General features: G+C 49.7%; 1 protein-coding gene across 1 annotated transcript; it reads right to left on the reverse strand.

Annotated features, from left to right (window-relative positions):
* Positions 1-17,061: 17,061 nt before the first annotated feature.
* On the reverse strand, positions 17,062-48,009 carry ADAMTSL4 (ADAMTS like 4). The gene is made up of 14 exons (XM_056852906.1): positions 47,910-48,009; positions 40,937-41,039; positions 35,986-36,122; positions 35,567-35,771; positions 34,274-34,446; positions 33,208-33,313; positions 29,783-30,100; positions 28,499-28,628; positions 27,420-27,624; positions 25,438-25,611; positions 23,000-23,173; positions 20,212-20,391; positions 19,940-20,084; positions 17,062-17,201 (listed from the first exon to the last, which is right to left on the reverse strand). Exons 2-14 carry the CDS (start codon positions 40,971-40,973, stop codon positions 17,062-17,064), a joined length of 2,124 nt encoding a protein of 707 aa, XP_056708884.1. The 5' UTR covers positions 40,974-41,039; positions 47,910-48,009.
* Between the last annotated feature and the right edge of the window lie 87,417 nt (positions 48,010-135,426).

Here is a 135,426-nt window from a genome sequence, read left to right on the forward strand (position 1 = left end):
GGACCAACAGGCTGACTCGAGAGTAGGCAGCTTTCGCATGCTTTCATGCTGACTGTCTTAAGGCAAGGGAGGAACGGGGAGGGGGGCATCTTGGCATAGGTGGGAGGCTGCTTGTCACAGCAAAGGAGTGGTTAAGAGTGGTTCCTCAGTGGAACAGGCTTCCTTGGGAGGTGGTGGCTTCTCCTTTGGAGGTTTTTAGGCAGAGGCTAGATGGCCATTTGACAGCAATGGTGATTCTGTGAACTTATACTGATCATGAGAGGGGTTGCAGGAAGGGTTGTGTTAATGCTTGGCTCTCATGACCCTTTCTTAGATGCCCAGGGTAATACTGATCTCCACTTTGGGGTCAAGAAGCAATTTTTCTCAAGGCCAGATTGGACAGGAATCTTTTTTTTGGCCATCTTCTGGGCATGGAGTAGGGGGTCGCTGGGGGTGTGGGGGGGGGAGGTAAATTTCCTGCATTGTGCAGGGGGTTGGACTAGAAGACCTTGGTGGTCCCTTCCATTATTCTAACCCTGGAAGGAGGCAAGTCAAGGAACCGGCATGGAAGAAGGGGCTCCAGGAGTCTGGGGGGTGGGTGGGAGGGAACATGACCTGGCTGAACTCCTTCAGGATGGGGCTGGATGGTTTTTAAGCCCCAGAAAAGCAGCCTGAACAGGGCAAGCAAGAGAAATAAGTCAATAACCAGAGCTAGTGCTGAACTAGAAGAAGAAGAGTTGGTTTTTATGTGCCGACTTTCTCTGCCACCTAAGGGAGAATCAAACCGGCTTACAATCACCTTCCCTTCCCCACAACAGACACCCTGTGATGTAGGTGGGGCTGAGAGAACTGTGACTGGCCCAAGGTCACCCAGTTGGCTTCATGTGTAGGAGTGGGGAAACCAACCCGGTTCACCAGATTAGCCTCCACCGCTCATGTGGAGGAGTGGGGAATCAAACCCGGTTCTCCAGATCAGAGTCCACTGCTCCAAACCACCGCTGAATCCGGTAGTTCTGGGAGACCCATGTTGGTCTGGGAGACTCATGTTCGAATCCCCACTCGGTTGTGGAAGCTAACTGGGTAACTTTGGGCCACTCATACGCTCTCGCCGTAACCTACCTCACAGGAAGATAGTTTCAGAGGCTGGCCATGTAGGTCTGCAGTAGCGTATTCAAGTTCAGCAGTATCTCAGAGACCAAGAAGATTTTGTGGAGTATAAGCTTTCACGGATATCCAGCATCTGACGAAGGAAGCTTTGAATCTCAACAGTTTAGCAACAGATTAAAAAGTGCAATTCGCCACCAAAGGATGTAGCAATAGCCACAGGCATAGATAGCTTTAAAAAGGAATTAGCCAGGTTCTTGGAAGAGAGGTTTATCAGTGGCTACTAGCCATGGTGACTAAATGGAACCTCCATGTTCAGAAGCAATCAGCCTCTGAATCCCAGTGCCAAAAGGCAACATCAGGGGAAGGACTCCGCTTCTATGCCATTTGTTGAACCTCCAGAGGAACTGGTTGGCCACTGTGTGAGACACAGGATGCTGGCCTAAATGGACCAGTGGTCTGATCCAGCAGGCCTCTTCTTAAGAACATAAGAATATAAGAACATAGGAAGAGACCTGCTGGATCAGACCACTGGTCCATCTAGGCCAGCAGTCTGTTCACACAGTGGCCCAACCAGGTGCCTCTAGGAAGCCCACAGGCAAGACAACTACAGCAGCACCATCCTGCCTGTGTCCCAAAGAACCTAATATAATAGGCATGCTCCTCTGATCCTGGAGAGAATAGGAATGCATTATAAGAACCTAAGAAAAGCCCTACTGGATCAGACCCAGGCCCATCAAGTCCAGCAATCTGTTCACACAGTGGCCAACCAGGTTGTCACTAAGGTGTCTCTAAGGTGCTACTGGAATCAAATCTAGCTGTACCTACTACACAGGGTTGTTGTGAGGATAAAACAGAGGGGCGAAGAACAATACACACCACTTTGGGTCTCCCTTGGGAAACAAGGCAGATTATAGACAAAGAAAATAAAAAGTAATCAAATTGGCTAGCTGCAGCAAGGAAGTAGGGGAAATGTCAAGGAAGGGGTAGAGGGAGGAAGGGGGGGAGAGGAGACGAGCTGGGGGAGGAATCGGGGCGGGAAGCAGGTTGAAGGGAAGGGCTGGAGGGGGAAATAGATAGAAACAAGAGATTGCTGGAAGAGAGAGAAAGAAAGAGAAAGTAAGAACATTCATAAGAACCTAAGGAAAGCCCTGCTGGATCAGACCATGGTCCATCCAGTCCAGCAGTCTGTTCACACAGTGGCCAACCAGGTGCCTCTAGGAAGCCCACAAGCAAGACGACTGCAGCAGCATTTATCCTACCTGCGTTCCATGACACCTTATATAACAGGCCTGCTCCTCTGATCCTGGAGAGAACAGGTATGCATCATGACCAGTATCCATTTTGACTAGTAGCCATGGATAGCCCTCTCCTCCATGAACACGTCCACTCCCCTCTTAAAGCCTCCCAAGTTGGCAGCCATCACCACATCCTGGGGCAGGGAGTTCCACAATTCAACTATGCGTTGTGTGAAGACAGTGCCAGGAGTCAGGCCGGGGTGGGTGGGATATGGAGCTCCAAGGAAAATAGCGGGGGGGGGGGGGGGAGAACAATGGGGGGTTGGTAAATCCCTGGAGAACTGGGGGTGGAGAATGAAAAAGGGGGGATTTGGGGCGGGACCTATAACGGCGTGCAGCTCCCCCCTCCCCGGGAGTCCATGCCCTCCAGGGGGGCGCGGTATCTGCGGCCTGGAGGTGGGCCGGAATTCCGGGAGATCTCCAGGCCCCGCCTGGAGGTTGGCATCCCCAATTGGGGAGGAATGACCAGACCTTGGAGAGGGGGCCCGGAAAGAAAATCTCCCAGGAGCCCCCGGGGCAACGGGGCGGTGGGGGGGGGCAGCTGGGGGGTCTTTGTGGGGGAGGGGGGGAGAGGACCCCAGGGGTGCCCGCGGCAGTGCCTGCGCGCCCGCGTCGCCTTACCTCATCAGCGGGTGCGGGAGGCCCGGGGCGGCCGGTGGACGGCTGCCCGCTGCCTGCCTTCCTCCCTGGCCCGGGCTCGGCTCTTGCCGCCGCCTCCTCGGTCCGGTCGCGGCTCCTGCAGGCCCCGGCGCCGGGGCTGCCCCGCGCGCTGCCTGAGGGGTCCTGCCAAAGAGAATGAAATAACTTCCTCAAAAACAAAATCTCCCCCCTCCCCGCCACGTCGGGGTCCGACCCAAACAATTCCTCCCACCCTCCAAAACTTGAGAGGATTTTTTTTCCTCTCCGCCCCCTCTTTGAGGAGGCGAAGGACCCCTTTCCCCCCTCAGAGTGCGTGAAAGCTAATGGCGCAAGTGACGGGGTGTCTATTCAAGTGCCTGCTGGGAGGAGAAAGAGAAGCGGACGCTGGCATGGACGCGGCGGGCGCGCATGCGCGGTTTGTCCTGGCCAGACCCTCCTTTTGTCACGTGGGCGGTGCCGTGGGCACAGCTGGGAAGGCGGTCTACCTGGCCTGGGTGGCGTGTCCAATGTCAAAGGAGGATCTCCAACGCTCCTCCGTGGGGTTTTAAGCCTTTTTAAATGTACTTAGTTTTTAATTTTTGTGTGAATGTTATTAGTACCCCATGCTATTATTTTCTAGAGTTGTTTTAACTAATTGTGTATGATGTTATATTATTTATTTATTATTGTGTGAGCTGCCCTGAGCCCAGCGTTTACTGGGGAGGGCGGCCTATAAGTCTAGTAAAATAAATAAATAGTAATAAATAATAGTATAATAATGTATTAATAATTAAGGGCAGCCATGAAGGAGCTAGAAAAGATTCTGAAGTGTCAGGATGTGTCACTGGCAATCAAGAATCAGGTTAATTCATGCCATCGTATTCCCTATTACTATGTATGGGTGTGAAAGCTGGACAATGAAGAAAGCTAACAGGAAGAAAGTAGATTCCTTTGAAATGTGGTGTTGGAGGAGAGGGTTACGGATACCCTGGACTGCTCAAAAAAACAAATCAGTGGGTTATAGATCAAATCAAGCCTGAACTGACCCTAGAAGCTAAAATGACCAAACAGAGGCTATCGTACTTTGGTCACATTACGAGAAGACAAGAGTCCCTGGAAAAGACGGTCATGCTAGGAAAAGTTGAGGGCAGCAGGAAAAGAGGAAGACCCAACAAGAGATGGGTTGACTCTATCAAGGAAGGCACGGCCCTCAGTTTGCAAGACCTGAGCAAGGCTGTTAAGGTCAGGACGTTTCAGAGGACATTGATTCATAGGGTCGCCATGAGTCGGAAGCGACTTGATGGCACTTATCACACGCACAATAATTAACATATATGTAGGCAATGGCAAACCACCTCTGCTCATCTCTTTCCTGGAAAACCCCATGAGGGATTGGAATAAATCAGTTCCAATTTGATAGATTATTGTTGTTATGTTGACATAGGAGAAAGCCCAGGCAAAAATGTAAATCAAGAAATACATTTAAATAAATAAACGGGTCTCTTTTTTATTTATCAGCTTTTGTGGTTTTGTTTCTGTTTGACAGCCCAGTTTAATGGGGGGGGGGCTTATGCCCGTGTAGGACGGCCCTTCCCCATCGTTGCAGTCTTAATTGGTTTTATTTTTTCTTTATATAGTGTTTGTTTGCCCTGACCAGGATGGCGCAGGCGAGACTGATCTTGTCAGATCTTGGCTGTCTAAGCAGGGTCAGCCTTGGTTAGTACTTGGATGGGAGACCACCCAGGAATACCAAAGTCACTATGCAGAGGCAGGCAATGACAAACCTCCTCTCTTACTCTCTTGCCTTGAAAACCCTACTACTGGGTTGCCAGAAGTTGACGGTGACTTGACAGCACTTTTACACTCACATACTGTGTGTTTAATTCTTTTTAAAAAATTTGTTGTTAACTTTAGAAGAAGAAGAGGAAGAAGAGTTGGTTTTTATATGCCAATTTTCTCTACCACTTAATCAAACCGGCTTGCAGTCACCGTCCCCTCCCCACAACAGACACCCTGTGAGGTGGGTGGGGCTGAGAGAGCTCTAAGAGAGCTGTGACTAGCCCAAGGTCACCCATCTGGCTTCATGCGGAGGAGTGGGGAATTAAACCTGGTTCTCCAGATTAGAGTCCACCACTCCAAACCACTGCTCTTAACCACCTCACCACGCTGGCTAGCATATTCAAGTTGTGTGGGTCTGTTATTTATTTAGTTCTGTTTTTAATGACTGGTTCACTTATAGCTAAGGGCTTGTTGTGCATTTATTTTTGTTTGTTGCATTTATTATTTAGAGCCTTGGTAATTCCGTGGGGTTTAGAAATATGTTTGCATGAGATTGCCACTTTATTATTATTTTCATGTATTATTTACCTATTATTATTTATTCATGTGTTGTGTATTTTTTGTGTTTATTATTTTGCTTTGTAGAGAGCCTATGTGGTGTAGTGGTTAGATTGTTGCACTAGGGTGGGGTATAAATGAAGTAAATACATTTGTTACAATTTTAAGTTTTTAACTTCCACACGATGTTCTAAAAAGGAACGCCTCTTCAGGGCGAGAGTGGAAACAACAACGGCAGTTAAAACAACAATCAAAAAACAGTAGGGGATGGGGCTGTGGCTCATGCAGAAGGTCCCAGGTTCGATCCCCAGTGGCATCTCCAGGTACAAGGACCAGGCAGGTAGGTGATGTGAAAGACCCCCTGCCTGAGACCCTGGAGAGCCACTGCTGGCCTGAGTAGACAATACTGACTTTGATGGACCAAGAGGGGTCTGATTCAGTCTAAAGCAGCTTCATGTGTTCAACATCAAAACCAGGAAAATCCAGAACGCTCACACTTTAGCCCGAAAGACGGGGCAGATTTTGCCTGGCCAAAAATGGTGACAGGCAAACTGAAGTTGGGAGGCTGTTCACAGCTCAGGAGCAACCACGAGAAAGGCCCCGTCTCTAGTAGCCCCCAGCCTAATTTCTGAAAGTGGGCACACCTGGAGAAAAGCCTCCAGTGACGAGCTCGACTGATTGGCGTCTCAAACCATCTTGTAAATAACTCTTAAGGAGTCATGAGACTAAACCATCGGACACACTCATTTGCGGATTGTTAATGCCATCATAATTCCCATCCGCTCAACTTCCTCATTAGTCTTTAAGACTGCTGTTTTGGCTGTGGAACAATAACACACACACACACACACACAGAGAGATATTGAGAACAGCTATTATTATTATTAATTAGTAATATCTCTAGTAGCACACGTGGCAATTATGCATGGACTTGTTTTTATAAATTTGGAAACCATTCATAGAAACTTATGTCAAGATCTGCCACCAGTGTTGTTATATTTTTGTTTTTACTAGAATCAGGGTTGGAAGGGGCAATAGAGGCCATCTAGTCCAACCCCCTGCTCAATGCAGGATCAGCCTAGAGCAGCCCTGACATGTGATACTTCATTCTTTCTTTGTTTTCCCCCCCTGTGTTTCTGGGAAGTAAGTAAAAATAAAAAAAATGGCTCTGGTAGAAGTATTTGTTTCAAACGTTCACTGACATTTAAAGTCTACAAAACAATACTGAATACAGGGGTGGGCTGCAGTATTACCATATGAATACTACAATAATCTTCAGAGGCCCTGCTTTGGGTGCCCCCACCTTCTGAGATTAACCCGTGGGTGGCTACCTGGGAAAGGCCTTCTTGGTCATGGCACCAAAGTTCTGGAACTCTTTTCCCCGGGAAGACTCGTTTGTCCCCTTCTGTTGCCGTCTTCCACCAGCGGGTGAAGACTGTTTTTGTTTCGTTTGGCATTCCCTCAATTATCTCTCATTCCTAACCAAGGCTTTAATTGCTGTTTTTATATTTGTGCATTTTTTTATTTTTTACTTCGATTAATATTCCACTCTATCCAAGTGAGGGCCAGGCTCAGGGCACTTAGGGCTGTTTGGCTTGGAAAGAAGGCGGTTAAGGGGAGACATAATAGAGGTCTATAAAATGATGCATGGTGTGGAGAGAGCGGACAGGGAGAAGTTTTTCCTCTCTCATGATACCAGAACGCAGGGTCATCTGCTGAAGCTGGAGGGTGAGAGATTCAAAACAGACAAGAGGAAGTATTTCTTCACACAATGCATAATTAAATTGTGGAACTCCCTGCCCCAGGATGTGGTGATGGCTGCCAACTTGGAAGGCTTTAAGAGGGGAGTGGACATGTTCATGGAGGAGAGGGCTATCCATGGCTACTAGTTAAAATGGATACTAGTCACGATGCATACCTATTCTCTCCAGGATCAGAGGAACATGCCTATTATCTTAGGTGCTGTGGAACACAGGCAGGATGGTGCTGCTGCAGTCGTCTTGTTTGTGGGCTTCCTAGAGGCACCTGGTTGGCCACTGTGTGAACAGACTGCTGGACTTGATGGACCTTGGTCTGATCCAGCATGGCCTTTCTTAAGTTCTTATGTTCAGGGTGGCTAACATAATACAATATAATATAATAAAACAACAATATACAACAAATACATTATAGAATCTTAAAGCCAGTTTGCTACTATAATCAGTAATTAAAGGCTCTCATCTCTAAAAACAGAGAACCATGGGGGGCCTGGATGCAACAATCAGGGTCTTCAATTTAATTTGATAAAAACACAAAAGGTAGGGGTAGGGAGGCCAGCTCTGATTAAACGCCATTGCTGTCCTCAACTATAGGCCTGATGGAACATCTCGGTCTTACAGACCCTGTGGAATGTGGCTAGATCCCGCAGGGCCCTGGTCTCCCTGGAGAGGAGAAGAAGAAGAGTTGGTTTTTACATGCTGACTTCACCATTTAAGGAAGAACGAAACCAGCTTACAATCACCTTCCGTTCCCCTCCCCACAACAGACACCCTGTGAGGAAGGGGCTGAGAGAGTGTGACTAGCCCAAGGTCACCCAGCTAGCTTTATGTGTAGGAGTGGGGAAACCAACCTGGTTCACCAGATTAGCATCCACCACTCATGTGGAGGAGTGGTGAATCAAACCCGGTTCTCCAGATTAGAGTCCACTGCTCCAAACCACCGCTCTTAACTACTACACCACTCTGGCCAAAAAAGCCCTGGCCCTAGTAGAGGACAGCCAGCTACGTTTTGGGCTGGGGACCACCAGTAGGATAGTGTTGGCAGAGCATAAGGCTCTCTGGGGATGCGTACCAGGAGGGACGGTCCTACAGATGCAATGGTCCCAGATGGTTTAATTCTGGTGCTTAATTGTTCTAATGATGTGTGTTTGGGAGGGGGTTAATTTTAATGCTTTTACAAGATCTGAACACACTGGAAAAGTGGGTGGATGTGAACAAGATGCAATTCAACAAGATTAAGTGCCGAGTTCTACATCTGGGTAACAGAAATGAGGGACATGCATACTGGATGGAGGATACACTTCTGGGCAGCAGTGTATGTGAACAAGATCTTGGGGTACAGGTGGGCTGTAAATTAAATATGAGCAGCCAGTGTGGTGCAGCGACAAAAAAAGGCTAATGCGATCTTGGGATGCATCAACAGAGGCATAACATCCAAATCGCAAGATGTCATAGTTCCACTGTACACTGCATTGGTCAGGCCGCACCTGGAGTACTGTGTGAAGTTCTGGAGGCCTCACTTCAAAAAGGATGTGGGCAGAATGGAGCAGGTGCAGAGGAGAGCAACGAGGATGATCGGGGGCCTGGAGACCGAACCCTACGAGGAAAGGCTGAGGGAGCTGGGAATGTTCAATCTGGAAAAGAGGAGGTTGAGGGGAAACATAATTGCTCTCTTGAAGTATTTAAAGGGCTGTTACTTATAGGTGGGCAGGGAGCTGTTCCTGTTGGCAGCAGAGGATAGGACTTGCAATAATGGGTTTAAACTGCAGGCAGACGGCTGGATATTAGGGAAACATTTTTTACAGTAGGAGTTGTTCGACAGTGGAATCAGCTACTGGGGGAGGTGGTGAGCTCCCCCTCACTGGCAGTCTTTAAGCAGAGGCTGGACAAACACTTCTCAGGGATGCTCTAGGCCAGTGGTTCTCAACCTTTTTTGCTCCATTCCCCCCTTTCACCATTGTTCAGAATATAACTCCCCCCTTCCCAAGATAATCTATCTCAAAAAAAACAGCAACTACAATTTTACAGATTGCACATAATCTACAGGACATCACACTTTGCTGAATAGTGGTCCCAATCCCCCCCCCAGGCCTAAAATCCCCCCCCGGGGGAGAATCCCCCCCCCTTGTTGAGAACTCCTGCTCTAGGTTGATCCTGCATCCTGTATGGCCCCTTCCAACTCTTTGATTCTATGGTTTTTTCACATCTGTGTTATATTGTTAGCCACCTCAGTGGCACTTGAAAGGGCAGAAAGGTGGGATACAAATGCCGTAAATAAACATAGTCACCGGCTGCAAAGGGCCTCCCTGTATTTGCAGTTCCGCCAGCAGGCCCATAATGGGCTTCACCTGCATACAGACCAGCCTTTATGTGGAAGAGGCTGCAAGAAAGAACTTTGTTATGGCTGGCAGAGGCTGTACCCAAAGAATCCAGTGCTGTCTGTGTGCTTGTTTCTGCCTCCTTGCAAGACGTGCTTGACTGGAACACTTATCCAGGAACCGGTTATTGCCAAGACATCTTAAGTCTCGAGGGCTTCCAGTGCCCTAAAAAACCCAGCCACTAAATAGGCTTCCTACTCCGCAGGGCAGGTGGGTCATGGTGCAATAATAGCAAAGATTAAAAGTCCTCCTCCCCATACGTGATCCTGGGAGTTAATAGCAAGTTGGTCTTGGAAGCTGGACAGCTAACTGGGGTAAACACCTGCACAGTTCAGCAGAGAACACACCGCACATGCTCAGAGCTGCTCTGTCCTTCGTTCAGGTTGGAGGATCCAGCATGGTGAAGTGGTTAAATGTCAGGCTGGGATATAGGGGACCCAGGCTCAAGTCCTCCCTCTGCCACGGAAGCTCTCTAAGTGACCTTGGGCCAGTGACACACTTTCATCCTACCCTACCAGGATCTGGGAGACCCAGGTTCGAATCCCCCCTTTGCCAGTGAAGCTCGCTGGGTGACCTTGGGCCAGTCACACACTCTCAGCCTAATCTACCTCACAGGGTTGTTGTGAAGATAAAACGGGGGAGAGGAGAACAATGGAAGCCGCTCCAGGTCCCCAATGTGCAGAAAGGTGAGGTATAAATAAGATATTAACAATGAGGGTAGGAATTAGGACGTTAAACCGGAATCAGTATTCTCTACCTACACCCTGACGTTTGATGTCCAGGGTTCCAGCAATGTCTCCATCACCTTTGACGCACCAGGCACGGTTTAGAGGTGGTTTGCCATTACCTGCCTCTTCAGTCTCCCATCCAAGTACTAACTTGAGAGCCAGCGTGGTGTAGTGGTTAAGAGTGTTGGTTTGGAGCAGCGGAGGCTAATCTGGAGAACCGGGTTGGTTTCCCCACTCCTCCACATGAAGCCAGCCGGGTGACCTTGGGCTAGTCACAGCTCTCTCCGATCTCTCAGCCCCACCTACCTCACAGGGTATGTTGTGAGGAGGGGAAGGGAAAGAGATCATAAGCAGGTTTGATTCTTCCTTAAGTGGTAGAGAAAATCGGCATATAAAAAACCAGCTCTTCTAACCAGGGCCAAACCTGCTTAGCTTCCAAGATCTGATGTGATCGGGCTAGCCTGGGTTATCCAAGGTCAGGGACCACTGTCATATATTTTGGAATTAAACCTTGTTCTTATTTCGGAAACATATTTCAAAGATGAATCTGGAAGAGCTTAAAATGAGGCATCTTTCCTTTTGTCATGCTCGGGCAGACAGAAATTGGTCTGGTGATGTTTCTCCTATCCCTGCAACTGCAGAGTTCCAGCTCATCTAGTGGTTATTATGGGCCAGAAAAAAGGCAGCAGCTTTTGACCACTGAAGCACCCTCCCGTCCTCAGCCATTCACACCACCAGCCCAGCCCTTCCCCTTACCACCGAGCAATTCTCTCCTGTCCTCAGCATGGATCGGGAGGTCCTTGGAGCATGGGCCTAGGAGGTGGAGCCTGGCCCAGTCCTGCTGTCATTGCATCCTCAGGATCGCTGAATACCAAAGACTTCTCCCTGAACCAGGAAGAGATCCTGACCTTGCACTTTTTGCTTTGTACATTTAAAACATGGGTAGAGGGGGTCACGAGGTGCTATTAAATCCACAGCTCAGAAAGGGTGGAGGGTGGAGAGGAGAGGGGGTTCAGTGGGGTATAATGCCAGTCTCCACCTTCCAAAGCAGCCATTTTCTCCATGGGAACTGATCTCTGTTGCCTAGAGATCAGTTACAATCCCAGGAGATCTCCAGCCATCACCTGGAGGTTGGCATAGAAAATAACACCTCTATACTTAAAGCTGATGAATAGCAAATCAGTATAGGTGAACACAATGGTTCAAATGTCAATATATTACCATTAAATATGACTCTTATTCTAACATCTCCACAACAAAACATACAAAAATCCCAGTAATACAATGGAAAACAATACAGGGCACTGTATTGTTTTCCATTGACATCTGATACACTGTGATCACCTGGAGGTTGGCAACCCTAGTCAGCCCCCTGGTGGTCCAGATCTCGCCGTCCTCCAGGTTGCCACATTTTTTACTTGCCCTTACAAGCCCGGCACAGAAGCATCGAAGAACCACCTCCACCCCCATCCCCCGATTTCCATACCAAGAAAAGTTTCACCTAATTTCTTTGCACCTGGGCTGATGTTTCATTAGTTGCCAGGACTTCAATGAGATACAATGCCATAGCATCCACCTTCCAAAGCGGCTGTTTTCTTCAGGTGAACATCTCTATTGGCTGGAGATCGGTTGTAATCCCAGGAGATCTCCCGCTGACTGGAGATCTCCCACCGTTATAACTGATCTCCATCCGATAGAGGTCAGTTCATCTGGAGAAAATGGCTGCTTTGGCAATTGGGCTCTATGGCATTGAATACATGAACACATGAAGCTGCCTTATACTGAACCAGACCCTCGGTCCATCAAAGTCAGTATTGTTTACTCGGACTAGCAGGTGCTCTCCAGGGTCTTAGGCGGAGGTCTTTCACATCACCTACTGCCTGGTCCTTTTTAAGCAGATGCTCTACCACTGAGTCCCTCCCCAAACCCCGCCCTCCTCAGGCTCCTCCCCCAAAATATCCAGGCATTTCCCAACCCAGAGCTGGCAACCCTGCATCCCTATGATACAAGCGCAGGAGCAGGGCCGGGGAAGAACAATTGGCAACCTCAGTGCAACCCCCCCCCGTTTCAGTGGGGTTGCAAAATCAGCCCTCCCCAGGCACCTACAGTGTGAGAAACAGAGATGACTGCTAATCTCCCCCCTCCCCAACTGTCGCACTCCAGAGAGCATTCTGCATGCCACACATTTCTTAATGAGCTTTAATGTGTTTTACAGATTAGACTCCCAGTTCCCAGATGCTGTGATGGGTGGCAAGCGCCCTCTGCTGGTGGGTCCTTCTGGTTGTGGGATCCCTGCAGATCCCAGCAGGATTCCTACAGAAGAGCGGCATGGTGGGCAGGCACTGTTCTCCTCCACTTCAAAAAAACCTTCACCCACCCACCCTGCTCTCGTCTGGAGATATTTTGTGCGTGCACCAACTGAAGAGAAAGGGGGGCGGGTTTTTGCAAGCCACATTCCAATATATAAAACTGAGCGTTGCCTTGTTGGGTGCCTTATATCATAGAATCATAGAGTTGGAAGGGACCACCAGGGTTATCTAGTCCAATCCCCCTGCACAATGCAGGAAATTCACAACTACCTTGCCCCCCTGCCCCCTGCTCCATGCCCAGAAGATGGCCAAAATGCCCTCCCTCTCATCATCTGCCTAAGGTCGTAGAATCAGCATTGCTGACAGATGGCCATCTAGCCTCTGCTTCAAAACCTCCAGGGAAGGAGAGCCCACCACCTCCCGAGGAAGCCTGTTCCACTGAGGAACCGCTCTGTTAGAAAGTTCTTCCTAATGTCTACGGAAACTCTTTTTATTTAATTTCAACTCATTGGTTCTGGTCCAACCTTATCTGGGGCCACAGAAAACAACTCGGCACCCTCCTCCATATGAGAGCCCTTCAGGTACTTGAAGATGGTTCTCATATCCCCTCTCAGTCTTCTCCTCTCCAGGTTAAACATACCCAGCTCCTTCAACCTTTCCTCATAGGACTTGGTCTCCAGACCCGTCGCCATCTTGGTTGCCCTCCTCTGGACATGTTCCAGCTTGTCTACATCCTTCTTAAATTGTGGCACCCAAAACTTAAGTCAGACCACTGGTTCCTCTAGCTTCATCTTACTGCTTCTGACCAGCAGCTGTCCTCCAGAGACTCAGGCAGAGACCGGCCATTTGTAGCTGAGAGCCTTCCAGCTGGAGATGCCGGAGATTTCAACCAGGGACCCTCTGACTGGCAGCGACAGCCCCTCCCCTAATGCCGCTGGTCTTCCTCTACTAGCCAAATGTTCCCTCTAGACAGAGCATGTTCCCGGCCTCCATGCCAGGAACCCAAGACCGGGGAAGTGGGGACCCGGTTGCCAACTTTCCAGTTGGACTTGGCGCCTCTGCTTTTAATAGCAGCTGGAGACAGAGGTGGCGGCAGCACTTTCGTCCCTTGCAAAGTCAGCGGTCAGCCTTATAAAAACCCAACACGTAAACATCAAATAATCTTTAATAAAAATAAATTAGATTTGCAGCAAAAAGTGGGGAAGGGAGGCCACATACAAACCTAGACATATTCAGCTTTATCATAGAGATTTATACATATATATATATTTATATATAATTATATACTCTGAGCACCCTGAACCATGTCTATAAAATGTCTTTAGTATACTTTGCTTGTTTCTGGAGGGGCATAAAGACAGAGATTGTGCAACCCACCCACCCCAATTCAGGTGGCCTTTTCTCCTCTGTGCCATTTTTAAAGGTGCGGGGCCCCTCTCAAGGCCAGGGCCGGCTCTCTCCTTTCCCACATCAGTGCCCCGCACCACCACACAGGCCACATGGGTGGGGGAGGTTGCCCTCTCTCCCGTCCAGGTTGCCCCCTTTTCCCCTGGCAGAGCTTATTTGTGTTCAAGCAGCTGCATCACAGGCAGAATTTCAACCGAGCAAACTCCTAACCCATCGCAACATCCATTCAACGGTGAGAGAAACTGTACTCGTTGAACTTCTGCCTGACCCTGCAAGGCCCAGGGGCCTCACCGGTAGAGAAAAGGAGGCAATGCTGATCCAAAGATGGTACCCTGGTGTCCAAGAAGCCATTGTCAAGGGGGGAGGAGCCAGCCTGACACCACCCCCAATATCAATTCAAACACCTCATTGATTATGCAATCCTCCCCCAACATACATTCAACAGGTGAAGCCTCCCCAAGTATGGAGATGCAGGGATAGGGAAAAAGACCAAGCCGGGTCTCTTTCATTTGAACGAGACACCAATAACAAGCCCGGCCTTACAATGGCCCCACCAGCTTTTTGACAAGCTCAGTGGGTGCCAAGGGAAGTACTGGCGGATGCCACGTTGGGGGAACCCTGCCTTAGATTTTGAAGTAAGGGACACGCTTGAACTGCAAGGAATCGTGGGATGGCATCTCGGTAGGGTTGCCAACCTCCAGGTACTAGCTGGAGATCTCCTGCTACAACTGATCTCCAGCCGATAGAGATCAGTTCACCCAGAGAAAATGGCCACTTTAGCCTTTGGACTCTACTTTGGCATTGGAGTCCCTTCCCTCCCCAAACCCCACCCTCCTCAGGCTCCGCCCCTAAAAATCTCCAGGTATTTCCCAACCTGGAGCTGGCAACCCTACATCTGGGAGAGGGAAGCCCCCCACGCTGCTGTTCCTGCCCAGACGAGTCTTTGGAAGAAATAAGGCTCTGTGCTGTATAATATGGAAAAGAAACAACAACAGCACAAATATCAATGCAGTTATATATATTGGGTGCAAAAATGTATATATACAGTGATTACATAAATAACAAACAATACATGAAAAGACAAAGGACAAAAATTCACTTAGTAAAGGTAAGTACCAGACGTTATAACTATCACTGATATATCAATTTTCTTTTTACAGAATTCAAGCTTCCAGGTAAGTGCAAATGTCCCAAAGTATATTGCAGACAAGTAAACAGCTGGAAAGAAGATGAAGATGGACGTGTTGTCTAGATCGTTGTTCACATTTCGCCAAGGCTTCCTCAGCTGATCACTCAGTTAGAATTTCTATACATATACATGACCATAATGGGTACAATTCCAGCTGCCAAAAGGCTTCGTGGTGAGTCAATGTGAAAATGCAATATACTTTGGGACATTTGCACTTACCTGGAAGCTTGAATTCTGTAAAAAGAAATTTGATATATCAGTGATAGTAAAGGTAAGTACCAGACGTTATAATTAAGTGATTTTTTGTCCTTTGTCTTTTCATGTATTGTTTGTTATTTATGTAGTCACTGTATATATTTTTTGCACCCAATACATATAACTGCACTGATATTTGTGCTGTTGTTGTTTCTTTTCCAGACAAGTCTTTGGGCTACAGCAAGGGAACTGGAGGACCGCTGTAACTCTGGCTGGAGCAGCCCGTCTTCTGGACGCACGATCAGAGGGGCAAGTGGCCGTTCATGCGAGGAACATGTCATGTCGGGTTAGGCCCTTTGCCTGACAAACCAGACGGGCTCTTTGCCCGCCTCTCCAGACCATCTCCTACAACACGCAGCCGCAGAATAGTACAGAGTATCTCCTGGGTCATTCTCTTGGGTTTGCACAGAGTGATGGTGGGGCCCTGGCGCGCACCTGAAAGTGCTCCCCGGAAACCTCTGCCTTTCACTAAGGTTCCTCAGTAGACAAGTATGCGCGGAGAAGGCTTCCTGAAGGTCGAACGTTGCATGACAACGCGAGGGGTACGAGACGAGAAGCTCGGTCCTTGTGTCCCACCCCACCCCTACTCTTCCGCCTTCCCCTCCTGGAAAAGTAGCACCAATAGATTTCACAAACATCTATGCCACCCTCAGACCCAAACCAACCAAATGGCTGGCAAGTGTCAGACTTGGGCATCAGAAATAGGACTGCAGGGTCCTTCTGCCCCCCTTGCCCTGCCTATAATTTCATCCCAGCTGGTGGATTTTATTGGTCAGGGCTGGGGGAGCTGCCCGAGTACTGTGTCCCCCCCCCCCTGCTGCCCAAGCTACGTTGTACTGCTCAAGAGTCACATGAACACATGAAGCTGCCTTATACTGAATCAGACCCTTGGTCCATCAAAGTCAGTGTTGTCTACTCAGACCGGCAGCGGCTCTTCGGGGTCTCAGGCAGGGGGTTTTCCACATCTGGTTCCTGGTTCCTTTAACTGGAGATGCTGGGGATTGAACCTGGGGCCTTCTGCATGCCAAGCAGATGCTCTACAAACTGAGTCATAGCCCCTCCCCATCGCATCGCTGGTCTCCAGTGCCAAACCCAAACTTTGGGGCCAACTTCATCTGACGCCTGCACTTCCCCAGGTGAAAACGTCACATCCTGGCAGTCACAAAGTCAAAGAGAACAGAAACACCGTCTTCGCTGTACGTCATCGGGGACAGAAGCAATTTGGGATTGGAGTCAAAGGCCTTTGGGGTTCGAAATGAAGGTATTGCAGAGCTAGGCTCAAACTCTGACCCGTGAGGATCTTTTGCACCCCCTCCCCTTCCCAGCCCCCCAGCTGAAGGAGTGGATTCTGGAAGAGGTATTAAGCGCATGAGGCTAAGAAGTCTATAGCTCTGTCTCTCTCTCTCTCTCTCTCTCTCTACTGTGCAGCTGGGGGAATCTTCCCCCCAAAAATACTGGATGCGGCCTGGGTCGCTCACTCCATAAAAAGGGTACAGTACTGTAGACGGAGGGGACCTCTCAGTCTTTAGTTCAAATCCCTTCCAGTCCTCCCCATTTGGGAAACACTTCGCCCTTCTCCCCTGTCCCTGGCTGCCGCGGGACGTGGGGCATGGGGACAATAGGGGTGGGGGCTGTTTGTCCAACTTGTCCCTGTTTGGGCAGGGCGCCAGCCCGGACCCCGCTTGTCCACCGTCAGCCGCCGCTACCGGCTCGGACCGGAGTGGCGCCTTTCCAGCGCATGCGTGCACGAGGCACAGCAAATCGCCTTGTAGTAGGAGTAGACGCAGAGGCGCGCTTGCACGATCACCGGGCAGTTGTGGTATTTGTCTCTGCAGTTCTCATCTGCCAAAGGAAGAGAGGGAGAGAGAGGGAAAGAGAGAGAGAGGATGATGCTGAGATGGAACAACAGATTAAAAAAACAGATAAAAGGATGTATTTCTTCACACGACACAAGAGTTACATTGTGGAACTCCCTGACCCAGGATGGGGTGATGGCTGCCAACTTGGAAGGCTTGAAGAGAGGAGTGGACATGGAGGAGAGGGCTATCCATGGCTACTAGTCAAAATGGATACTAGTCATAATGTATCTCTATTCTCTCCAGGAGAGGTGATATGATAACCATGTTCAAGTACTTGAAGGGCTGTCATGCAGAGGAGGGTGCCGAGTTGTTTTCTGTTGCCCCAGTTCTTCACGGTTCTTCAGTGGAACAGGCTTCCTCGGGAGGTGGTGAGCTCTCCTTCCCTGGAGGTTTTTAAGAAGAGGCTAGATGGCCATCTGACAGCAAGGCTGATTCTGTGACTTTAGGCAGGTGATGAGAGGGAGGGCACCTTGGCCATCTTCTGGACATGGAGTACAGGTCATTGAGGGTGTCGGGGGGAGGTAGTTTGGAAATTCCTGCATTGTACAGGGGGTTGGACTGGATGACCCTGGTGGTCCCTTCCAACTCTATGATTCTGGGATCAGAGGAGCATGCCTATAATATGAGGTGCTGTGGAACACAGGCAGGACGGTGCTGCTGCAGTCGTCTTGTTTGGGGGCTTCCTGGAGGCACCTGGTTGGCCACTGTGGGAACAGACTGCTGGACTTGACGGGCCTTCGTCTGATCCAGCAGGGCTTTTCTTATATTCTAACAGAATGGAAATCTGGCTGGGGGAGGGGCCAGCACAGACTTGGCGGGCAGCAGGGTCACATGTTCAGTCGCACCCTCCTTGAGAGCTGTCACCATGAAGACCTCTTAGCTGATTTCTGAACATTTTAATGGATTCAATCTGCACATTAATACAACTCTTTTCAGATGCTGTCGACTCCCACTGCTGGTGAGGCAGAAGGGGGAATGCCGCTTTGAAGGGCTCCCCACCCAGGAGGAATGTCCCCCCCCCAGAGCCCTCCCATCTAAGGACAGGTTTGTCATAGCTGTTAGCCATGGTGATTAAAGGGAACCTCCACCCTCAAGAGGCAGTCAACCTCGGAATCTTAGTGCCAGGAGGCAACATAAGGGAAAGGCCTCTATGCCTTGTTGCTGGACCTCCAGAGGAACTGCATGAGACAGGATGCTGGACTAGACAGACCACTGGTCTGATCCAGCAGGGATCTTCTGATGTTCTTATGCCAAGGGGACTGAAGGGAACCTCCATGTTCAGAAGCAGTCAGCCTCTGAATCCCAGTGCCAGGAGGCAACATCGAGAAAGGCCTTGGCCTCTAGTCTAGACAAACCACTGGCTCAAACTCTAGCCCCATTTGTTGGACCTCCAAAGGAATTGGTTGGTCACTGTGTGAGAATGGATGCTGGACTAGGTGGACCAGATCACACAAAGTGATGGTATCGCTTTACTTCGCTCTGGTTAGACCTCAACTGGAGTACTGTGTTCAGTTTTGGGCACCACAATTTAAGAAAGATGTAGACAAGCTGGAACGTGTCCAGAGGAGGGCAACCAAGACGGGTCTGGATACCAAGTCCTATGAGGAAAGGCTGAAGGAGCTGGGTATGGTTAGCCAGAAGAGGAGAAGACTGAGAGGGGATATGAGAACCATGTTCAAGTACTTGAAGGGCTGTCATCTAGAGGAGGGTGCCAAGTTGTTTTCTGTTGCCCAAGAAGGTCGGATCAGAACCAACGGGTTGAAATTAAATCAGAAGAGTTTCCGTCTAGACATTAGGAAGAATTTTCTAACAGTCAGAGCGGTTCCTCAGTGGAACAGGCTTCCTCAGGAGGTGGTAAGCTCTCCTTCCCTGGAGGTTTTTAAGGTTAGATGGCCATCTGTCAGTCCAGCAGTCATCTTGTTTGGGGGCTTCCTAGAGGCCCCTGATTGGCCACTGTGTGAACAGACTGCTGGACTTGATGGGCCTGGGTCTGATCCAGCAGGGCCTTTCTTATGTTCTTATGTCAGCAATGCTGATTCTGTGACCTTGGGCAGATGATGAGAGGGAGGGCATCTTGGCCATCTTCTGGTCACTAGGAGTGTAGGGGGGGCGAGGTAGTTGTGAATTTCCTGCATTGTGCAGGGGATTGGACTTGATGACCCTGGTGGTCCCTTCCAACTCTATGATTCTATGACCCTCACTGGTCTGATCCAGCAGGGCTCTTCTTAAGTTGTTATGTTTTTAACTGATCTCCAAGCAACAGAGGTCAATTCACCTGGAGAAAATGGTCGCTTTGGGAGGTAGACTCTATGGCATTATGCCCCATTGGAAGTCCCTCCTCTCCCCAAACCCTGCCCTCCTTAGGCTCCACCCCAAAATCTCCAGGTATTTCTCAACCCGGAGCTCACAGCCCTAGCCCTGTGGAACCTCACAGGTAGGGTTGCCAACCTCCAGGTACTAGCTGGAGATCTCCTGCTATTACAACTGATCTCCAGCCCATAGAGATCAGTTCATCTGGGGGAAATGGCCGCTTTGGCATTTGGACTCTATGGCATTGAAGTCCCTCCCCTCTCCAAACCCTGCCCTCTTCAGGCTCCACCCCCAAATCTCCAGGTACTTCCCAACCAGGAGCTGGCAACTCTAACTTCCCCCCTCCCAGCCCCCCTCCCCATTTCAGGGCTCCCAGCAGTTGTTGCCAGCAGGAGCCAGGCAGCTTCTCACCAAGGTCCGCATTGCAGGGCTGGTTGTTGCAGGGTCGCTTCTTGGCCGGCTTGAGTTCTGGGGGGCAGAGTCTGCTGAGGGTCTTGTTCTGGGTCAGGCACTGGACCTCTCGCGTCTGCGTGCCCCCCACGCAGGTCCTGGAGCACTGGGAGGCCAGGAGACGGGGTGGGGTGAGGGTGGAAATCATGGCGCAGCCAGAAGCCCCCCTGAGCTTCCACCCCCCCTGCCCTTGGGGAACGCTGTGCCCCCTCCCTGGGGACTGGCTCACTCACCGGGCTCCAGGCAGTGGAGAACCACCGGGCCTCACAGTCGCTCCCGGTGCATGTCTGCAGGGAGGGCGGCTTCTCCCGGTAGCTGCATTCGGAGGCGTCTGTCACGTTGAAGTCCGAGCCTAGTTTGGTGATGCAGACGACGTCCCGGCGCTGCGTGCCGGTGCCGCATTCCGCCGAACACTACAGGAAAGATGGGGAAGAAGGAAAGGTCATGGATTGCCACATTGGCTTCAGAGGAAACGCACGTGAGTCAATGCAATTAGAACTGTCCCACCTGGCCATCCAAATTCTGTGCTAAGACTGGACTACTGCAGTGTGCTGTACTTGGGGCCACCCTTGAAGAATGTTCAGAAGCTGTAGCTATTGCAGAATGGTGCAGCTAGGTTGGGGCCAGCTACCGGGAGCAAATTATTCTGGGCATGGAGTAGGGGTCACTGGGTGTGTGTGGGCGGGGGGAGGTAGTTCAGCATTTCCTGCATTGTGCAGGGTAGTCCCTGGTAGTCCCTTCCAACTCTATGATTCTATGAAATTCCAAGCTGGCCATAATTAAATGAGGAATAGAGAATAAAACTGGTGCTATCATACTGATCTTGTACAAATCTATGGTGAGACCACGCCTAGAATACTGTGTACAGTTCTGGCTACCACACCTCAAAAAGGATATTGCAGACCTTGAGAAGGTGCAGAAAAGAGCAACCAAAATGATCAGGGGACTAGAGTAGACTATATTGACTCTGATGGACCAAGGGTCTGATTCAATATAAGGCAGCTTCATGTGTTTATGTGTTTGGGGAGGGGCTGAGGCTCAGTCGTAGAGCATCTGCTTGGCATGCAGAAGGTCCCAGGTTCAATCCGCGGCATCTCCAGTTAAAGGGACTAAGCAAGTAGGTGATGTGAAAGACCTCCTTCTGCCTGAGAACCTGGAGAGCCGCTGCCGGTCTGAGTAGACTATACTGACTTTGATGGACCAAGGGAGGTCTGATTCAGTATAAGGCAGCTTCATGTGTTCATACAATAAATAATAAATAAACACAAGATTCTGCAACCAGCATGAACGAATTGAGCCAAAGAACCTAATTTATTCTAAATATTTTGCATCACTGATTCTGAATTTGCCAGGAGGGGCAAGGACACGAATGGCCACTAACAATCTTATTCTGCCACCTCTGGCTGCTGGGTAACCCCTATGACTGCCCTGTAAGATAGGCACAGCATTATCCCTCCCTCATTAGGGAGCGACAAATAGGGTGGGTTCTGGATCAAATCAAGCCCGAACTCTCCCCTGAAGCTAAAATGACCAAACTGAGGCGATCGTACTTTGGTCAGCATTATGAGAAGACAAGAGTCACTGGAAAAGACAATAATGCTAGGAAAAGTTGAAGGCAGCAGGAAAAGAGGAAGACCCAACAAGAGATGGATGGACTCAATCAAGGAATACAATACTAGAATCATAGAGTTGGAAGAGGAAGAGCTGGTTTTTATATGCCGTCTTTCTCTACTACTTAAGGAAGAATCAAACTGGCTTACAATCACCTTCCCCTCCCCACAACAGACACCCTGTGAGGTAGGTGGGACTGAGAGAGCTGTGACTAGCCCAAGGTCACCCAGCTGGCTTCATGTGGAGGAGTGGGGAAATAAATCCAGTTCACCTCCAGGGTCATCTAGTCCAATGCCTTGCACAACGCAGGAAATTCACAACAACCTCCCCCCCAACTCCCTCAGCGACCCCTGCTCTATGACCAGAGAAAGGCAAAAAAACCCAAAATCCCTGGCCAAACTAGCCTGGAGGAAAATCGCTTCCTGACCCCAAAGTGGCGATTGGCATTTCCCTGGGCATGTCAGAAAGGGCCATGAGAGCCAAACACTGACTCATCCCTTCCTGCCCTCCCTCCCATGATCTGCCTAAATTCACAGAATCAGCATTGGCTACATCCTGCACACTTCAAGCACCCAAATCTGGATATAAAATACAAATTGGGAGGGGGGGGAGTGTCACTTCTTGCTGAATTTGTTGGTTGCTTTTTCTGACAGAGCTTTTCTTTTCCTGGCTTGGCACTATCCCTCTGAACCCCAAACGCTGGAGGCAAACACTTTGTGCCATTTTTTTTTGGGGGGGGGAGAGTCAAATTGAGCTCTGCTTCACACAACGCATAGTTAAACTGTGGAAGTCTTTAAGAGGGGAGTGGACATGTTCATGGAGGAGAGGGCTAGCCATGGCTACTAGTCAAGTGGACATGTTCATGGAGGAGAGGGCTAGCCATAGCTACTAGTCAAAATGGATACTGGTCATGATGCATCCCTTTTCTCTCCAGTATCAGAGGAGCAGGCCTATTTTATTAGGTGCTGTGGAACACAGGCAGGATGCTGCTGCTGCAGTCGTCTTACTTGTGGGCTTCCCAGAGGCACCCGGTTGCCACTGTATGAACAGACTGCTGGACTTAACATAAAAAACACTGGTTAGGAATGAGGGATCTTTGAGGGGCCTGGGTCTGATCCAGCAGGGCCTTTCTTATGTTCTTATGTTCTAACTCCCCCCCCCCCCCAATCAGTATTGTATGATCATCTGCTGCTCGATGACGGGCCCTTACAGCCTCGGCCCCGGAGGGATTGTCCCGTTTTGCTAGTCTTTCAGAATGGCCGCTCAATTTTTCTTTGGGATTTCCTTGGCAGGGCATTTTACGCTGGACAAAATAACTTACACAATCGAATGACAAATGGCTTTGGCGCCTGGCACCAAGGCACATCCCTGGCCCCTCCTTGAAGCCCCCCACCCACCCTTTCTCCTTACCGGGTTCCAGGGTCCACTGTACCAGCGGGTGACTGGCTGGCAGGGGCCCCCATTACACGCCCGCATGTCAGCCGGCTTGGTGCCGGCACAGTTCTCCCCGGTTGGCTCACTGGCGCTGCTGGACAAGCAAACCACGGCACGGCGTTGGATCCCGGGACCACACTCAGCCGAGCACTAGGACCGAGAGGGGGAAGAGAGAGGTAAGACCAGAGACAAAGTCAGCTGCCCCCACAATCCTAAAAGCCATCCACTTCTCCCAAGATTTGGGCATGAATATTAACTGTACCTGACATACCTGATGGACCGTCTACCCTTATAAACCTGCCCAGCCACTATGGTCATTTTTGGAGGCCTTGATTCAGCTGCCCCCACCTTCTGATATTACGTGGGCTGCAACCCAGGAAAGGGCCTTCTTGGTGGTGGCACCAAAGTTCTGGAAGTCTCTCCCCACAGAGACTCGCCTTTCCCCCTTGTGTTGCTGTCTTCCGCCAACAGGTGAAGACTTTCCTCTTTTGTTTGGCATTCCCTCAAAGATCCCTCATTCCTAACCAGTGTTTTTTATGTTTTGTATGTACTTTAACTGTTTTTTTGTGGGGGTTGATTTCAATGGTTTTAAAATGTGATTTGATCACGTATGTTTTAAATTGTTCGCCGTCCTGGTGGCCATTGTAAGGGCAGAGAGGTGGGATACACATTTTGTAAACAAAATAAAATAAATATTGTCGAAGGCTTTCACGGTCAGAGTTCATTGGTTCTTGTAGGTTATCCGGGCTGTGTAACCGTGGTCTTGGAATTTTCTTTCCTGACGTTTCGCCAGCAACTGTGGCAGGCATCTTCAGAGTAGTAACACTGAAGGACAGTGTCTCTCAGTGTCAAGGGTGTAGGAAGAGTAATATATAGTCAGAAAGGGGTTGGGTTTGAGCTGAGTATTGTCCTGCAAAAGTATTGTCCTGTAAGTATCAAGATAATGTGCTAATGAGGGTATGGTATGTTAATATGGAACCATTGTATCCTGAAGTGATCTGTTAATGTGTGTAATCCAAAGCTAATCTGTATGGCTATTGTTGAATGTTGTCTTTGTCTGGAGGTTTTTCAGGGCAGGAAGCCAAGCCTTATTCATTCTTAAACTCTCCTCTTTTCTGTTAAAGTTGTGCTGATGTTTATGAATTTCAATGGCTTCTCTGTGCAATCTGACAAAATAGTTGGTAGAATTGTCCAGTCTTTCAGTGTCTTGGAATAAGACCCTGTGTCCTGTTTGTGTCAGTCCATGTTCAGCCACTGCTGATTTCTCAGGTTGGCCAAGTCAGCAGTGGCTGAACATGGACTGACACAAACAGGACACAGGGTCTTATTCCAAGACACTGAAAGACTGGACAATTCTACCAACTATTTTGTCAGATTGCACAGAGAAGCCATTGAAATTCATAAACATCAGCACAACTTTAACAGAAAAGAGGAGAGTTTAAGAATGAATAAGGCTTGGCTTCCTGCCCTGAAAAACCTCCAGACAAAGACAACAGTCAACAATAGCCATACAGATTAGCTTTGGATTACACACATTAACAGATCACTTCAGGATACAATGGTTCCATATTAACATACCATACCCTCATTAGCACATTATCTTGATACTTACAGGACAATACTTTTGCAGGACAATACTCAGCTCAAACCCAACCCCTTTCTGACTATATATTACTCTTCCTACACCCTTGACACTGAGAGACACTGTCCTTCAGTGTTACTACTCTGAAGATGCCTGCCACAGTTGCTGGCGAAACGTCAGGAAAGAAAATTCCAAGACCACGATTACACAGCCCGGATAACCTACAAGAACCAAAAATAAAATAAAAATAATTTAAATTCAGCGTGTTAAAATGTTTTCATCTTGTTCTATGATTGAATGAATTTTAATGTGTATTGATATGATGTTAGTCGCCCTGAGCCTGGTGTTACCAGGGGAGGGGGGGGTTTCAATAAAAGATGATGATGATGATGATGATTACAATAACAATAAATCTAGAATAGAGGAGCCCCGTGGAGCAGAGCGGTGAGCTGCAGTACTGAAGTCAAAAGCTCTGCTCGCAACCTGATTTCGATCCCGAACTCAGTTTTATATGCTGACTTTCACTCCCACTTAAGGAAGAATCAAACTGGTTTACAATCTCCTTCTCTTCCCTTTCGCACAACAGGCACCCTGTGGGGTAGGTAGGGCTGAGAGAGTTCAGAGAGAACTGTGACTAGTCCAAGGTGCCCCAGCTGGTTTCATGTGGAGGAGTGGGGAATCGAACCCGGTTCTCCAGATTAGAGTCCACTGCTCCTAACCACTACACCACACAGGGAAAGAAGGGAAAGAAGCCCCTCCTCTGCTGGGGGGAGAGTTGACGTCGCTCTGGCAGGGGATGTTGAGGGGCCCGGGAGAATCGCCCCGTGGGTACCGTGCTGCTCCAATCGCTGTAGAACCAGGCTCGCACGCAGGGGCCCATGTCGCACATCTCGCTCGTCTTGGGCCGGTGGTTGCCGGGGCAGTCGCTGTCCCTCAACGGGTGACCCTCGTTGCTGACACAGCGGACATGGCGCGTTCGGTGGCCCAAGCCACAGAGGACCGAGCACTGGAGGGAAGGAAGGAAGGAAGACACCAACGGGGGTGAGGAGCCGGAAGGAAGCCCACAAGCTCACCAGCCAGAATTGGCTTTTTGAACAACCAAACAGTTCCCTGGGGCGCGATCCATTCTAGCACAGGACACAGGGCCAGTGTTTGGCCCAAGGAATTTCTTCAGGGGGAACACCTGAAGCTGCCTTATGCCGAATCAGACCCTTGGTCCAGCAATATTAGTATTGTCTACTCAGACTGGCAGCGGCTCTCCAGGCCTTTCGCATCACCTACCTGCCTGGTCCCTTTAACTGGAGATGCCGGGGATTGAACCTGGGACCTTCTGCATGCCAAGCAGATGCTCTACCACTAAGCCACAGCCCCTCCCCTAATAATGCTCATTTGAAGGACTACTGCAATAACGACAGATTCCCCTGTAGAAGTCCCTTGGGCGAATTGTGTAGGGAATTTCTATTCTGAGTAATAAAAAATATTTTAACCTATTTTGCACCATGGGCCTTGGCCTTATTCTTATCTCACGTCTACCCTCGCCAGCCGAACGCAGGGGCCAAATGTGTTTCACCGAGCCCTGGCTTCAAACACAAAGTCCAAGGAGAAGAAGAAGAGTTGGTTTTTATATGCTGACTTTGTCTACCACTTAAGGAAGAGTCAAACTGGCTTACAGTCACCTTCCCCTCCTCTCCTTACAACAGGCACCTTGTGAGGTATGTGGGGCTGAGAGAGCTCTAAGAGAACTGTGACTAGCCCAAGGTCAGCTAGCAGGCTTCATGTGGAGGAGTGGGGAAACCAACCCGGTTCACCAGATTAGCGTCCACCGCTCATGTGGAGGAATGGGGAATCAAACCCGGTTCTCCAGATTAGAGTCCACTGCTCTAATCTACGCTGTCTGGCCTGATGCCCTTGCTGAGCCTCTGGAGAAGCCAATCCCCAGCTCTTCATCCATCACCTTCAAAACAGTCTTCTACATGGAAAAACAGCAGATTTTCATAGAATCACAGAGTTGGAAGGGACCACCAGGGTCATCTAGTCCAACTCCCTGCGTAATGCAGGAAACTCATAACTACCACCCCCCCACCCTTACCCCAGTGACCCCTACTCCATGCCCAGAAGATGGCCAAGATGCCCTCCCTCTCGTCATCTGCCTAAGGTCACAGATTTTAGCACTACTTCAATATTTTGCAAGGCATTTTGCACCCTGGGACACCTGTCCTTAACACCCTTCCAACGGTGTCGAAGCAAGAAGATATTCCAGAGCTAGAGAGATGGCAGCAAAAAATGGCAGAATACGTGGCGATGGCTAAATTAACCAGTATGTTGTAAGGGACAACGATAGATGAATTTCAAGAGAATTGGAAGTGTTGTTTTGATTATAGAAAATAGATAATAAGTGTGATAGTATACAGTAGGGGGACAAATAAGATTAATATAGAAGTAGTGGATATGGTTGAAAATGTTTGAATTTAGAATCTGTATTCTGTAATTAAAACAATTAGAAAATGGATAGCACATGAGTGAAGAAGCTCCATATGATAGTAGAAAATTGATAAGTATATAAGTCAAGGTATTGATTAATTTTGTGTGATGTAGAACTGTTAATTAATTTCCTTGGAAGAAGCCTAATTTGTATCTGTACGCGTATGTTAAATGTTAGTAAATTTTAAAGTGTTAATAAAATCTATCTATCTATATATATTAAAAAAAAAACACTCTTCCAAGCGCCGGCTTTAGGGAGAGCGACCCAGCTCTCCCGACAGCAGCCCGCCGTCCTCCATCCTCCCCCTTTCCCCTCCCCAGCTGCCCCCTTACCGAGCTCCAGTTGGTTTGGACTTCCCAGTGGCTGCACACCTGCACCTGGCAGGCCTGGGTGGCGTTGGGCTTCTCCAGCTGCTCGCAGCGCTGCGGGTGCACCATGGTGCTGCGGTTGGCGTAGACCTGCCGGCACAGGACCTGGCGGTGCTGGCTGCCCAGGCCGCACGACTTGCTGCAGGCCGACCACTTGTCCACGTCCCAGCTGGAGCGGCCGGGGAGTCAAGAGAGATGGACGAAGATGAGCAGGGAGCCCAACTCAAGAATGTGCTCCTCGCTACTCTCAGCATAGGGGCGGGAGACGGAATCATAGAACCATAGCGCTGGAAGGGACCTCCAGGGTTATCTAGTCCAACCCCCTGCATAATGCAGGAAATTCATAATTACTTCCCCTCCACATTCCCAGTGACCCCTACTCCATGCCCAGAAGATGGCCAAAGAAACCCCCCTACAGGACCCCTGGCCAATCTGGCCTGGAGGAAAGTTGCTTCCTGACCCCAAAGTGGTGATTGGCGCTACCCTGGGAATGTAGGAAAGGGACATGAGAGCCAAGCACTGATAGAATCATAGAATTGGAAGGGACCACCAGTCATCTAGTCCAACCCCCTGCACAATGCAGGAAATTCACACTACCTCCCCACACACACTAGCCTCTGCTTAAAAACCTCCAGGGAAGGAGAGCTCACCACCTCCTAAGGAAGCCTGTTCCACTGTGTCAGAAAGTTCTTTCTAATGTTTAGCCGGAAACTCTTTTGAATTAATTTCAACCCATTGGTTCTAGTCCAACAAATATATTTATAAATATATTATTGTGAGTGTTGGAAAAAAATGTATACCAGAGATTGGGTACCAGTTGATATATTATTAGTTTTGCACATTTCGTACCTGACTCCCCACATAATTTTTATTCGAAAGTAGGAACCTGGCCGACATAGTGCATTGTCCGGAGAAACAGTTGGCAACCCTCGCCCCTCCTTTCCATTCAACCCCCCTCCCCGGCCTCCAGCAGAAGCTGGGACCCAGCAGAGGGGCAGCCGCTGCCCCAAGGAAGACCCACAGAAGAGGGATCGCGCACTCACTAGGCTGGGCAGGGCTCCGTGTTGCAGGGCTCCTCGGACACCGCAGGTTTGGGGAGGAGATGGCACATCTCTTCTCCCACCTCTTCTTGCAAAGCGCGAGAGGCGCAGCGGTAGACTGACTGCCAGGAACCTGGATGGAAAGAAGCAAAGGTGGTGAGTGGCAGAAACCAGCCCTCTGACAAATTCAGATTTTCAAAAGCAAAGAAGGAGGAGGAGGAAGAGGAGGAGGAGAAGAGGAGAAGAGGAGGAAGGAGGAGGAGAAGGAGGAGGAGGAGAAGAGGAAGAAGAACAAGGGGAAGGAGAAGGAAGAAAAGGAGGAGGAGAAGACAGAGGAGGAGGAGAAGGAGGAGTGGGGAATCGAACCCGGTTCTCCAGATTAGAGTCCGCTGCTCTTAACCACTATGCCACACTGGGTCTCAGGGTTCTGAAAGAGCCCAGCACTGGCATATTTATGAGAAAGCAAATGAAAATGAGCCTGAATGTGCCAAGCAATGTGTAGTATATAGAATGGGATTTATGATGGGAGGGGGCTGTGGCTCAGTGGAAAAGCATCAGCTTGGCATGCCGAAGGTCCCAGGTTCGATCCCCGGCAGCATCTTCAACTAAAAGAGCCAGACAGGAGGTGATGTGGAAGGCCTTCCTCTACCTGAGACCCTGGCGAGCGGCTGCCAGTCTGAGCAGGCAACACTGACCTTGATGGACCGAGGGACTGTGGCTCAGTGGTAGAGCATCTGCTTGGCATGCAGAAGGTACCAGGTTCAATCCCCGGTATCTCTAGTTAAAGGGACCAGGCAAGTAGATAATGTGAAAGACCCCTGCCTGAGACCCTGTAAAGCCGCTGCCAGTCGGAATAGACAATACTGACTTTAATGGACCAAGGGTCTGATTCAGTATAAGGCAGCTTCATGTGTTCATAGCCCGAAAATCTTGTTGGTCTCTGAGGTGCTCGAATCTGTATTTTTTCAGTCACTCATGCGATGAGCTTTCTCCTAAATCCTCTGAGCTCGAAGGAAAAGGGAGAGCCGGTGTGGTGTGCTGGTTAAGAGTTTCGGACTAGTATCTGGGAGACCCAGGTGCGAATCCCCACTCCTGCCAGGGAAGCTCGCTGGGTGACCTGGGGCCAGTCACACTCTCTCAGCCTAACCTACTTCACAGGGTTGTCGTGAAGATAAAATGGAGGAGAATAATGTAAGCTGCTGTGGGGACGCGTCGGGGAGAAAGGTGTGGGGAGTATAAATAAATAAATCAATGGAACAGGAAGCACTCCCTGCCCCCTGGACTCACCCTTTCCGCAGGTGGCCGAACATTCGGTGTTGCCCACTCGTTGCCAATAAAAGTCACGCGCCACATCTGAGCTGTGCTGGGGAGGAGGGGGTGGCGGCGGCAAGGGTGGAACCCGGACGTTCCTCTGCAGAGTTCCAGGGCTCCTCCCGGATTGGCTGGATGAGACCGGAGGTGGAACTACGGGATGGCTCCTTCTGGATTGGCCGGACGGGATCGGGGGCTGAGCTGGGACCAGGTTCTGCGTCTGCAGCAGCCCTGGGTGCACATGGGGGGCAGACGGCTCCATCGGGTGGCCGGCAGATACCAGGGCCAGGGCACCTGTAAGGGAAGGGTAAGCAAAGTTTAGGTACCACGGGGCGTGGGGGGGGGAGGAGTCTCCAAGACAACATTTGAACTTTTGTGCATCATGACCAAGGAGTTTCTGGGAAGCTGTGAGAAAAGATTTCGAATCTGTACTAAATGTTTACTCTCATAGCCCTTTCTTCACACAATGCATCGTTCAATTGTGGAACTCCCTGCCCCAGGATGTGGTAATGGCTGCCAACTGGGAAGGCTTTAAGAGGGGAGTGGACATGTTAATGGAGGAGAGGGCTATCCATGGCTACTAGTCAATGGATACTAGTCATGATGCATACCTATTCTCTCCAGTCTCAGAGGAGCAGGCCTATGATATCAGGCACTGTGGATCACAGGCACGATAAATGCTGCTGCAGTCATCTTGTTTGGGGGCTTCCTAGAGGCACCTGGTTGGCCACTGTGTGAACAGACTGCTGGACTGGATGGACCATGGTCTGATCCAGCAGGGCTTTCCTTAGGTTCTTACGACCTACACAGGAATAAGTCTTTTCTTATGTTTTCTTATGGTTTATGTTCTTGCATGCCCAAGATAATGCCGATCACCACTTTTGGGCCAAGGAAGCAATTTTCCACCAGGCCAGATTGGCCAGGAAACCTGGAGGTTTTTTTTTTTTTTGCCATCTTCTGGGGATGGAGTAGGGGTCACTGGGTGTGTGTGGAGAGGAGGTTAATTTGTTAATTTCCTACATTATTCAGGGGGTTGGACTAGATGACCCTGGTGGTCTCTTCCAACTCTATGATTCTATGAGTCTTAAGTATTCAAATTTCCCTCAGAAAACATAGTTTTAGAGGGTAGCCATGTCGGTCTGCAGTAGAAGAGCTGGATTTGAGTCCTGCGGCACCTTAGAGACTAACAAGATTTTCAGGGTATAAGCTTTTAACGGTCAAATCTCAGTCCATCAAGCACCTGACCCTCAAAAGTTTATCTCCCCACCAAAAAAAAACCCTTGTTGGTCTTTAAGGCTCTACTAGATTCAAATCTAGCTCCTCAGAAAATGTGAACACCCAAGGAAGCTTTAGTAAGTGCTAATTTTTCAATAACAAATAATTTGATTTGTATCCTGCTGTTCCTTCCAGAAGCTCAAGGGGGCACTTGTGTCTTCTCCTCTTTATTCTCACAACAAACCTACCAGGGTGAATTAGTTTGGGAAAAACCCAAAAAGCTTCAGAGATGGGTGGCGATCCCAACCCGTCTCCCCTCCCACCACACCACCCTGGCTTTCGTTAAATCTCCAGGAAGAAAGAACGTAGTATCAAAGAGGGGGGGAAAAGCTGACTTGAAGCTGGCTGAAACTTGCGGCGTAGACACACACGGAGAGCCCAAAGCTGTGAAGGACGAGTGATTAAAATGTGGAATTCGCTGCCAGAGGTTGCGGTGTCGGCCACAGGCACAGACAGCTTTAAAAGGGGATTAGGGAGATTCATGGAGGAGAGGTCTATCGGTGGCTACTCGCCATGGTGACTAAAGGGAACCTCCACATTTAGAGGCAGTCAACCTCAGCGCCAGGAAGCAATATGAGGGGAAGGCCTCGGCCTCTGTGCCCTGTTGTTGGACCACCAGAGGAACTGTGTGAGACGGGATGCTGGACTGAATGGACCACTGGTCTGATCCAGCAGGGCTCTTCTCATGGTTGTTTAGTCTTTTGACTTCTATCCAGCCATTTCCCGACCAAGTCAGGCTCAGGGAGGCTCACAACAAATCCCAACAACAATTAAAATCACATCAGTTACAATTTAAAATCCTCAATATCATTAAAATCCCAGTGGTACCCTTAAACCGTGTAACAATAACGGGGAAAAGAGGGGAAACAATGGCCTTTTATGCACGGGTTGGATCTCCCTGCTTGGACCAGGACACATTAAAGTAACCCGGGATGGGGGAAACTGTATGCATTGGCTTGAATGATCAGCGACGAAACTGTGTGCTAATCAAGCCATGAATACAGAAAAGCAGTCTCCCAAGCTCAAATCAAGTCCTGCCCCCTTTAAATGCTGCTCTGTAATTGTTTACTACACAGTGCTCCCCGTGAGAGAAATTTCCTTCCCCCCAGACCCAACTGCCACATAAAAAGGCATTTTAAGAACAAAAAACAAAAAACAGAGCAATCTGAAAGAAGGGGGCGGGGGAGAAATCTAAGCTTCGTTTTAAAAAAGCCTTTCTTTTGCCCAGAAAGAGCTCAGAGGTAGCAGGAAGCAGGAAGCACTTGAATCCCCGCCTCTTTACACACTGGTTTGTGATTGGCTGTGAGAGAAGCCAATCTTCTGTTTCCCCCTGTTTATCTATCTGCATGCTGCTTTGAGGAGGGGGTTGGAAAAGGGTGGGGCACGATGGCGCGGGGAAGCTCAACCCGAGAACAGAGTATGCACACTCTGTGACTCTGGAATGAGCCAGGTTGAACGGTTTAATCCGGGCTAGAAGAGGAATGAGAAAAGCAGGGTTCATTTTGTGTTGAAACAGCGTTGAGCTTCCAAGGAATGAGATACCGTGCATACTGAAAAATGTGATCCTGGCTGAAACGGGGAATAAAGGAGGTTAAAGCAACCATGCATAAAACACCAATAAGGGAAGGAAGGAACAACAGGATACCCTCAATAAGAGAAGGGATGGGGAATAAAAAGTAGGTAAAATATAGGTTCCTATGCCATGGTGGTTAAGGGAACCTCCATATACAGAGGCAGTCAACCTCTGAATCCCTGTGCCAGGAGACAACATCAGGGGAAGGCCTGGGCCTCTGTGCCCTGTTGCTGGACCTCCAGAGGAACTGGTTGGCCACTGTGGTAGATGGGATGCTGGACTGGATGGACCCTCGCTGGTCTGACCCAGCAGGGCTCATTCTCATGTTCTTGAGGACAAGAATTCTGCTTTTGTCTGCTCTGCAAAGCAGAAAATGAAATAACGGGGTCTTGCAGCCCGAAACAAGCTACTTCTGACAAAAAACTTGCAATTGAGAAAAACGCCACTGCGCAAAGCGGGGGCTTCATCACTTCGCAGATGTGGCCCCTCTGGGGATTCAAACTCTGGACTAAGAAGCTCCCTGACACGTTAATAGGAGGGAGCGATTTCTCACCGAACTCCTGGCGAGGGTTGTGGATGTCAGCAGCGGAGCTCTCTGGCCGGGCCAAAGCCATGAAGAATTGGTAGGAGACACCGGGGTTATCTTGCTGGAAGATCATCTGGGGAAGGCAGGAACAGACAGCCAGTGAGTTAGGAGCAGCGGCCATAGAAGGAGGAAACGATATGCAACACACATCTAAATTTTCCTCCCTCTTGCAATGGGAAGACCCCTTCTGCATAACCACCCGCTTTCCAGTGAGGAAAAGGCTCCAGCGTGGTGTAGTGGTTAAGAGCGGTGGTTTGGAGCGGTGGACTCTGATATGGAGAACTGAGTTCAATCCCCCACTTCTCCACATGAGCAGCAAACACTAATGTGGTGAACCAGGTTGGTTTTCCCACCCCTACACATGAAGCCAGCCAGGTGACCTTGGGCTAGTCACAGTTCTTTTAGAGCTCTCTCAGCCCCATCTACCTCACAAGGCGCCTGTTGTGGGAGGGGAAGGCCGGTTTGATTCTGTCTTAAGTAGTAGAGAAAGTTGGCATATAAAAACCAACTCTTCTTCTTCTCCATCTCCCCCCCCCATCAGTGGTCTCTTTCAGAGGCAAACAAGCCCTGCCTATCTCCGAGGCCCCTCCCACCTAGCATGCACACAGGCCCCACTCCTTCTTGGTTTCCCACGCCCTTCCCAACGCTGACTGTACCCAACCTGCACTGCACATGAGCCACACTTCGGTGCCAAGAAAAGGAACTCGTTTGGAAGGATTGGACTCATTTGCCCATCTGGAAAGGGGCATCCAGGAAGGGAGATACAAGCTAGGCAAAGTTAAACAAAAGCTCTGCTTGCTGCCCACTGGAAATCTGGCTCGTTTCCGCCCTTCTTAAGTATCACTCAAAGGCTTTGAAGCCTAGCTTGGCAATATTGAGCATACTACACCCTGGATGTGATTCTTTTAATTTAAAGCTGAGGTTTTCCGGGATGCTGAATCCGGCGCCCGGGACACGTCCAGACATGCGTGGCACACAAAGGGCACCCACCTAGGCCTTGCATCTCCCCCCTCCCCTCTGCTTGTGTACTCACATACACATCTATGGGTTCCGTGGTCGGTCCCTCCGCCGTCAGCGACTCTCCTTTGTGCCTGTCGCTCTCAGGCCGGCTGTACACAAAGATGGTGCCGGCCGCCTCATAGCGCCCAGGGGGGTTCACGGCCCAGTTCCCGTTGATGATGGATTTTCCGCTGCGACTCCGAAGGGCTGGGAAGATGTGGGGAGAAGAGGGAGCCAGAACTGAACACACACTACTGAACCAGGCCCTCGATCCATCAAGGTCAGTATTGTCTGCTCAGACTGGCAGCCGTTCTGTCACCTACTGCCTGACACCTTCTAACTGGAGATGCCGGGGATTGAACCCGCAGCCTTCTGCATGCAAAGCAGACGCTCCACCACTGAGTCACAGCCCCTCCCTGCACAGGTTGTTTGTGATTATTTCAACAGCAATCTGAAACTGACCCACACTCGCTGTGAAACTGACCAAATAAGCAGCCTCATGGGTATTCCAGCATTATTCTCTTGCCATAATGGCTTCAAGGGGAGGGGTTGGATGAGGAGGACAGACAGATGGGAGGGAGAAGCGATAATGGGGGTGGGGAGAAGTCCCAGGAATTGACACGTGCGTACAGGACAGGCTTTCGATTTAGGATCGAGGCAGACTTTAAACTCAGGGTAAAATGCGGGTTAAATGCGAGGGAAGAGCAAGGCGACTTCTGAAGGTCGGAAAATACATGCATAACTAAAACGAAGCCCTGAAGTAGTCGGGGGTGACCATGATGGGAACAACCCATGCATAACAGGCCTAGGTTCGACCCCAGAGATCCATTCTGATAAACAGTGGCTCTTTCCCCAATGCAAGAAGCCGGAATGGATCCAACCCTATGCCTTTCCTACAGCTCCCCAGCAACCGTTCGTTGGGTGAGAGATTTGTACAGAGGACCTCCCTGTTCATGGTCTGGACCGCTAGGCTAAACTAGATTCGAGCCCAGCAGCACCTTAGAGACCCCCAAGTCCTTATATCCCAGTCTGAAAGTGGGAGGGGTGTTGCAAGGAAGGAATTCGGGATGCAAAGGTAGAGGATTCAGGGATCTCCATTCCAACTGTATTTAACAGTTGAAAGTTCTTGAAAGCTCCAATCTTGAAAACCTTGCTGGTGTCTAGGGTGCTCCTGGATTCAAATCTAGCTGTTCTTCTGCAGACCCTGTGAAACTACACTAAACTAGCAGCTGGGAACAGTAGAGAAAACCAAAAAAGGCTGGCTCTTGGACTTCCTCTGTCATAACACATGCGCATGTATGCGTGCGCGCACACGCCCAGCCCATACCCAAGTAGTTGGGGCTGCGGGTCATCTCCTTGACCTGGATGTGGGTGGCCCCCGCTGGGATCTCCAAGATGCGGTGGTACCCGATGGGCACATCCGTGTCGCTGAAGTTGCCGACCACCAGCTTGCAAGAGGTGTGGTCCCCCCCGCAGACTCCGCAGCTGTCCAACGTGTGGTTCGAACCCAGGATCCCATCGCAGCCGGGCATCTGAGAGGCAAAGAGGAGAGAAACAGCTGAGCGGAGGTGAGCCACACTGCCCGAGCACCACGCGCGGTGGGGACGAGGGAGTGCTTCTACGTTTTGGTGTCCCCCGACCCCCACAAAAGTACTTTTCTCCCCTCCCCGGGTTTCTCAAACGGTCCTTCCCAAGTTCCCCTAAGATCTGATGACTTCCCAGCTGCCAAGGTCCTGAGCAACTTACCAGGCACTGCCCGGCCACGCAGATGTCTGGGGAGCCAGCCTCGCAGGGTGTGCCATCCTGGACCTTCTCCGTGTGTCGCACATAGAAACGGTACCCGATGGGGCGGCAGTTCAGCTCACAGCGCTGGGCGCCCCGCACTGCAAAGCAACATGGGAGGAAGAGGCATCAGCTCCTGTGCCTGGGCAAAGCCACGGGGCTGCCCAGGGCAGGACGTGGAAGAGGAACTCACACAGGGACAAAAGGGTCACTCCAGGCAATCGGGCTGGGAACACACATGACCACAGTTGAAGCCAACAGAGATCAGTTCCCCTGGAGAAAACGGCCGCTTTGGCCATTGGACGCTATGGCATCGAAGTCCCCCCCCAAACCCCACCCTCCTCAGGGACCACCCCCTAAACCTCCTGCCGGTGGCGAAGAGGGACCTGGCAACCCTAATTATGAGAAGACAAGAGTCACTGAAAAAGACAATAATGCTAGGAAAAGTTGAAGGCAGCAGGAAAAGAGGAAGACACAACAGGAGATGGATTGACTCTATAAAGGTAGCCACAGCTCTCCGTTTGCAAGACCTGAGCAAGGCTGTTAAGGATAAGACGTTTTGAAGGACATTGATTCCGCCAGGAGTCGGAAGTGACTTGACGGCACTTAACACACCCGTTTAGAGGACAGCAGGGAACTGTTCCTGTTGGCAGCAGAAGTTAGGACCCGAAATAATGCCTTTTAAATACATGTGGAAAGGTACTGGCTGGACATTAGGATCAAATGTTTGACAGTAAGAGTAGTTCAGCAGTGGAATGAGCTGCCTAGGGAGGTGGTGAGCTCCCCCTCACTGGCAGTCTTCAAGCAGCGGCTGGACAAACGCTGGTCAGGGATGCTCTAGGCTGATCCTGCATAGAGTAGGGGGCTGGACTAGATGCCTCTATGGCCCCTTCCAACTCTGTGATCCTATGACCTCAGGCTTTTCAAGCCACATAACTTCAAAGCGAGAGGGGTGATGGTCACAGGTCGAACAAAGAGGATTAGGAGCTCGTATCAGGCACAGATCACCACCTCTGCTTTAAACCCCTCCTCCCAATTTCCAGATGTGGCCCCAGCAACGGTTGTGATTCCCTTCTCCACCCAGCAAAAACTGACCTTCTGGGATGCAAAATGGCCTTTAGCAGCCAAAATTTTTTCACATTTTCCAGCGTTTATTTTAAAAGGAGCTGCTGGCAGAAGATGGGAAGAGAAGGAGGGGTGGGTGGGTTTTAGCATTTTTGGCCTTCTCCGCAGCAGCAGACAGACCTTTGGCTCCTCCGCCTAGCACCGCTAAGCGGCTAACCCCATTCCCCGAGCGCGCACCAGGCGAGGCCTCCGAGGGAGATGGAGACAAAGAGGGGTTTTGTGCTGCAGCCCTCCCCTCTGCCCCTCTTTGCGCTGAAAACATAAATATTGGCTGTGGATATAAATAAAGAAAGCAGGCGGAGGGGAAAAGAGCAAGAGACCCGCTGTCTGGGAAATCCCTCCCGCCCACCCCCATGCTCATTTAAAAACTTTCAACTTGGGAGAAACTCGCTTGTTCTGCTGGGCACCGTTTTCCCAATTAGAGGTACGGGCCATGCAGGATCAGGTCCTGAAGCTTGCTTCCCCCCCCCCCAAAAAAAAGGTTTGGGAGCTCAAACTTTCCTAGAAGTCATTCTGAAAGGCTTCGCTCCCTCCCCGATCTCAGAGCGAGTGAGCTGCTTGCAATTATTCCGCAGTGAAGAAAACACTCCGTGCGCTCCCAGAGGTACTGCTGTTATTGTAAATACAGGCACCCTCCCCAAGATTGGGGAACGGGTTCCAGAGCTCAGGCCTGGCAAAGGCCCAGCGCAATTAAGCATGAAAATTTCACATGGCGAGTGGGGAATATTTAAAAGAAGAGAAGGGCGTGGAACTTAAAAGATAGTTTCACCCCAGGATAAAGGGGTTAAGCTGTAGAAGAAGAGTTGGTTTTCATACCCCGCTTTTCTTTACCTTTAAGGAGTCTCAAAGCGGCTTACAATTGCCTTCCCTTCCTCTCCCCACAACAGGCACCTTGTGGGGTAGGTTGGGCTGAGAGAGTTCAGAGAGAACTGTGACTGGCCCAAGGTCACCCAGCAGCTTCATGTGGAAGAGCAGGGAATCGAACCCGGTTCTCCAGATTAGAGTCCACTGCTCTTAGCCACTCACACCAGGCAGCCCTCAGACCTGCCTCTGAACCCAGATGAGTAACAAGACAGCCAGCGTGGTGAACTGGTTAGGAGTGGTGGACACGGACACTAACCTGGTGAACCGGGTTGGTTTCCCCACTCCTACACACGAAGCCAGCTGGGTGACCTTGGGCGAGTCCCGGTTCTCTCCGAACTCTCTCAGCCTCCCCTACCTCACAAGATGCCTGTTGTGGGGAGGGGAAGGGAAAGCGACCATCAGCCGCTTTGAGACTCCTTTCAGTAGAGGTATAAAAACAACTCTTCTTTGTCTCTTAAAAGACACTCTGTACAAGCTCAGGAGTTCCTCTTCTGAACATTATTATTTCACGAACATCAAGATATTGAAAATGGGTGTCAGGGCTTGCCTTCTTCTGGAGATCCCCTACTTAGATTACTTGCAAATTGGTCTGTTGACAGGCCCTGAGTTAGAATGATCCTTTTGGAGGAGGAGGAGGAGGAGGAGGAAGAGGAAGAGAAAGAGAAAGAGGAAGAAGAGTTGGCTTTTATATGCCAACTTTCTCTGCCACTTAAGGGAGAATCAAACTGGCTTACAATCGCCTTTCCTTCCCCTCCCCACACCAGACACCCTGTGAGGTAGGTGAGGCTGAGAGAGCTCTAAGAGAGCTGTGACTAGCCCAAGGTCACCCAGCTGGCTTCATGTGTAGGAGTGGGAAACCAACAATGGTTCTCCAGATTAGCGTCCGCCGCTCACATGGAGGAGTGGGGAATCAAAACCCGGTTCTCAGAGTCCACTGCTCTTAACCACTGCACCACGCTGGCTCCCGTGAGCCCTGGTGACAAGCAGACGATCACCCAGAGATATAAAATGTTCATTAAACTAATGGCCGGGGTGGGGGTGGTACCTCTTCCTCGCCCCCCCCCCCAACTCCTGAAATTTCTAGACAGCTCAGCTGCTCGCACGGCAGGAAGGTGGGAGGAGAAGAAGCACAGGTGGAAAACTCAGGAATAGAATAAATATTTTGAGACTTCTGGGGCACAGGGAATACTCTCTCGCCGCCTGCCAGAACCAAGCGCTGCAGGCGGAGGGGGACAAAGCCGAGCACTTTGGGAAGGGTGGGTGGATGCAGGCTGCTGTCGGTGTGAAAAGTGGGGAGCAAGGAAGAAGAAGAAGAAGAAGAAGAGGAAGAGGAAGAAGAGGAGGAGGAGGAGGAGTTGGCTTTTATATGCCAACTTTCTCTACCTTTTTTAAAGGAGAATCAAACTGGCTTGCAATCTCCTTCCCTTCCTCTCCCCACAACAGACACTTTGTGAGGCAGGTGGGGCTGAGAGAGTTCGGAGAGAACTGTGAGTAGCCCAAAGTCACCCAGCTGGCTTCATGTGGAGGAGTGGGCAATCAAACCCGGTTCTCCAGATTAAAGTGTGCTGCTCTTAACCACTATACCATGCTGGCTCTCCAGAGCAGAGAAGAAGAAAAGAAGAAGAGTTGATTTTTATATTCCGACTTTCTCTACGACTTAAGGGAGACTCAAACCGGCTTACAATCACCTTCCCTTCCCCTGCCCCCTTTCAAAGCCATCTATGCCTGTGGCCATCACTATACCCTCCAGTAGCAAATCCCACTATTTAACGATTCATTCAGTAGAGGAGTCATAGAATCACACAGTTGGAAGGGACCACCAGGGTCATCTAGTCCAACCCCCTGCACAATGCAGGAAATTCACAACTCTCTCCCCCCACACACACACACCCAGTGACCCATACTCCATGTCCAGAAGATGGCCAAGATGCTCTCCATCTCATGAACACATGAAGCTGCCTTATACTGAATCAGACCCTTGGTCCATCAAAGTCAGTATTGTCTGCTCCGACTGGCAGCGGCTCTCCAGGGTCTCAGGCAGAGGTCTTTCATATCACCTACCTGCCTAGTCCCTTTAACTGGAGATGCCACTGGAGATTGACCCCGGGACCTTCTGCATGCCAAGCAGATGCTCTACCACTGAGCCACTCATGATCTGCCTAAGGTCATAGAATCAGCATTGCTGACAGATGGGCATCTAGCCCCTGCCTAAAAACCTCCAGGGAAGGAGGGCTCACCACCTCCCGAGGAAGCCTGTTCCACTGAAGGTGTTTTCTTTCACCTGACCTGAACCCTGAAGTTGATCCTATCAACTTCATTGGGTCCCCCTGAGTTCTAGTATTATGAGAGAAGAAAAAAAGCTCTCTGCATCCACTGTGAGCTTTGTGGCCAAAGCAGAATTTGAACCCAGTCCTGTGACATCCTAGTCCAACACTCTCACCATTATGCAACCTACAGCTTGGCGTGAGATCAGAATTGACAAACCCTCGACAAAGGTTCACCCAGCAAATTCTTAGCACAAACCAAAGCCCAAATTCTCAGCACAAACCAAACTATGGAGTCAGCTTGAACGGAGCCTGTGCGTGAGCTGCCGGTCCAAGCAAGCACGGAATGGGACCACTCAGCTTCTTGAGATGGAGCTCAGCTTTCCCAAGTTTCTAGCCCTCAAGCTGCAAAGACATGAACCCGTTTTCATTGGAGCAGAATGTTTTATATAGCAGACACAGCAAATTGCAGTAAGCCCTGGCAGGGGGAATTCAATGCTCCAAGACATTGCCGGGGCAAAAGAGAGACTAAGGGGAGGCACAGCTCTGCCTGTTGAATTTCCACCTGTTGGATTTCTGCTGGCCCTTGCGGCTCAGCAAAGTGTAACGATCCTTCCAGGGAAACAGCTGCCGACCTGCAGCCAGGGAGGCTGAACACTCACCGTCCCTGAAGGGCTCCCATTGGTAGAAGCGGCCCATGAATTCCTGGTGGTTGTAGGCCGCACACTGAACGGCGCGGGGATCTGGGCGGTCAGGCGGGCATGGCTGCGCAAGAGAGGAAGAGACCCTCATGTTATTACCTCCCCAAAACCTCCTCTCTCAGCTCACCTGGTTCCTCCTTCTCCCCTCCTGGTCTCCTGACCCACGTGATATTAAGGTTGCCAACCTCCAGGTGGTGGCTGGAGACCTCCAGCTATTACAACTGATCCCCAGCCGATAGAGATCAGTTCACCTGGAGAAAATGGCTGCTTTGGACATTGGACTCTATGGCATCGAAGTCCCTCCCCTCCCCAAACCCCGCCCTCCTCAGGCTCCACCCCAAAAACCTCCCACCGGTGACAAAGAGGGACCTGGCAACCCTACATGAGAGAAAGAGTCAGAACCCACTTTGGGGTCCTGATCCCCAACTGGATAACCTCTGCCCTAAGCAGGCATCTAACCCTTACAGGGCCCCCCCAGCATTTCACAGGCAGAAATAACACCCTTATTCTAGTATCTAGGAGCATTATATCCAAACCTCTTCTCCTCCCCATGCCCCATAATTTATTTATTATTGATTTACAGTCTTTACCCCTCCTTTCTGCCCCCACAGACCACCAAGGCAGCTAACAAATGAAAACATACAAATTAAAAAGATGATCTTAAAAGCCATTAAAACCAACACAAGAACACATTGTTAAAACAAGTTAAAAACCAAAGCTTACAATAAGTGCAAAAGATAAAAACAAGCCGTTAAAATGTTGGCGAAGAAGGAGGGATCATTGAGGGAACACCAAGTAAAACACACACACACACACAAAAGCCTTCACCCGATGGTGAAGATGAAGACGGTTGGCCACAGAACATGGATGCCAGCCTCCATGGATGCGAGACCAGGGGATCCCCCAGATTTACAGCTCATTTACAGCTCATCCAGCCTACATAGATCGGTTCCTCTGGAAAAAATGGCAGCTTTGGAGGGTGGACTCTGTGGTACTGTACTCATCTGAGGTCCCTCTCTTCCCCAGTCTCCATCCCCAAACCTCCAGACGTTTCCTAACCTGGATCAGGCAACCCAGCCTCCACCAGTTGCCAGGGGGGACCTGGCAACCCTACCACAGAAAGGGACAGGCGAGTCTCTCTGGGGAGAGAAGGCCAGAGTTTTGGTGCCACAACCAAGAAGACCAAGAAGGGAGGGGCTGTGGCTCAGTGGCAGAGCCTCTGCTTGCCATGCAGAAGGTCCCAGGTTCGATCCCCAGTGGCATCTCCAGTTAAAGGGACCAGGGAAGTAGGTGATGTGAAAGACCCCTGCCTGAGACCCTCGAGAGCCACTGCCGGTCTGAGTAGACAATGTTGACTTTGATGGACCAAGGGTCTGACTCAGTAGAAGGCAGCTTCATGTGCCCTCTCCCGGGTTGCCACCTGCCTAATCTCAGAAGGCAGGGGCACCCGAAGCACGGCCTCCGTAGCAGTTGGGCAGGTTCACAAGGGATTAGGCCAGGGGACCCCAACTTTTGTGGGCCCGTGGGAAGCTTTAGAATTTTGCCATAGGATAGTGGGCGCAGCCACAAAATGGAAGCGGAGCCAGCCATAAAATGGCCTACCTTCAGTCACACAGTGAAGATGGTGAGGGGTCTAGAGACCAATGGGGAGGGGGCGTGGCTCAGTGGTAGAGCATCTGTTTGGAAATGCAGAAGGTCCCAGGTTTAGTCCCTGCCATCTCCAGTTAAAGGAACCAGGCAAGGAGGTGATGTGAAAGACCTTCTCTGCCTGAGACCCTGGAGAGCCGCTGCCGGTCTGGGTAGACAATACTGACTTTGATGGACCCAGGGTCTGATTCAGTAGAAGGCATCTCCATGTGTTCATGTGTTCAAGTAGTATAAGGAAAGGTTGAAGGTGTTCTGTATATTTAGCCTGGAGAGGAGATGACTGAGAGGTGATATGAGAACCATCTTTAGGTACTTGGAGGGCTGTCATAGACAAGAGGGTGCTGAGTTGTTTTGTGTTGCTCCAGAAGGTCAGACCAGAACCAACGGGTTGAAATTAAATCAAAAGGGTTTCTGTGTAGACATCAGGAAGAATTTTCTAACAGTTAGAGCGGTTCCTCAGTGGAACAGGCTTCCTTGGGAGGTGGTGAGCTCTCCTTCCCTGGAGGTCTTTAAGCAGAGGCTAGATGGCCATCTCTCAGCAATGTTGATTCAGTGACAATGGGCAGATCATGAGAGGGAGGGCAGGAAGGGTGGCATCAGTGTTTGGCTTTCGTGGCCCTTTCTTACATGCACAGGGTAATGCCGATCGCCACTTTGGGGTCAGGAAGGAATTTTCCTCCAGGCCAATTTGGTTAGGGATCCTGGAGGCGTTTTTGCCATCTTTTGGGCATGGAGTAGAGGGTCACTTGGGATGTAAGGAGGGAGGGAGTTGTGAATTCCCTGCATTGTGCAGGGGGTTGGACTAGATGACCCTGGTGGTCACTTCCAACTCTATGATTCTATGATTCTTTCTTTGTGCAGTGCTGGCGGCTGGTGCCAAAGAAACGTTAAAAAACGGTACAGCCAATTAAATCTACAACCAGAAGTCTTGCTAGGCAAAAGCCCCGTCTGGCCCTGCCCACATTCTACAAACATTTGGGGGTCGCCCTGTAATGGTCTGTCCTATACTGACAGTACCAGAAGTTTGTTCTTCTGCTAGACGTGTGGTATTTAACAGCAATAAAACTGTCCTGAAAAGATCAAGATGTTCCTCGGTGTACGCACGGTGTCACAGGGCAGGCTGCACAATGTACCCCCCTTAGTGCTCAATATGGTTACCAACCTCCAGGTGGGGCCTGGAGTCTCAGCTACCCCATTGCCACCTTCATAAGCCCTACGATGAGTATTGTGTGCAGTTCTGGAGGCCTCACTTCAAAAAGGATGTGGACAGAACGGAGCGGGTGCAGAGGAGAGCGACAAGGACGATCAGGGGCCTGGAGAACCAGCCCTACGATGAAAGGCTGAGGGACTTGGGAATGTTTAGTCTGGAGAAGAGGAGGTTGAGGGGGGACACAATTGCTCTCTTGAAGGATTTGAAGATCTTTCTTAGAGGAGGGCAGGGAGCTGTTCCTGTTGGCAGAAGAGGATAGGACTCCCAATAAAGGGTTTAAATTGTGGGCGGAAAGGTACCGGCTGGATATCAGGAAAACCTTTTTACAGTAAGAGTTGTTTGACAGTGGAGGAGGAAGAGGAGGAGGAGGAGAAGGAGGAGGAGAAGAAGGAGAAGGAGAAGAATTGGTTTTTATATGCCGACTCACTCTACCACTTAAGGAAGAATTAAACTGGCTTACAAATGCCTTTCCTTCCTCTCCCCACAACAGACACTTTGTGAGGTAGGTGAGGCTGAGAGAGCTCGAAGATAACTGTGACCAGCCCATGGTCACCCAGCTGGCTTCATGTGTAGGAGTGGGGAAACCAACCTGGCTCTCTAGATTAGAGTCCAACACTCCTAACCACTACTCTTAACCACTACACCACGCTGGCTAGGGAGGTGGTGAGCTCTCCCTCACTGGCAGTCTTTAACCAGAGGCTGGAAAAACTTGTCAGGGATGCTCTAGGCTGATTCTGCATTGAGCAGGGGGTTGGACTAGATGGCCTCTGTGACCCTTCCAACTCTATGATTCTATATTAAGCCAACTAGCAGCAAGCAAAGCAGAACAAAACCAGCTGTCTGTGTGGGGGATCTAAGACAGGATCAACAAGTAAAAAATGAGCATCCGTCCCTAGTTTCATAGCCTCTGTATATGCCACGCAACCTCTGAAGACTGCCCCCCCCATGGTATCTTCACAACAACCATGCAAGGTAGGCCGGCCTGAGAAACAGAGACCAGCCCAAGGTCAATGGATAAGGGGGGGGAAACAAAACTTAAAACACTTTCAAAAGCATTTAAGTTTGCTGGGTGGACGTATCACAAGAGCATGATGCTCCAACAGAAAATTAATTAGTTTTAGGGGGTAGCCGTATTGGTCAGTAGTAGAACAGGCAGACTTTGGAAAGCTCCCCCAAAACCTTGTTGGTCTCTAAGGTGCCACCAGACCCGAATCTAGACAACTAATTAAACCGTCTTTGGAAGAAGGAAACTGGGGGGGAGGACCAATCTGTCCCCTCCCCACTAATGAAAAGGGCCTTTAGGAAATTAATCTCCAATGCAAGCAGGAAATTCAATCAAGGGCTTATCTGGTGTCCACTTCAAAGGGCTGAGAACAAAGGGGGGATTGTCTGCAGGGAAAACGAGAGGTCCAGAGAGGTCACCTGAAGTTGCAGATCAAAGAAGGATTTTCCAAGGGATTAAACAGGGGCTTGAAAGGGGGGATGTGCTAGCAGAGTAACTTGGCAGGTTTTCACATTGTTTCCAAAACCTGCTGAACCTGTTTGGGCAATGGTGGGACAAAAAAGGAAAATTCCTGTGTAGATTTCGGGAAAGGAAGCCTCTCCAAAACCATTTACACCTCCTCTTAAAACTATTCTGGGTCTCCAGCAACTTACAGTAGCCAAACACACAACCCCAGATTGGCCAAGCCACAACCACCTCGTTTCTCCAAGCTTAGGCCAGGATCCCACAGGATAGGGTTGCCAGCTATGGGCTGGAAAATACCTGGAGATTTTGGGGATGGATCCTGAGGAGGGCGGGATTTGGGGAGAGGAGGGACTTGCCATATAATGGGGTATAATGCCATAAAATCCACTTTCCAAAGCAGCCATTTTCTCCAGCACGGTGTAGTGGTTAAAAGCTGTGGTGTGGAGCGGTGGTCTTTAATCTGGAGAACCAGGTTTGATTCCCCACTCCTCCACATGAGCGGCGGAGACTAATCTGGTGAACCGGGCTGGTTTCCCCACTCCTGCTCATGTAGCCAACTGGGTGACCTTGGGCTAGTCACACTCTCTCAGCCCCGCCTACCTCCCAGGGTGTCTGTAAGCTGGTTTGAGTCTCCCTTAAGTGGCGGAGAAAGTCGGCATATAAAAACCAACTCTTCTTCTTCTTCCAGGTGAACTGATCTTTGTCGACTGGAGATCAGTCGCAATAGCAGGAGATCTCCAGCCACAACCTGGAGGTTGGCCACTTTACCCATAGGGTGACCGGCTGCAAACGAGGTCAGGACAGCGATCCACTGAGCCAGGCCCAGTCCTCTCCATGCACCCCCTCCCCTTTCCTGCAGGACAACAGTTCCCAAACTTTCCGAAACGGGACCCTTTCTCAACTCGCTCTCGTTCTCAGGACCAATTTGCCAAGAAACTCTTCTTACCCCTGGAAGGAGTTCAGCCTTTATTTCCCCATCTTCGGTGTTGATAAATATAACAGCACGACTGAACTAAAGGCTTTGTTTCATGGATATTTGGCACACGACACCGGCCACTGGACAGAACTGAATGGAGAAGTAGTGTCGAAGGCTTTCACGGTCGGGGTTCATAGGTTCTTGTGGGCTGTCCGGGCTGTGTGACCGTGGTCTTGGTCTTTTCTTTCCTGACGTTTCGCCGCTGGCGAAACGTCAGGAAAGAAAAGACCAAGACCACGGTCACACAGCCCGGAGAGCCCACAAGAACCTATGAATGGAGAAGGTTTCAGAACCGGCCGTAAATTTTGTACAGCTGCAGAAGCAACGGAGGCCGCTGGCTTTTCCTTTTTCCTTTCGCCAGCTGGCGAAACATCAGGAAAGAAAAGACCAAGACCACGGTCACACAGCCCGGATAGCCCACAAGAACCTATGAATGGAGAAGGTTTCAGAACCGGCCGTAAATTTTGGACAGCTGCAGAAGCAACGGAGGCCGCTGGCTTTTCCTTTTGCGCTCTTTGCAAAGGCGGTTTGTCTTAGCTTGGCGATAGGGTCGGTCTCGGGGGACCCGCAGCCACACGGCTCTGACCCGCTCGGTGGTGGTCCCGAGCCAAGCGGCCCCTGCGACAGCCTCGGCACAGCCGGGACTCGGCCGGGGCTGCTCCTGGCCACCGGGAGCCCGTGAGGGCCGCGCCCCGCAGCGGACTTTCCTGGAGCGCGGAAGGGCCCATCTGCTCCTGGCCAAAGTCCAGAAGAATCCCCTGCGGAGCAGCAGTTACAGCAACGTAATGTTTACAGCAGGAATTCCTCGATTCCAGCTATTCTTCTTCCCAACCCAAAGCACAAGTTCAGCATCTTTTTTTTGGGGGGGGGGGAAGTGAAGATGATGTCCAAAAACACAAAAAGTCAAGGCTATCGCTCACAAGACTGCTGAAAACGTGTTGGGCGTTTGAAAAACGAGGAGGGATCGCACCCGAAGCAAGGGATGCCATCTCCGGGTTGGGAAATACTTGGGATATTTTTAGGGCAGAACCTGAGGAGGGCATAGGGTTGCCAACCTCCAGGCACTAGTTGGAGATCTCCTGCTCCTGTTACAACTGATCTCCAGCCAATAGAGATCAGTTCACCTGGAGAAAATGGCCGCTTTGGCCATTGGACTCTACGGCATTGACGTCCCTCCCCAAACCCCGCCCTCCTCGGGCTCTGCTGCAAAAATCTCCCGCCGGTGGCAAAGAGGGACCTGGCAACCCTAACTATCAGTGATACCACCCTTGAGCCGTATAACAAGAGATGGAAACCGTTTTACATATACATAGATTAGTAAAAACTAGGTCTTAATCTGACATATAATAATATAACCTCAATTTTATTTACAAAAAAACTACTAGGTTCGTTAACATATCAATCAGTGTTTGAAAACATTCATTATTTAGTGTTATCCATATTATTAGCCCAAATGATGAAGATTTTGAATGCCTGTTTTGCATTAGAGTATTTTTTACTATTATTATTTTTGTGTGAAAATTACATACTGGATATATATACTTCCCCCCTCCCCTGTTTTCCTTTTGTACCCCCCCCATTTCATATAATAAAATAAAATTCTAAATAAACAAACAAACGGTACAGGGCTCACCTCTTGTCGGCAGGCCTTGAGCTGCTTGCTTTCTCCCTCGCAGTGGAAGGTTTCTGTTCCCGGAGAGTACAGGTTCCACTGCGACCCTTCGGCTCCCGGCTGCGGGCCGGTCCACGGTCCTTGGCCCCTGGCGTGGAACTGAACGGGGCCGCCCCGGTGCAGCAACCAAATGTCCGGTTCGACCGGGCGCGGTGCCACGGGCCGGTCTACGTAGAGGCTGTGGGGTGGCCTGGAACCACGGCCGCCCGTTCGGCGCTCGTTCTGCCGCTGGCTCCGGGACCTGGCTTGCCCGTGGGGCGCGTGGTTAGCGTTCCCTGCTCTGGCCCGCAGGTCCACGGAGCTGCTATGGGGACGGTGAGGAGGCCCTGGCGTGGCTTTGTGACTTTGTCCTTTCCACTCTGGAGCGGCGCTGTTATTCCTCAGGACTTGGTGCGCCGGGTGCAAATCCCCCCGTGCTGGAGGGGGGTGATTGCTGGCAGGAGAGGGGGGAGGCCCCACATGTCCTGCCCAAATGCTGGGATCTCCTGCACCTTCCTTTCCAGCTGGGATCTCGATGGACTTCCCAGAGAGCCGGTCCTCTTGGGGCACGATATGGGGGGAATTGCTTGCAGAGAAAATGGGGGGATGCTGCTGTTGTCGCTGCTGAGGTCCCCCCACAGGTACCGCGGGAAGGCCTTGGTACTGAGCGCCATCGTGGGACTGTGGAGAGGTCCCTGCCTGCTTCGGGGCTTTCTCGTGGGGCTTCCCTTCCTCGGTGGGTCTGCTTTCCCTTGCTGTGGCCACGCCGGGGTCCATGGGGTGAGACTCTGACCCCAGGACTCCTGGATAGGGGGCATAGCCACTCCCGTCCGGGTGGCTGTGTCGCGCTTCGGGCCCCAAACCGCTCCTTGCCGGAGGGCCAGCCTGCCCCTCAACCTTAGCAGGGCTTTCTGCTTCTGGAAGCTTCTTCGGTTTGGGAACAGGGCGAGGGTCGGCTCCGGACGCCGGCAGTTCCTTCTCCCAACTGGCAGGCTCCTCGCGGGAAGAAGACCGGCTGGCTTTGCGTTTCTGCTTCTTGGCCCGGGGGAGAGGAGGCGGTGGCGGAGGGGGTGGGGGTTCGCCCACTGGGTCCCTGTGGTGCCTCTTAAAGCGGGGGGCAGCCCCCTCCGACGACGCCGTGTCTGTGTGAAGGGGCAAGGCAAACGGCACTTTCCCATAGCCATACTTACCCGGCTTGATCGATTCTCGAACTCGAGACCTGAAAGGCATAAGGAATACCGTTTTAGTGGTACCCTGACTTTTTTTCCTGGCATTTCTTCCTAACCTTAACACGGCTGCTGTTTACTGGGGAAAGCTATGCACCTCTCGAACACAGTCCCACCTCTATCAGGTACAGCAATGGGCGGAGCACTTGAGATAAAGGCAGCCTATCAGAATCCGCCAACGCGACAGCCAGCAGGTGTGGTGGTTAATGTGTCGGACCAGAATCTGGAAACCCGGGTTCGAATCCCCATTCTGCCATGGAAGCTTGCTGGGTTACCTCGGGCCAGTCACACACTCTCAGCCTAGCCTACCTCACAGGGTTGTGGTAAGGATAAATGGAGGAGAGGAGAACAATGTATGCCTCTTATGGTTCCCATCGGAGAGAAAGGCAGGGTATAAATAACGGAAATCAATCGATCAATCACAATGGGTAGCCGTGTTAGTCTATCCGTGGCAGTACAAAAGAGCAAGATTAAATGAAAAGAATTTCCGTCTAGACCAGGGGTGGGGTGCGTCAGGCCCGGGGGCCATTTAAGGCCCGCGAAATCATTTGGTCTGGCCCTTTGTGGGTCCTGGCAGATCTCTAGCTCAGAAGGATCTAAGACTGGTGATCCGCCCCCTCCGCGGACAGGAATAGCCTCTATTCAAGGTGGATGTGAGTTTGTTTTGCCAAGAAGAGGAAGCTTCTTTCCCCCTTGCAGAAGAGTCATTAGCTAGGGAGCTACTAGGACCGCCCAAGAAACTGTGTTAACCCTTTCCCACCTGGGCCGTGGAGAAACGTATTCCCTCTGTACTACTCTGCCTGCTTGCCCGCACCGTGGGGGTCATCTGGGGCAGCTACCTGCTTGGGGCTTAGTCAGACAATTTTTAAGTTGATAATTTTGTATGGCCCGCGAGTGATGTTATAAAAATCCAAATGTCCCTTGGCGTAAAAAAGGTTCCCCACCCCTGGTCTAGACATTAGGAAGAACTTTCTAACAGTCAGAGTGGTTCCTCAGTGTAACAGGCTTTCTCGGGAGGTGGTAAGCTCTCCTTCCCTGGAGGTTTTTAAGCTGAGGCTAGATGGCCATCTGTCAGCAATGCTGATTCTATTATCTTAGGCAGATCATGAGAGGGAGGGCATCTTCTGGGCATGGAGTAGGGGTCACTGGGGGTGTGGGGGACAGGTAGTTATGAATTCCCTGCATTGAGCAGGGGGTTAGACTAGATGACCCTGGAGGTCCCTTCCAACTCTATCAGTCCAGTAGCACCTTAAAGACTAGCAAAATTCCTGCTAGGGTATGAGTTTTCGTGAGCCACAGCTCACTTCTTCAGATATAGTGAGCGGTGATTCACAAAATTTCATGCCCTACCAGAAATTTTGTTGTCTTTAAACTGAAGAAGTGAGCTGTGGCTCACGAAAGCTCAGACCCTACCAGGAATTTTCATAGCCTTTAAGGTTCTATGGACTCTTGCTCTTTTTTAATCAATCAATCAATAAGTCTTATGGACACAACATTTGGGAGGCCTGGGTTCGAGATCCACTCAAACCAGTTATATTGTAAAGTTCTGTAAAGTTCTGCATTTAGGTAGGAAAAATCAAATGCATAATTATAGGATGGGGGAGACTTGTTTGAGCAGTAGTGTGTGTGAAAAGGATTATGGGGTCTTAGTAGACCAAACACTGAACATGAGTCAGCAGTGTGATGCGGTAACTTAGAAGGCAAATGCAGTCTTGGGCTGCATCAACAGAAGTATACTGTCCAGATCATGCGAAGTGATGGTATCGCTTTACTCCGCTCTGGTTAGACCTCAACTAGAGTACTGTGTTCAGTTTTGGACACCACAATTTAAGAAAGATGTAGACAAGCTGGAACGTGTCCAGAGGAGGGCAACCAAGATGGTGAGGGGTCTAGAGACCAAGTCCTATGAGGAAAGGTTGAAGGAGCTGGATATGTTTAGCCTGAAGAGGAGAAGACTGAGAGGGGATATGATAACCATGTTCAAGTACTTGAAGGGCTGTCATAGAGAGGAGGGTGCCGAGTTGTTTTCTGTTGCCCAAGAAGGTCAGACCAGAACCAACGGGAGGAAATTAAATCAAAAGAGTTTCCGTCGAGACATTAGGAAGAACTTTCTAACAGTTAGAGCGGTTCCTCAGTGGAACAGGCTTCCTCGGGAGGTGGTGAGCTCTCCTTCCCTGGAAGTTTTTAAGAAGGGCATCTTGGCCATCTTCTGGTCACTAAGGGTGTGGGGGGGGGAGGTAGTTGTGAATTTCCTGCATTGTGCAGGGGGTTGGATTTGATGGCCCTGGTGGTCCCTTCCAACTCTATGATTCTATGATATGATTCTATGATTCTATTATCATGATTATTACCCAGGGTACGTGACAAAGCGCACACACAATATGTCCACAGGAAAGCACCCATGTCAGGCCTCTCCTACGGCTGTTTCAGCCCCAAATTACACCCTACTCAGATTTTTCCTTTGGGGACAGCAAGTGACCCCCTGGTTCCACCCACTCGGGGCTCCCGATCCCACCTCAACAGATGTTCCCGGCCCTGCCGGTCAGCACCCCAAATCTCACCTCCTCGAGCCCACAGACTCCTGAGTCGGGGATCGGCCGTGGTCGGCTTGGTTGCCGTCACGGGGCCCGTCGGGGCCGAGACCTCTCTCAAGGCCATCCCGCCTCAGGGGCTTGAACAAGGGGACAGACTCGCGGAGAGGATTCCCAGCCGAGGCGCCATGTCTGGCGGGCGTCTTCTCCGTACCGGGGAGATCCCAGTGCGGTACCCTTTGAGAGGAGGCACGGCTGGGCAGTTTCCCCCTGCCCAGCTGGTTCCCCTGAGGCCTGAGGCGTTGAACCGCCTCACGGGAGGGGACAGGGTCCTCCCTGAGGCCGGCGACGGCATCCTGCAATTGGGTCAGGGGGCCCTCCTCCACGGGGAGGGCCTCATGCCGGGTGTACCGACTCTGAGGACTGTAGGGGGAAGCCGGCGGCTGGAGCTGGCTGTGCAGAGGCAGCACCGAACCACCGCTGTGGAGAGGCAGGGCAGGCCTGGCGTTCCTGTCTGTGTGGAGTGGGTAGGGCGGTCTGGCCGGATAAGGGCTGGCCGCCCGCTCCTCTTGGTACGGCGGTTGTTGAGGGAAGGCAGGGTGGGGCACCGGCTCCGTCCTCCCGGCCCAGGGCACCCGTTGGTAAGGAGACTGGCAGGATCGAGTCCTTTCCAAGACCCCGAGGCCGCAGGGCTGAGAGCAAGACGACCACGAGCCCCACACGCTCCAGACCCCCGGCGTTCTGCTCCCCGGGCCATCGTCTTGGGAGACCTGCCGAGACTGCCGCTGGGGGACCTGTGAGAGAACAGGAAGAAGAAGAAGAAGAGTTGGTTTTTATATGCCGAATATTGTCGAAGGCTTTCACGGTCAGAGTTCATTGGTTCTTGTAGGTTATCCGGGTTGTGTAACCATGGTCTTGGAATTTTCTTTCCTGACGTTTCGCCAGCAGCTGTGGCAGGCATCTTCAGAGGAGTAACACTTCAGAGTAGTCCTTCAGTGTTACTACTCTGAAGATGCCTGCCACAGCTGCTGGCGAAACGTCAGGAAAGAAAATTCCAAGACCACGGTTACACAACCCGGATAACCTACAAGAACTTTATATGCCGACTTTCTTTACCACTTAAGGGAGACTCAAATCCGCTTACAACCACCTTCCCCCTCCCCACAACGGACACCCTGTGAGGTAGGTGGGGCTGAGAGAGCTCTAACAGAGCTGTGACTAGCCCAAGGTCACCCGGCTGGCTTCGTGTGGAGGGGTGGGGAAACAAACCCGGTTCTCCAGATTAGCCTCCACCACTCATGTAGAGGACTGGGGAATCAAACCTGGTTCTCCAGATCAGAGTCCACCACTCCAAACCACCGCTCTTAACCACTACACCATGCTGGCTCTCTGGAAGATGTTAGCTGCAACCACTATCCATCTGGATACACCTCTTTGGGTGCAAACATTTATTCTATCCATTTAAAATATTTATTTATTTCTACCTTGCAAGGCATAAATAAAACAATGATAAAAATATATCAAATACCACAATTTAAAATCTCAATCAGGACTCCCAATATATTAAAAAATCAGTCACATGCAGTCTTAAATAAAACAATCCTCAGCCGCCTCCTAAAGATCGAAAGTGAGGGGGCCAAGGGCACCTCTCTGGGGAGGTTGTTCCATGATCGTACCCTCATGCTGCTACTACTGCCTACAGTGTTTTTGTCACTCTGCACCTTCTTCCAAATTGCAACCTGGTCCTGCTCAATCTTACCAGGCCCTTTTACTTCCCTGCAGAAGCCTCTTCCGAACTCTGCAGACAGGGAGCACTCCAATAAAAACAGGGAGCACTCCAATAAAAACAGGGAGCACTCCAATAAAAACAGGGAGCACTCCAATAAAAACAGGGAGCACTCCAATAAAAACAGGGAGCACTCCAATAAAAACAGGGAGCACTCCAATAAAAACGGAGTACTCTTCTCAAATGTGTGTTGTGGGGTAGGGCCAAAGGGAGACTATTGAGACTGTGGGGTTAGAAGCAGGAGGCACGGATCCTGAAGGTCCAGACGGGAGGGCAGACGGAGAAATGAACTCTCCCCCCAGCACAGGCAAAAGCCAGAAAGCACAGTCACAATGGCTACCCAGGCACAGCACGGCATGCATGGAACCGGGAAGCTTTTCTACCCCTGGCAGACTGAGGGGACCCAAAGAATTTCCTGGAGAGGTGAAGCCCCTCTGGGGCCTGGGAGGCCACCATAGCCTCAGCAAACGTCCGTTTGCAGGCCCTAGAGGTTCAGAGCAAGCATCAGCTCACAGACATGGAGGTTCCCCGTTCTAACCTCAGGGATCTCTGGGCATGTGCAACGGTGGGCAAAAGACCGTGTCATTCTCCCGATCCACACAGCTGCTCTTTGAAGGAGCGTGGTGAGAGCCGCCGCCCCTGTCGAAAAGGCAACTCATCAGCTCTGCCAATATCCTGCTTCACGCTTCCCTGAGCAGTAAGAGTTTCGGGGGCAGCCTTTCCCAGGGTCGGTTTCTTTGTTTGTAATGCCTGTTTATGCTCAAGCAGTGATGCTGAGCCTCTGCTTGAGGGGAAGGGCCGTGGCTCAGTGGCAGAGCCTCTGCTTGGCCTGCAGAAGGTCCCAGGTTCAGTCCCCAGCAACTCCAGTTAAAGGGACTAGGCAAGTGGGTGATGTGAAAGACCCCTGCCTGAGACCCTGGAGAGCTGCTGCCGGTCTGAGTAGAGAATACTGGCTTTGATGGACCAAGGAGGGTCTGATTCAGTATGAGGCAGCTTCATGTGCTCATGCAGAAGGTCCCAGGTTCAATCCCCGGCATCTCCAGTTAAAGGCAAGTAGGTGATGGGAAAGACCCCTGCCTGAGACCCTGGAGAGCTGCTGCCGGTCTGAGTAGAGAATACTGGCTTTGATGGACCAAGGAGGGTCTGATTCAGTAAGAGGCAGCTTCATGTGCTCATGCAGAAGGTCCCAGGTTCAATCCCCGGCATCTCCAGTTAAAGGCAAGTAGGTGATGGGAAAGACCTCTGCCTGAGACCCTGGAGAGCCGCTGCCGGTCTGAGTAGACAACACTGACTTCGATGGACCGAGGGTCTGATTCAGTAGAAGGCAGCTTAATGTGTTTATGTATTCAAGAAGGAGCAAGTGAGCACTAATTACATGAACACATGAAGCCGTGAGATACTGACTCAGACCACGGGGCCATCAAAGTTGGCACCATCTACTCAGATGGGTAGAGTGGAAGGGAAAGAGATTGTAAGCTCCAGGAGCACCACGATCCTAAATGACACACAGCCGTCTTGTTGTTGAACCCCGGCTTCTTCCGTCCCTTCCTCATCTTCTTTGGCACCTACACATCAGGGGCCCTTCTCCAGGGGTTCACAACCTTTTTGAGGCTGTAGGCACCATTGGAATTCTCATGCAAGGTGGTGGATGCAACCACAAAATGGCTGCCACAGGAGGCGGAGCCAATCACAAAATGGCTGCAGGAGGAGGTAGAGCCGTGCACACCGTTATGTATTGGTTGAATATGTTGTGTTACCCACGATAATACACACGGAGGAAGCCCAACTACAGGGTAATTTTAATAATTCTGTAGTCCAACTACAGAAGAAGATGATGATGAAGAAGATGATGATGATGATGAAGAAGAAGAGTTGGTTTTTATAGGCCGACTTTCTCTACCACTTAAGGAAGAATCAAACCGGCTTACAATCATCATCCCTTCCCCTCCCCACAACAGACACCCTGTGAGGTGGTCGGGACTGAGAGAGCTCTAAGAGAGCTGTGAGTAGCCCAGGGTCACCCAGCTGGCTTCATGTGGGAAACCAACCCGGTTCACCAGATTAGCCTCCGCCGCTGACGTGGAGGAGTGGGGAATCAAACCCGGTTCTCCAGATCAGAGTCCACCGCTCCAAACCACCGCTCTTAACCACTACACCACGCTGGTAATTTTAATAATACACTGGGAAAGAGGGGTTGCGGAGAATAAAACCAGCACTGTGGCGGCAGCTGCAAATGAAACGATGTTATTTTAGTCCACCCAGATCTCCAGTGATCAATCAGTAGCCATGCTGGGCAAGAGCCCCAACTGACCCCACCCACTTCCTTAAAACGGGGACAGGTGCCAGCTGATGCCATGGCACCCCTGGGCACCCCGCATGCTGCGCAACGGCAATATTAACCCAGCTCTTTCTTGGTTGCAAAGAAGTTCCCCTCATCCATCTTAGGCAAAGAAGTTCCCCTCCTACACCTCCTTCCCCCGTGCAGTTGGGTGGGTGTCGTTCGACGTTTCCCAGCTGGTGACCAAAGAAATGCCCCACATGGCCAGACAGCTGTTTTGCTCCCTCCTCGGGCAGTGATGTCACCATGGAGAAGGAGAAGAGGTCCAGAAAGGGCACATTTTTCAGCCAAAAAAGGAAATTATTAATAAAATGAAGGGGCCGGCTGAACAGCCCAGACGCTTGGCAGGCTCTTGGAGTTCGCTGGAGGAAAAGATAGTGCCACCCGAGGAGATAACAATGGCCCCAGGCCCCTGCGCAAAGGGAACCTGGATTAGGAAGGACTTGTTACAGCGGTTCCTCAGTGGAACAGGCTTAGAATTATAGAGCTGGGACCACCAGGGTCATCTAGCCCAACCCCCTGCACAATGCAGGAAATTCACAACTACCTTCCCCCCCACACCCCCAGTGACCCCTACTCCATGCCCAGAAGATGGCCAAGATGCCCTCCCTCTCATCATCTGCCTAAGGTCATAGAATCAGCATTGCTGACAGATGGCCATCTAGCCTCTGCTTAGAAACCTCCAGGGAAGGAGAGCCCGCCACCAAGGAAGCCTGTTCCACCAAGGAACCGCTGTAACTGTTAGAAAATCTGGATTTGTTTCCCCACCCCTCCACATGAAGCCAGCTGGGTGACCTTGGGCTAGTCACAGCTCTCTCACATGAAGCCAGCTGGGGGTATTGTGGGGGGAGGTAGTTGTGAATTTCCTGCATTTTGCAGGGGGTTGGACTAGATGACCCTGGTGGTCCCTTCCAACTCTATGATTCTATTCTACGATTCATGAGGAGGAGTGGGGAATCGAACCCAGATCAGAGTCCACCACGCCAAACCACTGTTCTTAACCACTACACCACGCCGGGGTCCCCCGTCAAGTATTTTTATAAAGTGGGCAGGGACAGATGGAGCTTTTGCCCAGAAAGGCTTACGATTGCCCACTGGAGATCTGACTGGCTGTGCGGATTTTTAAAAACAATGCTTTGGCGACAGCTACCACCGCAGCACCGCATGACTGAAGGTAATTTGTGCATTAGCAAGAAAATATTTTTAAACAGTATGTTCCTTTTAAAAAGTGTCGAGCAGGGCTTCTGCCTTAAATGCTGAAGAGTTACTCCTGGAGTTTTGCATAACCTCACTCCCTGACATTTTTGTGGTTGGCTCTGGCTCCCACGGCAAACATTTTCTGGCTGTTCTCCACATCCTGTGTCAGATTTTCAAAGGTGCCTGCAGGCTCAAAAAAGTTGGGGACCCCCGACGTAGAGCTACCAAAATGATCAGGGGGCTACAGCAACTGCCCTACGAGGAGCGGTTAAAATGCTTAGGGCTGTTTAGCTTGGAAAGAAGGCAGTTAAGGGGAGACATGATAGAGGTCTATAAAATTATGCATGGTTTGGAGAGAGGGGTCAGGGAGAAGCTTTTCTCCCTCTCCCATAATACTACAACACGGGGTCATCTGCTGAAGCTGGAGGGTGAGAGATTCAAAACAGATAAAAGGAAGTATTTTTTCACACAATGCATAGTGAAACTGTGGAACTCCCTGCCCCATGATGTGGTGATGGCTGCCAACTTGGAAGGCTTTTAAGAGGGGAGTGGGCATGTTCATGGAGGAGAGGGCTATCCATGGCTACCAGTCAGAATGGATACTAGTCATGATGCATCCCTATTCTCAAAACAGGAAAAAGGGGGGAGGAACCCAACCTTAAAAAACGAGAAACTGGGTACCCAAGGTTGGGTGGAAAAGATAAAATAACAATACAGAAATATATTTTATTTTAAGGCACTATATAAGGATTACAAACATTAAAAATGATAAAACATGGCACAATGGCATCTTAAAAGGTTGACAGATCTATACCACACGCCAGATGCATTTCGACCACCGGTGGTCAAATTAAGCCCATATAATGCATACACAAATATTTACAAATATCACAACATATGCAGACAACCATACACCAGCCCAGGCTTGCGTGTAGGGTAGATTTCAAATTGTAAAGCCCTCTAGTTGGAGTGCCTGCTTGTTGTGCTTATACTGGGCTGTACTGGTCTCCCATACAGAATGTGTATGCAGGTATCAGCCTGGTAAAGCAGACTGCAGAGCTTCTTTGACTGTTAAAGGCACCCTTACGAATGAAACTTACAGCCTACCTTTAACAAAACATCCAAATCCTACAGTCACACGTGATATGAATGTCTGGAGTGATTATCAACTGTGGGGGCAAGCCCAGGCATCCATGGGGCAGGGGGGAGGGAGGGGGAGGCAAACCTGATGAGGGGGGAGGAAGAGAGGTGAGCCTGATGCAGGGAGAGGGAGAAGATAGAAGAAGAAGAAGAGTTGGTTTTTATAAGCCAAATTTCTCTACCACTTAAGGCAGAATCAAACCAGCGTACAATCACCTTCCCTTCCCCTCCCCACAACAGTCACCCTGGGAGGTAGGTGGGGCTGAGAGAGTGTGACTAGCCCAAGGTCACCCAGCTGGCTTCATGCGTAGGAGTGGGGAAACCAACCCGTTTCACCAGATTAGCGTCCACCGCTCATGTGGAGGAGTGGGGAATCAGACCCGGTTCTCCAGATCAGAGTCCACCGCTCCAAACCACCGCTCTTAACCACTACACCACGGTGGAGAACCTGGGGCTGGGTGTATGTATATGTGTGTGTGCACGCGCGTGTATTATGTGCAGTGAAGTCACTTCCAACTGAAGGGTTTAGGGGTTTTTTTTGCCATCTTCTGGGCATGGAGTATGGGTCACTGGGGTGTGGGGGGGAGGTAGTTGTGAATGTCCTGCATTGTGCAGGGGGTTGGACTAGATGACCCTGGTGGTCCCTTCCAGCTCTATGATTCTATGAACCTATGGCAACCCTATGAGTTAATGACCTGGAGATTTGTGGTTGGAGTCCAGGCTCCAAAGCATCCATGCCAGCTGAAATTCCAGGAGATCTCCAGGCCCAACCTGGAGGTTGGCAGTTCTAGTAATTCCTCAGTTCTTCCGCAGGCAATTTAATATCAGAAGGGCCTTCCTGGAGACAACAGCTGATTTTCCGCCTTTTGGGGTTCCCCAGCCCAATAAACAAAACATCTCAAAAATTAATCCCAGCTGTTTGGTGGGCCAGTGCTAGATAGGCTGGTCTCAGCCCAGTTCTGAGCTAACACGCCCCAGGAGAACTGGACAGACAAGCGTCTCTTCCAACTACCTAATAGCTGACTCAGGAGAACAACCTTTAAATACCAATACCTCCCTCTGCCTCCTTCTGGAAAACTCAGCAAGAAACATGGACATGCGGGAGAAGGAGTGGTCAAAATTGACTTGCCTATGGGCAGGGCAAATGTTCGACACCAAAAGAATCCCAAGAGGAAGAAGAGGAAGAAGAAGAGGAGGAGGAAGAAGAGGAAGAGCTGGCTTTTATATGCTGACTTTCTCCACCACTTAAGGAAGAATCAAACTGGCTTACAATCTCCTGCCCTTCCCCTCTCCACAACAGACACCCTGTGAGCTACGTGGGGCTGAGAGAGTTCTGAGAGAGCTGTGACTAGCCCATGGCTGGCTTCGTGTTGAGGAGTGGGGAATTAAACCCAGTTCTCCAGATTAGAGTCCACCGCTCCAAATCACCTCTCTTCACCACTACGCCACGCTGGCTCTCCTAAAGAATTTAGGATACTGAAGTCTTCCATTTTCACTGTTTAATTTTTAAAAACGTTCCTAGAACTTATGACTGTAGTTTAAAAAATGTGTAAGAAATACACGATAACCCTGCAGGCTCCAAAGAAGGATTTCTGGGGACCAAGATGGATATGTCGTTCCCCTCCTTGGAGCAGAAGCTAACCAAATATTGCAGAAGCAGGTGTAACACACGTCCTCATTTTCTTTTTAGAGTACTCATGTCACGTATCTCTGATATACATGCTGAACACATGCGTTCTCATGTATTCCTCATAACCTCTGTGAAAGTTCACCGGCAGTTAGCAAAAGTACAGGAGTTCTTTTATCTATGACAGCCAATTAAATGTTGCTGAAGAAAGAGCTAGAATTATTAGTCTTTAACTACCAGTAAGTGCTAAATATAACCTTTTTCATCTTGCTTGAGCAGCTAATGAGGATTATCAGATCTATCTCAGCGCCACCGTGCATGATGTCATAATTATTTTCTGAGAACCAATCGTGTTATCTGTAAAACCTTCACATGATAAAGTTATTCAAGATATTCACATAATAAAGTTCGAGTATTTGAGGGGCTGTCATATAGAGATGGTGCAGGGTAGTTTTCTGTTGACTCAGAAGGTCGACCAGAAGCAACAGATTGAAAATGAATCAAAAGAGTTTCCTGCTAAACATAAGGAAGAATTTTCTAACAGTCAGAGCGGTTCCTCAGTGGAACAGGCTTCCTCGGGAGGTGGTGTGTTCTCCTTCCCTGGAGGTTTTTAAGCAGAGGCTAGATGGCCATCTGTCAGCAATGCTGATTCTGTGAACTTAGGCAGATCATGAGAGGGAGGGCAGGAAGGGTTGCATCAATGCGTGGCTCTTGTGGCCCTTTCTTATACGTCCAGGGTAATGCCGATTGCCACTTTGGGGTCAGGAAGGAATTTTCCTCCAGGCCAGATTGGCCAGGGATCCTGGAGGTTTTTTTACCTTCCTCTGGGCATAGAGCAGGGGTCACTGGGGGAGTCAGGGGGGAGGGAAGGTAGCAGTGAATTTCCTGCATTGTGCAAAGGGTCAGACTAGATGAGCCTTGAGGATCCCTTCAAGCTCTATGTTTCTATAAAGATTTATCTAAGTTGCCACTGTCACTGTCTCTAAAAAGAGAACTGCTTCCATGAGGGGATTGTCATAAGGATGCAGGTGAGACTTCTGTGTGTCTACTGGTCTTACGAAGCTTTCTAAAGCCTTCTGGGATAGTTACTTAAAATCTGATTTGCTGTAAAGCTATTATATTTGGTCACCCTTGAAAAAAAGTTAGGAGATTTGATTTTCCTTGCATACAGCTTTATCGTACTTTTAGGGTTAATTTGTGCTTGTCTCTATTTCTTATCCTCTCCCCTAGTAAAACTATTTCTTCAATAAAAGATCTTTATTGTGTCTTTCTTCAATAAAAGATCACTGACTCGCTGAAAGTTTCTGCCTAGTTTGCTGTCAGAAGGTTAAGCAGAGGACTCCCTTATAAATACTGTCCTTTTGCCGAAGGAGCTGGCCTTTTGGTGGGTCTTATCTGAGTAGATCCTTTGGACGTTTCAGTGGCAGCGTAGCTGGAGAAAATAATTTTCGAGCAAGCTAATTGGCGCAGGATTCTTAATAGGATACGAGATAATTATCTCGTTACGTTGACAGCCTTGGCTACGCTTTCTTTGAGGTGCGTGTGCGCCAGAGAGAAAGGAAGATGAACTCGGCACATGACTGAAAGTGTTATTTCAACCTGCCCGGGCATTCAGAAGAACTTGTGCTATTAGAACCTCACTCAAATTATCCCTGGGGGGTCAAGATGCTCTGCAGAAGCGTGGTGGTGTGATCGCTCTTGGCTAGCCAAGCAGATAGACATGATAGAGGTCTATAAAATGATGCATGGTTTGGAGAAAGTGGACAGGGAGAAGCTTTTCTCCCTCTCTCATAACACTAGAACGCAGGGTCGTATGCTGAAGCTGGAGGGCGAGAGATTCAAAACAGAGGAAAGGAAACATTTCTTCACACAACGCGGGGTTAAACGGTGGAACTCCCTGCTCCAAAATGTGGTGATGGCTGCCAACTTGGAAGGCTTGAAGAGGGGAGTGGACATGTTCATGGAGGGGAGGGCTATCCTTGGCTACTAGTCAAAATGGATACTAGTCATGATGCATGCCGATTCTCTCCAGGATCAGAGGAGACTGCCTATTATATTAGGTACAGTACCTGAGATCACTGAGGGTGTTGCCAATTTTCTAGTGGATGTGATGAAAGTGCAAAAACTTACAAGCTCTGATATTTGATTATATTGTTCTTTGTTTTATTTCACTGATTTTATGTTTTTATGATCCCTTTTTGTAACAATTGTAATAATTTTTATGCCAATAAAGGTCTATGAATGAATGAATGAATGAAAAGGTACTGTGGAACACAGGCAGGACGGTGATGCGGCATTCGCCTTGTCTGTGGGTTTCCTGGAGGCATCTGGTCGGCCACTGTGTGAACAGACTGCTGGACTTGATGGGCCTGGGTCTGATCCAGTGTGGCCTTTCTTATGTTCTTATGGAGGAGAGGGCTATCCATGGCCACTAGTCAAAATGGATACTAGTCATGTTGCCTAGCTATTCTCTATCAGAGGAGGATGCCTACGATATTAGGCACTGTGGATCACAGGCAGGATAAATGCTGCTGCAGTCGTCTTGTTTGTGGCTTCCTAGAGGCACCTGGTTGGCCGCTGTGTGAACAGACTGCTGGACTTGATGGGCCTGGGTCTGATCCAGCGTGGCCTTTCTTATGTTCTTATGAATTATTCAGAATCAGCACAAGCGTCTGAAAGGAATTTATTTTTGTTTACAAACTGCACTCGCCCTTAAAAAAAAGGAGCTTCCACTTAAACACAAGTGGCAATCGCAGAACTGGAAAAGAATCCCGTGGATCCGTGTCACTGACGGCGGCGCTTACCCCGACACCTGAAGGCGAAGTGAATGCCGATACAGCCCCTCTTGCAACAGAGGAAACTGCTACTGTTAGCAGAGCAAATCCACAAGGACCAACCCAAGAAAACCAGCCTTAAACCCCACAGACTCAAAACCCCCAAGCTTAAAACAGGAGCATCACGCTCAAACATTTGATCGCTATCTTCCAAACGCAGCCAACAAAATAGGCGTTCAGACTTCAAAAGAGCAGCCGCGTTTCTGTACAACCCAGAAATCACCAGTCGAGCCCTTTCCTCTGCCAAATGAAGAGTTTGCAAACGCTGGAGAGAATTTAAAATGTTTTTTCTCTCTGCACTGGAATGCTATAAAGTCAGACACCAGGCAGAGCATCAGGTAGGGGGTGGGAGAGGCCCACAATTTGGGCCATAGACTTCTTTTTTTGGATACACAGTTAGAGTTGCCAAACTCCAGGTGGGTAAATAAAGAAAAGAACACAGCAACAATGGCCAAATAATTCACTAGTACATACTATAATCCCATAAAAATGGTGTGTATGAACACAGAACACTAGTCCCTCCCCAAGTGGGGCCTGGAGATCTCCTGGTATTACAACTGGTTTCCAGACTACAGAGACCAGTTCCTCTGGAGAAAAGGGCAGCTCTGAAGGAGGGACCACGTGACATTATACCGACGAAAGTCCCACCCGTCCCCAAACCTCCTCAGCAACACCCCAAATCTCCAGGAGTTTCCCAACCTAGAGTTGGCCTCGCTACAGAAAATGCAGCTGTCAACTATTTTCCCAGGGCATAATAAACAGGTAACTTAATTCTACTGTGACTTTGCATCAGAAGTGACTGACTGGGAATGATTCGCCCCCAGTGCAAGCTGACCAGAAGGAGGCAAGTCCACATCAATAACTCATGCAGAGTTACCGTAAGCAGCCTCCTCTGAGGACAAGTAATTCTGCTGCATCTCTGAATCAAGTGAATGATCCAGTGCAGAGACACAGCAGAATGACCTACCCCCCTCACAGAATTACCTACCCCCAGGCTGGAGAGAGCAGTGACTCATACAGAGGCACAACAAGCAGCATCCGCTGGGTATTCTGCCTTGAGTCTCACACAGAAAGGCGGACTGCAAATTAAGCAAATAAATAGTTTGAACTCCCAGACACCGTTAAGTATTGAATAATGCCTCATGGCACACACTTGGGGAATTACCGGGACTAGATGAAGCGAAGAAGCTGGATGAAGAGAGCGCTTCATGGGCAAATGCATAGTGCAGATCCACTCTGGCTTTCCTCAGCCAGTTCATGAGTAAGTCCATTATTGCATGGTGACTCACCTTTTCACTTCCTTGGCCGAGGCACACGGTCATAACGGAGAGAGTCAGGGAGAAGCCAGCCAAGCAAAACCTGGAAAGAAAAACAAGATGAGATCTGCATTCTTCCAGGCAAGGTGAGAAGATGGATCCACCTCCAGAATTTGCACAAACCGCCCCCCCCCCCCGACCCGTCCTCTGATGCTCTGGCTGGGGAGAAACAGGACCAAATACCATCGAAACCAACCCCTTGCTCATTGGTTCCTCAAACCGTGTGAATGTATGAACATTTGAAATCCCCAGTGCTCAGAAGCAAGGCATGATGGGAAAATCCCAATGGTTAAGCCTCACTGCCCTGTAGACAGAGGTTTGCCATTTCTGAACTTGGCAGGTTGCAATTTAGATTAACAGAGCTACTATATCCATCCTTCAGGTTTGCTTGTTTTTAAATCAGACTGCCTTTGAAAACTAAATTAACCAGCCAGCCATCACAATAGCCTGTGGCAGTGAGTTCCACAGATGAATTGTGCACTGTGCCAAGACGCTTTTCCTTTTAAGAACACAAGAACGTGAGAAGAGCCCTGCTGGATCAGACCAGAGGTCCATCTAGTCCAGCATCCTGTCTCACACAGTGGCCAACCCGTTTTCCACTGGAGGTCCAACAGCAGGGTGTAGAGGCTGTGGCTTTCCCCTTGTGTCGCCTCCTGGTGCTGGTATTCAGAGGCTGACTGCCTCTGTGGAGGCTCTCTTAAGTCACCGTGGCTAGTAACCACTAGACCTATACTCCATGAATCTGTCTAATTCCCCTTTAAAGCTGTCTGTGCTTGTGGCTTGTCACTCTTCTGCCAAACATTCCAGCAGACAACATAAAGGAGGTAGTTGTGAATTTCCTGCATTGTGCAGGGGGTTGGACTAGATGACCTTGGTGGTCCTTTCCAACTCTGTGATTCTATGATCCTGAGATTCATTTCTATTATTTAAAATATTTGCATACCCACCTTTGTCTTGACCCCCACTCATGACCGAGGCAGGAAAGCTTTTCAAAGAGATGGAAAAAAATATCACCTTCATAGTTGCTGTGTTTTCGATAAAGGCTACACCACCTGAAAAATCTTCTTTCTGGCACAGTTAATCTTGCAGCTGAGCAGCTGGCTTCGAGTCCAGGAGCACCGCAAAGACCAACCAGATTGTCGGGGTAAAATCTCTCTTCAGATCTGTATCCGATGAAGGGAGCTTTGATTCTGGAAAGCTCATACCCAAAAAATCTAGTTGGTCTCTAAGGTGCTGCTGGACTCTAATCTATCTCTTCAACTGCAGCGGCCAACCAGGTGCCTCCGGGAAGCCCACAAACAAGAAAACTGCAGCAGCATTTATCCTGCCTGTGCTCCACAGCACCTGATATATTAGGCCTGCTCCTCTGATCCTGGAGAGAATAGGTATGCATCGTGACCAGTATCCATTTTTTACTAGTACCCATAAATACCCCTCTCCTCCATGAATATGTCCACTCCCCTCTTAAAGCCTTCCAGGTTGGCAGCCATCACCACATCCTGGGGCAGGGAGTTCCACAGAATTCCACTCCAAATAGGAAAGCCACATCCTATCCTAAAAAAAGGCTCAGTTCTCCCGGGTAAAGTATGCACATTTACAGCCAGATAGTTACTGGGAAGTAAATCTTATCAAAATGATGAATGGAGCAGCCATAAATACATTTGCAAAACTACAGAAACATAGAGCTGGAAGGTATCTCCACGGTCATCTAGTCCAACCCCCTGCACAATTCAGGAAATTCACCTCCTCCCTGACTCCCCCAGTGACCCCTGCTCTATGCCCAGAGAAAGGCAAAAAACCTCCAGGATCCCTGGCCAATCTGGCCTGGAGGAAAAAGCCTAGGGTCTTTAAGGCAAGAGATGTACAGAGGTGGGTTGCCATTGCCTTCCTTTGCATAGTGACTCTGGTATTCCTCGGTGTTCTCCCATCCAAGTACTCACCAGGAACGGCCCTGCTTAGCTTCAGAGATCTGACGAGATCAGGCTAGTCTGGGCCATCCTGGTCAGGGATAGATGGCCATCAAGGCTCTGCTTAAACACCTCCAAAGGAGTGCCCACCACCTCCTGAGGAAGCTCATTCCACTTACAGGTCCCTTACACTGCTAAATGAGCCAGGCAGGGAAATCCTGCCCCCCGCACTGACACCTTTCTGAGCAGTTTTCAGGTCCACCTGAAGGGTGTGGCCTTGGCTTAGTGGCAGAACATCTGCTTGGCATGCAGAAGGTCCCAGGTTCAATCCCCGGCATCTCCAGGCAAGTGAAAGACCCCCTGCCCGAGACCCTGGAGAGCCACTGCCAGACTGAGTAGACAATATTGACTTTGATGGACCGAGGGTCTGATTCACTATAAGGCAGCTTCATGTGTCAACCTACGCTTTCAAGTCTCAACACGCAGCCTTGAGGACTAGACACTTGATTTTCATTTTAAAACATTAAATAGAAGAGAGACAGAGATTAACCAGAGGCTGAATCCTGCTCCCAAGTACAGTTTCTGTCAGGCAGGGCAGTGCTGGGTCAACGGGCAGGCAGCACTGAAGAGTCTCCACCCTGCAGCATGGAGCCAGCGGGAAAGCAGAGCTCAGACCGAGGGGGCAACAGGCAGGGCAGACCAGGCCTGGCTGATCCGGAGGCTGAACGCTATCTGCCGATCACAAGGGTCAAAGCTACACCTGCTTTATTCCCATGGGGGTGGCTGAAGAGGGTTCTGATCTAGAGAACCGGGTTCAATTCCCCACTCCTCCGCATGAAGCCATCTGGGTGACCTTGGGCTAGTCACACTCTCTCAGCCCCACCTACATCACAGACAGGTGTCTGTTGTGGGGAGGGGAAGGTGGTTGTAGGCTGGTTTGATTCTCCCTTAAGTGGTAGAGAAAGTCAGCTTATAAAAACCAACTCTTCTTCTAAAAAACGAGCATCCATGGTTTGGAGTGGTGGACTCTGGAGAACCAGGTTTAGAATCATAGAGTTGGAAGGGATCACCAGGGTCATCTAGTCCAACCCCCGTGCAATGCAGGAAACTAACAACTACCTCCCACCCACATCCCCAGTGACCCCAACCCTCCCCCCACCATGCAGGAGGTTTAATTCCTGTCTCCTCCACATGAGCGGCGGACGCTAATCTGGTGAACCAACTGAGTGACCTGGGGCTAGTCACAGCTCTCTTAGCGCTCTCTCACCTACCTCACAGGGTGTCTGTTGTGGGGAGGGGAAGGGAAGGTGATTGTAAGCTGGTTTGATTCTCCCTTAAGTGGTAGAGAAAGTCAGCATATAAAAACCAACCCTTCTTCTACGCAGAGCATACAAAGCCCTACTGAGTTCCACCCATCTTGGGTAGGGGCCATGGCTGAGCGGAAGAGCCTCAGCTTTGCATGCAGAAAATTTTCAGGTTCAATTCCCGGCATCTCCAGGTAAAAACGCCAGGTAACAGGTGATGTGAAAGACCTTTCTCTATCTGAGACCCTGCTGAGCTGCTGTCAGTCTGAGTAGACAATACTGACCTTGGTGGACCAAGGGTCTGATTCAGTATAAGGCAGATTCATGTGCGTTCATGTATGAAGTGCTGCTTTAGGGGAAAGGGAATGGTTCAGTGGTAGAGCATCTGCCTAGCATGCAAAACGTCCCAGGTTCAATCCCCAGCATCTCCAGTTAAAGGGACCAGGCAAGTAGGTGATGTGAAAGACCTTTCTCTACCTGAGACCCTGGTGAGCGGCTGCCAAGGGTAACAGGTTAGAGCAGAGGTGTCGAACTCATTTGTTACAACGGTCAGATATGACGTAAATGTCACTCGGTCAGGCCGGGCCCTGCCTCGCCAGCCCAGATTGGAACTGGGGTGTGTGTGGCTTCCTCGACTGGCTTGTGGGCCGTATAACAGCTCTTAAGGGGCCAGATCCGGCCCACGGGCCGTACGTTTGACATCCCTGTATTAGAGGTTTCCACCCAGGTCTGTCCAGATTCCAACCTTCTCACCTCCCGAGTCTCTCTTTTGCGCCTCCCAGCCGTGGAGGGCTGACATCACCCACGACTATGCAAGTCAGCTCCTGGCAGCTGCAGCCGCATCACACCCAGACCTGCCATGCGGGAAAACCGCCTCGTGCCAGACAGCAGCCTGCGGGACCAGCGGACGCGCCCTCGCACACTCAGCAGAACCGTGCAGAATCCACCCTTGGGGGAGCGTTTTACTTCAGAGTCGGAAGGGCCGAGATGCTAGGAGGATCGGCAGGCTTCTTTTCAAACTGGACGGAGATTGTTTAGGATTCGGTAGGGCTGCGATAGACGCTTGTTCAGTGGACTCAGTTGTGGTCCCCAAATTAACACCCAGGATGTGGGGATGGCTGCCAACTTGGAAGGCTTTAAGAGGGGAGTGGACATGTTCATGGAGGAGAGGGCTATCCATGGCTACTTGTCAAAATGGATACTAGTCATGAAGCATACCCGTTCTCTCCAGGATTAGATGAACATGCCTGTTATATTAGGTGCTGTGGACCACAGGCAGGATGGTGCTGCTGCAGTCGTCTTGTTTGTGGGCTTCCTGGAGGCACCTGGTTGGCCACCGTGTGAACAGACTGCTGGACTTGATGGGCCTGGGTCTGATCCAGCAGGGCTTTCCTTAGGTTTTTATCTCTTTAACACAAACTGGCATGAAAATCTGTGCTTGGCAGGTACCACAAGGCCCTCTTCTTTCCCTCATGCATGGGAGGGGATGTTTCTTCTAACACCACCCTGGAGAAGGCCTTCCCCTTTCCCTCACACACAGGAGGGAGAGCCAGCATGGTGTGGTGGTTAAGAGTGGTGGTTTGGAGCAGTGGATGTTGAGAACCGAGTTTGGCTCCCCATTCCTCCACATGAGCGGCAGAGGCTAATCTGGTGAACCTGGTTGGTCTCCCCACTCCTACACATTAAGCTAGCTGGGTGACCTTGGGCTAGTTACTCTCTCAGCCCCACCTACCTCACAGGGTGTCTGTTGTGGGGAGAGGAAGGGAAGGTGATTGTAAGCCTGTTTGATTCTTCTTTAAGTGGTAGAGAAAGCCCGCATATAAAAACCAACTCTTCTTCTTTTCTAACACCACCTTGGTTGATGGATTTCCCCTTCCTCATACCCAGGAGGGAATGCCTCTTCTAGCAAAACCTTGGACAAGGCCTTCCCCCCTCCCTCACACACAGGAGGGAATGCCTCTTCTGAGAAGAAGCCTGCTATAGGAGAAGCACGCGCTGTCTAAAAACACAGCGTTATCATATCCACATACATAGATTTAATAGATTCAGTGCCACTCAATCAATCATGTAAGATTTCTTAAGCTGGGCACCAGCCAAGAATTTTGTGCTTCGCCGGTTTCCCATTAATTTAATGTCAGTTCTGGTCAGTGATCCGGTAGCCCCGCACCCCAATCCCTGCCCCAAACATTCTGCCTCCAGTCCCTCAAACCCAAGCGCCTGACCGGGTGGCCCTGAACTCTTAGAGGTGACTCACTCCCTCTCCGGCACTCGACTTCCCTGTCCTTGCTCGAGAAATAACCCACCAGGCTCTTCCTGGACAAAAGGAAGTCACGGGCCAGCAGAGGGGAACGCGATGAATGCTTTGGTTTTATTGGTGTGGGTGTCTGCCAAGCTAAAGTCAAGGCCAGGGTGAGTCAGACCCTGAGCGGGCAGGACGGCGGCCGACCGGCTGCCTTGGGACCGGCACCCCCTCCAGACATCAACCTACGCACACTGGGGCCGCTGCACCACAAACCGAGAGCGGGTGTGCCAAAGAGGAAGGTACAGGAGGGGACTCGCGGGGAGGCTGTAGAGGAATCTGGGATCCTACGAGAGGAAAGCAGGACAAGAATTGGTCAGGGAGAATTTTGACAGGGGCTGGTTTGGCAGCAGAGAGGACTGGGAGGGGCCGTGGCTCAGTGGCAGAACCTCTGCTTGGCATGCAGAAGGTCCCAGGTTCAGTCCCCGGCATCTCCAGTTAAAGCACTGGTTCCCAACCAGGGGTCCGTGGACCCCCAGGGGTCCGCGAGAACTAAATTAAGGTCCGCGAAACAAAGTTATAAACCCATAATAAATTAATATTTTCAATTAAAAGTTCTCTATTATAAAAATATATATTCAAATGTTATTCTAAGTTTAATATTTAACTAACAGTTATGATTAAAGTTTATTTTCAAATTCTCAGAATTTTTATTTTGAACCTTGGGGTCCCTGCACCGAACAAAAACGTCCTAGTGGTCCCTGGTCAAAAAAAGGTTGGGAACCACTGAGTTAAAGGGACCAGGCAGGTAGGTGATGCGAAAGACCTCTGCCTCAGACCCTGGAGAGCCGCTGCCGGTCTGAGTAGACAATACTGATTTTGATGGACCGAGGGTCCGATTCAGTATAAGGCAGTTTCATGTTTTAGAGAAGGGCTGTGTCTCAGTGGAAGAGCCCTGCAGGATCAGATCACTGGTCCATTTAGTCCAACGTCCTGTTTCACTCCTGGGCCAACCAGATGCCCCTAGAAGGGCTACAAGCAGTGTTTTGCCCCCCAAAACACCAGTGTGTATTTATTTGTTTTATTTATTGTATTTATAGTCCGCCTTTCTCCCCAAGCCTCCAAGAGATTTACACAGTGGAAGCAGATACAATCAACAGGATGAGACATCTAATAAGCAAAGCAGCAGGTTTCGGATTGCAGAGATCTGAATAAGCGGGGCATATTAGACATGATGCAGAGTGCAGAGGAAATGCAGAAAAAGGGCATTATGTCAGCAGAAAACAATGAAGGAACAGGGGGGCACATGCAGCAAACTGATACTGCATCACTGGCAGTTGTATCATCCACATTCCCTTCCCCTTGAAGCTGTCATAAGAACATCAGAAGACCCCTGCTGGATCAGACCAGTGAGGGTCCATCTTGTCCAGCATCCTGCTCACACAGCAGCCAACCAGTTTCTTTGGAGGGCCAACAACATGGTACAGAGGCCAAGGCCTTCCCTGGAGAAGAACGTAAGTTCTTCTGAAGGGCCAGCAACAGGGTACAGAGGCTGAGGCCTTTAGAAGAACATCAGAAGAGCCCTGCTGGATCAGACCAGTGGTCCATCTTGTCCAGCATCCTGTCTCACACAGCGGCCAACCAGTTTCTTTGGAGGGCCAACAACATGGTACAGAGGCCAAGGCCTTCCCTGGAGAAGAACGTAAGTTCTTCTGAAGGGCCAGCAACAGGGTACAGAGGCTGAGGCCTTTAGAAGAACATCAGAAGAGCCCTGATGGATCAGACCAGTGGTCCATCTTGTCCAGCATCCTGTCTCACACAGCGGCCAACCAGTTTCTTTGGAGGGCCAACAACATGGTACAGAGGCCAAGGCCTTCCCTGGAGAAGAACGTAAGTTCTTCTGAAGGGCCAGCAACAGGGTACAGAGGCTGAGGCCTTTAGAAGAACACCAGAAGAGCCCTGATGGATCAGACCAGTGGTCCATCTTGTCCAGCATCCCATCTCACACAGCGGCCAACCAGTTTCTTTGGAGGGCCAACAACGGGGCATAGGGGCCAAGGCCTTCCCCTGATGTAGCCTCCTGGCATTGGGATCCAGAAGCTGACTGCCTCTGATCGTGGTTCCCTTTATTCACCATGGCTAGCAGCCACTGATAGACCAGTCCTCCATGAATCTGACTAAGTCCCTTTTCAAGACAACCACACTCAGAGCCCTGATAAGATCCATTGGCAAGGAATCTTTCCTTTGGTTGGTCCTGACTCTGTGTGTGTGTGTTATGTGTCATCAAGTCGCTTCCGACTCAAGGTGACCCTATGAATCAATGTCCTCCAAAAGTCCTATCCTTGACAGCCTTGCTCAGGTCTTGCAAACTGAGGGCCGTCGATTCCTTGATGGAGTCAATCCATCTCTTGCTGGGTCTTCCTCTTTTCCTGCTGCATCCAACTTTTCCTAGCATAACTGTCTTTTCCAGTGACTCTGGTCTGCTCATGATGTGACCAAAGTACGACAGCCTCAGTTTAGTCATTTTAGCTTCTTGGGTCAGTTCAGGCTTGATTTGATCTTGAACCCACTGATTTGTTTTTCTGGCAGTCCGTTAACACTCTCCTCCAGTCCTGACTCTACCACCCACCAACTTGCCAGAGCCTCGGATCTCCACTTTACCAAGAAATGTGCATTGTGAGAGTTGTGTTCCTACCTTCCAGGTCCCCCAAAGAGTAACTAATTCGCACCAAAGGCCGTGCTACCAATTTCAGCCAGCTGCAAACCAGCATTGCTCCCAGCTGAGGGACTGTGGGAAGCCCAGCCAATCTCGAGACGTTAGAGGCCTCTAAAAAAAACCTTTCCACAAATGGAGGTTCCAGGGACCTTTGGCAAAGGAACAAGGTTTGAAACCCCTTCAAAGATGTCCTCTGGAGTCACCCCGGGGGGAACTAAAGCGCCTCTGACATTTCTTTAAATCCATTTCCACATGTCCACGCTGCAATCCTCTGTAGCAGGCAACACCCAAAGCAGAATACAATTATGGGTTTAAAGCAAAAACCCAAATTCATCTCAAAACAGCCCCTAGCTGTAAACACTCGGGATGAAACAGTACAGCACGTAAAAGCCATCAGCCGGCAGATGCAAACTGTCCCTCCTCCTCTCCAATGACATCACCAGAAAGGCCTTCCCCAGCTGCCAGGTTCCCCCCCTCCTTGGGAAAAGACGCCCACGTCCACTTCTGCACACGAAGCAGCTTCCCAAAAGCGGGCGCTCCATCCGAGACGGCTCAGCTCCACACCTTCAACCGCTTCACTTGCCAGGTGTGACCGCTGTCCCTGACGCCTCCCGTTCCATGCCAAGGGAAGGGGCTGTGACTCAGTGGTAGAGCATCTGCTTGGCATGCAGAAGGTCCCAGGTTCAGTCCCCGGCATCTCCAGTTAAAGGGACTAGGCAGGTAGGTGATGTGAAAGACCCCTGCCTGAGACCCTGGAGAGTCACGGAGAGGGGCCACAGCTCAGTGGTGGAGCTTCTGCTTGGCATGCAGAAGGTCCCAGGTCCAATCCCTGGCATCTCCAGTTAAAAGGACCAGGCAAGTAGGTGATGTGAAAGACCCCTGCCTGAGACCCTGGAGAGCTGCTGCCAGTCTGAGTAGACAATATTAACCTTAATGGACCAGTGGTTTGATTCAATATAAGGCAGCTTCATGTGTTTATGTGTTCAAGGTTACCAGTGCAGGAGATAGGCAGGGTGGGCAGAGGCAGGGTGGGCAGAGGCATCCACAACAAGAACTGCAGCCAGAACCTGGCACATCACAGCCTGTGGTCAAAGATCTCCCTTGGTGCAATCTCGCAAAAAGGGAAATAATCAAGAACATGCAGGAGAACCAAAAGCAGAACATGGTGGGGAGCCAGTGTGGTGCGGTGGTTAAGAGCAGTGGACTCTAATCTGGAGAACCGGGTTTGACTCCCTGCTCCTCCACATGTGTGGTGGACTCTAATCTGGTGAGGCCGTCCCCTGAGAAGAACATCAGAAGAGCTCTGCTGTATCAGACCAGTGGTCCATCTAATCTAGCATCCTGTCTCACACAGTGGCCAACAGTTCCTCTAGAGGGTCAACAACAGGGCACAGAGGCTGAGGCCTTCCCCTGAGAAGAACATCAGAAGAACCCTGCTTGATCCCCACTCCTCCACATGAGCGGCGGACTCTAATCTGGTGAACTGGGTTGGTTTCCCCACTCCTCCACATGAAGCCCACTGGGTGACCTTGGGCTAGTCGCAGTTGCCTCTGAACCTTTACTTTCGATCTTCAGGAAGCAGTTGAAGATACTTTTATTTCAGACTGCATTGGACTAATTTAGTTTTTATTTATTGGCAACCCTAATTGGAGGTTATGAAATTGTGACTTTTATGTGTCCTTTATGACCGTTGCTTTATTTACGTTGTAAACTACCTTGAGTTCCACAGGGTAAAAGGTAGCTAATAAACATTTTAAATAAGCAAATAAATCAATAAATCAATTGCAGTCTTTGTGGCTAGCACAAGGGGAAGGAAAAGCACTGAGTTGTTTTCTGTTGCCCCCTAAGGTCGGACCAGAACCAACGGTTTTAAAAATAAATTAAAAGAGTTTCCATCTAGACATTAGGAAGAACTTCCTAATGTCAGTTAGAGTTACAGCGGTTTCTCAGTGAAACAGGCTTCCTCGGGAGGTGGTGAGCTGTCCTTCCCCGGAGGTTTTTAAGGTTAGATGGCCATCTGTCAGCAATGCTGATTCTATGACCTTAGGCAGATGATGACAGGGAGGGCATCTTGGCTATCTTCTGGGCATGGAGCAGGGGTCTCTGGGGGTGTGGAGGGGGGAGATGGTTTGGAATTTCCTGCATTGTGCAGGGGGTTGGACCAGATGACCCTGGTGGTCCCTTCCAACTCTATGATTCTAAGGCAGACCACCGATTTTGGTTACAGGCATCACAGGACTGGGAAACCCAGCTAAGGATTCCACTGGAAATTCTCCTCCTCCTGAGAACAAACTTTTGTTCTGAAATGCGGACTTGACAAGCCACAACATGGAGCATTTGGGAAGTGTCAGCCCCCCCCCCCATCTCCCCCCTCCATTCATCTGCTGTATCTACACTGGAAAACTAGCCAAGTTAGTTTGTTCAAAGAGGGGGCTTCTTCCAACATATAACCCTCCCTGCCCCATGTGCAAATAAAAATAGGCTTCGGGTTTTGCCTCCATTGGAGGAAAGGTTGGGGTTTCCCAATTATGTTTCTAAATCAATTGCTTTCTAATGTCCTTTGATTACTGTTTTTCAAATTCACCACCTATCCCCTCACCCTGCCCCATGGCCAAAACTTGGCCCTTGTGCTTCAGGACACAAATATTCGGGGAAAGTCCAGCATTCTGAACTGTGATCTCTCAAGGCTGAAGGCTTAGGGAGAGGGGAAAGGATTTCCCAGACAGTGGGATGTGAAACAGCTGCAGAGGATGGGAGGAAAAGCTCTCCCTTGAGGGAATTGCAATCCCGGTCAAGGCCACCAATGGAGAAGACAACTTTTGGCCACAGATGTCCACGGCGCCTTTTTCCTCCTGAAACCATCACTTGTATCCTGGCCCCAGGATTGCCTGGCTGTCCTCGACCAGGGTCAGGGCCTTTTCGGCTCTAGCCCCAGCCTGGTGGAACTCTCTGTACGATGAGACCAGGGACTTAACTCCGTTCCACAGGGCCTGCAAGACGGAGATGTTCCACCAGGCATACAGTTGAGGAGAGCGACGGTTAACAGACCAGTTGGCCTCCCTTCCCTTTTCCAGTGGAGCCCATGGGATGTAGTGGCTAGGAGCAGTGGACTCTAATCTGGAGGACCGGGTTTGATTCCCCAGGGAGGGGCCGTAGCTCAGTGGCAGAGCCTCTGCTTGGCATGCAGAAGGTCCCAGGTTCAATCCCCGGCATCTCCAGTTAAAGGGACCTGGCAAGTAGGTGATGTGAAAGACCTTTCTCTGCCTGAGACCCTGGAGAGACGCTGCTGATCTGAGTAGACAGTTCTGACTTTGATGGACCGAGGGAGGTCTGGTTCAGTATAAGGCAGCTTCATATGTTCCTCCACATAGGTGGCAGACTCTAATCTGGAGAACCAGGTAGGATTCCCCACTCCTCCACATGAGCGGTGGACTCTAATTTGGAGAACGGGTTTGATTCCCCACCTGCAGCCTGCTGGGTGACGTTGGGCCAGTCACAGTTCTCTCAGATCTCTTTCAGCCTCACCTACCTCACAAGGTGTCTGTTGTGGGGCGGGGAAGAGAAGGCGATTGTAAACTGCTTTGAGACTCCGTAAGGTAGAGAAAAGCGGGTTATAAAAACCAACTCTTCTTCTTTTTCAAGACTTCAAAAGTGAGCTGCACACCACATGATGTGACTGCTAAAATACCCCAAACCCCTTGGATCAAAGCTATCACTCCCATCATCTGGAATGCAGACGCTCCGGCATACGTGCCTAGACCCGGCTTCCTCCATCAGCTGGCCGGCGCTCACGGCAGATGGCAGTCGGGGCTTCCAACGGGGACCTTCTGCTCCCACCACAGGAGTCCTTGGTGGGAATTTTCTGGCAGAAAGCAAATCCTCCCTTCTCCCCAGCCAACAATGTTTTGCTCCGTGTATGACACAAGAGTAGCTCTCCATATCTCAAGCGACACAAAGCTGGATCTACTCTGAAGCCTGTCCCCCAAGTGGGACGCCAGTTCTCGGCCTTGGAACATTTCATGTCACTGTTAAGACTTGAGAACTGCTCCAATACAAAAAAAAGAACATAAAATACATTTAATTTTTTTTTATCTTTTACTTTTTATGTTTAATTATAAAAAGCAATAAAAAAAATTTTTTAAAAAAGACTTGAGCACTGCTGAGCATGTGCAAAGTCTTTCCCACTCCAGCCTAATGTAGTGGTTAAAGTGTGACCCTAGGATCTAGATCACGAAGGGTAGCCATGTTATCTGAAGAAGTGAGCTATGACTCACAAAAGCTCATCTCCTACCAGAAATTGTGCTATTCTTTAGGGTGCTTCTGGACTCTTGCGCTTGTCTACTACACTAGAATCTTGGAATATCAGGTTTGAATCTCCACTCTATATTATTATTATGGTTATTATTATGAAGAAGAAGAAAAATTGTATTTATATGCCAATTTTCTCTACCTTTTAAGGAGAATCAAACGGGTTTACAATCTCCTTCCCTTCCTCTCCCCACAACAGACACCCTGTGAGGTAGGCGGGGCTGAGAGAGCTCTAAGAGTTGTGACTAGCCCAAGGTCACCCAGCAGGTTTCATGTGTAGGAGTGGAGAAACCAATGCCAGATTAAAGTCCACCGCTCATATGGAGGAATGGGGAATCGAACCCGGTTCTCCAGATCAGAAGTCCACCGCTCATATGGAGGAATGGGGAATCGAACCCGGTTCTCCAGATCAGAATCCACCGCTCTTAACCTCTACACTACGCTGGCGATAGATAGATAGACAGACAGACAGACAGACAAGATAGACAGATCGACCTTCTTGCCAGTTTTCCCTGTCCCCAATGAGCTCTCTCCCAAACTTGCTTTAGTCTGATCATTTTAGAAAGGTCACCACACAAGGGCTTTAGCACACTGTCTGGCAGAAATGGAGTGCATTTTCCTGTCCTGCAGAAGTCCAGCCCACATCGTTGCCATTTTCCAGATCCTTCGTCCATCAAAGTCAGTACCACCTACTCAGACCAGCAGCAGTTCTCCAAAGTCTCAGGCAGACATATTTCCCATCGCCCACTGCCTGGTCCTTTTAAGTGGAGATGCTGTGGATTGAACCTGGGACCTTCTGCACGACTAGCAGATGCTCTACCACTGAGCCACACCCCCTTCCCCTAAAGCAGCGCTTCATGCATGAACACACATGAAGCTGCCTTAAACTGACCATCAGTCCAACAGACCATCAAGGTCAGTATTGTCTACTCAGGCTGGCAGTAGCTCTCCAGGGTCTCAGACGGAGAGAAGAGGGAGAAAAGTGCGCTGAAAACTCCAGCGCATGGACGCTCCCTCACCAACAGCACCCCTCTACATTTGCAGCAGCAACGAAAGCATCACAGAGAATCCCTCGCCTTGCGGAAGCAGCCAAAGAGACATGCACAGAACGTCCCCTCTACAACAGCCTCCAGACGCTGGTTCGGGGTTTCTATAGGCTCCCTGGGATTAGCCAAAAGCATGAGATAGAGCTGAGCATCAAAGAATCATAGAGTTGGAAGGGACCATCAGGGTCATCTAGTCCAACCCCCTGCACAATTCCTTATACTGAGTCAGACCCTGGGTCCATCAAAGGCAGTACTGTCTACTCAGACCAGCAGCGGCTCTCCAGGGTCTCAGGCAGGGGTCTTTCACATCACCTACTTGCCTGGTCCCTTTAATGCCGGGGATTGAACCTCGGACCTTCTGCACACCAAGCAGGTGCTCTACCACTGAGGCACAGCTCAGAATACCCTGCTATGGTTCCTCCCCTCCCCAAATCATGCTTCCCCCAGGCTCCACCCCCTAATCTCCAGGAATTTCCCAACTCAGAGTTGGTAACCCTATCAGTGCCACGCCTGGTTTACAACCAACATTTAATCTTTTTGGGGGGCTGCATTTTCAGTGGCCCATAAGTTAGGATCAGTGGGGGAGGTGGTTTAAGAAGGAAACAGAAGCTGTTGGGAGCAGATGAAGCCGGCCCCATGTCATGTCTGCTATCTATGCCCAGGAGGGACGGCCCATACCTGCCCACTCCAGACACAGAGGAAATCAAGACATTCCAAGTCCCACCTGGTCGGCCTCAGCCTTTGGAGGTGGGGGGAGGAATGCTTTTGGAAAAAACCCCTTCGGACGCCCCCCGAGTCAGACAACTGTCTGACCCCATTATCTCAAATCGCACAAACGGAAAAATCTGTGTGTGGGAAGACGGGGAAAGTTTCCAGTCCTCATGACTAGGAAGGCGAAAGCCCGGAGGGACCAGCTGTGTGCTGCCACGTGCTCAAAAATACAGGAGAGCATTGATGGAGGTTTTTGATTTGGAGCAGAACAGAAGGAGGAAAACAGTAATGTTTTGGAGAGCACACGAAGAGCAGCTTACCGCAGGCCTCAGGGAGGAGGAGGAAGAAGAAGAAGAAGAAGAAGAAGAGTTGGTTTTTATAGGCCGACTTTCTCTGCCACTTAAGAAAGAATCTAACCGGCTTACAATCACCTTCCCTTCCCCTCCCCACAACAGACACCCTGTGAGGTCGGTGGGGCTGAGGGAGCTCTAAGAGAACTGTGACTAGCCCAAGGTCACCCAGCTGGCTTCATGTGGAGGAGTGGGGAAGCCAACCCGGTTCACTAGATGAGCATTCACCGGTCATGTGGAGGAGCGGGGAATCAAACCCGGTTCTCAAGATTAGAGTCCACCGCTCCAAACCACCGCTCTTAACCACTACACCACGCTGGCTCCCAGTGTCTGAATAACCAAATCAAGGGTCCCCAACCTTTTTGAGCCTGCGGATGCCTTTGGCATCCTGACACAGGGTGGTGGATGTGATCTGGTGAACTGGATTTTCCCCCAATCCTACACATGAAGCCAGCTGGGTGACCTTGGGCTAGTCACAGCTCTCTTAAAGCTCTTTCATCCCCACCTACCTCACAGGGTGTCTGTTGTGGGGAGGGGAAGGAAAGGGGATTGTAAGCCGGTTTGAGTCTCCCTTAAGTGGTAGAGAAAGTTGGCATATAAAAACCAACTTCTTCTTCTTCTATTGACCCGTGAGCTCTCTAGGAATTTTCGGAGAGGATCGGCCCATTAGCCGACACTGCAGCTGGAAGGCCGATGCTCCCAACCAACTTGCAAGTAGCTTGAAGCCCGGTTGAAAATCTCCCCCACCCCTGCTCACCTCTGATGTAGCCCCACCCGAGGCTGGTCCCGTCCTCCATGCCGGCAGGTCCGGCCTCGGCTCGCCATCCCCATGTCTCTGGACGGATCACCGTCTTTCGCTGGGGGTCAGGAACTCTCCGCCCGGCGTCCACATCTGGTCCACCAAAGTCTCTCCTGGGGGAGAACCTTCTTGAAAGGCCCTTTTCAGCAGCCTAAGGGGATTTTTTTTTTACAAAACAAATAAGCACAAGTCAGCAACGGAATCTCTCAAGCTACTTTCCATGCAACTTTTCAATATTTACTCAGAGTGGTCTCCTGTAAAGGAGACATTGGATATTTGGTTGGGGGGGAGTAGATTTTTATTTAAAACCTCTGGAACCCTTGCTGAACTTTTAACCCCTCGCTGACCTTTCCCAAGTCAGAGAGAGAATAAGCAAAGTCAGTTGCTTATCTGGACTCCGCTGGGTGACTCATAATCGGCCATTCATGGCTCAAAGCCGGAGGAAAAAGAGAAGAGGAAATTAGAAAATGGGCTCATGAAAAAGGAGGACCGCTCCGTTTCTTCTACCCTCTGTGCCCCAAGGCTTCACACTGGGGCTGAAGCCTGCTCAAAAGCCCTTCCCCAGGCTCAGAAAACACCTTTCTTTGGTCTATCCAGCCTATGGGCAAGACTTGGGAATACAAGCAAAACATCTGGAACTGAGCCTAGAATTCAAGAGCCTGAGAAGATCGGACACATTTTCATAATGCCAAAAGTGACTCATCAAATGCCAAAGTTTCTAGACCTCGAGGAAGCAGCAACAGGCTTCCGGCATTCAGCAATTAATATATTATTAATTACATTTCGGAGATCTGGTGCAAGTAGTGACAAAAAGAAAGCAATGTGAATCAAGAACTGTTCCTGTTGGCAGCGGAGGAGAGAGGACTCTCAATCATGGGTATGAATTACGGGTGGAAAGGTTCTGGCTGGATATTAGGGGAACGTTTTTACAGTAAGAGTTGTTCGACCTGAACCGTGGTCCAAACTGAACCCAGAGAGCTCCAGTCCTGCTCGCAGCAGGCTGGCTCGGTCGGGGCTGAGCACGGGGGGAGGGGGACGGCACCGCTCTACTTCAGGCCAAGGGGTCCGCCTGTACGACGTCGCGAGCCCCTCACCCCGCGCAACGCAGCTCCTCCCAAACACTGCTTTGTCAAAGACCCGGTACAAAAGCATCCCTGCCCTCCTCCAAAGGGCCTGCCACCAAGAGACCATTCCCCTTTGATTCTCGCCCCCCTCCAACAGCAAACAAACATCACATCTGCAACTACAAAAAGGTGGTTGTTTTTTCCCAAAGCAAAGCCCCCCCTTCACCTTTCCAATCCTGCGTACCCTCCTTTCGAGAGCATCCCCCCCCACTGCCACCTGAACCAATTAGGGTTGCCAACTCTGGGTTGGGAAATACCTGGAGATTTTAGGGGTGCAGCCTGGGGAGGGCGGGGTTTGGAGAGGAAAGAGACCTCAGCAGGGAATCATGCCTTAGCAGGGTTGCCAGGTCCCTCTTCGCCACCGGCGGGAGGTTTTTGGGGCAGAGCCTGAGGAGGGCGGGGTTTGGGGAGGGGAGGGACGTCAATGCCATAGAGTCCAATTTCCAAAGCGGCCATTTTCTCCAGGTGAACTGATCTCCATCGGTTGTAATAGCAGATCTACAGCTAATACCTGGAGGTTGGGAAAGATTGTAATACAAAAGTAAGCTTTATCAAAGTGTGAAATAGTGCAAAAGGTGCAAAATATATATATACAAGGATGACGAAGATACACATACAAAATAAATAATGGAAGTCCAATATGATATCAAGTTCAAATGTCCAAAGACACAAAGTAGGTAAATATCCTGAAAACAGGTAAGTCAATATTTATAATCCAGTATGGACTTCTGTTGTACTTATAGACAGCTGAAGGAGCAGATGTCCCAGGCGAGAGCCACAAAAGGGAAGGTGACCGGACTTTGATAAAGCTTACTTTTGTATTACAATTTGTGAGTGCTGTCTGGATCTTTCCCATTATCCATACAGCGCTGAGCCTTTATCTTTTCCAGCAATACCTGGAGGTTGGCAACCCTATGCCATAGAGCCCGCCTTCCAAAGCTGCCCTGTCCTTTGGGGGAATTGATTCCAGGAGATCTCCAGGCCCTACCTGGAGGTTGGCAACCACACCAGAGGTCTAAAGGGTGGTCTAGGAAGCCCTTCTCTGTCTTCGTGACAAAGGGAAGACACAGGAGATCTCCTTGAGCGTCAGCATGTTGCCATGGATTTGGAAGGGAACACATACGCACACGCATGGGTTCTGGCCCCTCTCCTTTGTTTCTTTGCTCAAGGCCTGCGTTAATCCGGCCCCGGGTATTTTTATCTTCCTGGGAACTCTTACGTGGCACCGTATCGGATGGCCGGTCCAAATATACTCGCGGCAACCAACGTCCCGCCCTTTATCTTTCCAAATCAGTCGGGTTGCGTTAGAAACGGCATCCTCGGCTCAGGGATGTGCGGGGGAAAGGTTGGCGCTTTGCCGGATCGAAATCCGTCCGAAAGGTCACCGCATCGGAAAGGGAGCGCCCACCGCCCACCCAGCCCGTACACGCCGCGCAATGGGAATCGCAGCTGGAGAGCCAGCGTGGCAGATCGGTTAAAGTGTTGAGGTAGGGCGGAGACCCAGGTTCGAATCCCCCCCTCTGCCACAGAAGCTTGCTGGGTGACCTGCGGCCAATCGCCCACTCTCAGCCAAACCTGCCTCGCAGGGCTGTTGTTGCGAGGATAAACTGGAGAAGGGAGAATTATGTCAGCCACCTTGAGTCTTCACTGGGCAACAGCGGGGTAAATAAATAAAACAGAAGGAAAGGGCATCCTAGGACACACCGCAAACCAGATTAGGGCTCCAACATTACTGCTGTGTTCTACGTTTAAATTGATGCTTTTGTGCTATCATTTTATGCTATCACCGGTGTGTTGCAGTGGTTAAGAGTGTCAAAGTAGGACCAGGGAGATCCAGGTTCGAATCCTATTGACACTGGCTGGGTAATCTCGGGCCAGTCATACACCCTCTCAGCCTAACCTACCTTATAGGGTTGGTTTGAGGATAAAACGGAGGAGAGGAGAATGACGTAAGCCACTTTGGATACCCATGGGGGAGCAAGGTGGGGGTATAAATGAAGAAAGTGGTTTGCAAACTTTTCGGGCCGCCGTCCCCTCAATTCCGCAAACTCAACCCCAGCACCCCCTACCCTATCCTATAAAAAGTATTATTCAAAATAGGGGTTTGCATGACACACTAAAGAAGATAATAACAATAAAATTCCAAAAGTAACAATTAATTGCACATCCATTCAAAATCAAATTAAAACTTTTTAGTTGAAATTTATTCAACAAAACTGATGAACTTGATCCAGTGGTACCAGCTTTTTCAAAGTCTGGGGGGAAATTCTGATGGTTCCCACCAAATTTGCCAGCATGGTGCCATGGCTTGACCTACTGTAAATCAGTGAACAACCCAGCGGCTTCGTGTGGAAGAGTGGAGAATCAAACCCGCTTCTCCAGATTGGAGTCCACCGCTCAGGTGGAGTAGTAAGGAATCGAACCTGGTTCTCCAGATTAGAGTCCACCACTTTTAACCACTACACCATGCTACCACTACACTACGCCACTGTTATTAACCACTGCAAGGAGGGAACAGAACAACAGAACAAGGAGGGGAGTTTTATAGATGCTGGGATTTCCCCCACCTACACTTGCAATACATAATAAGTGCTGGCAATGCTTCACACATCTGAACTTGTTGCAGCCTTTACAACGCCCCTGCAAGGTAGGTAAGTAGTGTTACTCTGCCCCCACAGCAGATGGGGGAGGGGGCGGCATGCCCGTGGCCACCTAGTGAGTCTGTGTCCAAGATGAGATTCTGCCTGGGGACTTCTGGTTTCATAGGCCCGTCTCTTAGCCACTGGACTACTCCTTGTAGGCCACCAACGGCTAGAAGAAGCCAATGTAAAGAGGACTAGTGACTTTGCAGAGTAATCCTAAACAAATGGGAGCAGAAGGGTGTAACTCTGCTTAAAGATTAGTGGATTTGTTAGCCATGCTTTCCTACTGGCAACGTAATAGGTGTGACATAGGGTTGCCAACCTCCAGGTAGTAGCAGGAGATCTCCAGCTATTTCAACTGATCTCCAGCTGATAGAGATCAGCTCACCAGGAGAAAATGGCCTCTTTGCCAATTGGACTCTATGGCATTGAAGTCCCTTCGCCCCAAAAACCTCCCGCCGGTGGTGAAGAAGGACCTGGCAACCCTAGGTGTTAGCCCAAAAGGGCATTATTCCTTTTACGCCTCGTGTAAAATAACACCCCCAAACACAAACACACACAGAGGCCTGTTGCGATCGTGCAGATGTCCCGGGCTGAGGCCCAAGAGCTTTTCTGTTTGTACAGCTAGAGATTAGCCTTAAATCGCTTTTGGAACCAGACGCCCAGCCACAGAGCCCGGTACATGTTTCTCCCCCTTCGGGCCTTGGGAAGGTGAGAATGAGGAGCCCGCACTGGAGGGCTGGCAGGCCAGCCTGGAAAGCAAAAGCTATTGGATAAATCAGACAGGATTGTGCACAAGGATCCCTCGGTCTGACTGCATCGCTGGAGATTTGCGGGTGGTGGGTATACAGCGTCAGAAATCTATGGCCTGGTTTTATAGGACATGGGCAGAAGCGGGGAAAGGTATCCCCCAGAGCTCTCTTCTGATGCTCTCCTAGGTTTAGCAGTGTGTTTTTCCAAAGGTAGTCTTAGTCATAGAATCAGAGCTGGAAGGGACCACCAGGGTCATCTAGTCCAACCCCCTGCACAACGCAGGAAATTCACAACTACCTCCCCCCCACACCCCCAGTGACCGCTACTCCATGCCCAGAAGTCGGGGAAGAGGAGAAGAAAGCCGCAGGGGCTGCGTGTTGGACTGGGTAGTGGTTGAGAGCAGTGGTTTGGAATGGTGGACTCCAATTTGGAGGACCGGGTTTGATTCCCCACTCCTCCACATGATTGGCAGAGGCCAATCTGGTGAACTGGATTTGTTTCCCCACTCCTACACATAAAGTCATCTGGGTGACCTTGGGCTAGTCACAGTTCTCTTAGGGCTCTGGCAGCCTCACCTACCTCACAGGGTGTCTGTTGTGAGGAGGGGAAGGGAAGGTGATGGTAAGCTGGATTTACTCTCCCTTAAGTGGTAGAGAAAGTCGGCATATAAAAACAAACTCTTCTTCTTTTGAAAGAGAGGTCTAGAAATTGAGGTTGATTTGGCACCCAAGAAGAAGCAAAAGTATGGGCTGGAGCACAGCTGTAAAGGGTCTGGAGAAAGAAGACACGTTTCTTGCTTTTTCTTTCCAGCAAGGAGAGTTTGCTGAAACAGCAGAATGTGGGATCCTTTTTGGAGGGGGGGGGGTTTCGATAAGATCTCAGAGATGGCAAGAGAAAAAACACCCCAGAGGAATTAAGCGCTCAGTGAAAGCGTCTTGACCGAGGCAGATGTTTTCACATACAAAACTCGAGACGAAGCGCAGATAAGGCTGGACGCGGGGAGTCGGCCAAGGAGCCCCTCTCCAAAGAACAATGAACAGAGCGTATCGGGGCTGCCAAGACGAGACAGCTGAGGTTGGGAAGGGAAGAAAGCTCTCTCTTCCTCCCCCCTGCCCCCTCCCTTTGCAAGGGGATTCTCAAAGAGAAATGCCGGCTCGGGGTTGACCAGTTCCACCTGACACACAGCAAGACCTGGCCCGAGATGACCCCGGGAACAACAGCCATCGGACCTTTTCCAGGTAATGGCACTGGGCTCTAAGGAGCTAGGTACGGGAGATCTCACGTGGGCGTCTCTGGGCCCATCCAGATGTGGCAGCGTCCACGGGTACAGCCTGTGCTCGCTGCCATGTCTAGATTGGCCCTTGGGAGGACACATTCCAGGGTGGGGCAGAGCCACAAGAAGATTGGCGCGGAGGCAGATTTGGAAATCCATCTGCCAGGGAAGTGGGGGATGGGACAGCTAGACTTGAAGGCCAGAAAGAAGAAGAAGAAGAGGAGGAGGAGAGGAAGAAAAGGGAGGAGAGGAAGAAGAGGAAGAAGAGAGAATAGGTATGCAGCATGACTAGTATCCATTCTAACTAATAGCCATGAATACCCCTCTCCTCCATGAATATGTCCACTCCCCTCTTAAAGCCTCCAAGCTGGCAGCCATCACCACATCCTGGGGCAGGGAGTTCCACAATTTAACTATGCGTTGTGTGAAAAAATACTTCCTTTTATCTGTTTTGAATCTCTTACCCTCCAGCTTAAGCAGATGACCCTGTGCTCTAGTATTATGGGAGAGGGATAAAAACGTCTCCCTGTCCACTCACTCCAAACCATGCATAATTTTATAGACCTCTATCATGTCTCCCCTTAGCCGCCTTCTTTCCAAGCTAAACAGCCCTAAGCGTCTCACCCGCTCTCCATAGGACAGTTGCTCTACTCCCCTAATCATTTTGGTTGCTCTTTTCTGCATCTTCTCAAGCTCTGTAATATCCTTTTTTAGGTGTGGTGACCAGAACTGTACACAGTATTCCAAGTGTGGTCTCACCACAGATTTGTACAAGGGCAGTATGATTATCAAGAAGAAGAAGAGGAAGAAGAAAAGGAAGAAGGAGGAAGAAGAAGAGGAAGAAGGAGGAGTAGGAGTTGATTTTTATACCCTGATTTTCTCTACCTTTAAGCAGCTTACAATCCCTTCCCATCCCCACAACAGACATCTTGTGAGATACGTGAGGCTGAGAGAGTTCGGAGAGAGCTGTGACAGGCCCAAGGTCACCCAGCTGGCTTCATGTGGAGGAGTGGGGAATCGAACCCGGTTCTCCAGAGTAGAGTCCACCGCTCCTAACCACTGCACCACGCTGGCTCTCAAGGCAGTCCTGCAGCACGGGCCAGGGCTGGTTCTCGGGCTGAGCCACCTGGGCCTCCACCTGGGGCGGCATGAGAAGGACACCCATGGGTCACAGGGGCTCGGCTGACTGCCAGCCATCGGGGCAGGAACCTTTTCTCCTATATAATTCCCTTGCTGGAAAACTCTCCTCCTCAAGCTGGTTTTAATTCTGGAAGGGTAAATTGACCAGCACCCCTTATTTTTTTACTAGTGGCGGAAAGTGTCCTCAAGTCGCACCCAACTTATGGGGACCTGAAGGCTGTTCAAGAGGCAGTTTGCCATTGCCCGCCTCTGATTAGCAACCCTGGACAGTGTGGTGTAGTGGTTAAGAGCGGTGGTTGGGAGCGGCAGACTCTGATCTGGAGAACCGGGTTTGATGCCCCACTCCTCCACATGAGCGGCGAAGGCTAATATGGTGAACTGGATTTGTTTTCCCGCTCCTCCACCTGAAGCCAGCTGGGTGACCTTGGGCTAGTCATACTCTCTCAGCCCCACCTACCTCACAGGGTGTTTGTTGTGGGGAAGGGAAGGTGATTGCAAGCTGGTTTGCATCTCCCTTAAGTGGTTGAGAAAGTCAGCATATAAAAACCAACTCTTCTTCTTCCTTGGTGGTCTCCCATCCAAACACTAACCAGGGCTGACCCTGCTTAGCTTCCGAGATCTGATGAGATCCGGCTAGCCTGGGCCATCCAGCTCAAGGCAAGAGACATTCAGAGGTGGTTTGCCATTGCCTGCCTCTGCGGAGCAACCCTGGACTTCCCTTGGTGGTCTCCCATCCAAGTACTAACCAGTGCCGACGCTGCTGAGCTTCAAAGATCTGATGAGATCGGGCCAGACAGGGCTAGCCAGGTCAGGGCAAAACTGTGGTGGAAAATGCTGTTAAGTGGCAACCGATTTATGGCAAAAGAGGTAGTTTTCCATTGCCTGCCTCCGTGTTGTGACCCTGGATTTCTTTGTTGGCCTTCCCATCCAAATGCTAACCAAAGTCAACCCTGTTCAGCTTTCGAGATCTGACAAGATCAGGCTAGCCGGGTCCATCCAGGTCAGGGCAATTTTCCTCCCATTACCAGGGGTAAAAGCAGTTCTGGGATAGTGTTTCCCAGCAAAAAAATGCCATGGAAAGAGAGGCTGAAAGCTCCCCCCTCTGCCCACAGCATTGTTCTCCTCCCAAGGTTGCAGTCTGCAGCCGGCTCTGAGCCCCAGCACCTTTCCATTACAACAGCTAGATCTGAGACCGGGGCACCTTAAAGACCAACAAGATTTTCAGGGCATGAGCTTTCGAGAGTCATAAGAACAACAGAAAAGCCCTGCTGGATCAGACCCAGGCCCATCAAGTCCAGCAGCCCGTTCCCACAGTGGCCAACCAGGTGCCTCCAGGAAGCCCACAAACAAGGCGGCTGCAGCAGCATTTATCATGCCTGTGCTCCACAGCACCTAATATAACCGGCACGCTCCTCTGATACCAGACAGAATAGGTATGCATCATGACTAAGAACATAAGAAAGGCCCTGCTGGATCAGACCCAGGCCCACCAAGTCCAGCAGTCTGTTCACACAGCGGCCAACCAGGTGCCTCTAGGAAGCCCACAAACAAGACAGTGGCCATCTGTCAGCAATGCTGATTCTATGACCTTGGGCAGATCATAAGAGGGAGGGCATCTTGGCCATCTTCTGGGCATGGAGTAGGGGTCACTGGAGGTAGTTGTGAATTTCCTGCATTGTGCAGGGGGCTGGACTAGATGACCATGGTGGCCCCTTCCAACTCTGTGATTCTATGATTCTAAGACGACTGCAGCAGCATTATCCTGCCTGTCTTCCACAGCACCTAATATAATGGGCCTGCTCCTCTGAGACTGGAGAGAAGAGGTATGCATCATGACTTGTATCCATTTTGACTAGTAGCCATGGATAACCCTATCCTCCATGAATATGTTCACTCCTTTCTCCTCTGCTTAAAAACCTCCAAAGAAGAACAAAAGTCCAGCAGCCTGCTCACACAGTGGCCAGCCAGGTGCCTCTAGGAAGCCCACAAGCAAGACGGCTGCAGCAGCATTTATCCTGCCTGTGATCCACAGCACCTCATGTAATAGGCATGCTCCTCTGAGACTGGAGAGAAGAGGTATGCATCATGACTAGCATCCAATTTGACTAGTAGCCACGGATAGCCCTCTCCTCCATGAGTCAAAGCTCCTTTTGTCAGATACAAGGGAGCTGTGACTCTCGAAAGCTCATACCCTGTAAATCCTGTTGGTCTTTAAGGTGCTCCTGGATTCGAATTTAGCTCTTCTACTGAAGAACAGCACGGCTGCCCTCAGAAACTGTTTCCAATACAAGAGTCAGTCCCTGGCTTGACCTGCTACCCTTCCGGGTTTTGTGCAATTACTGTTACATTCTCTTCTTACTACTTCATATTTCAGGGAGGAAAATGAAGAAATAGCTAGCTTTTCCCTCCCTCAAATTTGGCACGGCCGCAGCTTTTTGAGGGGAGGAGGGAGCATCCCTGGGAAATAAAACCATGGAACTGGAGGAAACCTGAAAAGCCAAGCTTTGAGACACCACACCAAGCAGCGAGCTTGGCTCCGGCCTTTTGCAAGTCCGCGCTCTGCCCCCACCCTCCTGCAATTTGGCGGGTGATTTGCAAGGCCGGCGGCTGGCCTCCACTCACGTTCCAGAGCAATCATGCTCAGCTCAGCTCCACAGATGTGCTGTTACTACAACATACACACACACAAAGAGGCCTTCAGGCCGATTTCAATACGTACTTTTCTCCAGTAAACCAGTTCCCTGTTTGCCATCTGGGTGAGATTCAAGGTTCTGGTTTTGATCTGCACTGCTGAAGCTTTGTGTGTGTGTGTGTATGCGTCGAGCTACGCATACACTGAGATTCCACATAAGACCATAAGAACATGAGAAAAGCCCAGCTGGATCAGACCCAGGCCCATCAAGACCAGCAGTCTGTCCACACAGAGGCCAACCAGGTGTCTCCAGGAAGCCTACAAGCAGCATTGTCCTGCCTTTTTCCCACAACACCTAAGATAACAGGCATGCCCCTCTGATCCTGGAAAGAATAGGTGTGCATCATGACTGGGATCCGTTTTGACTAGTAGCTATGGATAGCCCTCTCCTCTGTAAGGACATAAGAAAGGCCCTGCTGGATCAGACCCAGGCCCATCAAGTCCAGCAGTCTGTTCATACAGCGGCCAACCAGGTGCCTCTAGGAAGCCCCCAAACAAGACGGCTGCAGCAGCACCATCCTGCCTGCATTCCACAGCACCCAAGATAATAGGCCTGCTCCTCTGATCCTGGAGAGAACAGGTATGCATCATGACTAGTATCCACTTTGACTACTAGCCATGGATGGCCCTCTCCTCCATGAACATATCCACTCTTCTCTTGAAGCCTTCCAAGTTGGCAGCCATCACCACATCCTTGGGCAGGGAGTTCCACAATTGAGCTTCGTGTTAAATCCACGTGAGCACCGTTGCTGAAAAGCAAGTTGCTAGACCACGGGGCTGCAAAGGGAGTCTCAGAGAAACCCACAAACCCTAGACAAGAAATCCATCAGATTGTCCACAGTCACAGGGTGGGACTTGAGTACCCTCCTTCCTAACCGATGTTTTATATGTGTTTTAACTCTGTTTTTGGAAGTGTTTTTAAAATTGTTTTATTGATTTGTGTTTGGGGGGGGTTGATTTTAGTGGGTTTAAAATGTGACATGATCACATATGTTTTAAACTGTTAGCTGCCTTTCTGGCCCTTGTAAGGGCAGAAAGGCAGGATACAAATTTTGTAAATAAATAAAATAAAATAAGTACCCGACTTAGCTTCCCAGGGTTAGTGGTATGCAGAATTTAATTTTTTTGTTGCACAGAGTTTGGATTATCCTGGTGTAGAATGAGATCTATCACTCCTTCTTTGCCGACATTGCCCAAATCTATCTCCCTAATTCCAACATGCAAACTAGCCTATTTACATATTCTGCATAATTTAGCCTGCTTCTGCTAACCATGAGGACAGAAAAGGAGCTAGCACAATCACCAAGGGCTAGGTAGGGAAATTCCTGGAGATTTGGGGGTGGAGCCTGAGGAGGGCGGGGTTTAGGGAGGGGAGAGGCCTCAGCAGGGTATAATGCCACAGAATCCACCCTCCAAAGCACCCATTTCCTCCAGGGGAACTAATTTTTCGTCTGAAGATTGGTTGAAATTCCTGGAGATCTCCAGGCCTCACCTGGAGGTTGGCAACCTTGCTGAAGCCCCGCCGCCTTACAATTGGGAAGTCCTGCTCAACATTCCCCCCCTGCTCACCCCCCAGCTCCTTGCTTGCAAACTCACAGATGCTGCCATACAACTTGGTCCTGTTTCATAAGGAAAGCCGAGATTCTCCGCAGGCAGAATTCTGCAACCCTGTTGTCTTGCAGAATCGGACCGACCCAGCTCTGCCCAGCCTCCGCTCACTCACTCGCCTGCCTGCAGCGCAGCCCCCGGGTCGGCGTTCAGGACCATTTCATCTCTCTCCCATCCCCATATCTCTTGCATCTTGCGCAGAAGACGTATGGCCCGGCTGCAACAGAGCGCTCGCAAAACACCCGCAGCGGCCCAGAGGGGAAGGGCTGCCCGAGGAGTTTGCTCAGCAAATCCTGACCCAAATGCGCACTTGGCGAGATCTCTCCTTCTCCCCAGAGTGAGTGCTTCGGGCCCCTTCTAACCACAGCCTCCCACCCGAGGGCCAAAGTCTGCATTCCCTCAGGTTGTGGGCTGCCAGGGCTCAGGGCAGCTGCTGACCCCCAGCTACACACACACCCTGCCCCCTGTCTGCACACCCTTCCCCATCTGTTTGCCTGAAGTGCTTTGCCACCCAGGCTCACAGCTGCCCGGAGTCATTGGGGAACGGCATGTGGGGCACCGAAGAGATGCTGACGAAGAAGAATCACAGAGTTGGAAGGTGCCATAGAGGCCATCTAGTCCAACCCCCTGCTTAATGCAGGATCAGCCTAGAGCATCCCTGACAAGGGCTTCTCCAGCCTCTGCCTAAAGACTGCCAGTGAGGACGAGCTCGCCACCTCCCTAGGGAGCCGATTTCACTGTCAAACTACTCTTACTGTAAAAAATGTTTTCCTAATATCCAGCTGGTATCTTTTTGCCTGCAATTTAAACCCATTATTGGAATCCTGTCCTCTGCTGCAAACAGGAACAGCTCTCTGCCCTCCTCTAAGAAGTTGGTTTTTATATGCTGACTTTCTCTACTTTTTAAGGATTCTCAAAGCGGCTTACACTCCCCTTCCCTTCCTCTCCCCACAACAGGCACCTTGTGAGGTAGGTGGAGCTGAGAAAGCTCTAAGAGAACTGTGATTAGCCCAAGGTCACCCAGCAGGCTGCATGTGGAGGAGTGGGGAAACCCCCCCCCCGGCTCACCAGATTAGAGTCTGCGCTCATGAGGAGGAGTGGGGAATCGATCCCGGTTCTCCAGATGGGAGCCTAACTGCTACACCATGCTGGCTCCACCACGCCATGCGCGCCAATGGCAGTCACCTGCCAGCGCAGGGGGCTCAGGCAACTGAGCATGTGCAACGCAAGGGCTTATGTTCCACCCTGCCCCTGTGCCATGCCCTGGACACATCTGTGGGAAGCTGTGTGATTTCCAACTGGGGGACTCCCCACTCTCCTCCCCACACACACAAACCTTTCATACACAATACCCCAGTTTATGTCATCTTGGCCTCTACATTGGTCAGACTATGCGCGCAGCCTCGGCTTTACATGAACACTTGAAGCTGCCTTGTACTGAATCAGACCCTTGGTCCATCAAAGTCAGTATTGTCCACTCAGGCCGGCAGTGGCTCTCCAGGGTCTTAGGCAGGGGTTTTTCACATCACCTACTTGCCTGGTCCCTTTAACTGGAGATGCCAGGGATTGAACCTGGGACCTTCTGCATGCCAAGCAGATGCTCTACCACTGAGCCACAGCCCCTCTGCATGCCGAGGGTGTGGGGCAGGGGGCTCTGTTGGGCCTCCTGACCAGGGGGGTGTTTGGGAAACTTTGTCTGGTGGGATCTCTGCCTCTCGCGGGCTTTGATCCATCAAGGTTAGTACTCTCTACTCAGACTGGTAGCAGCTCTCGAGGATCTCAGGCTGAGGTCTTTCACATCAGCTGCTGCCTGGTCCTTTTTAACTGGAGTTACCAGGGATTGAACCTGGGACCTTCTGCATTCCAAGCAGAGGCTCTGCCACTGAGACACAGCCCCTCCCACTTCACACTGGCCTATTTGGGCATGCATTCTGGGATGCGATGGGATAGCTCGAACACAGCTCCCTCAAGGCCCAGCGTTTTTTATATCAGCAGGTAAGGCTTTTGCATCCAGAACCAGAACTGATTCAGAGCTTTTTCGGGGTGGGAGAACTATCCCGCCTCACAGTGGAAAGACTTGTTGCAATGTCTTCTTATTCCAACGGATGGCTTTTAACCTCTGCCTAGCAGGCAGAAACCAACAGGTAGAGCTTTCTGCGGCACAGAGATACATTCCAGGAAGCTAGGTGACAGCTCCAGAAAGGCTGCCAGGGTTGGATCCATGCCCCTTTTTGAAAAACGAAACCTGGAGCAGTCTGTCTTTGGCCGCTGGACAAATCTCTGGCGGAGAGGAGAGGCCGACCACGAGGGAGAATCCTCTTGAATAGGCTTCCCCCCCCAGGTGGGGTCTGAGCTAGGGGTGGGAGGCAGCCCCATCCTGTGCTAGCTCCAGGCAGACACGGAGAGGGGATTTTAAAAGGGTGCGCTCAGGATTAAGGCCCAAAGGGGATGGGGTCTTAACCCTTGCAGCGCCAGCTGTTCCCAGACCCCACCAGCCCGAGGAACGCTTGCAGGAAACAGACGAAGCCATTCTGCAGAAACTCATTTGCAGAACAGCAAGAGCTGGAGGGTCCGAAGGCCAAAACCTTTTCCAATCCGGGACCTCTTCCAAGCCTGCCTCAAACACGAGATCCGCTTTCCTTTTTGACCAATATATCTTTCTTTTCTGCATCCAAATTCATATCTGCACCCCAGCTTGGAAGTGATTTAGCCGTCCTTCTCTGCCCACAGAGGTCTGTGGTTCTGAGAGGGCGGGGGTCTCTACAAAAGCCCCCTGGAAGCCACCACAATTGGACACATGTGGACACATGAAACCGCCTTATCACTAAATCAGACCCTTCTATCAAGATCGGTCTTGTTTGCTCATACTGCCAGCGGCTCTCCAGGCTCCCAGCCAGAGAAAGGTCTTTTACATCACCTACTGCCTGGTCCTTTTAAGTGGAAATGCCGGGGATTGAACCTGGGATCTTTTAGCAATTTTCCTCCAGGCCAGATTGGCCAGGGATCCTGGAGGTTGGGGTTTGTTTGTTTGTTTTTTGCCATCTTCTAGGCATGGAGTAGGGGCCACTGGGGATGTGGGGTGAGGGAGACAGTTGTGAATTTCCTGCATTGTGCAAGGGGTTGGACTAAACGAACACATGAAGCTGCCTTATACTGAATAAGGTCCTCAGTCCATCCAAGTCAGTATTGTCTACTCAGACCGGCAGCGGCTCTCCAAGGTCTCAGGCAGAGGTCTTTCACATCACCTACTTGCCTGGTCCCTAACTGGAGATGGCAGGGACTGAACCTGGGACCATCTGCATGCAAAGCAGATGCTCTGCCACTGAGCCACAGGCCCTCCCCAAACATGAACACATGTGAAGCTACCTTATAACTAAATCCAACCCTTGGTCCATCAAAATCAGTATTGTCTACTCAGACTGGCAGCGGCTCTCTGGGGTCTCAGAAAGAGGTCTTTCATATTACCTACTGTCTAGTCCTTTTGGCTGTAAATGCCGGGGATTGAACCTGGGACCTTCTGCATGCCAAGGAGATGCTCGACCACTGAGCCATGACCCCTCTCCAACAACCACGTGCCCACCACCACACCTATTTCAGTAGGATAACAGTACCAAGACGCCTTCTGTTAGCCTGGGATATATTTTCCATGGTGCAAATATCCCTCTGCTTAATCTGCCTGCTCTCTGTCTTTCTTTCTCTTAAAAAAAAACAAAGTTTAAGGAAGGAAAATGGTTCTCCTGCTAGCTCAGCCTGCCCTGGGGCAAAATCCAGCCGGGGTCTCAGCTACCAAGCAAAGACCAGGGTCTCAACACCCACCTCTCCTCGCTGCATTCTCAAATGATACAACCCAGGGAAGATCACAGCCCCAACCACTTTTGACATCAGTTAAAGAACTCCAGGCCAAAAACCTGGGACAGTTTAGAGAGCCAGAGTGGCCTAGTGGTTAAAGAAGAAGAGTTGGTTTTATATGCCAACTTTCTCTCCCTTTTAAGGAGAATCCAACCAGCTTACAACCACCTTCCCCTCCCCACAACAGACAACCTGTGAGGTAGGTGGGGCTGAGAGAGTTCGGAGAAAACTGTGACTAGCCCAAGGCCACCCAGCAGGCTTCATGAGGAGGAGTGGGGAATCAAGTCCGGTTCTCCAGATTAGAGTCTGCCGCTCATGTGGACGAGTGAGGAATTGAACCCGGTTCTCCAGATTAGAGTCCGCCGATCTTAACCACTACACCTCGCTGGCTCTCAGACTAGTATCGGGGGGACTTGGGCTCGAATCCCCGCTCTGCTATGGCAGCTCACTGGGCGACCCTGGGCCAGTCACGCACTCTTCGCCTAAACCTACCTCACAGGGTTGTTGTAAGGAGAAAATGGAGCAGAAGAGAAGAATGTAAGCTGCTTCGGGGCCCCACTGGGGGGAAAGGCAAGGGATAAATAAAGTAAATTTTTGACCAATTTCTTAAACCCATATTTGAATTATTTAAACCCATATTTAAATTTCTTAAACCCATATAAATCAATTTCTTAAACCTGTCATCTGGGGTGCCTTCGGGGCCGCCATCGCCAGAACTGTGCCCCGTCCCAACTGTATCACTGTCCCCCTCCCTTGATTCAACCTGGTGCGCCCCCCCCCCCCACCTGCCTATATTGAGGCAGGGATCGTGGAGCCGAGACGCGTTATGAACTGAGCCAGGTTTCCTTTTCCCCGCCGATCAACTCCGTCCGACGAACGGGAGGAGCCCTACGTCTGGGACCGGCAGATGTGCATTGCTATGTGGTGAAGCGATGTGGGACAGGCCTGTGACGCCCGGGGGCCATCCAGTTGTTAAAAACTCGGAGTGCAGGGGCGGGTCTACCCAACGGCCCCCGTGCTCCGAGAAAGGCTCAGAAGCCCGCTGAAGACCTCCCCACCGGGATCGGAGGGCAGAGCGTGAAAAACGGCATGGCAGGACCTGAGCCGAGAAGGGTTAAAGCCCAGCTCAGCGGCAGCTGCAGAAAACACGTTGGGAAAGGGGCCAAGCAGGTTACGACAACGCGCACAACTGGCAGGAGCACAGAGGCGCGAGTCGCCAGCAAGATGAGTAATGATCTGTTCACACAACACAAGGAAAATTGGGTCACGGCCCTCCCTCTTCTCACCAGGGCCATCCAATTTGTCTGTTTTCACGTGCGGGGAAGTAGAATCATAGAATCTCAGAGTTGGAAGGGACCACCATGGTCATCTAGTCCAACCCCCTGCACAATGCGGGAAATTCACAACTACCTCCCCACACACACCCCCAGTGACCCCCTACTCCATGCCCCAGAAGATGGCCAAGGTGCCCTCCCTCTCATCATCTGCCCAAGGTCATAGAATCACCACCTCCCAAGAAAGCCTGTTCCACTGAGGAGCCCCTCTAACAGTCAGGACGTTCTTCCTAACGTTTAGCAAGAAACCCTTTTAATTTAATTTTAACCCGTTGGTTCTGGTCCCACCTTCTGAAGCAACAGAAAACAACTCAGCACCCTCCTCTATGTGACAGCCCTTCAAGTACTTGAACATGGTTCTCATGTCCCCTCTCAGTCTTCTCCTCTCCAGGCTAAACATACCCAGCTCCTTCAACCTTTCCTCATAGGACTTGGTCTCCAGACCCCTCACCATCTTTGTTGCCCACCTCTGGACACGTTCCAGCTTGTCTACATCCTTCTTCAACTGCGGTGCCCAAAACTGAACACAGTACTCTAGGTGAGGTCTAACCAGAGCAGAGTAAGCCACCACCTGGAGGTTAAGTAAAAAAGACCTTGTGCTAAAGCAAACGTTTGGAAAAACAAAACGTAGCACCGTGGCTAAAGGATCAATTTAAAAGAACTACTAAAGGTAAAAGTCACCTGTGCAACCACCGGGTCATTCCTGACCCATGGGGTGACGTCACATCCCGACGTGTACTAGGCAGGCTTTGTTTGCGGGGTGGTTTGCCAGTCCCTTCCCCAGTCGTCTTCCCTTTACCCCCAGCAAGCCGGGTACTCCTTTTACCGACCTTGGAAGGATGGAAGGCTGAGTCAACCTTGAGCCGGCTACCTGAAACCGACTTCCATCGGGATCAAACTCAGGTCGTGAGCAGAGCTTGGACTGCAGTACTGCAGCTTACAACTACTAGCAATCAGTTTATAACAATTCTGAGTGAAACTATATCGACATCTCAATTATATAACAATTTCATACACAACTACATAACAATTTCTGAACAACAAAAGCCTGTATGAGAACACACCAGAGAATCCCTAGCTGAGGGTTCTATAATGATCAAGGTTACAATCACATAGCCAAAGCTTGATACAAGCGCTTGATGTTCAGCTATTGTTTGGACATTGCGTTTGTAATATCAGCCACTGGCTGGCACTTCTGTTTTGCACACTTTGGATATGTCTGAGTAGACAATACTGACTTTGATGGACCAAGGGTCTGATTCAGTATAAGGCAGCTTCATGTGTTCAATGTGTGAAGAAACCCCTGGAAGATTGATTCATTTGCCCAGGCTGGAGATCAGTTGAAATTCCAGGAGATCTCCAGACTCCACCTGGAGGGTGGCATCCAATGAATCTGGCAAGGAAGTTTCATGAAGTATATCTGAGGAGGGTATTTGACTCTGTTTTCTGGCCATACAAGACTAACAGAGACCAGCAAGACCAGTGTTCCCCCACACACACACACACACCATCCCGTCCTGTGACGTCCCCCTGCCCTTCATCCTAACTTAGGGAGAAGCGGGGCTGGAATTCTGCCTCCAACTTTCTCTAGTGGCTGCACCTCACAAAAGGTCTTGCCCAGGCAAGGTACGCCCAGAGAGGGAGGAGGGGAAAGAGTTTTCCACTGTCCGGTCCCCGCTTATGACATCAGCCAAACATCCTGGCTCTGCACCAAGTTTTAATACCTGGAAAACATGATGGATATTCTTTTTCTCCCAAAGCTGGAAGATTATTTTTAAACATTTGCACTGGGGGTCCGAGAACAGGACGGCTGCAAACACTCTGGAGCTTGCTCATTAATGCTGGGGCACTGTGTGGGGTCCCAAGGGGCTTTTGGCCGTAGAAGCCAGTTTGAATCATAGAAACATAGAGTTGGAAGGGACCACCAGGGTCATCTAGTCTAACCGCCTGCACAATGCAGGAAATTCCAAACTAACTCCCCCCCACACCACTAGTGACTCCTACTCATGGCCAGAAGGCCAAGATGCCCTCCCTCTCATGATCTGCCTAAGGTCATAGAATGGCTGTGGCTCAATGGAAGAGCATCTGCTTGGATTCAGAAGGTCCTAGGTTCAATCCCCGGCATCTCCAGTTAAAGGGACCAGGCAAGTAGGTGATGTGAAAGACCCTGGAGAGCTGCTGCCAGTCTGAGTAGACAATATTAACCTTAATGGACCAGTGGTTTGATTCAATATAAGGCAGCTTTGTGTGTATTTCATGTGACTAACTCTGGACAAGCTAACAGAGCGTGCTGTTGTACAGACCTGACGGAACAGTGTGTTTATGGACTTTGTGCTAAAACGTAGCTTTTAGAGACTTGTTAGGCCTGGGGGCTCTCAATGAGGAGATTTCAAGATTTTGCTCAAGAAAAACCTTTTTGTGGCTCACAAACCAGATGGAAAAGGAGCAAGCTGGGGTTGGGGGCCCTGGCTCAGGGAGGCCCCAGATGTGGGAGAAAATGGGGAAGGGCTTGCCAGTGGAAATGCAAAAAGAGGAACCGGAAATCATTTTTAAACAGCGGAATGACGGGCCCCAAGTTAAATTGTCATCATTACTCAACAATGACAGATTAGCACGCTGTGTGTTGCTGTAATTAGGTTCCTGCTATGCGATTTTTGCATCATTTAATGTGATATGTTAATACTTATGCTTTGCTTCACAGCAGTTTCTGGTCTCTGGCTGGCTCCAGATTTTTGCAATCCAAAACCCAGCGCAGCATTTGTTGAATGTCCCATCCTGTTGGTTGTAACGACTTCTTGTGCGCAATCCGCTTTCAGTCCCAGATATCCGAACAAGTGAGCTGTTCGAACAACACCCTGCCAGAGATGTTGTTAGTCTTTGAGGTGCTAATGGACCCTTGCTCTTTTCTACTGTTACAGAGAGAGAGAGAGAGAGAGAGTATAAGAGAGTATAAGAGAGTATAAGAGATTAAGTTCGACCGGTCTTGTGCTGTGAATTTTCTTACAGACTTCTTTGATTGCTGCGGGGCAAACAAAGCATCATCTCCTCCAAGGGTGCAAACAGAGCAGCAGCTTTGAGAAACCACCATTTCCCACAGCCCCCAGCAGCCCCCAATTGCCTTGGGTTACAGCTATTTAGTGGAGATGCCAAGAAGAGTCCAGTGGCACACGGCTGGGTCACTTGTGACTATGGTGCCGAGTTGTTTTCTGTTGCCCCAGAAGGTCGGACCAGAACCAACGGGTTGAAATGAAATCAAAAGAGTTTCCGTCCAGACATTAGGAAGAACTTCCTGACAGAGCAGTTCCTCAGGGGAACAGGGTTTCTCGGGAGGTGGTGAGCTCTCCTTCCCAGGAGGTTTTTAAGCAGAGGCTAGATGGCCATCTGTCAGCAAGGCTGATTGAACACATGAAGCTGACTTATACTAAAGAAGACCCTTGGTCCATCAAAGTCAGTATTGTCTACTCAGACCGGCAGGGCTCTCCAGGGTCTCAGGCAGGGGTCTTTCCCATCACCTACTTGCCTAATCCCTTTCATTGGAGATGCCAAGGATTGAACCTGGGACCTTCTGCATGCCAAGCAGATGCTCTACCACAGAGCCAGAGTCCCCACTGCATTGAGATGGAACTCAGTGGTCTGAATTACCAAGCAGCAGGACCTCCTATGGACCAAACAAGACCATCCATAAATGGCCACAGACCAACATGCCACCGGCACCATCAACATATTTGAAGATGATCAGAGCAACCCTCCTGGACCAGACCAATGGGCCGTCCAGCCCAGCATCCTCATTTTCCACAGTAGCCAACTGGATGTCCCAAAAAGGCCTACCAGGAGGCATGGCATTTCCACACCCTACCAATGGCCACCACCAAGCACGGAGGTTCCCTTTCATTACAGCCATGGAAGGACCTGTCTTCCTTGAATTTGGAGTGGTGGGGTCTGATCTGGAGAACTAGGTTTGATTCCCCACTCCTCCACATGAGTGGCGGAGGCTAATCTGGTGGACTGGATTGGTTTCCCCACTCCGACACACGAAGCCAGCTGGGTGATCTTGGGTTAGTCACAGCTCTCTTAGAACTCTCTCAGCCCCACCTACCTCACAGGGTGTCTGTTTTGGGGAGGGGAAGGGAAGGCGATTGTAAACTGGTTTGAGTCTCCCTTAAGTGGTAGAGAAAGTCAGCATATAAAAACCAACTCTTCTTCTTCTCCTTCTTCTCTAATCCCCTTTTAAAGCCGTCGATGTCAGCAGTCATTAGCATAAAGAAGTACAGTCTGCTAGAAGCACTGGGATTCAGAGGCTGACTGCCTCTGAACATTAGAAGAGCCCTGCTGGATCCGTCCAGCATCCTGTCTCGCACAGTTCCTCTGACAGTCCAACAACAAGACATAGAGGCAGAGGCCTTCCCCTGATGCTGCCTCCTAGCAATGGGATTCAGAGGTTGACTGTCTCTGAACGTGGAGGTTTTCTTTAATCACCATGGCTTATAGCCACTGATAGGCCTGCCCTCCGTGAATATATTGCCCATCAACATCACAGAATCATAGCGTTGGAAGGGACCTCCAGGGTCATCTAGTCCAACCCCCTGCACAATGCAGGAAATTCACAACCACCTCCCCCAGTGTCTAGATGGAAACTCTTTAGATTAAATTTCAACCCGTTGGTTCTTGCCTGACCTTCTGGGGCAACAGAAAACAACTCGGCACCATTAGTGGAAGTCCACAATTGTTCTAGTACTGGGGGCGGGGGACAGTTCTTTCCATCCTCTTTGTCCCCACCAAGCTCGGTTTTATCGATCTTTCATATCCCCTCTTCCCCCCTCCCCGCGCCATACACACATCCCCTCAATTCAAGGACTGCTTTTCTCTAACAGGCCAAGTCTTCGCTACCTTCACTGGTGTCAGCAGAACACAAATGCAAGTCCTGTTGTTCTTGGCCTGTCCGGCGCTCCTATAAAATGTGTGACCTGCATGCTCAGCAACGTGCCCAAAGGAATGTTCAGCACAAGGCCTGCACGTGATGCCTCCAACAAACGCTGGTGGTGCCACATCCAAGAACAAAAGCGCCGTCAACTCCAGAGACACCCTCCTAGAATCACAGAGTTGGATGGGACCACCAGGGTCATCTAGTCCAACCCCCTGCACAATGCAGGAAATTCACCACTACCTCCCATGCGTGCGCAGGTCACACGCATGAGGGGGAGAGAGAGAGAACGGACCTACAGACCCTGACCAAAATGCACACAGTCAACAACCCACCACCAGCAGCCCCTTCTTGTTCCAGCCTCTGTCTGTTGGCAGGAAAGCAGACACTGTATAGGCATCTTGGGGAGGGGCCGTGGCTCAGTGGCAGAGCCTCTGCTTGGCATGCAGAAGGTCCCAGGTTCAATCCCCGGCATCTCCAGTTAAAGGGACTAGGCAAGTAGGTGATGTGAAAGACCTCCGCCTTAGACCCTGGAGAGCCGCTGCGGGTCTGAGTAGACAATACTAACTTTGATGGACTGAGAGCCTGATTCAGTAAAAGGCAGCTCCATGTGTGTTCATCTAAGGGCAGGGCTGGTGCCAAACACGCAGGGAGAGGGGCAGTATTTCACGTAGAGACCGTGTACTAGGGCTGCCAACCTCCAGGTGGTTGCTTGAGATCTCCTGCTATGAACAACTTATCTCCAGGCGACAGAGACCCATTCCCCTGGAGGAATTGGCCCCTTTGGAAGGCGGACTCTATAGCATTATACCTCATTGAAGCCCCTCCCCTCCCCAAACCTCACTCTCCTCAGGCTCCGCCCCCAAAATCTCCAGGTATTTCCCAACCTGGAGCTGGCAACCCTACTGTGAGCCCACATCAGAGCACCACCGCTCCAGTTAAAGGATTTCAGCTAAGTTCATAACAATTCTGGCCCAGTCAAAACCTTAACTTTCTTGATGTTTTAGCCACGTTTGGGATGAAATTGTTGTCCCGCTGGGCCACATTAACTGAATTTGATTTTTAATTGCCTTCATCGCATATTAATAGTGTCTACAGGGTATTAAAATGGCATATAAGGTATGTTCGCATGGAATAAAGAAATATCCCAAAGGGTTTGGAGTCCCAGGGGGTGGGGGCTTCCCCTTTCCAACATACACAATTTCTCCCTCCCCTCTCCTTTGCACACAGAAACACAGAAAAAATAGAGCTGGAAGGGACCTCAGGGATCATCTAGTCCAACCCCATGAGCCAAGCACTGACTCAACCCTTCCTGCCCTCCCCCTCATGATCTCCCTAAGTTCACAGAATCAGCTTTGCTGAAAGATCGCCACTTAGCCTCTGCTTAAAAACCTCCAAAGAAGGAGAGCCCACCACCTCCCGAGGAAACCTGTTCCACTGAGGAACCGCTCTGTTAGAAAATTCTTCTTAATTTCTAGACGCAAACTCTTTTGATTTAATTTCAACCCGTTGGTTCTGGTCCGGCCTTCTGGGGCAACAGAAAACAACTCGCCACCCTCCTCTATATGACAGCCCTTCAAGTCCTTGAAGATGGTTCTCATATCCCCTCTCAGTCTTCTTCAGGCTAAACCTACCCAGCTCCTTCAACCTTTCCTCATAGGACTTGGTCACCGGACCCCTCACCCTCTCCGTTGCCCTCCTCTGGACATGTTCCAGCTTGTCGACCAGATCCAGAGACCCGACGGGATGTCCCCTGCGGGCTTCCCAGCCCAATGCAAATTTTTTGTTTTGCTCTCCGCACCCCCCTCTCAGATGCCAAAGAAGAACGTAATCCCGGGGCGCATTTGAGAGCAAACCTCTGTCAAAGGCAAGGTTTTCTTTTCAAGTGGACGGATCAGGCATAGAGGGATATTATATAATGTCCAGGACAAGAGGCGGGAAAAGCCGGTGGGATTTTAGAAAGATCGGGGCAGAGGGCGGCCCCGAGAGTCCGAGAAAATAAACAGAAGTCTCGCAGCGCCGGAAAGACATTGTTTCTCTAGCAAAACGGTCATGTAACAGCAGTACCCGCTGGGCCAGAGACCGGTCACGGTTACAGCAGGAGGAATGCTGGCAGCCAATATTTAGATTACTGTTTCTCCCTCTCCTGTCCCCGAAGGGCAGAACTCGACGGCATCCCACAAAACCAAAGAGATTCAAGCCACAAACAAGGAGCCGAGTATTTTCTGACAGTCAGAGCGGTTCCTCAGTGGAACAGGCTTCCTCCGGAGGTGATAAGCTCTCCTTCCCTGGAGGTTTTTAAGCAGAGGTTAGATGGCCATCTGTCAGCAATGCTGATTCTGTGACCTTAGGCAGATGATGAGAGAACGGGCATCTTGGCCATCTTCTGGGCATGGAGTAGGAGTCAGTGGGGGTTTGGGGGGGGAAGTAGTTGTAAATTTCCTACATTGTGCAGGGGGTTGGACTAGATGACCCTGGTGGTCCCTTCCGACTCTAAGATTCTATTATTCTGTCTCACCCGGGACCCGGCTGACTTTTCTTATGTTCTTATGTTTATTTTTTCACACAAGACATGGTTAAATTGGGGAACTCCCTGCCCCAGGATGTGGTGATGGCTGCCAACTTGGAAGGCTTGAAGAGGGGAGTGGACATGTTCATGGAGGAGGGGGCTACTCCTAGTACTACTCCTACTACTAGTCAAAATGGATACTAGTCATGGTGCATGCCTATTCTCCCCAGGATCAGAGGAGATGCCTATTATCTTAGGTGCTGTGGAACACAGGCAGGATAATAATGCTGCTGCCGTCGTCTTGCTTGTGGGCTTCCTAGAGGCCCCTGGTTGGCCACTGTGTGAACAGACTGCTGGACTTGATGGGCCTTGGTCTGATCCAGCAGGACCTTTCTGATGTTCTTATGACTTATGGAATTCCCTGCCACAACATATGCAGGTGGCCACAAGATGAGATTACTTTTTAAGAAGCCGCTTAAGCAAACTAAGGGGAAGGGAAGGTCCATCAGCCACCAGCCACAAAAGGAACAAAAACCCTCTGCACAAAGGCCTCAGATGACATGTGAGGGAAATAACAGGTGCTTTGCCTGCTAGGCCATACTTCCCATTATGGCACATGAACACATGAAGCTTCCTTCTGCTGAATCAGACCCTTGGTCCAACAAAGTCAGTATTGTCCACTCAGACCAACAGCAGCTCTCCAGGGTCTCAGGCGGAGGTCTTTCACATCACCTACTTGCTTAGTCCCTTTAACTGGAGATGCTGAGGATTGAACCTGGGACCTCCTGCATGCCAAGCAGAGGCTCTACCACTGAGCCACAGCCCCTCCCCAGTGTTGATACAGGATGCTGGATTTAACAGCTCTTTTGTCTGATTTTATTTATATTTATTTTACTTCATCTATACCTAAATTGCCAGGTCCCTCTTAGCCACCGGTGGGAGGATTTTGGGGCAGGGCCTGAGGAGGGCGGGGTTTGGGGAGGGACTTCAATGCCATAGAGTCCAATTGCCAAATCGGCCATTTTCTCCAGGGGAACTGATCTCTATCGGCTGGAGATCAGTTGTAATAGCGGGAGATCTCCAGCTAGTACCTGGAGGTTGGCAACCCTATCTATACCCCACCTTTCTCCCCAACGAGGACCCAAAGGAGCTCACAACATTCCCCTCTCCTCCACGTTGTCCTCACAACAACCCTGTGAGGTAGGTTAGGTTGAGGGTACGTGACTTGTCCAAGCTTCCATGGCAGAGTGGGGATTCGAACCTGGGTCTCTCAGACCCTAGTCCGACACTCTAACCACTACACCACACCAGCACTCAGCAGCTGGATTGCTCCTCTTTAAGAATGCCCTGGAGACAAAACTTTTAATGCTCTTGCAGGAGCAGGGATAGGAAAGCACCTTCAGCTCCAGAGACGGGGGAAATCCCCACCCTTTTGACGCTTGGCAAGTGCCAGAAAAATCTCGTGGGCCTTGCTATCGTGTAACCGGCCGGCCAGCAACAGACAATGGTGACCGGATCACCCGCCCAGCCTCTGCCAGATTTCTCGGTAACGGGCTTCTATTAAAAGATGCCTTTTGAAAAGGCCAGCGCAGTTTGGGAAACCAGGCACGCGATGACCAAAGTGCAAAGCCAACCCTCGGCTTTACCGAGATCTGCCCCCCTGAACCTGTTCTGCCGACTAGGGGGTCTCGCGTGGGCATCATTCGAAACCCAGAGATCCTACGGGTGGACTGGCAAGGTCCTCTTGACTGAAAACCGACTTCACAGAATCATAGATTTGGAAGGGACCACCAGGGTCATCTAGTCTAACCCCCTGCACAATGCAAGGAATTCACAACTACCTCCCCCCCCACACGCCCCAGTGACCCCTACTCCATGCCCAGAAGATGGCCAAGATGCCCTCCCTCTCATCATCTGCCTAAGGTCACAGAATCAGCACTGCTGACAGATGGCCATCTAGCCTGTGCTTAAAATCCTCCAGGGAAGGAGAGCTCACCACCTCCCGAGGAAGCCTGTTCCACTGAGGAACCGCTCTAACTGTTAGAAAATTCTTTCTGATGTCTAGAGAGAAACTCTTTTGATTTAATTTCAACCCGTTGGTTCTGGTCCGACCTTCTGGGGTAACAGGAAACAACTTGGCAACATCCAACAGACCCTGTTTACTTTGTTTATACCTTGTCTTTCCCCCCAGTGGGAGCCCAAAACGGCTTACATTGCTCTCCTCTCCTCCATTTTATCGGCACAACAACCCTGTGAGGCAGGTTACGCGGAGAGTGTGCAAATGGCCCACGATCACCCGCTGAGCTTGCAGGGCGCTAGCGGGGATTTGAACCTGGGTCTCCCAGGCCCTAGTCCCACATTCGGATCACTACACCACACCGCCAGCACTTCTGAGCGCATGCAGAGAGCCCTCCCTTAGCCACAGCCCATCTAGGATCAGGGAGGGGAAGAACCGGGAGGCCGCCTAGGCCAACATTCCAAGCAAAGCGTGCCCCCCTCTCCCCCCCCCGCTCAATGAAAAACAACCCCCCCAAAACTAATCTGTCAATCATCTAATCAAACATCCCCCCCAAAAAATAGATCACCTTTATGCAGGATTTTAGACAAGAAGAACCTTTATGCAGGATTTTAAACCTTTATGCAGGATTTTAAACCTTTATGCAGGATTTTAAACAAGAAGAACCTTTATGCAGGATTTTAAACCTTTATGCAGGATTATAAACCTTTATGCAGGATTTTAGACAAGAAGAACCTTTATGCAGGATTTTAAACCTTTATGCAGGATTTTAAACCTTTATGCAGGATTTTAAACCTTTATGCAGGATTTTAAACAAGAAGAACCTTTATGCAGGATTTTAAACCTTTATGCAGGATTATAAACCTTTATGCAGGATTTTAAACCTTTATGCAGGATTATAAACCTTTATGCAGGATTTTAAACCTTTATGCAGGATTTTAAACAAGAAGAAAATCCTTGCACTTACCTGCTTGGCTTCGGTTCCTAGTTCGAGACCCAGAGACGGACAGCTGGGGGCGGGGGCGCTTCGGAGGAGAGCTGGGGTGGGGGGGTCCTTTTTTGGATTAATTTGAAAAATTGATCTACAGAAAGACGGATGAAAGGAAGAAGTGAACACATCGAGAGGACAGACAGACAGACAGACAGACAGACAGACAGACAGACAGAGAGGAAAGAAAGAAGAAAGAAAGAAAGAAGAAAGAAAGAAGAAAGAAAGAAAGAAAGAAAGAAAGAAAGAAAGAAAGAAGAAAGAAAGAAAGAAAGAAAGAAAGAAAGAAAGACTGTCTGGTGGAAAGAGAAAGAAAGAAAGAGAGAAAGAGAGAAAGAAAGAGAGAAAGAGAGAGAGAGAGAGAGAGAGAGAGAGAGAGAGAGAGAGAGAGAGAGAGAGAGAAAGAAAGAAAGAAAGAAAGAAAGAAAGAAAGAAAGAAAGAAAGAAAGAAAGAAAGAAAGAAAGAAAGAAAGAAAGAAAGAAAGAAAGAAGGACTGTCTGGTGGAAAGAGAAAGAAAGAAAGAGAGAAAGAGAGAAAGAAAGAGAGAAAGAAGAGAGAGAGAGAGAAGAGAGAAAGAGAGAAAGAGAGAAAGAGAGAAAGAGAGAAAGAGAGAAAGAGAGAAAGAAAGAGAGAAAGAGAGAAAGAGAGAAAGAGAGAAAGAGAGAAAGAAAGAAAGAAAGAAAGCGAGAAAGAGAGAAAGAAAGAAAGAAAGAAGAAAGAAAGAAAGAAAGAAAGAGAGAAAGAAAGAAAGAGAGAAAGAAAGAAAGAAAGAAAGAAAGAAAGAGAGAAAGAGAGAAAGAGAGAAAGAAGAAAGAAAGAAAGAGAGAAAGAAAGAAAGAAAGAAGAAAAAAGAAAGAAGAAAGAAAGAAAGAAAGAAAGAGAGAAGAAAGAAAGAGAGAAAGAGAGAAAGAGAGAAAGAAAGAAAGAAGAAAGAGAGAAGAAAGAAAGAAAGAAAGAAAGAGAGAAAGAAAGAAAGAGAGAAAGAAAGAAAGAAAGAAAGAAAGAAAGAAAGAAAGAAAGAAAGAGAGAAAGAGAGAAAGAGAGAAAGAAAGAAAGAAAGAAAGAGAGAAAGAGAGAAAGAAAGAAAGAAAGAGAGAAAGAAAGAAAGAGAGAAAGAAAGAAAGAAAGAAAGAAAGAAAGAAAGAAAGAAAGAAAGAAAGAAAGAAAGAAAGAAAGAAAGAAAGAAGAAAGAAAGAAAAGAGAGCGAGAAAGACAAAGAAAGGGGAGAAAGAGCGAAAGCCAGAAAAGTTTCCCGGGGGCGAGAGGGGGGTCCCCCTCCCCCTCCCCAGCCCCGATCCCGCCGCCCGCCTGCCTGCCTGCCTCCTCCTGCTGCGCTGCTGCGCGGGGCTCCCTCCGCGCAGCGCCACGCGGCTCCGTGCCGGCGGGCCGGGCGAGCGCGAGGGGCCGGCCGGGGAGGCGCCGGGACCGGCCGCGGGGAGGGGAGGGGAGGGGAGGAGAGGCTCACCGGGGGGGGGAGAGAGGAGGAGGAGGATGGGGGGAGTGGCGGGGGGCGCGCGCGCACGTGCGAAGGCGGGAGGGGCGCTCCTGGGCGCGCGCTCCCGCCCCTCTCCCCGCCTGCCCGGGCTGCGGCCAGCGGCCCCCCAGGCGCGGGCGCGGCTCGGTGTGTGGGGCTGGGCGCAGCTGCCCGGCCCGCCTCTGGGGCCACCCCCTGTCCAGGGCGCCTCGCCAGCTCGCCGCCCCCGCGCCCAGGGGCCGGGAGTCCCGTCGGCTCCGCTCCGCTCCCGGGAGTGTTCCTGCCGCCTCTCTGAAGGAGTTCCCGAGCGAGAGGATCCCGCCAGAGAGAGCCTCCCCGCCCCTGGCCCCTCCCCGGCCCAAAGACAGCCCTTACTCGAAGGGCGGTCCTACATAGGAGGGTGCGGAGTGGTTTTCTGTTGCCCCAGAGGGTCGGACCAGAACCAAGGGGTTGAGATTAAATCAAAAGAGTTTCCGTCTAGACATTAGGAAGGATTTTCTAACAGTCAGAGCGGTTCCTCAGTGGAACAGGCTTCCTCAAGAAGTGGTGAGCTCCCCTTCCCTGGAGGATTTTAGGCAGAGGCTAGATGGCCATCTGTCAGCAAGGCTGATTCTGTGGCCTTAGGCAGTTCATGAGAGGGAGGGCACTTTGGCCATCTTCTGGGCATGGAGTAGGGGTCACTGGCGGGGGGAGGTAGTTGTGAATCTCCTGCATTGTGCAGGGGGTTGGGCTGGATGATCCTGGTGGTCCCTCCCAGCTCTATGATTCTATGAGATACGGGCACAGAAGGCTATCCAAAGAGTCCGGCAGGAGTGCCACAGAAGGAGTACCCTCCCAGAAGGGAGAGCCTGGGGCTCAGTGCCCGTCTGAGTAGACAACATTGGGTGAAAACACACGGTCACTTTATCCTCCTTTAATCCCTGTTTTAGCCAGGATCGAACTCACATTAGGCGAAACGCATGCATTCGATCCAGGATGAATCCTGGCTAAAACAGGGATTAAAGGAGGATAAAGCGACCGTGCGTTTTCACCCATTGACTTTGATGGACTAAGGGTCTGAATCTTTGTGGCTCACTGTGGCTTTGAACCCAAGTCCGACTCTTCAGCCTTTCCTCATAGGGAAGGCGCTACAACCCCTCATCCGTCCTGGTTGCCCTCTTCTGGACTTTTTCCAGCTTTGCGGTGTCCTTTTTGAGATACAGTGACCAGAACTGTACACAGTATTCCAAATGAGGCCACACCATCGATCTATACAGCAGCACCATAATATCAGCTGTTTCATTTCTAATCCCTACCCAGCACATCTTTCTATATTATCTAGTTACTTGAGAGCCAGCGTGGTGTAGTGCAGTGTGGTGTAGTGGTTAAGAGCAGTGGTTTGGAGTGGTGGACTCTGATCTGGAGGACCGGGTTTGATTCCCCCACTCCTACACATGAGTGACGGAGGCTGACCTGGTGAACCGGGTTGGTTTCCCCACTCCTGCACATAAAGCCAGCTGGATGACCTTGGGCTAGTCACAGCTCTCTCAGCCCCACCTACCTCACAGGATGTCTGTTGCGGGGAGGGAAAGGGAAGGTGATTGTAAGCCGGTTTGAGTCTCCCTTAAGTGGTAGAGGAAGTCAGCATATAAAAACCAACCTTCTTCATTATATTTGTATCTTTCCCTTCTTTCTTTGTATTTATTCATTTACACTCTTCTGCTCAATAGGACCCCCAAAACCGCTTACAACATTGCTCTCCACACAACAACCCTGTAAAGTAGGTTAGTTTGAGTGTGTGATCAGCCCAAGGCAACCAGTAAGCTAGGGTTGCCAACCTTTAGGTAGCAGCTGGAGATCTGCTGTTACAACTGATCTCCAGCTGATAGAGATCAGTTCCCCTGGAGAAAAATGGCCGCTTTGGCAATTGGATTCTATGGCACAGAAGTCCCTCCTTAAAACCCCCCTCCTCAGGCTCCACCCTAAAAATCTCCCGGTATTTCCCAACGCAGAGGAGGCTGAGATTCCAACCTGAGCCCCAACATCTTAGTCTGATACTGTAATCACTACCCGGTCTTTCTACTAGTTCTTCCAGGGAATGTTTCGCATTCAGGTACTGGCCAGATGTAAATAGCTAAGCTTCTGGGATGCCTAAATATCTAGCTGTTTTACATTTAATTATTTCCCAAAATGTATATGCTACCTCTCTGCATTTCCTCCGCAAAGAATCCTGTGAACTGTAGTTTGGCAAAGGTGCGGCGCATACTGTCTTTGAGGTCCCTCTCACAGAACCACAGTTCACATCATACTCTGGAAAGAAGGAATGTCTGATAAACCAGTTTTAAGTCTGCTAATTCTCTACTTTTCTGGAGGCTGGTGTTAAGGACCGTGCACACTTTAGTGCAGGGGTTTTCAAAAATGTAATATATTAATGGCTAGAGGGCAGTTATTTTGTGCTAGATAGCACATATTGGAGGGTGTGGTTCAACCAGGTGTTTCCTGGTAGGTTTTACTACAGTGCCTTGTTGTTTAGATATAATATTACGTTAGGGTTTTCTGTTAAAAATTGATTTTTAAAAATGTGCTTAACCCAATCTTTCTCCTCCTGAAACACTGGCTTCAGCATATTTCACTGGAGCAAATCGTGGGGGCACCAAACTTGTATTAATGAATTTATTTAGAATGTTTATATCCTGCTTTTCTCCCTGAAGCAGCCTGAATAGCTCAAACTAGCCCAAGCTTGTCAGAATCTGGAAGCTAAGTAGGGTTATCCGTGGTTAGTATTTGGCTGGGAGACCACCGCAGCACAGAGGCAGACAATAACAAACTCCTGAACTGTCACTTGCCTTGAAAACCCTACAGTTGCAATTTGATGGCATTTAATTATCCTTATTTTTGTCCTCCCCGTCAGGATGTGACATCACCCCATGGGTCAGTAATAACCCGATGCTTGCACAGGGGACTACCTTTACCTTTAATAGGACCCAAAGCATCTAATAAGAAAGGCCCTGCTGGATCAGACCCAGGCCCATCAAGTCCAGCAGCCTGTTCACACAGTGGCCAACCAGGTGCCTCTAGAAAGCCCACAGGCAAGACGACTGCAGCAGCATTATCCTGCCTGTGTTCCACAGCACCTAATATAATAGGCATGCTCCTAATGATCTGGCTTACCTCACAGGGCGGTTGTTCAGATGCATCATTTAATATAAGAACATAAGAAAAGCCCTGCTGGATCAGACCCAGGCCCACCAAGTCCAGCAGTCTGTTCACACAGGGGCCAACCAGGGGCCTCTAGGAAGCCCACAAGCAAGATGACTGCAGCAGCACCATCCTGCCTGTGTTCCAAAGCACCTAAGAGAGAGTGAGAGAGAGAGAGAGAGAGAGAGAGAGAGGTCTTCACTTGCTAGACACATCTGATGGGGGAACTGGAGTGCCTGATGCTCAATGACAAATTAAATATTTCAGGTATCTCAGAAACATGGTAGAATGAGGAAAATCAATAGGATGCAGGCACCCCTGCCAGGACTGAGAGGGACGGGTTGGGGGAGATGTTGCTATTATTATTATTATTATTAGCATTAGCATTATTAGCATTATTAGCATTATCATTATTATTTCACCCCTCCCCCCCTTGCCAAGTCAGGGCTCAAAGAGGGCACAGAGTCAAACAAGTTAGAAAACATCAGGGGAATTAATCCTCCAACCGAAGTGATGTGGGTTGAAGTATTGGTCCCTAAGGGTTAATTTGAAATGGGGATCAAGCATGATGGGTAGCTGTGTTAGTCTGTCACTAGCAGTAGAAAAGTGCAAGAGTTCAGTAGCACCTTAAAGACTAACAACATTTCTGGCAGGGTAGGAGCTTTTGTGCAGAAGAGAGCTGTGGCTCACAAAAGCTCATACCCTGCCAGAAATTTTGTTAAGACTTTAAGGTGCTACTGGACTCTTGCTCTTTTCTACCATTAAAAATGGTTGTATACTATCACCTACCTGATAAAACCATTGAAGGTGATCTTGAGATGGAGAAGGAAATAAGAGGGGTGACCAAAGCAGATAATGTTGTGATAGTGGGTGACTTCAACTACCCTTACATTGAGCATCTGAGCATGTTCTGCCGGTCATCACTGAATGGCCACCATAGGGTCGCACATCATTTGGGAACCAGGCTGCTTGCAAGTCCCAAAATTCTCTCTTTCTTAGGAAAGTCTTGTTTTTCACATGTGTGTGTTAAGTGCTGTCAAATCACTTCCAACTTATGATGACCCTATGAATAAGACTGGGAAGGGCAGCCATGAAGGAGCTAGAAAAGATTCTGAAGTGTCAGGATGTGTCACTGGCCACCAAGATCTTGTTAATTCATGCCATCGTATTCCCTGTTACTAAGTATGGGTGTGAAAGCTGGACATTGAAGAAAGCTGATAGGAAGAAAATAGATGCCTTTCAAATATGGTGTTGGAGGAGAGTGTTACGGATACCCTGGACTGCCAAAAAAACAAACCAGTGGGTTATAGGTCAAATCAAGCCTGAACTGACCCTAGAAGCTAAAATGTCTAAATGGAGGCTATCGTATTTTGGTCACTTTATGAGAGGACAAGAGTCATTGGAAAAGACAATCATGCTTGGTAAAGTCAAAGGTAGCAGGAAAAGAGGAAGACCCAACAAGAGATGGATTGACTCAATAAAGGAAGCCACAGCCCTCAATTTGCAAGATCTGAGCAAGGCTGTCAAAGATAGGACATTTTGGAGGACTTTCATTCATAGGATTGCCATGAGTCGGAAGCAGTTTGATGGCACTTAACACAGTCATGAATGACCGACCTCCAAAACGTCCTCTCGTTCACAGCATTACTCAGGGCTTGCAAACTGAGGGCCGTGGTCTCCTTGACTGCATCAATCCATCTCATGTTGGGTCTTCCTCTTTTCCTGCTGCCTTCCATTTTTCCTAGTGTTATTGTCTTGATCAGTGACTCTTGTCTTCTCATAATGTGATCAAAGTACGACAGCCTCACTTTAGTCATTTTGGTTTCTAGAGATAGTTCAGGCTTGATTTGGTCTAAAACCCATTGAATTGTCGTTTTGACAATTCACGGTATCCATAAAACTCTCCTCCAACACCACATTTCAAAATACCACATTTAAAACTCCTACTATGGTAGGAATTATCTTGCTCTTGGTCGCCAGCAACACATCCTTACACTTCAGAATCTTTTCCAGCTCCTTCATGGCTGCCCTTCCCAGTCTCTCTCTTTTTTAAAAATTTTTAAATTATTTTCTAATTAGATCACATTAACATCAATCCTCCAATCAACAAAATCATACAGCATAAACCATTTTTCTCTAATCATTATAGTTCTTACTTATTGACTTCCCCTCTCCCTCCTCTATCTCTTTAGTATATCTATTCTCCCCTTTGCATTCAAATTCTAATTCATTATATGTCATTTATATATTTAATTACATATCTCATGGTCTTAAAAACTAAGTTTATCATTATTTCTACTTTAATCACTTGAATTAGCTCAAAACATAACCTTTAATACTTCCCAAATTAAATTCATTTATACAATATGTTGTCCAAGCCTCCCATTCTCCCACAAATTCCATATTTTCCTTCTGATTTACTAATGCTCTAAGTTTAGCCATTTCTGCTAGTTCCAACGTTTTATTTATCCAGTCAGTCTTATCCGGCACTTCTGACAATTTCCATTTTCCTGCATATACCAATCTTGTGGCTATGGTGGCATACCGGTATATTAAAAAGGATCTCTGAGTCAATATTGATTCGGGTATAATACTTAACAAAATCATTTCCGGAGTTTTAGGGATATTTTTTTGTAAAATCAGTCTTAGTTCATTGTAGATCATATCCCAAAAGTTCTTAGCTTTTTCACATAGCCACCAAACATGATGAAAGGAACCAACCTCGTCTTGACATTTCCAGCAGTCTGGTGACATTGTTTTATACATTTTAGCCAACTTTTTTGGTGTTAAATACCACCTAAAAATCATCTAGTAAATATTCTCTCTTAACGATTGTGAAAGTATATATTTCATGTCTCTTGACCAAAGTCTTTCCCATCTATTCAAAGGAATATTGTAACCCAATGTCTGTGCCCAAGTTATCATCGTAGGTTTAATTTGTTCTTGTTCTGTATATAATATCAACAACATCTTGTACATCTTTGAGATTAGATGGTCATTATTATCCAATAACGTTCGTTGTAGAATTGATTTGTCTTTGGTGAAACCTATTTTCATATCGTGTTTATATACAGATTTTATCTGATGATATTGGAACCAGGTCAAATGTTCTTTTAAATCTTCCTGATCTTTTAGGGCACATTTATTATCTTCCCATAACAGAAGACCCTTCCCAGTCTCAACCTCCTTCTGATTTCTTGCTTGCAGTCTCCCTTTTGGTTGATGATGGAGCCAAAGAATAGAACACGTAGAACAATTTCAATTTCTTCAATTCCTTACAAATGTTTTGTACATACTTAACTGGAATCTTTTTTGGAACGAATCTGGGAGCTGTAAATCTGGGCATACCTGGATTAAAAACCCTTGTGTAGCTGGCATAAGGGCATCGCTTAGAGCCCCAGAGATCTTCCCCCCATTTGCGGCCACTTTGCAGGACAAAATCCAGGGAGGGAGTTTCACTCTGTCCCTTCCTAGTATATCCCTGGGCCAGTGGAGAGGGAAGTAAGACCACTAATCCCGGCTAAAGCCCACAATCGAGAGAGGTCGCGGAGAGGCGGCCAGGTTCGGCCGGCCAGACTTCAGCAATCCTTGTTATGTCTGCCGGGCTGTAAAAGCCACCAAAAATCTCTCCCACGGGCTGGAAGCAAGGCCTCCCCGCCCCAGCCCGGCATTCTCCGTAGCCCTTAATTAATCTTTTGCGCTGAAGTTCAATCGCCGGCCTCTGTTTATGGATTTTGACTCTGCCAGTCTCACGCTCCGCCAGCCGATCAAAGCGATTCTGACTAGGCCCCAAATGAGTCCTGACAGGGTTTATTACTGCCCCAGGCAACGAATCCGCTGGCACAGGCCCTGCTCGCCACCCCGCACGGGAGCCACAAGCCCAAACCGACTTGGGTCTTGTGTCTCTCTAGTACAGGGGTGCCCGATGTGGCACCCATGGGAAAGTGGCAACTTCAGAGGGCAGACTCTATGACATCACATCTCCACTGAGCTCCTTCCACTGTCCAGATTCTGCCCACCCCTGGCACTACCCCCAAATCTCCAGGAATTTCCCCAGCCAGAGTTGGCAACCCTACTGGGGACTCAGAACAGGGAGAGGCAGCTTGTCACCAGTTTTCTCCCAACACACTATTCATGCTAATAGTAGGGTTGCCAGCCTCCAGGCGGTGGCTGGAGATCTCCTGCTATTACAACTGATCTCCAGTAGATGGAGAAAATGGCCTCTTTGGCAATTGGACTCTATGGCATTGAAGCCCCTCCCCAAACCCTGCTCTCATAAGAACGGCCCTGCTGGATCAGACCCAGACCCATCAAGTCCAGCAGTCTGTTCACACAGGGGCCAACCAGGTGCCTCTAGGAAGCCCACAAGCAAGAAGACGGCAGCAGCATCCTGCCTGTGCTCCACAGCACCTAATATGATAGGCATCAGGATCAGAGGAGCATGCCTGTTATATGAGGTGCTGTGGAGCACAGGCAGGACGGTGTTGCAGTTGTCTTGCTTGTGGGCTTCCTGAAGGCTTCCTGGAGGCACCCGGTTGGCCTCTGTGTGAACAGACTGCTGGACTTAAGAACATAAGAAAGGCCCTACTGGGTCATACCAAGGCCCATCAAGTCCAGCAGTCTGTTCAAACAGTGGCCAACCAGGTGCCTCTAGGAAGCCTCAAACAAGACAAGTGCAGCAGCACCATCCTGCCTGTGTCCCACCGCACCCAAAATAATAGGCATGCTCCTCTGATCCTGGAGAGAACAGGGATGTAGCACGACTAGTATCCATTCTAACTAATAGCCATGAATTTCCTCCATGAATATGTCCACTCCCCTCTTAAAGCCCTCCAAGCTGGCAGCCATCACCACATCCTGGGGCAGAGAGTTCCACAATTTAACTATGCGTTGTGTGAAGAAATACTTCCTTTTCTCTGTTTTGAATCTCTCACCCTCCAGCTTTAGCAGATGACCCCGTGTTCTAGTATTATGGGAGAAGGAGAAAAACGTCTTCCTGTCCACTCTCTCCAAACAATGCATAATTTTATAGACCTCTATCATGTCTCCCCTTAGCCACCTTCTTAAGCGTCTTAACCGCTCCCCATAGGACAGTTGCTCTAGTCCCCTAATCATTTTGGTTGCTCTTTTCTGCACCTTCTCAAGCTCTGAAATATCCTTTTTTAGGTGTGGTGACCAGAACTGTACACAGTATTCCAGGTGTGGTCTCACCATAGATTTGTACAAGGGCAGTATAGTAGCAGCAGTTTTATTCTCTATTCCTCTTCTAATTATGGCCAGCATGGAATAAGGCTCCCCCCCAAAAACCTCCTGCTGGTGGCAAAGAGGGACCTGGCAACCCTACCTAATAGGAAGAAATAATAGAGACAACAGCTAAACAATCTATGCAAGTTTACAAGGTTTGGCGAATCTTATCCTTGTTTCGCTAACTGCATTAGCTTCATCAGGAGACTGTTGCTACTATACAGGAAAATCTTGACTTTCTGATTTTGCTCCTTTTGCTTTAAAACAGAATTTTCAACGAAAATTACACACATCAATAAATTCCTTAAAACGTAACACCAATCCGTATAGTTATACCATAACACAATTATGCAATTATGCAAGCTAATGCGATTAGCGAAACAAGGATAAGATTCGCCAAACCTTGTAAACTTGCATAGATTGTTTTGTTGTATAACTTGAATCATTTGTTGGAAATCACATTTTTGAAATTACATAAACCATCCTATTCAGTGTATCAGTGGTATTTTATATATATCTGTCTTCAACATTTCAGGCAGAACCTTCGTGTAACAGGGTGCTTCTCTTCAGTCATATAGTGAAGACCCTTGTGTCATGGTGGCAGCTGCTGCCAAAAGCAACTTTTAAAAACTCTGCACCCCCAGTTAGATCTCCAGTGGCCAATCAGAAGCCTTGCAGGGCAAAGGCCCCACCCACTTTCTAAAAACACTTGGGGGGTGTCGGGAAAAGTGTTTGCGGAGGATATGGCCCCACAGGCCCCACACTGGAGAACCCTGCATTAGAACATATTTTATTAAAGTGTGAAATCTGGTCTGAACTGAAAGGTGTTTGTCCTCTCTCTTAATAGGTTACGCGAAGTTATCACCTCAAAAAATTGTCCAGTTTTTCCGTGCCGATGAAAACTGCCTTGGCAGCCACTAAATATATAGCTGTGATGATTGCCTGTAAGAGGGTTGGATTTCAATCTGTTCAAGAATTGGGCTATAATCAATAAAATGCATTTCAACAGAGATAAATGTAAAGTTTAGGTAGGAAAAATCAAATGCATACTTATAGGATGGGGGAGACTTGTCTTAGCAGTAGTGTGTGTGAAAAGGATCTTGGGGTCTTAGTAGACCAAACATTGAACATGAGTCAGCAGTGTGCTGCGGTAGCTAAAAAGGCAAATGCAATCTTGGGCTGCATCAACAGAAGTATAGTGTCCAGATCACGCGAAGTAATGGTATCGCTTTGCTCTGGTTAGACCTCACCTAGAGTATTGTGTTCAGTTTGGGGCACTGCAATTTAAGAAAGATGTAGACAAGCTGGAATGTATCCAGAGGAGGGCAACAAAGATGGTGTGGGGTCTGGAGACTCAAGGGTTGAAGGAGCTGAGTATGTTTCGCCTGGAGAGGAGAAGACTGAGAGGTGATATGATAACCATCTTCAAGTACTTGAAGGGCTGTCATATGGAGGAGGGTGCCGAGTTGTTTTCTGTTGCCCCAAAAGGTTGGACCAGAACCAACGGGTTGAAATTAAATCAAAAGAGTTTCCATCTAGACATTAGGAAGAATTTCCTAACAGTTAGAGCAGTTCCTCAGTGGAACAGGCTTCCTCGGGAAGTGGTGGGCTCTCCTTCCCTGGAGGTTTTTAAGCAGAAGCTAAGTGGCAATCTTTCAGCAAAGCTGATTCTGTGACCTTAGGCAGATGATGAGAGGGAGTGCACCTTGGCCATCTTCTGGGCATGGAGTAGGGGGTCACTGGGGGTGGTGGAGGTAGTTGTGAAGTTCCTGCATGGTACAGGGGGTTGGACTAAATGACCCTGGTGGTCCCTTCCAACTCTATGATTCTAAGACCTTTGAGTCAGAAGTACAGTAAGAAAAGAAAGGAGATTCCCAGGTAGATGTGGACCCTAACTACTTGTCTTTTATAAGCACAGTCGAGATGTTTTGTCCTCACAATGAACTTCTTTCAGACTCAGGTTTCCAGCCCTCCTCGCCAAGTCCAAGGATTGAGAAACAAGCATGGCAAACCTTTCCCCTCTCCTTACCAGTCTGGCTTTCCCTTGGCCCTGAACCTAGCCCAGAGCCAGGAGCTGTGTATTTTGGACGTGACATTAATGCGTTCTGAAGCACTTCTGCGCATAAAGGCCCAACTGTGCCCGGCACTCCTGAAGGAAGGAAAACACAGGCCATGCCGCAGAACAGAGGGGGACTGTATTCGATCTTTGGCTCTTTAAACTTAGGAGGGGACAGGAATTTGGAAAAAAGGGGCTGCCCCCCCCCCACCCACACCTTGCAGAATTAGGATTTAAAAGGCCAGCGATGAAAATGAAAAGACTCTATCAAGATTCATCTCCATTTGTAACATATAAAGGCAGGATATTTATATAAATCCATCCCACAACTGTGTCCAGCAACATATAGAGCCAGTGTGATGTAGTGGTCAAGAGTGGTGGTTTGGCGTGGTGGACTCTGATCTGGAGAACCGGGTTTGATTCCCCCACTCCTCCTCATGAGCGGCAGACGCTGATCTGGTGAACCGGGTTGGTTTCCTCACTCATACACATGAAGCCAGCAGGGTGACCGTGGGCTAGTCACAGCTCTCTTAGAGCTCTCTCAGCCTCACCTACCTCTGAAATGGTGCTAAAAATGAACACCTGAAACTGAATCAGACCATTGGTCCCTCGACTGGCAGCGTTGTCTGCTCAGACTGGCAGCAGCTCTCCAAGGTCTCAGGCTCTCTCAGCCTCACCTACCTCTGAAATGGTGCTAAAAATGAACACCTGAAACTGAATCAGACCATTGGTCCCTCGACTGGCAGCGTTGTCTGCTCAGACTGGCAGCAGCTCTCCAAGGTCTCAGGCTCTCTCAGCCTCACCTACCTCTGAAATGGTGCTAAAAATGAACACCTGAAACTGAATCAGACCATTGGTCCCTCGACTGGCAGCGTTGTCTGCTCAGACTGGCAGCAGCTCTCCAGGGTCTCAGGCTTCTGAACAGGCCTATTTGCATGCCTAACAACCAACATGTTAACAAAGAAGGAGCTGGTTATGTTTCGCCTGGAGAGGAGAAGACTGAGAGGTGATATGATAACCATCTTCAAGTACTTGAAGGGCTGTCATAGAGAGGAGGGGGCTGAGTTGTTTTCTGTTGCCCCAGAAGGTCGGACCAGAACCAATGGGTTAAAATTAAATCAAAAGAGTTTCCAGCTAAACATTAGGAAGAACTTCCTGACAGAGTGGTTCCTCAGTGGAAGAGGCTTCCTCGGGAGGTGATGAGCTCTCCTTCACTGAAGGTTTTTAAGCAGAGGCTAGATGGCCATCTGCCCTGACCTGGATGGCCCAGGCTAGCCTGATCTTGTCAGATCTCAGAAGCTAAGCAGGGTCAGCCCTGGTTAGTATTTGGATGGGAGACCACCAAGGAATACCAGGGTTGCTGTGCAGAGGAAGGCACTGGCAAACCACCTCTGTTAGTGTCTTGCCATGAAAACCCCAAAAGGAGTAGCCATACGTCTGCTGCAACTTGAAGGCACTTTACACACAGAGAGATGGCCATCTGTCAGCAATGCTGATTCTATGAACTTGGGCAGGTCATGAGAAGGAGGGCAGGAAGGGATGAGTTGGTGTTTGGCTCTTGCGACCCTTTCTAACATGCCCAGGGTAATGCCAATCACCATTTTGGAGTCAGGAAGCAATTTCCCTCATGGCCAGATTGGCCAGGGATCCTGGGGTGGGGGTTGATTGGCCATCTTCTGGGCATGGAGTAGGGAAATTCAGTTGTGAATTTCCTGAATTGTGCAGGGGGTTGGACTAGATTACCCTGGTGGTCCCTTCCAACTCTATGAATAACCATTTTAAAGTTCGGTTTATTTCGCTCCGCCACAAGACAGTGGCAAACTTTGCCCTTGAATAAATGGCCAGAGATTCTGTGATTCTGAGAGAGGATCTGTTTGCAGCAGATTCTCCTTCAGGTTGGAATATGAGACTGCACATGGCAAGCAGATGGCAAGCAGATGTAAAAGATCTATGTGACAGCCAGGTGATTGGTGGTGTCACATGACAGCTCAATGACTGAGCAGAAAAACTGGCTTGTACTGGACTGAGCTAGATAGTCCTGGAGACAAGGCAGCCAACAGGTGATTGGCTGAGAGACTATGCCAGATATGTATATAGGTGTGTTATATATGTATTGGGTTGTGGGTTGTGGAGAGTTGATGACCAAGCGGAGCATTCTGTCACTGTGAATAAAAGAGCACTTTTGTACTACGTGCTGAGTCTTCTGTGCTTACTCGCCTGTAGAGCTGCAACGCTTTCTAACATACGCCAACAGGGTTATGGGCCCAGTTACAGCTCAACTGCGCTACATCCTGGAGGTTCTGAGCAGAGGTACTATCTGTGGAACAAGGGCTGTAGTGAGCAGAAGGCGAGTGGATGTCTGAGGTTGAGTCAGACGGAGCAGAGGAGGTGCCCAGCAGGTCTGTCAGCAGCAGTGCGTCTGAGGCGGAGGAGGAGAGCGACACGGAGCAGGAGCAGCAGGGAGCGGGAGAAATTATGGCTCAAGCTGCAATGTCCTTGCTTGTGGAGAAGCTCACTTCTACCAACTACAATGTGTGGGCGTTACGAATGCAACACTACCTTAAAAGAGAGGCACTGTGGATTTATGTCTCCAACCCACCGGATCCTGAGACGCCGCAGGACGTGGTGAAAGATGAGAAGGCACTGGCAAGCATAGTGCTGAGCGTGGCTGACGACCAGCTTGTCCATGTGACGGGAGCTTTGAAAGCGAAAGCAGCCTGGAACTCATTATCACAGGTCTACGTCCAAAAAACAGCTGGCTCTTTGATAGCCATAACGAGACGTTTGTACAGAACTTTTCTTTTGCCGTCAGTTCCTGTGAGAAACCATATAAATGAACTGACTGAATGTTTCCAAATGCTGGAGCAGAGGGGGAAGACTCTACCGGAGGATGATAAAGTTTATATACTCCTGAGCTCTCTGTCTGAGCAGTATAACATGCTAATTACAGCTCTGGAGTCGGTTGAAATTGATAAACTAACTTTACAGTATGTTATTGGAAGAATTTTGGAACATGAAAAGAGATTGCTTGCAAGAAATCCTGAGAAGCCTGCCAAGCCGGAGGGAAACCTGCCAAGCCAGGAGACGCGGAGGTTTGCCGGCGGAGAAAGGAATGCGGAGCAGAGAAAGCCGGGTGATTTACAGCAGCACGTGGCTCTGAGGGTCAGACGTTGCTACATCTGCAAGGCTACAAATCACTTAAAGCGTGACTGCCCAGAAGCAAGGAAGAAAAGCCGAAGGGACCAGTCGTCACGTGAGTTTGTGAGCGGTCAGAAGGCATCATTGGTGCTGACTGAGCACAGTGACACAGCCGGTGTCTGGATTTTAGACTCTGGTGCGTCACAGACCATTTGCCGGCATCAGGAACTTTTAAAAGACACACGGGACTCAAGTTTGCCGCACGTAAGCCTCGCTGATGGAAGGAATTCTGAGGTGACACGTGAGGGGAGTGTGTGGTTCCCAGCTTTGAACTATACATTTAAAAAGGTGCTATGTGTCCCTGAACTAGAGAATAATTTGCTAAGTGTAAGTGCCCTTGACAGGGCTGGATATACTGTAACATTTACAGACAAGGCTTGTAAGATATCCAAAGGTGGGAAAGTGCTTCTTACAGGGAAAATGTGTAATAATGTGTATGTGGTAGAAAATAGGCATGTGGAGGCAAAGATGATAACTAATAAGAGCCCCCATGACAATTGCATACATCTGCTACATAGAAGGTTGGCTCATGCAAATTATGAGACCATAAAGAAAACGCTAGCCTTACTGGGGAAGGAAAAAGTTAAAGAGTGTGGGAACTACCTGGATTGTGAGGTATGCAAAAGTTCCAAATCTAAGGCTTACCCAGTGGCTAAGCATAGTGAGAGACTCTCAGACACTGCATTAAAGGTAGTGCATGCAGATGTAATAGGCCCCTACAGGGAGAGTCACTCAGGTAACCATTACGCGTTGATTCTGGTGGATGATTGCACCAGATTCTCCTGGGTGTATCCTTTGAAAAAGAAGTCACAGGTGTTTGAAACATTTAAGTATTGGGCCAAAAGAGTGCAGAAACAACTTAAATGTACCTTGGATTCTCTCCAAACAGATTTTGGGGGAGAATTCATGTCAAATGAGTTTAAGAAATGGTTACAGGTGCAAGGTGTGAGGCACAGAGTTGCCAACGTGGCGGTGCCAGCAGAAAATGGTGTTGCTGAACGACATGGGGGAATGCTACAAACAAAAATGTATTCCATGTTGCAGGATGCAGGGTTGCCAATGACATACTGGGCAGAAGCAATAAAGGCCGCCTCCTATGTTTCCAACAGGATCTGGACCAGGTCCATACAAGATATACCTTATAGGGTTTTGTACCAGAGGGATCCTAGCTTAGGTTACCTCAGAGTGTTTGGTACAAAAGCCTGGGTTGATGTGCCAATATCCAAGAGAAGGAAAGGAGGAGCGAGAGCTAAAAAACTAACCTTCCTTGGGTATCAGTCTGGCATGAAATCATACAGGTTTGCTGATGAACATAATTCTCTCAGCTACAGCAGAGCTGCGAATTTTTGTGAGGGTAATAACTGGGCCAGAATTCATGGACAGGAGGAGCCAAAAGAAATTGGGCTACCATTGACAGATCTCTCACAGTATGCAGATGGGGTGAAGCAGGAGGGGTCTCCTCAAAGGGCTTCATCGCCAAGGGCTGAAGAGGGGAGACAGATTCCTAGGGTGTCAAGCAGGAGCACTAAAGGAATTCCCCCGGAGAGGTATGGTTTTGAGACCACTGATGTAAATCATGTACAAGTCAAAGAACCAAAGAGCTTTCAGGAGGTAATGGCTTTGGAAAGCAGGGAAAAGGAGGCCTGGCTAGAAGCCATGCAAACTGAGTTTGATTCCCTGAAAGAGAATAAGGTATTCTCTGTAACAAAACTGCCAGCTCAAAGAAAAGCCATAGGGTGCAGATGGCTTTACAAAGTCAAACAGTGTCCAGAAGGGAAGATACTCCGTAAGGCCAGGCTTGTGGCTAAGGGTTATTCCCAAGTTGAAGGGCAAGACTTTGATGAATTATTTGCTCCCACTGTGAAGGCTGATACTATAAGAGCTGCATTGTGTAAAGCTGTCAGAGATAACATGTTAGTGCACCATTTTGATTTCACCACTGCATATCTGAATGCAACAATAAGTGAAGAAATATATATGGAGCAGATCCCTGGGTTTGAATGCAAGGGTAAACAAGAAGTATTAAAATTGCATAAGGCTCTGTATGGATTAAAGCAGAGTGCACGTGCATGGTCCCAATGCATTAGTGAAGCATTGGCAAATCTTGGGTTTAAGCAAGGTGTTGCTGATCCTTGTATGTTTACCAAATGTGTAAAGGGCTCTGACTGTGTTGTATTTTTATATGTTGATGATCTTTGTTTGTTGTGTCATACAAAAGAACAACTAAACTGGTTTAAGGAGGCAACTGGAAAACTGTTTAAAATGAAGCATCTTGGTGACATTCAAAATTATCTGGGGGTAGAAATTACCAGGAACCCAGAAGGATATTTTGAATTGTGCCAGGAGAAAAAGATTGAACAGCTCCTAGAAAAATTTAAAATGACAGAGGCCAAAAGCACTGAGACTCCCATGACAACAGGGTATGTGAAAGAGGTGGATGATAAGGTATTCCATGATAAAAATCAATACCAATCGTTGGTGGGTTCATTGTTATATCTGTCATGTTGGACAAGACCAGACATTTGTATGGCAGTACATTTGCTTTGCCAGAAATGTGCATGTCCATACATGAAAGACTGGGATGCAGCAAAAAGGGTGCTGCGATACTTAAAAGGCTCAGCTTCAGCCAGGTTGTGTTTAAAGGCTGATGCAGAGGAAACAATCACAGTGTATAGTGACTCCAGTTGGGGGGAAAGAGAAGAAGGAAAGTCTACCACTGGGTACGTGTTATTTCTACATGGGGCACTGGTTATGTGGAAGTCTTTAAAACAGACTCATGTAGCTACCAGCACATGTGAGGCAGAATATTCTGCATTAAGCGACAGTGAGATTCAGCTGGAATGGCTGTGTCAACTGGCTAAAGACCTAAATCTTGAATATGAAATGCCTGTAAGTGTTTACTGTGATAATACTGCAGCACAACAATTGGCTGGATATCAAGGTATAAGAACAAGAAGTAAACACATCACAATAAGATACCAGAATGTCAGGGAAGCGGTAAACAATGGTTTAATGGTTCTGAAACATTGTGCTTTAAATGTAAATATTGCTGACGTTTTCACCAAATGTTTGTCTACTGAAAAGTTTGAACTATTTAGAAGCAAATTGGGGCTTGCAATGTCAGTCTAGGAGGAGTGTTGGAATATGAGACTGCACATGGCAAGCAGATGGCAAGCAGATGTAAAAGATCTATGTGACAGCCAGGTGATTGGTGGTGTCACATGACAGCTCAATGACTGAGCAGAAAAACTGGCTTGTACTGGACTGAGCTAGATAGTCCTGGAGACAAGGCAGCCAACAGGTGATTGGCTGAGAGACTATGCCAGATATGTATATAGGTGTGTTATATATGTATTGGGTTGTGGGTTGTGGAGAGTTGATGACCAAGCGGAGCATTCTGTCACTGTGAATAAAAGAGCACTTTTGTACTACGTGCTGAGTCTTCTGTGCTTACTCGCCTGTAGAGCTGCAACGCTTTCTAACATACGCCAACACGCCCACCTACCCCAGACATCCATACTTGAACTCTCTCCTTCCCAAAAGCAGAATCCCCAGGGCGGAAGAACAGCTTCACCTGGTGAACATCTACTTTACTTGGCCAGTGAACACCCAGAGAAGAACCCCACAGGAGAGCGAGGAGGAAACCCGGGGGTTTGCCAAAGCCTGGTTTTAATGGAAGCCATCCGCCGGCCGGTTTCTGATGCAAGTCCTTCCCCTGCTGGCTTCCAGGTGGTCTCTCCAAAGCCCAGGGAAACAACGGATGAATCCCCACACATGTGCCGGGGTACCGGATGGAGATGTGCCGGAGAAGCTGGTGTTTACGTTCAGGCGCTGGGGTCCTTCCAGGGTTTCGCAACCACTCTGTGCAAGCGGGGGACTTTGGAGCTTAAAAGCCTTGGTTTTAAAAGGAAAAACAAGCCCCTAGTCCTTAGGAGCACAAAGGTAAAAGTCAACTTACTTTGCAGGATCTTAATGCAGCATCTCAAAAAATTGTCCAGTTTTTCCTTGCAGATGAAGATTGGAAAACTGCCTTAAAAAGGTAAAGGTAAAGGTCCCCTGTGCATGCACCGGGGCATTCCTGACCCATGGGGTGTCGTCACATCCCGACGTTTTCTAGGCAGACTTTGTTTACGGGGTAGTTTGCCAGTGCCTTCCCCAGTCATCTTCCCTTTACCCCCAGCAAGCTGGGTACTCCTTTCACCGACCTCGGAAGGCTGAGTTGACCTTGAGCCGGCTGCCTGTAAGAGGGTTGCTGACAGCCACTTTGGAGTCAGGAAGCAATTTTGCTCCAGGCCAGATCGGTCAAGGATCCTGAAGGGGGGTGATTGGCTATCTTCTGGGCATGGAGTAGGGGTCATTGGGGGTGTGAGGCAGGAGACAGTTGTGAATTTCCTGAATTGTTCAGGGGTTAGACTAGATGACCCTGGTGGTACCTTTCAACTCTGTGACTTGATGATTCTATGAAATACAGCGCAGAGACTTCAATAGGTTTGGAAACTAAAGGATCAAGCAAGGTCGTGAGCATAACAGAAGTAAACACTATTCTTCAGCCAAGCAGCTTCTATCAGAGCAGCCGTCCAGGCACAAAAAGAAAAGAGACATTCTGATTATTTCATTATCATTATTGAATAAGACATTGATAATAGTGAAGCTGATGGCTGAAGAAGCTGCCAGACAGCAGTGAAAGCGCGAAAGTACATCCGGACGGTGTTCCCATCTTCTTTCATGCTTCATCTGAAAAGAAATATTGAAGATTAATTATACTTACCTTAAGAAATAACATTGTTGCAATTTTGATACTTTTGTAGCATTGTCAATAGCAACAATTTTGTATTCTTTGTCTTGTCTCGTGTTTTGTAACTTTGTTTCATCAGTTGTTATTGGTGTTTGATGTTCACTGAGCACAGAATACATTTTTGCAAGTGAATGATATATGTGGTTTAATTTTGGAGCCTTGTACTATTTTTGATACAGCCTGACTATTTGGTACTAGTGCTTATTTTCTTCCAACCTCCAGATACTGGCTGGAGATCTCCCACTATTACAACTATCTCCCCCCAATAGAGATCAGTTCACCTGGAGAACATGGCCGCTTTGGCCATTGGACTCTATGGCATTGAAATCCCTCCCCTCTACAAACCCGCTGAAGGAGGGGTGAGGATGGGGGGGGTAGGGTTGCCATGTCCCGCTTCGCCACCAGCAGGAGGTTTTGGGAGTGAAGCCTGAGGAGGGCGGGGTTTGGGAAGTTGTAATAGCAGATCTCCAGCTAGTGCCTGGAGCTTGGCAACCCTACAGGGGAAGGAGGAGGCGGCTCTGCCATAGAAACACACCCAGCCACAGAGGCAGCGTGGTATAGTGGTTAGAGTGTTGGACCTGGGTTCAAAGCCACAGTGATACGCAAAGTTCAAAAGCTCCCAAACTCTCCGAGATCAAACCCCTGGTTCAGTTCCTTTGGCACACCTCCTAACCTACCTCACAGGGCTGTTGTGAGAATAAAATGGACTCCGGCTGGGCTGCTTGGAGGAAGGGGGAGATTAAAAAGGGCCCTTTGGGGAGCACAACAGTCAGAGTCACGACAGGCTTGTTCCGCCTTACTCAGCGTTCAAGAGCAGCTCCCCCCACCCCACCCTGCTGGCAACTCCAGCCCTGAGAAAACCACACCACCCGTTTCCCACCCACTCCCGTGCGCCACAATTAAATGCTTGGGGTCAGAGGAGTAAGTTCTTTGGCAGTCCGGGCGTGTGGCTGTGGGTGGGGAGGGGCAGCGTGGGTCTCTGGCCAGCCCCGGGAGCCTCAGCACAGCCCCGCCTGTGGGATTTGCAATTGCCACTTGAGGTAAAACCCCAAAACCCCTGTGGGTACTCCAGATGCTTTGGGGGAACAGGCCTGTGGGTACTCCAGATGCTTTGGGGGAACAGGTGGCTGGGAGAAAGGCAGTGGGGGGGGGGAAGGAAAACCAACATTATTCTACAGAAAACAATCTTTCCTTCAGGGGTGAATCTTCATCATCATATTTATAAATAATAATTAATATTTATCCCAACTGGTTGTGCAAAATTGCAGTTGAGGGACGCCAAAATGCCAAGGAAAAAAAGCAGGCATCTGGGGAAAAGATGGGCAGGCCCATCCTGAGGAAAAGGAGTCGGGGTCACTTGGAGCTTCCCCCCCCCCTCGACTAGAGTTGCCAACTCTGGGTTGGGGAAGAAGAGGAAGAGGAAGAAGAGTTAGTTTTTTATATGCTGACTTTCTCTACCACTTAAGGGAGACTCAAACCGGCTTAGGATCACCTGCCCTTCCGCTCCCCACAACAGACACCCTGTGGGGTAGGTGGGGCTGAGAGAGCTCTAAGAGAGCTGTGACTAGCCCAAGGCTTTATGTGGAGGAGTGGGGAAACCAAGCAGGTTCACCAGATTAGCATCTGCCGCTCATGTGGAGGAGTGGGGAATCAAACCCAGTTCTCCAGATTAAAGTCCACTGCTCCAAACCACCAGTCTTAACTACACCATGCTGGTGTTGGGAGTTGGGGTGAGAGAGAGTTGGTTTTTTATATGCCAACTTTCTCTACCACTTAAGGCAGAATCCAACCGGCTTACAATCACCTTCCCTTCCCCTCCCAACAACAGACACCCTGTGAGGTAGGTGGGGCTGAGAGAGTGTGACTAGCCCAAGGCCACCCAGCTGGCCTCATATGTAGGAGTGGGGAAACCAACCCGGTTCACCAGATTAGCCTCCGCAGCTCATGTGGAGGAGTGGGGGAATCAAACCCGGTTCTCCAGATCAGAGTCCACCGCTCCAAAGCACCACTCTTAACCACGTTGGTGGAGTCTGGGGAGGGTGGGGTTTGGGGAGCTGAGGGACCTAAGTGGGGCTTATTTAGGGTTGCCAGGTCCCTCTTCACCACCGGCGGGAGATTTTTGGGGTGGAGCTTTAGGAGGGCGAGGTTTGGGGAGGGGAGGGATTTCAATGCCATAGAGTCCAATTGCCACAGTAACCATTTTCTCCAGGGGAACGGATCTCTAAAATCTGGAGAGCCGTTGTAATTCCAGGAGCTCTCCAGGCCCCACCTGGAGGTTGGCAATCTTACCACTGACCAAGGGCATGGATATTCTCTGGAGCCTCACATTTCACCCAGATGTTTGTGCAGCTCCTTTGAACATGTGCCCTGGGGGGGGAGCAGAGATTGGAGTGTTGCCACCCTCCAGGTGGGGCCTGGAGATCTCCTGGAATTATTACTGATCTCCAGATGACAGTGATCAGTTCCCCTGGAGAAAATGTGTGCTTTGGAAGGTGAACTCTATGGCATTATAATCCACTGGGTCCCCTTCTGAAACGCCACCCTTCCCACACTCAACATACCTCCAAATCTCCAGGAATTTCCCAAATAGATTGGGCCAACCCTGCTGAATTGGCCCCAACTTATTCATTCTTTGGGGTTTCCCAGAAGGTGATCAGCCTTACACTGCCCATCCCAGGCACACTTGGAAAGCTTTTCCGTTTCCTCTTTCTTTTTCTGGTCTAAGTTTCACCGTCCTCTGGAAGGACCCAGCGGTACCACGCAAATGCTCAATATAGACGCTCAGATTCTATAAACTGCTCCATCCAGCTGAGATTCTTTGATATGAGGGGAGAAAGAAAGGCAGTCTTCACCCACTCAGAGGCACTCTTGCCCATGTCCCAGAGCTGAGAGCAGGCATTGAAAATAGATGGCAGAGTCCAGGTGCCAGTTAAACTACCGCCACCTAGGGTTGCCAGCTCCCTCTTTGCCACCAGTGGGAGGTTTTTGGGGTGGAGCTTGAGGAGGGTGGGGTTTGGGGACGGGGGACCATAGAGTCCAATGGCCAAAGCGGCCATTTTCTCCAGGTGAACTGATCTCTATCGGCTGGAGATCAGTTGTAATAGCAGGAGATCTCCGGCTAGTACCTGGAAGTTGGCAACCCTACCACCACCCCATAAAAAACCGTCACTCCCTGACTTCTTAGAAAGAATTGTTTTTGTTTGTTTTTAAAACACAATAAATTGTCTTTTGGCGCCTCTGACTCGCCCTGTCCCTGTTTCCTTTGGACAGGGGCAGGAAATATGTGCTAAGATTAGCCCCAGGGAAGGCCCAGCATCTTGGTTCCCCTCACCAGACGGCTTTATCTGCCGGCTTTTCCTCTCTCACTGCCAGCATCCCCCCCAGCTCAGAGGCCTGAGGTGCTCCCCCGGGGATGAAGGAAGCACTCCAAAAAGGACCATGGCCCCAATCCCAAAGGAGCCCTCTGCACTTGCTCAGAGGCATCTCTTCATGTTATAGGCAACCCCTCCTCCCCCAGCTGGCTATTGTGCTGCTTTTCAGTGTTCTGTTTTGAGTGGGATTTAAAAACATCGTACGTCGGTGGGGGGAGAGGCTTATAACTCTATTTTTAATAATCTGGTTAATAATTGGGGATTTGTACCTATTATTGGATGATTTAATTGGTATTTTAATTGATATTTATATGTATGCTTTCTGATTTTATTGTTGTTCTCCGCTCTAAGCCTGGTTTTGGGCGGGGAGGGTGGGCTAGAAATATAATAAAATAAATAAAATAATTAATAAATAACTCACAGGATGTATCCCTTAAGCATAGTTAAATTGTGGAACTCCCTGCCCCAGGATGCGGTGATGGTTTTAAGGAGGTTTTAAGGCTTGGAAGGCTTTAAGAGGGGAGTGGACATGCTCATGGAGGAGAGGGCTATTCATGACTACTAGTCAAAAATGGCTACTAGTCATGATGCATACCTGTTCTCTCCAGGATCAGAGGAGCATGCCTGCTATTATCAGGTGCTTTGGAGTGCAGGCAGGAGAACGATGCTGCAGTCGCCTTGTTTGTGGGCTTCCTGGAGGCATCTGGTTGGCCACTGTGTGAACAGACTGCTGGACTTGATAGACTGCCTGGAAGGCTTTAAGAGGGCAGTGAACAGACTGCTGGACTTGATAGACTGTCTGATCCAGCAGGGCCTTTCTCATGTTCTTCTATGCTTTGGGCATGTCCGGCCATTTGGTTTTTCTGGAAAGAATTTATGACTCCAATCCATTTTGCAATTAGAATGTTCCTTGATTTTTGAGGACACTTGCGTACTTTTAAACCATCTGCCTGTCTCTTGGAGGCTGACCAAAGGTTGATGGAAACGGACCCTCCGTGCCCTTACTACAGCTAAAAGATTCCAGTTACTACACTGGAAAAATACCTGCCCACTTACAGTAAATCAGTGGATTGAGGACCTTAGAACTCTATCAACATTTGAACACATGGCATATCAAGGACAATTATGTATGGAGTTATTTTTAGATATCTGGAAACCTTTTATTGAAACTTGTGTGTAGATCTGCCACCACTGTTATATATTTTTGTCGAAGGCTTTCACGGTCAGAGTTCATTGGTTCTTGTAGGTTATCCGGGCTGTGTAACCGTGGTCTTGGTATTTTCTTTCCTGACGTTTCGCCAGCAGCTGTGGCAGGCATCTTCAGAGGAGTAACACTGAAGAGACACTGTCCTTCAGTGTTACTCCTCTGAAGATGCCTGCCACAGCTGCTGGCGAAACATCAGGAAAGAAAATACCAAGACCATGGTCACACAGCACGTTATATATTTTTGTCTCTACTGTTTTTCTTTTTTAAACTATTGTGTTTAGTTGCTGCATTTTGAGAGTTTTTTCTTAGTTATTTTTTTTCAAAAAGACTTCTGGTTGGTTCTACAACCCAAATCCTATTTCATTGTTTAGTGAATGTTCTATCTTGTTGGTTGTCTTGTTGATTGTAGTCCGCCTTGAGTTCCAGTGAGAAAGGTGGACTATAAATAATGTTAAAAAATGTTTTAAAAATGCTTGGTAGGGGATTAATAAACTGCTGCGGATCCTGCAAAGACAGAAAAGCAGCAGAGCCAATTTGTAAAAAGGAAGTAGACTGTGCCAATGCTTTTTTCTGCTGGGGCTCCTGTGTCGTTAACAGAAGCCCTGCAGGCAGAAATTCAAGAGGCAAAGGGGGCTTGCCTGCCCTGGGGACACTAATAACAGGGCTGAGAGAAGAAATTTCACCTGCTGAACATCCGCCCTCTTTGAAAATGCGAAAGGCACAGGAGCCTTGTCAGAAAACAAGTTGGCAATCCTGAGGGTGACAAGAAGACATTCAATGGGACAAATTTTTCGTTGCAGGCTGTTTCAGCAAAACTTTCTTTGCGTCACCTGCTCATTGTACCGGACTTTCTGTGCTGCCCATTCAGAAGCCGGTTGAAATTGCAGAAGCCCTGCTGCTGTGTGTTTGTGAGTGTGTGTTTGTGCATGTGTGTGGGGGGGAAAGCAACCCTAGTTATTGGCTCAGTCGGCTGTTCCTTTGCCCCCCACCCCCGCCCCAGTCACACACACTCCAAAGCTATTTCGCTGCAACCCATAAGTTGACTCCTTCCAGGCAAGTCCCAACAAGCACTGAAGACTTCCCAGGTGACGGGACTCCTAAAGAGATGGTTTACTCTCCTGCTAGTACATGCATTCCCCCCCCCACCCTCAGAACTGCTGTAGGCTTCCCCTGAGGCCATAGCCTTTTCTGCAGGTGACCCCCAAACCAAGCAGCCCCCCAGCTTCAGCCCAGCAAAGAAAAGGAAAGCCCGTCTTTTTGCTTTGCAAGTGAGGACCAGTTTTATAATAGGCTTTACTGGAAATTGACACGGGCTGAGAATTCTCTTACAGAACTATTATTATTCATAAATAGGGTTGCCAACTGCCAGGTAGTTGAAGGAAAATAACAAGCACTGATGGCTACTGGAAACATCAATAAGACTTTTTATAATTCAGTCATGAAAATCAAACCTTATACAGTGAATCAGAAGCAAACAAAGTCCCGTGGTGAAAATAAATTCACCGGTTGCCAAGTTCCAGGTGAAGGCTGGAGATCTGTTCACTGGGGCGGCACTAGCGGCATGCTAAGCCACAGATGAAATCACAGATCTCCTGCTAATTCAACTGATCTCCAGCCGATAGCGATCAGATCACCTGGAGAAAAATGGCCGCTGTGGAAATTGAACTCTATGGCATTAAAGCCCGTCCCCTCCCCAAACCCTGCCCTCCTCAGGCTCCGCCCCCAAAATCTCCCGATGGTGGCAAAGAGGGACCTGGCAACCCTATTCATAAAACACCTGAATGCTGGGATGTGGAATAGTATAGAGGAGAAGGAAAAGAAGAGTTGGATTTTTTACAATCTCCTTCCTCTCCCCACAACACACCTTGTGAGGTAGGTGAGGCTGAGAGAGCTCTAAGGGAGCTGTGACTGGCCCACGGTCACCCAGCTGGCTTCATATGTAGGAGAGGGGAATCGAAACCAGTTCTCCAGATTAGGGTGCACTGCTCTTAACCACTACCCCACGCTGGAGATCTTGAAAGCTACCAGTAAGCAGGGTCAGTACTTGGAAGGGAGACCTCCAAGGAAGACTCTGAAGAAAACAATGGCAAGCCACCTCTGCTTAATTACTTGCCTTTAAAACCCCACCTGGGGTCTCTATAAGTCGGCTGCTACTTGATGACAAGTTACACACACACAACTAAATGATTCTCCTGCCAAGGCCACAGTCTGAGACAATCCCTTGACTGGGCAGGGGCTGTGGCTCAGTGGTAAGAGCATCTGCTTGGCATGCAGAAGGTCCCAGGTTCAATCCCTGGCACCTCCAGTTAAAAGGACCAGACAAGTAGGTGATGTGAAAGACCTCCGCCTGAGACCCTGGAGAGCCGCTGCCGGTCTGAGTAGACAATACTGACCTTGATGGACCTAGGGTTTGATTCAGTGTAAGGTAGCTTCATGTATTCCTGTGATCCATGTGGGGTTAAAAGGCGAGCATCCCAAGTCCTTCTGCCCTGGCCAGCCTAAGCCCCCAAACCTCTTAGGCTGTAGAAATGCAATTATTTAACTAAATTCCATGAGCTGCCCTTATGCCCCAGTGAGGCAGACAAGGTGGCTTCAGAAAACCCCATTGCCTGTCTACCCTGGCAGGGTTGCCAACTCTGGGTTGGGAGATTTCGAGGTGGAGCCTGCAGAGGGCAGGGTTTGGGGAGGAGAAGGAGCTCAGCAGAGATGTGATGCCGTAGAGTCCACCTTCCAAAGCAACCCTTTCCCCCAGGATAACTGATCTCTGCCAGTGTGGTGTAGTGCTTAAGAGCGTCGGACTCTAATCTGGAGAATCGGGTTCGATTCCCCACTCCTCCACATGAGCGGCAGATGCTAATCTGGTGAACCGGCTTGGTTTCCCCACTCTTCCACATAAAGCCTTGGGCTAGTCACAGCTCTCTTAGAGCTCTCTCAGCCCCACCTACCTCACAGGGTGTCTATTGTGGGGAGGGGAAGGGAAGGTGATCGTAAGCCGGTTTGCGTCTCCCTTAAGAGGTAGAGAAAGTCAGCATATAAAAACCAACTCTTCTTCTTCCTCTTCCTTCCCCAACCCAGACTCTAATCTGCTGAACCGGGTTCGATTCCCCGATCCTCCACCTGAAGACTGCTGAGTGACCTTGGGCCAGTTACAGTTCTCTCCGAACTCTCTCAGCCTCACCTACCTCACAAGGTGTCTGTTGCGGGGAGGGGAAGGGAAGGAGATTGTAAGCCGCTTTGAGAATCCTTAAAGGTAGAGAAAAGCAGGGTATAAAGACCAGCTCTTCTTTTTTTTCTTCTGGAAATCAGTTGTGATTCTGGGAGATCTTCAGGCCCCACCTGGAGCTTGGCAACCCTAATGGACTAGATGGCATTTTATACCCCGCAGGAGTTTCGTCCCCTCCCCAAGCCCCACCCTCCCCAGGCGCCACCCCAAAATCTCCAGGAATTTCCCAACGTGGAGCTGGGAAGTTTCTCTTCAAGCATCCTGTATAAGTAGGGTTGCCAGGTCCCTCTTCTCAACCGGCGGGAGATTTTGGGGGCAGAGCCTGAGGAGGGAGGGGTTTGGGGAGGGGAGGGACTTCAATGCCATAGAGTTCAATTGCCAAAGTGGCCATTTTTCTCCAGGTGATCTGATCTCTATCGGCTGGAGATCAGGTGAATTAGCAGGAGATCTCCTGCTACTACCTGGCAATTGGCATCCCTATGTATAAGGCTTTGAAAGGCAAGATCCGCTTCCTGTTCAGGCCAAGCGTTGAAATCCAGTCTGGGACCCCTGGTCTGGATCCAAAGTGCCTACCTTGGTATGGGTTTCCAGCAGGGGCTGGCTATCGCTTATCAAAGCAGATGTCCCCCCCCCCTTCAATTCTTGCCCTGCCAGCTCCCCCACCCCCCGCCGCCGGTCTAGTCAAGAGCATCTCTGCTGCTCGAGTCTTCCGGCTCTTATCTTGCCAGGAGGTTTAGGTGGAGAGAAGGGAGGGTCGGAGAGCCCTGTCAACACTCTGCCGCTTCGCCCGATGGCTACCAGCCTTCCGGAGAGGGCAGTGAGGCAGCGGGGCTGGGAAGCTTCTGGGAAGGGGGAGGCCCTGCTTTTTGCTCCAAACATGGCCTACTCCACTTAGGGTTGCCAACCTTTAGGTGAGGCCTGGAGTTATCTCGGAATTACAACTGATCTCCTGACTACAGAGATCAGTTCCCCTGGAGGAAATGGCACATTCAGACGATGGATAGATTCTGTGCCATCATGTGCTTGCTAAGCACCCTGCCTTCCCCAAACTCTGCTCTCCTCAGGCTCTGCCCCAAATCTTCAGGAAATTTCCCTGGACCTCAGTGGGGAGTTATGGAGTCCACAGAGGGTTGCCAGGTCCCTCTTCGTCACCGGCGGGAGGTTTTTGGGGCGGAGCCTGAGGAGGGCAGGGTTTGGGGAGGGGAGGGGCTTCAATGCCATAGAGTCCGGTTGCCAAAGCAGCCATTTTCTCCAGGTGAACTGATCTCTATTGGCTGGAGATCAGTTGTAATAGCAGGAGATCTCCAGCCAGTACCTGGAGGTTGGCAACCCTATGGATTGCTCAAAATGGGGGCTGAAGCTGCGTGCGTGGGGGGGTTACCTCCATGAGTAGGGTTGTCAGCTCTGGGTTGGGAAACCCCTGGAGATTTTTGGGGTGGAGCCTGAGGAGGGCGAGGTTTGGAGAGGGGAGGGGCTTCAACACCATAGAGTCCAATTGCCAAAGCGGCCATTTTCTCCAGGGGAACTG

The sequence above is a fragment of the Euleptes europaea genome, chromosome 7 (assembly GCF_029931775.1).
Source record: "Euleptes europaea isolate rEulEur1 chromosome 7, rEulEur1.hap1, whole genome shotgun sequence".
NCBI lineage: Eukaryota > Metazoa > Chordata > Lepidosauria > Squamata > Sphaerodactylidae > Euleptes > Euleptes europaea.

Excerpts from the sequence above, each read along its gene's own strand:
- ADAMTSL4 (XM_056852906.1), bottom strand. The coding sequence starts at position 40,973 with ATGGGCCGCTTCTACCAATGGGAGCCCTTCAGGGACG. Across the intron at positions 35,772-35,985 it reads GCGTGGCCGGGCAGTGCCTG|ATGCCCGGCTGCGATGGGAT; the intron begins GTAAGTTGCTCA and ends TTTGCCTCTCAG. Across the intron at positions 20,392-22,999 it reads ACAGTGGACCCTGGAACCCG|TGTTCGGCGGAATGCGGCAC; the intron begins GTAAGGAGAAAG and ends TCTTTCCTGTAG.